A 144179-nucleotide genomic window follows, 5' to 3' on the forward strand; every position below is an offset into this window, starting at 1 on the left:
CCGTCCAGACCTGATGACGCTCTGGTTCTGCAGATCAGGGATTATCCAAAGTCAGGAGCTTTTCCAAATGGGGTGAAATATTTGCCTTTTAAAGCTCCTGTTTCCTCCTGTTGGCAGTGGAGACTCTGCTGGTCTGGATGCGAAGTACTTCAGCAGCGGAGACGACGGCCTCCCAGTCAAGCCTTTGTCATCTAACATCATTCAAAGAGGTAAAATACTGAACATTTAGGAGGATCGCAACATTTCCATAAAGCTTAGTTCTTAAAATGTTCGTCAGTCCGATTAGAGGAGAATCCTGATCTAAAGGTTAAGCTTCAGTAGGAGGAGACGCCTCCCAGCTAGGCCTTCAGTTAGCGCTCAGGCTAGCTCACTGATTCCCAACCGTTATGACTTCTTTTCCCTTTATTCATGTTTTTGAAACTTTCTGGTAAATAAAATCTTTTTTTATTTTTCTACTTTCTCCTCACTAAGCAGAAAACATCCCAGCCCTGTTTTATTTTACTACCTAAGAAATAAATATATTTGCATGTATTTCATGCAATGCAGTCGTGGACCACTAGGGGTCCCCGTACCCCCGGTTGGGAATCAGTTGGTTAGAGTTTCTGATATTCTTCCTTTCCTGATCCAATCTGTTCAGTAGATTATTCTATGCTTCAGAAAAACACAATTATTTATAAATGCTCAGAGTTGGAAGATGATGATGATGACTTTTGCAGCAGCCTTCCTCATCCTGAGGCAGATGAGGAGCAGGCAGGTAGACCTGGGTGCGTGTTAACAGTCTGCTGATGATGTTTTTGTTTTTAGGGTTTCCATTGAAGGCGAAGTCCTCGGTGACGTCAGCGTACTTCTCTTCATGAAATTCTCCCTCTGCTCTCATTCCCACATCTTACTGCAATATTTGGAATAAACCTCTTTAACTACTTGATTATTTAACATTTTCAAAGCTTCTTTATTTTATTTTGATGTTTGTTTGTATTTCTTTGTTTTTGTTCGATTATAAAAGATCTTTGGTTTGAGATTTAATTGACAATTTAATGTTTCCTCTGATTTTCAATGAAAGTTTTGTTTTCATTTAGTCTTTTATGCAAAGTCTGTCTGGCTATTAAAGATTTCTATCATTTGTAATTATTATCTTTGTTTTGTAAAATTTTGGGGAATATTAAATAAAAATTTGTTTTAATTTCTTTGATCATTTGAATCAAACATACAGATTATCTTCAGTTATTGCTATAGTGACTCTTCAGCAATCCCTCACACTAAGCATGCTTGTAGCGACAGTGGAGAGGAAAAACTCCCTTTGAACAGGAAGAAACCTCCAGCAGAACCAGGCTCAGTGTGAGCGACCATCTGCTGAGGCCCACTGGGGTTCAAGGAGACAGAAGCAGACATAGAAAAAGAAGCATAGATACAAAAGGCAACTTTAAAAGGCGGCCCCGTCCAGGAAACACACAGCCAGGCAGACGAGCTCCGAGCCAGCTCCCATGTCAGAGGATGAAGAGAGCACATCCAGTTAGTCACAGTCAGAGAAACAGGACTACACTGGAAAACAGGCCAAGCTCCAACATCTAGAAACAAAGGTGTTGATGGCAGCAGCACAGCTGATATTTCTCTCCAGGATGGAGTCACAGCCAAACAGGAACAGACCAGATGAAGCTACTATGAGAAAAAGCAGAGAGAGCAGAACGTTAGAGATTGAACTAACAGATTCTGCAGAGTGGGAGAATAGAGATAGAATGAAGCACTACATCTGATTCTGTCTCTGGGTGTGTCTGCATGTGCATCTGAGCCTTAAACCAAAACATGACAGACTTCCCAGAACATTTTAGAAACTATTCCTCCTTTCATCAACTGCTTCTATCAGCTATTTCTATCCTGCCCAAACACTGATTAATAATCTACATAAGTCTGTTCTTCTATGAGCCATTAGTAAAAATCTTTTCTATTTGACACTTGGCAGGAAAAAAAGGCCATGATTCTAAAAGGCTTCAGAAAACAATCAAATCTAAAGTTATAATGAGGCTTAATGAACTTTTATCTAAACTCATTTTCTCATGAAATCTTCAGCTTTTTATTAAACATCTGTTGCTTCAGTTAGTTTTGAACGTACAGCGTGCATCTCCAGATGTTTTATTTGATCACATGCATCACTGCTGGGAACACAGTGGGTCCTTATGGAGGGGCCCCTGCTGGTAGGGCTTCCAGGGGGGGAAACTCACCCCTGAGGGAAGGAGGGAGACACATTCTCTCCCCCCTACAGCAGACTTTGAGCAGTCAGCCATAGAGAAGGCGATCCAGGCCTTGGTTGGATGCAGTCAGCTGCTTTTCCTTAGGAACAAATTTGATCCTTTAATCTGACTGGATGATCTGATTAAACTACATCTGTGTTACAACGGTGATATAGAAATACACTGATTAGACGTTTTCTTCTATCTCTGATGTCCTTGCCTCTTTCTCCTATCCCAGGTTTACTTGTTAACTGATTTCCACTCATTTCCTCCATCATTTTCCCACCAGCGACATTTTATGTGAATATTATTATTATTATTCTGGTTTCAAGCAACGCTTTCTTTCCTTTATGGCCCTTCATTTACTGCTATTTGCAGTTTTTATTGTTTTTCAGGAGAAGCCGGTCTTTTCCACAGGCCGTGAACGCAGCACACGCGCTTTTAAAAGCCCCGCAGTCGCGGCGCACGCGCTGCAGGAAGCGCACGTGCTGGATGTGATTGAAGCGGTTCCATGGAATGTGAGCAGCACCTGGTGAGGCCCCGTGTTCCCAACATGGCCGCCCGGCGGGGAGCCAGTTTGTCATCTGATCAGAAACTAGATGTTGAAGGAGGCAGAAAAGGAAAACTTTTAATCTCTTCTGGTTTCTGTTTAATTTTGATGTTAAGCTGCTAATTTTGTGACCAGCTTCCCTCCTTTTGATCTCATTTGGCCTCTTCTGATAAACACAGATGAGGAATAAATTCTATTCAGTTTATTTCTATAGCTCCAGTTCACATGTCATCTCAGGTCCCTTTATAGATCCAGATCAACCAGATCATCCAGTCAGACTAAGGGTTTAAACAGGGGAGGATCTAGGATTCTAGGAGATCAGGGGCTTAGCCCCGAGGGTGAAGATGATCGTGTAGACTTTCTGCTAAATCCCGTTCTAATGTAAAATATGACAGATTACTGGATTAAAGAAATTCCTAGTATACTACATGCTATCACACATAACAATTCCAGCTCCATAACATGGGAAGAAATTCCTTTACCTGCAAGTCTTTAACTGCGTTTATTTAACAACAAGCTCTGTGGAGACATTTGATCATTATTTACCAAAGTTATGAAGGGAAATCATATATTTTAGCCACCTGATATAATCTGCTCCCCCATAACATGGGAAAAATTAAACAAATCCTGTGAATTTTGAAACTGACATTATTTTTTCTATATTATGTTTGAAACATCTATTTTATATTTTGACATCTTAAATAGTTAATAAAAATATGTGAATTATCAATTGAAAATGTCTGGAATAGCATTACTTCAGACATTTTGAACTGAGAAAGCTCTCTGGATGGAAAACGAAACATCTTCAAACTTGGAAAACAAAGTCCAGCTGTTTTGGTTTGAACTTTTCTTTTGAAATAAATTTGTAAATTTTTAGATAAACATTTAAACAGAAAAGAAATTTCATAAAGATCATCAAAGGGGAAACGGATTATATCAGGTGGCTAAAATATACGATTTCCCTCTCATAACTTTGGCAAATAATGATTTAATGTCACCAAATCCACAGCATTTGTTGTTGATGATGAGAGGAATAAACACAGTTAAAGATTTGTAGGTGAATGAATTTCTTCCCATGTTATGGAGGAGGAACGGAATATTCCAGGCAGCTGAAATATCCATTCTCTCCTCCTCCCATATGTTTAGGAAATAAACAGCAACTGTTTCCAAATTCTCAAAAAATGTTATGTTTGATAGCATGTAGTATACTAGAAATTTCTTTAATCCAGTAATCTGTCATATTTTACATTAGAACGGGATTTACCAGAAAGTCTACTCTCTCATCTTTTCTGGAAATCTTAATTTTTATGTCCTGCTATCAGCCAGTTTCCGTCCTCTTATATCAGCAGTGAAAAATGATAAATACTTCTGACTTTTATTTCTGTCAGGCTTAACTGACAGAAGTTGGAAAAAGACAGATTCTCTTGGCGTTTAAAAAATAACACAAAACAGCTTAAAAGGACCTCGTCTATTTATTTATTTTACGATTTTATAGACAACAGCTGCTGATTAAACTGGATGTTACAACATTGACATGAATGAAAATGGTCCCATCCGCCATGTTCGCCTCTCTGGCTGCAATGCGCGCTCCCGACACAAGGGGAACAGAATTTTATACAACTCCAGAACAAAGAACGTCTGGAAGTCAGTCAGAGCTTCACATACCTGGGACTAGAGTCCTGCAACGGGTCGGGTACCCACGGGTCCCCGACGGGTCACCCTCTAAAATGCTCTTTTGCGGGTAAAAAACACATAAATAAAAATAAACGGGTCGGGCGGATATTTTTTTTAGTGCGGGCGGGTAGTTGGTGATTTTGTTTTATGCGTGTCTATTGTTATGGACATCAGAAATGTTCTATTAATCAGGCACTGGGGTCACCCTTGCTGTAGCTTAAAGCCCTGCCGGCAGTGTGGGCTTCCTCCAAAAAGGCCACAGTCAGTGCATACACGTCTGCTGCAGTGTTAATGGCGCTGTTCTGCAGCGCAGCGTGCTATAGCCTATTACTGGATGTGTTAACGGGTCGGGTTGCAGGTTAAATATCAACGGTTCGGGTTCGGATTTGAATTGAAGATATACGCGGGTGACGGATCGGGTTTGGTAGTCATCCTAACGGGTTCAGGCGGGTGCGGGTTGGTAAAACTCGACCCGTGCAGGACTCTACCTGGGACATCAGTCTGATTAGCAACAGCTAGTGGGGACTTCTTCTGCACAGGAATGCTACAGGCTGCTTTCACGCACATGCTGCCACTCTCTGGTGAATTCCAGTACTGCACATTTTACTCTGATCAGCTCAGAAGCGAGATCCGGGGCTCTTGGGGAAACATCTGGGGCTGCAGCCTGGGTAGCCACCCCCTAGATCCGCCACTGGGTTTAAAGTTTCTATCTAAGGAAAACCATCTGATTGCATCGAGTCATTGACTTTACAGCATTGAGTCCTCCTGGAGGAGCAGGGAGAGGAGATATTAGATTTTACAGCATTCCCCGTACAGTAATGGTCGCTTGTGGTTGGATGGATGGTAGTTTAGATGGATGGTAGAGGGTGGATGGATGGTCGGTAGAGGGAGGATGGTCGGTTGAGGGTGGATGGATGGTCGGTAGAGGGAGGATGGTCAGTTGAGGGTGGATGGATGGTAGAGGGTGGATGGATGGTAGAGGGAGGATGGTCGGTTGAGGGTGGATGGTCAGTTGAGGGTGGATGGATGGTAGAGGGTGGATGGATGGTCGGTAGAGGGTGGATGGATGGTAGAGGGTGGATGGATGGTAGAGGGTGGATGGATGGTAGAGGGTGGATGGTCGGTTGAGGGTGGATGGTCGGTTGAGGGTGGATGGTCGGTTGAGGGTGGATGTATGGTAGAGGGTGGATGGTCGGTAGAGGATGGATGGTCGGTAGAGGGTGGATGGATGGTAGAGGGTGGATGGATGGTCGGTAGAGGGAGGATGGATGGTAGAGGATGGATGGATGGTAGAGGGTGGATGGATGGTAGAGGATGGATGGTCGGTAGAGGGTGGATGGATGGTCGGTTGAGGGAGGATGGTCGGTAGAGGGTGGATGGATGGTAGAGGGTGGATGGATGGTCGGTAGAGGGAGGATGGTCGGTAGAGGGAGGATGGATGGTCGGTAGAGGGTGGATGGTCGGTAGAGGGAGGATGGATGGTAGAGGGTGGATGGATGGTAGAGGGTGGATGGTCGGTAGAGGGTGGATGGATGGTAGAGGGTGGATGGATGGTAGAGGGTGGATGGATGGTCGGTAGAGGGAGGATGGATGGTAGAGGGTGGATGGATGGTAGAGGGTGGATGGTCGGTAGAGGGTGGATGGATGGTAGAGGGTGGATGGATGGTCGGTAGAGGGAGGATGGATGGTAGAGGGTGGATGGATGGTAGAGGGTGGATGGATGGTCGGTAGAGGGAGGATGGTCGGTAGAGGGTGGATGGATGGTAGAGGGTGGATGGATGGTCGGTAGAGGGAGGATGGATGGTAGAGGGTGGATGGATGGTAGAGGGTGGATGGATGGTAGAGGGAGGATGGTCGGTAGAGGGTGGATGGTCGGTAGAGGGTGGATGGTCGGTAGAGGGAGGATGGATGGTAGAGGGTGGATGGATGGATGGTAGAGGGAGGATGGTCGGTAGAGGGTGGATGGTCGGTAGAGGGTGGATGGATGGTAGAGGGAGGATGGTCGGTAGAGGGAGGATGGATGGTAGAGGGTGGATGGATGGTCGGTAGAGGGAGGATGGTCGGTAGAGGGAGGATGGATGGTCGGTAGAGGGAGGATGGATGGTAGAGGGTGGATGGATGGTCGGTAGAGGGAGGATGGATGGTAGAGGGTGGATGGATGGTAGAGGGTGGATGGTCGGTAGAGGGTGGATGGATGGTAGAGGGTGGATGGTCGGTAGAGGGAGGATGGTCGGTAGAGGGTGGATGGATGGTAGAGGATGGATGGTCGGTAGAGGGTGGATGGATGGTAGAGGATGGATGGTCGGTAGAGGGAGGATGGTCGGTAGAGGGAGGATGGTCGGTAGAGGGAGGATGGTCGGTAGAGGGAGGATGGTCGGTAGAGGGTGGATGGATGGTAGAGGATGGATGGTCGGTAGAGGGTGGATGGATGGTAGAGGATGGATGGTCGGTAGAGGGTGGATGGATGGTAGAGGATGGATGGTCGGTAGAGGGTGGATGGATGGTAGAGGGAGGATGGTCGGTAGAGGGTGGATGGTCGGTAGAGGGTGGATGGTCGGTAGAGGGAGGATGGATGGTAGAGGGTGGATGGATGGATGGTAGAGGGAGGATGGTCGGTAGAGGGTGGATGGTCGGTAGAGGGTGGATGGATGGTAGAGGGAGGATGGTCGGTAGAGGGAGGATGGATGGTAGAGGGTGGATGGATGGTAGAGGGAGGATGGTCGGTAGAGGGAGGATGGATGGTAGAGGGTGGATGGATGGTCGGTAGAGGGAGGATGGTCGGTAGAGGGTGGATGGATGGTAGAGGGTGGATGGTCGGTAGAGGGTGGATGGTCGGTAGAGGGTGGATGGATGGTAGAGGGAGGATGGTCGGTAGAGGGAGGATGGATGGTAGAGGGTGGATGGATGGATGGTAGAGGGAGGATGGTCGGTAGAGGGTGGATGGATGGTAGAGGGAGGATGGTCGGTAGAGGGTGGATGGTCGGTAGAGGGTGGATGGATGGTAGAGGGAGGATGGATGGTCGGTAGAGGGAGGATGGATGGTAGAGGATGGATGGATGGTCGGTAGAGGGAGGATGGTCGGTAGAGGGTGGATGGATGGTAGAGGGTGGATGGTCGGTAGAGGGAGGATGGATGGTAGAGGGAGGATGGTCGGTAGAGGGAGGATGGTCGGTAGAGGGTGGATGGTCGGTAGAGGGTGGATGGATGGTAGAGGGAGGATGGATGGTCGGTAGAGGGAGGATGGATGGTAGAGGATGGATGGATGGTCGGTAGAGGGAGGATGGTCGGTAGAGGGTGGATGGATGGTAGAGGGTGGATGGTCGGTAGAGGGAGGATGGATGGTCGGTAGAGGGAGGATGGTCGGTAGAGGGTGGATGGATGGTAGAGGGTGGATGGTCGGTAGAGGGAGGATGGATGGTCGGTAGAGGGAGGATGGTCGGTAGAGGGTGGATGGATGGTCGGTAGAGGGAGGATGGTCGGTAGAGGGAGGATGGTCGGTAGAGGGTGGATGGATGGTAGAGGATGGATGGTCGGTAGAGGGTGGATGGATGGTAGAGGATGGATGGTTGGTAGAGGGTGGATGGATGGTAGAGGATGGATGGATGGTAGAGGATGGATGGTCGGTAGAGGCAAGGGCATAGGAATATGTTTACAATTGGGGGGGACACATGTCGGAAATCTGAGATTCGTATTCAACAGAAACATATCTTAAGTACGCTACTTAAAAAAAGGCTATTTAATCTTTTACTTTATTCCTTTATAAATGTGTTGGCAAAAATAATGCATTTAAAATGTACATAATGCATTTGTTCATAAGATGTGAGCATATCACCAAACAAAATGACTGGAGTCTTTTATTAAGCAAAGGGAGATGTCTTTCAAGGGCTTCAGCCCTTGGCATATTTAGTGTCTGCATACGCACTAGAAAATCAAAACAATTCAGTAGGCCACAGAAGTGCAAAGTTTGATATGTTTTATTTTGTCAAACTTGCAATAATGGTCAAAAATTAATTTATATAGGTTGACTGACAGAGGGAGCTGACAGTGTGTTGAAGAATTATGGACAGGGCGCTTTGAAGCATCTGGTTCAAAAACGCATTATCAACCTTTGGTAGAAATCCATCCATCCTTCCATTTTCTGTACACCCTGTCCCTTAGTGGGGTCTGGAGGTGCTGGTGCGGGGTACACCCTTGACAGGTCCCCAGTCTGTCCAGACCTTTGGTAGAAATGGCCCTTTTATTCCAATTTGCAGTACAGAACAGATAAAACTACAGAGTTGTCAATGTTGTGTTAATCTGTTTATAGTCTAAAAAGAGGAGCCAGCAGTTTGAGGAAATAAAGGTGCAGAAGTTAATTAGTTGGTTAATTAGTGGTTGCACAACCAATGCGACCGCCGCTGCTAAGAATTAAAATTAATTCTCCCTGTGGTTACCTAACGATCAGGAGCGCGGCAGGTATAACATCTGTCCATTTCGGGGGAATCAAAACCATGCAAAAAATAAAAAATCCTCGTAAAACGCACGCCCAGACCAGGCTAATTTCAACACAAGTTGTGTTAGGTGACAGCCTTTCAGCCTTTTAGTTGGTGGTGGCAATGTACTGAAATGAGTTATAAAAAAAAATATATAAAAAAAACATTTTGGCTAGCGTGGCAAACGTCTAGAGAAAGTTAGCAGTTAAATATTGGATGAGTGATCAGACCAAGACTACAGAAGAGGATTAGGGCCACTGAAAAAAAAAAAAAGTTAAGTGATTTTTACATTTTATTTCAGTTTAATACGGGAAAAAAGTCAGAATTCTGACTTTTATTTTCAGAATTAAGACTTTTTTTCTCAGAATTTTGGATCTTAATGTAGATGGGCACCATGAAGGCAGAGATGTGGAGCTCTCAGCTTCACTTACAAAGATGTGAGTTGTTTGAGGTGGCCAGTGACACATTGGTGGAAAATGACAGAATTAGGCAACTTTTTACGTGCCCGTGGGGTCCCCTCATTAATGGAGGAGCAGAAGGTTATTAAAACAAGAGAGCTAGTCTCTAAAATAGACATGGCTATGGCTTGATGCTAACATGTTTGTTATATTACATTTGTGTTGTTTTCCAAATAGTGTAGAAAATGAATGGTGGGTTTATAATGTTTACCTTTTATGAGCAGGACAGGAAGCAGAGAAGTTTAGCATTACCTCCAACTAGTTAAACTCATAATTATGAAGTTATTCAACAAATTCCTCAAGTAAAAAAGTGCAACTTTTTTATTTATTTATTTTTTTTTACCAGATTTGTGGATTAATTTCAAAATTATGTATTCCTTCCAAATTTCCAAATCTGAAGAATTTTTTAAACCAATATCTACATTATTTAACATTTAGTTTATGTTTTAGCAGTACTTCCTGTTATATTTCTTTATACGTATATTTTACATTTTCTTGCACAGCAAGCTCAGCAGATTTGAAATTGTGTGCTTGTGTAAACACAAGTAGTCAATCTTTACTCTAAACATATATTCTGGTTATTTTTTAGGTAGACCTTCTTGTTTTTATATATCTGTATAGTCCCCCCTCCCCCCACCAAAAAAAACTGTAAACTGATTAGAAATATTAATCATCTGTCAGATTTCTGAGAAAAAAGTCAGAATTCTGAGATTAAAGTCAGAAATCTGGGAAAAAAAGTCAGAAAAAAAAGTCAGAATTCTGAGATTAAAGTCAGAATTCTGACTTTTCCCCCAATGTTAAAGTAAAAAAACATTTAAAAATCAGTTAACGTTTTTCAGTGGCCCTAATCCTCTTCCTACAAGACTAAGATGCCTAAACCAAAAAGATTCAGTTTCTATATATGAAAGTGAACTGACAACAAGACGTTATAAATAAGCAATATTCATAGCAGCATTCCCGACAGACCATTTTACCTCATTAACAAGTTTCTGACTTTCTGTATCGCTGTTTCCCTCTGAGTGCTCAAACACTCAACAGTTCACAGAGGGGAGGGGGAGTACAGTGATGTAACGCTATGCTGCGCCTTCAAAATAAAAGCACGATAGTTAAAAAATTGTCAAAATCTAATATTTTGCGGTAAAATTTTTGGGGGGGACATGTCCACCTGGCTTTTATATTGGGGGGGACATGTCCCCCCCGTCCCCCCCGCTTCCTACGCCGCTGGGTAGAGGGTGGATGGATGGTCGGTAGAGGGAGGATGGATGGATGAGGGAGGATGGTCGGTAGAGGGAGGATGGTCGGTAGAGGGAGGATGGATGGTCGGTAGAGGGAGGATGGTCGGTAGAGGGAGGATGGATGGTTGAGGGAGGATGGATGGTAGAGGGTGGATGGTCGGTAGAGGGTGGATGGATGGTAGAGGGTGGATGGATGGTAGAGGATGGATGGTCGTTAGAGGGTGGATGGATGGTAGAGGGTGGATGGATGGTAGAGGGTGGATGGTCGTTAGAGGGTGGATGGATGGTAGAGGGTGGATGGATGGTAGAGGATGGATGGTCGGTAGAGGGTGGATGGATGGTTGAGGGAGGATGGTCGGTAGAGGGTGGATGGATGGTAGAGGGTGGATGGATGGTAGAGGGTGGATGGTCGGTAGAGGGTGGATGGTCGGTAGAGGGTGGATGGATGGTAGAGGGTGGATGGATGGTAGAGGGTGGATGGATGGTAGAGGGTGGATGGATGGTAGAGGGTGGATGGATGGTAGAGGGTGGATGGTCGGTAGAGGGTGGATGGATGGTAGAGGGTGGATGGACGGTAGAGGGAGGATGGTCGGTAGAGGGTGGATGGATGGTTGAGGGTGGATGGTCGGTTGAGGGTGGATGGATGGTAGAGGATGGATGGTCGGTAGAGGGTGGATGGATGGTAGAGGGTGGATGGACGGTAGAGGGTGGATGGACGGTTGAGGGTGGATGGATGGTTGAGGGTGGATGGTCGGTTGAGGGTGGGTGGTCGGTAGAGGGTGGGTGGTCGGTTGAGGGTGGATGGTCGGTTGAGGGTGGATGGATGGTAGAGGGTGGATGGATGGTCGGTAGAGGGTGGATGGATGGTAGAGGGTGGATGGATGGATGAGGGTGGATGGTCGGTTGAGGGTGGATGGTCGGTTGAGGGTGGATGGTCGGTTGAGGGTCGGTTGAGGGTGGATGGATGGTAGAGGGAGGATGGATGGTATAGGATGGATGGTCGGTAGAGGGTGGATGGACGGTCGGTAGAGGGAGGATGGATGGTTGAGGGAGGATGGTCGGTAGAGGGTGGATGGATGGTAGAGGGTGGATGGATGGTAGAGGGTGGATGGATGGTAGAGGGAGGATGGATGGTTGAGGGAGGATGGTCGGTAGAGGGTGGATGGATGGTAGAGGGTGGATGGATGGTAGAGGGTGGATGGATGGTAGAGGGAGGATGGATGGTCGGTAGAGGGAGGATGGATGGTTGAGGGAGGATGGTCGGTAGAGGGTGGATGGATGGTAGAGGGTGGATGGATGGTAGAGGGTGGATGGTCGGTAGAGGGTGGATGGATGGTCGGTTGAGGGAGGATGGTCGGTAGAGGGTGGATGGATGGTAGAGGGTGGATGGATGGTCGGTAGAGGGAGGATGGTCGGTAGAGGGAAGATGGATGGTCGGTAGAGGGAGGATGGTCGGTAGAGGGAGGATGGTCGGTAGAGGGTGGATGGATGGTCGGTAGAGGGAGGATGGATGGTAGAGGGTGGATGGATGGTCGGTAGAGGGTGGATGGATGGTCGGTAGAGGGAGGATGGATGGATGAGGGAGGATGGTCGGTAGAGGGAGGATGGTCGGTAGAGGGTGGATGGTCGGTAGAGGGTGGATGGTCGGTAGAGGGAGGATGGTCGGTAGAGGGAGGATGGATGGTTGAGGGAGGATGGTCGGTAGAGGGAGGATGGTCGGTAGAGGGAGGATGGTCGGTAGAGGGTGGATGGTCGGTAGAGGGTGGATGGTCGGTAGAGGGTGGATGGTCGGTTGAGGGTGGATGGTCGGTAGAGGGAGGATGGTCGGTAGAGGGAGGATGGTCGGTAGAGGGTGGATGGATGGTTGAGGGTGGATGGATGGTAGAGGATGGATGGTCGGTAGAGGGTGGATGGTCGGTAGAGGGTGGATGGATGGTTGTGGGTGGATGGTCGGTAGAGGGAGGATGGTCGGTAGAGGGAGGATGGTCGGTAGAGGGTGGATGGATGGATGAGGGTGGATGGTCGGTAGAGGGAGGATGGTCGGTAGAGGGAGGATGGTCGGTTGAGGGTGGATGGTCGGTTGAGGGTGGATGGTCGGTTGAGGGTCGGTTGAGGGTGGATGGATGGTAGAGGGAGGATGGATGGTATAGGATGGATGGTCGGTAGAGGGTGGATGGATGGTCGGTAGAGGGAGGATGGATGGTTGAGGGAGGATGGTCGGTAGAGGGTGGATGGATGGTAGAGGGTGGATGGATGGTAGAGGGAGGATGGATGGTTGAGGGAGGATGGTCGGTAGAGGGTGGATGGATGGTAGAGGGTGGATGGATGGTAGAGGGTGGATGGATGGTAGAGGGTGGATGGATGGTAGAGGGTGGATGGATGGTAGAGGGTGGATGGATGGTCGGTAGAGGGAGGATGGATGGTCGGTAGAGGGTGGATGGATGGTCGGTAGAGGGAGGATGGATGGATGAGGGAGGATGGTCGGTAGAGGGAGGATGGTCGGTAGAGGGTGGATGGTCGGTAGAGGGTGGATGGTCGGTAGAGGGTGGATGGTCGGTAGAGGGTGGATGGATGGATGAGGGTGGATGGTCGGTTGAGGGTGGATGGTCGGTTGAGGGTGGATGGTCGGTTGAGGGTCGGTTGAGGGTGGATGGATGGTAGAGGGAGGATGGATGGTTATAGGATGGATGGTCGGTAGAGGGTGGATGGATGGTCGGTAGAGGGAGGATGGATGGTTGAGGGAGGATGGTCGGTAGAGGGTGGATGGATGGTAGAGGGTGGATGGATGGTAGAGGGTGGATGGATGGTAGAGGGAGGATGGATGGTTGAGGGAGGATGGTCGGTAGAGGGTGGATGGATGGTAGAGGGTGGATGGATGGTAGAGGGTGGATGGATGGTAGAGGGAGGATGGATGGTCGGTAGAGGGAGGATGGATGGTTGAGGGAGGATGGTCGGTAGAGGGTGGATGGATGGTAGAGGGTGGATGGATGGTAGAGGGTGGATGGTCGGTAGAGGGTGGATGGATGGTCGGTTGAGGGAGGATGGTCGGTAGAGGGTGGATGGATGGTAGAGGGTGGATGGATGGTCGGTAGAGGGAGGATGGATGGTCGGTAGAGGGAGGATGGTCGGTAGAGGGTGGATGGATGGTCGGTAGAGGGAGGATGGATGGTAGAGGGTGGATGGATGGTCGGTAGAGGGTGGATGGATGGTAGAGGGAGGATGGATGGATGAGGGAGGATGGTCGGTAGAGGGAGGATGGTCGGTAGAGGGAGGATGGTCGGTAGAGGGTGGATGGTCGGTAGAGGGTGGATGGTCGGTAGAGGGAGGATGGTCGGTAGAGGGAGGATGGTCGGTTGAGGGAGGATGGTCGGTAGAGGGAGGATGGTCGGTAGAGGGTGGATGGTCGGTAGAGGGTGGATGGTCGGTAGAGGGTGGATGGATGGTCGGTAGAGGGAGGATGGATGGTTGAGGGAGGATGGTCGGTAGAGGGTGGATGGATGGTAGAGGGTGGATGGATGGTAGAGGGTGGATGGTCGGTTAGAGGTGGATGCAATGATAGAGGTGGATGGATGGTAGAGGGTTATGGATGGTAGCAGGGGTGGATGATGGTAGGATATGGATGGTCGGCTATACGGGTGGAATGGATGGTAGAGGGTGGATTGGACGGTAGAGGGAGGATGGTCGGTAGAGGGTGGATGGATGGTTGAGGGTCGGATGGTCGTTGAGGTGGAATGAGATGGTAGAGGGATGGAGGATCGGATTAAAGGGTGGATGGATGTGTAGTAAGGGTGATGGAGCGGATAGAGGGTTGGACTGGGATGTTTGAGGGTGGATGGTCAGTGGGTTTTGGAGGGTGGATGTCGTTGAAGAGGAGGGGTGGATGCGATGGTTTATGGGTGTATGGTGCGTAAAAATACATTGAGTGGATGAATGATGGTTAGAAAGGTTGTATTGATGGTCGAGATAGAGGGTAGGATGGATTGTATATTGGTGTGAAAGGAAGTATGATGTTGGATTGTCGGACCTTTGATGGATGTGGATGACGTGAAATATTTGAGGTGGAAGGATCGAATTTGAGCAGGTCGGTTGAACGGGTGGATGATGGTAGAGTAGGATGTGCTGGTATGATATCGAATGGATGGGTCGGCATAGAGGGTAGGTATGGAAGGTCCGGTAGACGAGGAATGGATGGTTAGGGAGGCATGGTCGGGTAGATGGGTTGGATGGATGGTAGAGGGTGGATAGGATTGGAAGATGGTGGATGAGTATAGGAAGGGAGGCATGGATGGTTGAGGATGGATTGGTCGGAAGAGGGTGGATGATTGTAAGAGGTGGATGGATGGTAGACGTGGTGGATGGATGGTATAGTGAGTGATGATGGTCGGCTAGATGGGAGGGATGGAGTGTTGACGGTGAGGACTGGTCGTAGAGTGTGGGATGGATGGTAGAGGTCGGATGGATGTATGAGGTGGATGTACCGTTAGAGGGTGGATGATGGTCGAGTATATTGAGAGAGGATGGTCGTAGAAACTGGGTGGATGGATGGTAGAAGTGGTGGATGGATGGTCGGTAGAGGGAGGATGGTCGGTAGAGGGAAGATGGATTGCGCTCGGATTTTAAATTTTGGTAGGAGGGAGGATGTCGGTCTAGAGGAGTGGATATGATTGTCGGTAATAAGATGGAGATGGATGGTAGAGGGGTGGATGTGTTGGGTCGTAGATAGAGGGTGGATTTGCATGGTCGAGTAGAGGGAGGATGGATGGATGAGTGGAGATATGGACTGTAGAGGGACGGATGGTTCGGTAGAGTGGTGGATCGGTTGGTATAAGGGGTTGGATGGTCGGACTAAAGGGAGGTATTGTCGATTAAGGGTAGGTAGATGGATGGTTGAGGGTAGGATGGACGGTTATATGGGAGGATGGTCGGTAGAGGGTGGATGGACGGCTAGACTGGGTGATATTAGGGGGGGGTGCTGAGGGTGAGGGGGGGGAGGGGGGGGCTAGAGGTGGATGGTCGCTTGAGGGTGGACTGGTCGGGTAATTATAGAGGAGGATGTCGGTAAGGGGCAGGATGGTCGTAGCTAGAGGGAAGGATGGATGGTTAGGGTGGATGGATGGTAGATGGATGGATTTCGGAGTTATGAGGATGGATGGTCGGTAGTAAGGGTGGAATGGTCAGAATCTAGTCGGGTGGTAATTGATGTTTGAGGGGTGGAATGGTCGGACTAGAAGGGAGGGATTGTTGGAGTAGAAAGGGCATGGATGGTTCGGTAGTAAGGGTCGATGGATGGATGAGGAGTGGATGGTCGGTTGAGGGTAGGATTGGTCGGCCCATTTGAGGGGGTATGGTCGGCTTTTGAGGGTCGCTTCTTGAGGTAGGATGTGATGGTATACGGGAGGATGGTAGTGGTATAAAGGATGGATGTCGGCAATAGGGTGGATGGCTGGATCGGTAGAGGGGAGGATGGATGGTGGAGGGAGGATGGTGTCGGCTTAGAAGGGTGTGATGGTAGCAGTGTGATAGATGTAGGATGGTGGATGGATGGTAGGAGGGAAGGGATGGATGGTTTAGAGTGAGGATGTCGTGTAGTACGGGTGACATGGATAGGTAGATGGTGGATGGATTGTAAAGAGGGTGGATGGATGTAGAGAGGTGGATGGATGAGTAGAGGGGGATGGATGGTCGTAGAGGGAGATGGACGGTAGAAGATAATATACTAGGGGTGGATGGATGGAAGAGGTTGATGATGGGTATAGAGGTGTTGATGGTCGTTAGAACTGGTGGATTGATTGTCGTTTACCCCACGAATGCGTGAATGTTTCAGTACTACGTCTCGTTATTCAGAACATTTAATCTTTTAGGATAGGATGGTCGTAGCGGTCTAAGGTCGGATAGATGGAGTAGATAGTGATGGAACCGTGAAGAAGGGAGGATGTTCGGTAGAGGGGTGGATGGATGTCGGCATAGTGACAACCGGTAGTATGGATAGTAGAGGGTTGGACGTTGTGGATCGGTCGGTATAGAAGGTTTAATGATTGGTCGGTAGAGGGAGGATGGATGGATGAGGGAGGATGGTCGGTAGAGGGAGGATGGTCGGTAGAGGGTGGATGGTCGGTAGAGGGTGGATGGTCGGTAGAGGGTGGATGGTCGGTAGAGGGTGGATGGATGGATGAGGGTGGATGGTCGGTTGAGGGTGGATGGTCGGTTGAGGGTGGATGGTCGGTTGAGGGTCGGTTGAGGGTGGATGGATGGTAGAGGGAGGATGGATGGTATAGGATGGATGGTCGGTAGAGGGTGGATGGATGGTCGGTAGAGGGAGGATGGATGGTTGAGGGAGGATGGTCAGTAGAGGGTGGATGGATGGTAGAGGGTGGATGGATGGTAGAGGGTGGATGGATGGTAGAGGGAGGATGGATGGTTGAGGGAGGATGGTCGGTAGAGGGTGGATGGATGGTAGAGGGTGGATGGATGGTAGAGGGTGGATGGATGGTAGAGGGTGGATGGATGGTAGAGGGAGGATGGATGGTCGGTAGAGGGAGGATGGATGGTTGAGGGAGGATGGTCGGTAGAGGGTGGATGGATGGTAGAGGGTGGATGGATGGTAGAGGGTGGATGGTCGGTAGAGGGTGGATGGATGGTCGGTTGAGGGAGGATGGTCGGTAGAGGGTGGATGGATGGTAGAGGGTGGATGGATGGTCGGTAGAGGGAGGATGGATGGTCGGTAGAGGGAGGATGGTCGGTAGAGGGTGGATGGATGGTCGGTAGAGGGAGGATGGATGGTAGAGGGTGGATGGATGGTCGGTAGAGGGTGGATGGATGGTCGGTAGAGGGAGGATGGATGGATGAGGGAGGATGGTCGGTAGAGGGAGGATGGTCGGTAGAGGGTGGATGGTCGGTAGAGGGTGGATGGTCGGTAGAGGGAGGATGGTCGGTTGAGGGAGGATGGTCGGTAGAGGGAGGATGGTCGGTAGAGGGTGGATGGTCGGTAGAGGGTGGATGGTCGGTAGAGGGTGGATGGTCGGTAGAGGGTGGATGGTCGGTAGAGGGAGGATGGTCGGTAGAGGGTGGATGGATGGTTGAGGGTGGATGGATGGTAGAGGATGGATGGTCGGTAGAGGATGGATGGTCGGTAGAGGATGGATGGTCGGTAGAGGATGGATGGTCGGTAGAGGGTGGATGGTCGGTAGAGGGAGGATGGTCGGTAGAGGGAGGATGGTCGGTAGAGGGTGGATGGATGGTTGAGGGTGGATGGTCGGTTGAGGGTGGATGGATGGTAGAGGATGGATGGTCGGTAGAGGGTGGATGGATGGTCGGTAGAGGGTGGATGGATGGTAGAGGGTGGATGGATGGTAGAGGGTGGATGGTCGGTTGAGGGTGGATGGTCGGTTGAGGGTGGATGGTCGGTTGAGGGTGGATGGATGGTAGAGGGAGGATGGTTGAAAAAAAAAAGAGATTGTTATCCCAAAATAAAAATTACATTGAGACTTGTTTACTAGCGAGAGGGGAGATTTGTAAGTTTGTCAAAATAACCCAATAGAGGGTCCCAGACTTTGTAAAAATTTTTGGTTGATCTTTTCAAAAAGTATTTCATTTTTTTCGATTTTTAGGAACATCATCATATCCGAGAGCCACATCACTGCCGTAGGTGGAAATTGGGATTTCCATTCCAGAAGTATTGTCCCTCGAGCAATCAGAGTTGCAAAAGCAATAACATTTTCCTTTCTAGAAATCGCAGAGTCAACCCCAAAAATAGCCCTTAAAGGACCAGGTTATAGATGTGACCAAACGCATCGTTTAAAAACCAAAATACTGAATTCTAATACTCTTTCAGCTTAGACCAAAACATGTGAGCTAAGTCTGCGTTGGTGGCTCTACAGCGATCACACGCTGTATCTATGTCAGGATATATTACTGCGAGCCTGACTTTGCTATAGTGAGTACGCTGGAGAATTTTAAACTGAATCAGATTGAAGGAGTAGTATCGTTCACAAGATTAAGAGCTCTAGCCCACATCTCTTCTGAAACGTCTATCCATAACTCTTCTTCTCATTTTGTCTTGATGTTGGCTGTTACTAAATGACATAATTGAGTTCTATATATTAGAGATTTGGCCCTTTAAATGTATGGGGGTCTTTAATATAACATCCAATTTTGACTCCTCAGATAATTGATGATACAATGGGTTGTATGCCACCCCCCCCAAACTTCAGCACTGGTCATAGTCATTCCAAAAAAATTAAACCAAAGTCCAGTGGTTTGTTTTTGAACGTTTCTAACTTTCTTGGAAATGAATACATTCACTTTTCCAGGCTAATAAAATGATTCCTTCTCTTAGGAATGATAATGGCCGCCAATCCCTCAGGGAATGACGTTCAGAAGCGGAGCTCCTGTGGAGCTGCTGAGAACAGAGACTCTATCAAAGTGAGGATAATCCAGGTTCCAGCCAACAGCGCGCCCATAGCAGCGGTGACTTCCCAGCATGCATCTTCCTCCAAGAGCGACTCTGTGACTCACCACAGCACTCAGGGGCCTCAGCCTACTTCGTCTACAATCGCAGTGTCAGGACTTCACCTTTCCCCTTCACTCGTGGTGGTTGGCAAGGCGTCAACGCCAGTAGGAGTGAATCTGGTTAGCCAGAACGTAGCGGCCCCAGGAATGGCCCCTGGGTTGGCCCCTGGCAAGAATGTGGTTATAACCGTGCCCCGATCAGCAGTTTCACAGCCAGTCACCTCAACGCCGCCACAGAGTGCCTCTCCACAGTTTCCTGCCAATATCCAGATTCCAGCAGGTGAGCTTCTGATGTCTGAGCAGATTCTGCTTTGTTTCAATCTATCTTTTAGATTATGACTGTAAGCGATTAAACCCTGGATCTTCTCTGAACTCTACTCTGTGATCAGCTCTTCCTTTCTGAGAGGTTTCTCCTCTGAAATGCTTCGTTAGCGTGAAACCATCATGTTCATCGTGTCAAACCTGCTGTAGGACTGAGGTCCATTACAGGAGGAGGTTGAAGCTGCCGTGAAAACGAAAGTTACTACCGTAACTACGGTTCTATGAATCCCGGATGACCGCCAGAGGCGGTGCTTCAAGCACTGAATGATCATTCATGCGCATGCGCAAGTCGAGTATTAATGACAACAAAGTCAGCTGTGACCTGCCGGGGACCCACGTGACTCTATATAGTCACGTGGCACCCGGCAATCAATCCCTCAATCTTCTCGCGAAAGCAGAGATTCCGATGGACCAAGCACTCTGGCGGTCATCCGGGATTCATAGAACCGTAGTTACGGTAGTAACTTTCGTTCTATTTCATCCCTACTGACCGCCAGAGGCGGTGCTTCAAGCACTGGATGACTCATATCAACAAGGTCACGAGGAATCAGCAACATTCAAGGAACAACGACTACACCACCCACCTAATGTGATGTAGAGGCATGCTGCTCGAGGATTCCCTGAAGCGGATGGGGCGCAGCCACATTCACCCTGTAGAACCGAGTAAAGGTACTAGGTGATTTCCAGGAGGCCGCACGGCATATAACATCCAATGGCACCCCAGTCATAGCAGCAAACGATGTCGACATGCCCCTTGTAGAGTGGCATTTCACTCCCGCCGGCAGTGGCCGGTCCTGCAAGGCATAAGCCTTGGAGATCAAATCCACAACCCAGTGTGCAAGTCGCTGCTTAGAAAGTGCCTGACCCTTCCGTGAGCCAGCGTAGCAAACAAAAAGGCTATTTGTCTTTCAGAAGGATGCCGTGGCATTGATGTATGTCTCAAGGGCACGAACAGGACACAGTGGTTCAGAGGGACTTCCGGAGTCAAACCGGGCAAGATGGAGAGGCTGGGTGCTGCCTGCTGGCAGTGATACCTTAGGAATAAATGCTACGTCAGCACACAGTGTAACGCCTGAGCCATCAGGATTCCACCGGCAGCAGGGTTCGGCTATCGAGAGAGCCTGTAACTCCCCTACACGTTTTGCGGAAACCATAGCTAAAAGGAACGCAGTCTTCAGTGAGAGCCATTTAAGGTCCGCCGACGCCAGGGGCTCAAATGGGAGGGACCGAAGAGCCTCAAGCACAAGAGAAAGGTCCCACACCGGTGCCACAGGGCGGTTGGGTGGGTGCAAACGCCGAGCACCTCTTAAAAACAGTACAACATCCTTGTCTCGGCCCACAGAACAACCATTCAGCCCAACATGCCAACAGGAAATGGCAGCCACATACACCTTTAAGGTAGATGGAGACCGTCCTTGATCCAGCAATGCCTGCAGGACGGTCAGTATGTCAGAAACTGAACACTGCACCGGGTCCTGCCCTCTATCACGGCACCAGGTCGCAAAGACCATCCACTTGTTAGCATAGACAGCTCGCGTGGACGGCGCCCATGCATTAGCCATTGTATGCCCTATGGACCCAGTGTATCTTGAGAAGGTGGACCCCGGCCTTGCAGGGGCCAAATCCAGAGCTGGAGCCGGTCCGGTTCGGGGTGCAAGATCTGACCCCCCATCTGGGAAAGAAGATCTCTCCTGGAGGGAGGGGGCCACCAGCAGGACCACCAGGGGGCCACCATCAGGACCCTGTGCCCCTCCTGACGTACCCTGAGGAGAATCTGAAAAAGTAGGCTGAATGGCGGAAAGGCATAAAGGAGGGTCCGGGGCCAGTCGTGTGCCAGAGCATCGTGGCCCAGAGGGCTGCTGTTGTCCAACGAGAACCAAAGGGGACAGTGAAATGCGTCCCTTGAGGCAAAGAGGTCCACGTCCGCCCTGCCAAAGACCTTCCAGATGCACTCCCCACCTCTTGGTGAAGCTTCACTCCCCCTAAAAGGGCTTCTGACGGGAAAAAAAATTGCGGGCACTTTTCCCCGGCCTGGGGAGGCTGCTCTAGGCTGGCTATGCGTGGAGTGCCCGGGGTCGAACCCTCGAGTAAAGCACAACAGTTTCCTTGACCTCGTTCCCCCCGGGGGTTTGGGGGAAAAGACCCCCGGGGGTGTTGTTGACCTCACCAGCCGTGCTTCCCCCGCAAGCCGGGAAAGAAAGCTCTGAAGAGCCAAAGTACCCTGAACTTGGGACATTGATGTTTCCCTGCCCTGCCGTGGGACCATGCCCCCTGTGCCTTTGCCCCGCCAGGTTCACCCCAGCCGGGGGAGGATGTCTGAAAACACAACTTCCCGACGACAGGGGGAGGGAACCCGGGAGCGGGCCCCCTGTGGTAAATAAAAAACCTCACCCTCCTTTGGGGAAAGAGACTGAAGACACTGAGGCCCCCCCAAGTTTCGGAGAACGGAGGTTCCGTGGGGGACCCAATTTAAAGCTGTTAACCAAATTTGGGGGGGGGGCCGCAATGACAGCAGCCCCAGGGGCCACTCGGCGGACGAGTGTAAGATCCCAAAAGAGTCAAAAGAACCGCACAAGAGGCAGCGCCATGCGCCCTGTTGGGGGAGCCGCTAATATACTGCCCAACCCCGGGGGGGTGAGGGGCAAGCAGTCATTGAGATGGGAACCCAGGGAAATGCCCGGAAGCAGTCTCCTTAAGGAGTAGACTGCTTTTTTCCATGTTTTCACCGCAAGCCCAAGCACCCCACATGAGGGGCACTAAACCAAGTATCTCGAACCGCTGGTCCCCCACGTCGAGAAAATGACCCAGTCGTCCAGATATGGGAGGTCCTCTTTCCCCTGTGCCTGCGAGGAGAGGGGGCCCCTTTGAACACAGGGGGTTTTTTGAAACCCTGGGGGACAGTAAAAGTCCGAAGGGGGAGGACCCTGAAGGGGAAAAGCCTCCCTTGAAAAGCAAAACGAAGAAACCGCCAATGGGGCGGAGCGATCGGAACGTGAAAATAAGCATCCCTGAGATCTATGGAAGTGAACCAATCGCCCGGGGAAATCGCCTGCAACACTTCCTTGGTGGTCAGCATATGAAAGGGCATGGTCTTCAAGTACACATTCAGGCCTCTGAGGTCCAAGACTGGACGCAGGCCCCCGGTCTTCTTCGGAACCAGAAAATACATGGAATAAAAGCCCCCTGGATCCAGCAGGGGGTCCACAGGCACTATATCACCCTTGGCCAGCAAGGTGCAGATTTCTTGGTTCAGTGCCTGTGCCTTCACCGGGTCGTGGATCACAGTCATCCTGACCCGGCCAGGGATAGGTGGCCGGCGGCGGAATTGAAGACGGTACCCCCCGGGACAGGGTGGACAACACCCACAAGTCCGGGGTGTGGGCAGCCCAGAAGCTGAGCTGTCCCGGGGAAAAATAACCGACCGCCGGCCCTAAGGCATCATCTGCGGGTCCCCCGGCCCTTCGAAGGCCCGGGAGGAGGCCAGCCAGACTGCACGGCTCGAAAGGGATGAAAGGACCTTGTCCCAGCCTGGTCTCGAGCTCTGTTTCTCCGATCTAGAGCAGGTGTCTGGACCGATCTCTGACCTGGTAACAGACCCTGGGGCTCAGTGGGAGAAGGAGAAGGCACTAAGGACCTCCGTGAAGGACCCGCAGCTGCCCAGGTGCTTACTGGCTGGCGATCACGTCTGTGAAGCCCTGCCAGCTGTTGCCTCGTTCTAGAGGCCTGAGCCGTACGGTCCAAGGCGTCCAGTGCTGCAGAACCAAAAAGCTCCCCCGGGACCACAGGCAGGGCCCGGAGGGTCCTCCTACAGGGCTCAGTTAGTGGTGACTGCGCCAACCAGACCTGGCGGCGAGCATGAACCAGTGTGGAGAGTGTGCGTCCAAGTTCCCTCGTCATAAGAGCAAAGGCCTGCAGAGATGCATCAACCAGGCCTTGCGTGGCATGATCCAGCGGAACAGATTCCAAGGAGGAAGACAGGGCCAGCATAAGATGGGAGAGAGAGTTCCCAATCCGGCCCATGCGGGCCTCAGAGTCATAGGCCTTGCAGAGAAGGTCGTCGGTAATACGGCACTGAGGACGCGGACAACGGGCATTGGGCCGCAAGGCCTCATCAGGCGAGATTATAAGAGAGGCAATGCCCGGTTCCACCGCTGGCATCTGCCCCAAGCCAACCTTGGGTGCCTCCTGCATAGCTGCCAGGACCCTGCCATCCGTCGTCAGACATGAAAACGCCTTGGTGTCTGACCAGCAAGCATGCAGTTCCCGCACATACTCCGCCGAGGGAGGAACCACAAAGGCAGTCTCTGACCTACTGCGCCTAAAGAAGGCGCTGGAAGCCGCAGGCTGGGCCTGAGGAACACTAATTTGTAAGCGGGCAAGAGCCGTCCGAATAGCGGATGTCACAGACTCCCCCGTATCCTCCTGGGAGGCAATGGAGTCCGACCCAGAGGCCCCGGTGCCCAGCTCCGGAAGGTCCTCACAGAAATGGGTGCCAGAGGCCGCCACAGAAACAGCATCGTCGTCATTGACTGACGTTTCATCCTGCTCGGTAGGGAGAGCCGTGCCACGATCACCAGCAGTCTGAAAGGACTGGAGGAGGGCTTTCATTTGGGCCAGCTCAGTAGTGAGATGATCCACTCTCGTGGACAACCTCCCTGCATCGGTCCGTCTAGCACGCTTCGTCGGTACCGAAGGTGCAGCCACAGTAGATCGTTTGCACACCGCTTTCTCCATCGGCAAACGAGCACGCGGCGAAGCGCCCGCCCAGTCGGTAGGCTGCTCCAGTGCAGCCAACCGATCCAGTCTGACCGACCGGGGCATGACGCGACAGTTGGGGCAAGCGTCATCTGACAGCGCCTCCCGGAGATGTTCCACACCGAGGCAGGAGGGACACAAGTCATGCCCGTCATCGGGCTGAAGTGGAGCCAGACAGGTCGAGCAACATAAACTATCCAGCATTATACTGCTGAAAGGCGTGATCAGCCCGCTACCAAGGACAAGTCAACACGAGCAGGAAACGATACCGGCGACTCCGTTGTAGGAAAACCCCCGTAGAGGTTCCAAACTCAGCGTGAGCAGAAACGCCACTAGCAAATCGATTATTAACTAAAGATGAACTCAGCACGAGCAGAGACGCCACTGGTGAGTTTAGGCAAACAAACTATAGAAGAACCCAACGCGAGCAGAAACGCTACTGGTGGGCTTAGGCAGACAAACTGAAAACAACTCAGCGCGAGCAGAAACGCCACTGGTGAGTGTAGATAAACAAACTATAGAAAAACCTAACGCGAGCAGAAACGCTACTGGTGGGCTTAGGCAAACAAACTGAAAACAACTCAGCGCGAGCAGAAACGCCACTGGTGAGTGTAGATAAACAAACTATAGAAGAACCCAACGCGAGCAGAAACGCTACTGGTGGGCTTAGGCAAACAAACTGAAAACAACTCAGCGCGAGCAGAAACGCTACCGTGAGTCAAAAGAGCCACAAAATTAACGTGGCAAATCAAAGCGAACAGTAAACTACTGCCGAGAAAAGAACGAAAACTTACCAGTCACCGCAGATCTGGTAAGGTGAAAGCAGCTTGTGCAGCCCCTGGAGGGCGAGACTTACCCGCAGCTCCGACCAAACCCGGTCACGGGGCTACCAGCAACAAGCAGCCAGGAAACTAGTGGTATACACAGAAGCAACCAGCTTCACACGACCACACTCCTGTACTCAACACACCTGCGCGCGAGAAGAACAAAAGGGATTGATTGCCGGGTGCCACGTGACTATATAGAGTCACGTGGGTCCCCGGCAGGTCACAGCTGACTTTGTTGTCATTAATACTCGACCTGCGCATGCGCATGAATGATCATTCAGTGCTTGAAGCACCGCCTCTGGCGGTCAGTAGGGATGAAATAGAATCAGAGTTCAGCTAAAGATTCAAACAGGTCCAGCCTTCTCCTGGTTTTCACCTCAGTCAGCATACGCTCTGTTGCCTAGCAACCATTACAGTTGACTCCCCAAGCAGGCAGAGAATGGATGCTGAACTTCTCACTACTGTTCCAACATCTGAGGAGCTTCAGCAGCAGATATCAGATTTATGGTCTCCACACTGCAGAGATGTTGGAATCTGAGATTAGATTTCAGCCAACCATTTCCACAGGGACGGATAAATCCTTTCAATAAACCAAACATTACCGCCACATATCTGAGGACGCACACCCATAGACCCGTCTTCAGTGACTCCACTACCTGCAGCAGTGGGAGCGGCTTCAGGCCGGATTGTTCTGTCTTTCCTCCAGTCGTCCTCCAGTCGTCCTGAATTCATCAGTGATTCAGAAATAGTTTATCATTCATGGGGGAGTAGAGCGGAGATTCCTAAACATTTCAGCCTTTCACCCAAAAATAACAATGCACCCGAGAGGAGAATGAAACTGATTACCTGTGTGGTTGTGTTACAGCGCCACTCACAGGCCTGTCCTCAGTATAACACGCCTATAATGGCCGCTCTCACTTTAGGTGAAGTCATCTTTCCAGTCTGTTGGGTCTTTGCTTCTGTTTGGATGTTTCTTGTTGAAACCAGCAGGTTCTGTTCCTGACGGAGATTATATCAATCATTTTATTATATTGTTATTTGTTGCTTCAATCTTTTTTGGGGGCTGACGTCTCGAGGCCTTGTTCTAATCCAGAATTTCTACGGATCAATGTCGTCAGGTATGGTGCTGATCCGCAGTGACAGTGGTCAGCTGATGATGGTATCTCAGCAGGTTTTGTCTCAGGCTCAGCAGGGACAGAGGAGTTTTAGTGGCCAACCCCCCCGAATACTGACCCAGCAGGTGTGTTTTCTGCTTCTTTCTGGTCCATTCACTTGAACTCGTGTTTTCAGGGCTGTTCTTGTTTCAATGTCTGGATTTTAGGTATCTACACCTTTAGGAGGTAAAAGTAATGATGGGAAGGTCAGAGTGATCAGGACGGCAGCCCCTCCCAGCTTCCAGACTGCATTGGCCCAGAAGAACGCCGTGGTACGATAGATGAACATTTTTACATTCATATTTTTAACTGAAAGCTGACAGACGAGTGTTTAGACCTGGATCCAGGCTCAGGGCTCAGACCTGGATCCAGGCTCAGCGCTCGTCTGTTGAGCTGTTTTCCTCCTAGAAGAAGCCACATCAGGAGCTACTGCTGCTAACTTTAACCAGAAGTAGACCACTCAGGTCCAGAAAAACAAGGCCGTCCAGATATTGGTTCCAAACGTTGCATTTCCAGCTCAGATGATGGCCTCTCAAACCTGCTCCTCAGGACCCACTGTCCTTAAAGTTCCTCCAGACCTGCATCAAAGGATTGTCCTCCTCCTCAGCAGCCACCAGGGGGCGCACCCATTTTTTCAGTCAGGTGTTTGGAGGCCGGAAATCGCCTAAATCATGCAGGGCAGTGGGTCCTGAGGACAGAGTTAAAAACGAAGGTTACATATGTAACCACGGTTCTATGAATCCCGGATGACCGCCAGAGGCGGTGCTTAAAGCACTGAATGATCCCTCTTGCGCTTGCGCAGGTCGAGAATTAGTATCAACAAAGTCACCTGTGACCTACCGGTGATTAGCGGAAGCCTATATAGGCACGTGACACCGGTAGTTCAGTCCCTCGATCTTCTCGTGAGCCAGGGGAACCGAGGGACCAAACGCTCTGGCGGTCCTCTGGGATTCATAGAACCGTGGTTACATATGTAAGCTTCGTTCTATTTCATCCCTACTGACCGCCAGAGGCGGTGCTTAAAGCACTGAATGACTTATGCCAACTAGGTCCCGAGGGATGCAGAAGTAAGGAGCAACCCATTGGAAACCGGCAGCAGCACCTACCTCAGTGTAATGCAGCTGGTGGTTGCTGCAGGATTCCCTGAAGAGGATGAGGCGTAGCCATGTTCACTCTATAGAACCTCATGAAAGTGGTCGGCACAGACCATGAGGCCGCCTCGCAGATGGACTCCAGCGGCACCCCCATCATTGCGGCCCATGAGGTCGACAGGCTCCTTGTAGAATGGCACTGCACCTCCTGAGGCTGGGGCTGACTCTGCAGAGAGTATGCCACAGATATCGCCCCCACGATCCAACGTGCCAACCTCTGTTTGGAGAGGGCACAACCTCGCCGAGGACCAGAATGGCATATAAAGAGGCTGTCAGTCAGCCGAATGGTCGCTGTGGTGCGAACATAGGTGTCCAGCGCTCTGACTGGACACAGAGCTTCGGAAGGGGATGCAGCTCCCCCACTCGTCTACCAGAAGCCATGGTGAGCAGGAAGGCCATCTTAATGGAGAGCTGTTCTAGGTCCACTGCTGCAATCAGCTCAAAGGGTGGGGAATGAAGAGCTTTAAGGACTAAGCCAAGATCCCAGGTAGGAGCCACCAGGCGCCTCGGAGGACGCAAACGTCTGGCGCCCCTCAGGAACAGCGCTATGTCCCTACACCTTCCCACAGAGCAGCCACTGAACCCAGTGTGCCAATGGGAAATGGCAGCCACGTAGACCTTCAAGGTGGAAGGGGACCGACCCCAGTTAAGTAACCCTTGAAGGAAGGCCAGTAAGGGTTGGATGGGAAAACGTATGGGGTCCAGCCCCCTATCGTCACACCAGGCAGAAAAGGCCGCCCATCTTGCAGTGTAAGCAGCCTGGGTGGATGGCGCCCATGCCCAAGTCAGTCATTGTGTGGCCCACCTCACCCCCAAATCGGGAGAAGGCCGGGTTGGACCCTGTAGAGGCCAAAGCGAGAGCTGCAAGCGGTCCGGGTTGGGGTGGAGAACCTGACCCCCCCAGTTGGGACAAGAGGTCCCTCCTGGGTGGGAGGCGCATCGGCGAGCTGTAGCAAAGCCTGCGCAGCAGAGGAAACCAAGTCCTCGCCGGCTAGAATGGGGCTACCAGCAGGAGCTTGTGCCCTTCCTGGAGAACTCGCAGGATGGTCTGGGAAATCAGGCCCAACGGGGGAAAGACATACAGGAGAGTTCTGGGCCAGTCGTGGGCCAGCGCATCGCACCCCAGAGGACAGGAACTGTCTGACAGGGAGAACCAGAGGGTACAGTGGGCCGTGTCTCTGGAAGCGAAGAGATCCGCGCCCGCTCTGCCGAATGTCCCCCAGATGTGATCCACCACCTCGGGGTGGAGCCGCCACTCCCCCGGAAGAGGCGACGTGTGGGAAAGAAAGTCCACAGGTCCGTTGCACCAGCCCGGGATATAGGCCGCCCTGAGACTGGTGAGGCGAGATGAGGCGCATACCAGGAGCCGACGTGTCAGGGACAGCAGTCTTGGGGACCTGGACCCACCTTGGTGGTTGATATGGTAGACCACCGTGGTGTTGTCTGACCAAACCAACACGTGCTTCCCTTGTAATCCTGGAAGAAAGGTCCGGAGCGCATGGGCCACAGCCAGTAGCTCCAGAGCATTGATGTGTTCCCTCTACTCCTGTGAGGACCACACCCCCTGCGCGGTGCGGGTCCGCCAGGTTGCACCCCAATCCAGGATGGAAGCATCCGTATAAACGGCCTCCCTCCGGCATGGGAGGGGGCTGAGCGGAACTCCTCCCACAATGTAGGGCTTGTTTCTCCACGGGGACAGATCGAAGGCAGTGTGACGCAATGCGAATCCGTCTGTGCCTGTGCGCCCGGCGGGTGGGGTCCAGAGCCAAGCCGTTCAGCCACATCTGCAGAGTACCCTGAATTGATAGTGGTGCCCCTGGAACGCAAAGCGGAGAAACCGCCAGTGAACCTGTGCCACGGGAACATGGAAATATGCATCCCTCAGGTCGATTGATGTGAACCAATCGCCCGGGGAGATCGCCTGTAGAACCCCTTTGGTGGTAAGCATGCAGAAGGGCATGTCCCTCAGGTAGGTGTTGAGCCCCCTGAGGTCCAGAACTGGACGGAGATCCCCAGTCTTTTTCGGGACCAGAAAATACGAGTAAAAGCCCCCTGAATCCAGCAGGGGGTCCACAGGCACTTTCTCACCCTTGCCAAGCAGGGCATGTAGCTCGTTGGACAATGCCTGTGCCATCAGAGGGTTGCGGATGGTGGTCATCTGAACCCCTCTGTAAGACGGGGGCCGGCGGCGGAACTGGAGACGGTATCCACTGGCCAGAGTGGAGAGCACCCAAAGATCTGGGGTGCATTCGCTCCAGTAGGAAAGCTGACTCGGGGTAAAATATCCGGCCACCGGCCCCAATGTATCACCTACGGGCCCCTCTGCCCTTCTGAGGCCTAGGGGCGGGCCGAACTGGTTCCGCAGCCCGAAAGGGGTGTGAAGCCCGGGCCCCTGATCGAACTGTCTGGTCCCGAGTGACCCCTGAAACGGGATCTCGAGGCAAGGCTGGGGCACTGGACGAGTGAGAGGAGCGCCGTGCCGAGCCAGAAGCTTCCCAAGCGTTAGATGATGGTCACGCCTATGGAGCCCTGCAAGCTGCTGCCTGGTGAGAGAGGCCTGGGCAGTGCATTCTAGGGTTCCTCTGGGACCACCGGCAAGGCGCGAAGTGTCCGTCTACAGGGTTCCGTGAGTGGCGACTGAGCCAGCCTCACCTGGCACCGGGCACGGACCAGGGTGGACAACGTACGACCCAGCTCCCGAGACATCAAGGCGAAAGCCTGAAGAGACGCATCCAGCATGCCTATAGTCAACTGGTCAGGCGACTGGCCCTCCAGGGCAGATGCGAGACCCAGCAGCAAATGGGAGAGGGAGTTACCAATACGCCCCATCCTAGCCCCTGAGTCGTAGTAGGCTCGGCAAAGCAGGTCGTCCGTGATGCGACACTGCTGCCGTGGACAGCGAGCGCTAGCTCGGAGGGCCTCCTCTGGAGGAACAATAAGGGAGGCAATGCCAGGTTCTCCAGCCGGCATCTGCCCTAAGCAAAACCTTGGGGCCTCCTGCATAGCAACGAGGGCTCTCCCATCTGACGTCGGGCCAGAAAGAGCCTGAGTATCAGACCAGCAAGCATGGAGTTCCCCAATATACTCCTCTGAAGGCGGGACAGCCAGGGTGGCCGTCCCAGTCTCACGGCACCTAAAAAAGGCGCCGGAGGTGGGAGGCTGGGCCTGTCAAGAATCCACCTGTAGCAGTGCCAGGGCAGCTCTCACAGCAGTGGCCACCGGCTCCCCCATGCCTCCCATAGAGATGCTCGATTCAGCATCTGACCCCCGTGGGCTACGTACCCGGGGTTCCACTCGGAAAAGGGTGTCAGAAGCCGCCGACGAGAGGGCATCCTCATTTAGGCCTGAAGCCTCATCGGTAGCCGGAGACTAAACCAACCCCTGATCAGGGGGAGGTTGTAAGGACTGGAGCAGAGCCTTCATCTGGGCCAGCTCGGAGGACAGCTGATCCACCCTTGAAGACAGCCCACCGTCCGACTGGCGGGGCTTCTTTGCCGCCGTAAACAGAACATCTGTTGCGGAACATTTGGGGTGTACCCACTGGCCAGGGGGCAACTGTTCCTCATGAGAGCCCATCCAGGGTATGGTCTGTTCAACTGAGGACAGCCGGGCCAGCCGCGCCGCATGGGGGAGAATGCTGCAATTGGAGCAGGTGGCATCGGTAAGTGCCTCCTTTAGGAGGTCAACACCCAGACAAGGAGGGCACAGGTCATGACCATCCTCAGGCTGCAGAGGGGCCAAGCAGGTGGAACAAGACAGATGTTCCATATCCTGGTGCTAGCTCAACAGGGCAGAAGTCGCCCCTAGTGAGGTAAATGCAAACAGCAACTGGCTGTTTCAGATATGACAAACCAAGGAACTCGGCACGGGCCGAAAACGCCACTGGCGAGGTAAATAAATGAGAAGCATCAGCTGTGAAAACCACCAGCTGCCAAACTAAACACAGCGGGGCGAGACGCCACGCGCGGGGTTAGGAAAAGGAACGAAAAAACAGACTCACCGCACACCAGATGAGATCCGTAAACCGTCACTCGCGCAGTCCCTGGAGGGCAAGCACGCCCGCAGCTCCGATCACAAATGATCACGGGGCTACTAGCAGCAAGCCGACGGAGGAAGCGGTTTATTCAGAAAAACTCACGTGTCTGTAGAAAGAAAACCGCTCACAACAAACCTGCATGCGAGAAGGTGAGAAGGACTGAACTACCGGTGTCACGTGCCTATATAGGCTTCCGCTAATCACCGGTAGGTCACAGGTGACTTTGTTGATACTAATTCTCGACCTGTGCAAGCGCAAGAGTGATCATTCAGTGCTTTAAGCACCGCCTCTGGCGGTCAGTAGGCATGAAATAGAACAAAGGTTTAGACAGCTACTGCTGGTTAGGTGAAGGAAACTACTTGGCTAAAGGCTAAGGGCAGCAGCTTTGCTAAAGGCTAAGGGCAGCAGCTTGGCTAAAGGCAGCAGCTTGGCTCAAGGCTAAGGGCAACAGCTTGGCTAAAGGCTAAGGGCAGCAGCTTGGCTAAAGGCAGCAGCTTGGCTCAAGGCTAAGGGCAGCAGCTTGGCTAAAGACTAAGGGCTAAAGGCTAAAGGCAGCAGCTTGGCTAAAGGCTAAAGGCAGCAGCTTGGCTAAAGGCTAAGGGCAGCAGCTTGGCTCATGCTAAAGGCAGCAGCTTGGCTCAAGGCTAAGGGCAGCAGCTTGGCTCAAGGCTAAGGGCAGCAGCTTGGCTCAAGGCTTAGGGCAGCATCTTGGCTCAAGGCTAAAGGCAGCAGCTTGGCTCAAGGCTAAGGGCAGCAGCTTGGCTCAAGACTAAGGGCAGCAGCTTGGCTAAAGACTAAGGGCAGCAGCTTGGCTAAAGACTAAGGGCAGCAGCTTGGCTAAAGACTAAGGGCAGCAGCTTGGCTCAAGGCTAAAGGCAGCAGCTTGGCTTAAGGCTAAAGGCAGCAGCTGGGCTTAAGGCTAAAGGCAGCAGCTGGGCTTAAGGCTAAAGGCAGCAGCTGGGCTTAAGGCTAAAGGCAGCAGCTGGGCTAAAGGCTAAGGGCTAAGGCTAGGTAACAGCTCTTCCCTGGAGAGCCACAACATGTCTACTACTTTTTCAGAAGTCTCAAACTAGGCAGCTGTTGAGCTTCTGCCCACCATGCTTTAGCTCAGAACTTTTCTTTTCTTCTTTACTGCTTTTTCTATTTGCTCTTTTTTTTTAACTAGCTCAAAGTTTAAACTGTGTTCAGGTTGTTGGTGTTGCTCCCAGATTAGCGGCGGTCCCCGGCACCGGTTCTGGCCCTGAACAGGGGAAGCGTCCTCACACTGAGGCTGACCGCCGAGCAGACACTAAAGTGGAGCCAGTGATGACCGTCAGTCAGGTGAGTCTCAGACCTGCAGCACCTGTGGTCCCAGGTGTGCCTAAACCATGGGGTAGTTCAGACGTCGATGCAGCTAAAGTCCCTAACTTTATGAAGCATCTGAAAATAAACTTTTAATTTCCCCTGTAGGAGACTCTGGAAAGTGTGAAGAAGTGTAAGAACTTCCTGATAACTCTGATCAAGCTGGCATCCGGTGATAACAGGTCTTCCAACATGGCCGACAACGTCAGACGACTGGTCCGGAATCTGCTGGTGCTCATGCCGCCTCCATCCAACCTGTTTATCATCCGTGTTTAACTGGCTGTTGAACAGACCAGTCCTTTCAGAAGGTTGGCCATCATTGACTCATACATCCTTTATAATTTATCATCCTGCAGGAAGGGAAGCTGGAAGCCGAGGAGTTTACCGAGCAGCTCTATAAGGAGCTGAAGTCCACTCCTCAGCCCTGTTTGGTTCCTTTCCTAAAGGTACCTGAATGGACCTAAATATCTCTACTAAGTTCCTGCAGACGGAGATTTAAATGTTTTTCTACATTTTCTTGATGTTCCTAGAAAAGCTAGACTTTGCCCAGATTAGCGTTGGTTCAGATTAGCTGCTCCTCATGATTGATTTCTCCTTTTGCTGCAGAAAAGCCTTCCTGCTGTCCGCTGGCTCACTGCAGATCCTCAGCTCTTCATTCAGAAAGCTTCCTCACATCCTCCGGGACCTCCTCCCATCAAGCAGCCCGCGCCTCCTTCAGGCATGACCACCAGCCAGCAGGTGACCACACGGCTTCTTCTTCTATTTTTTAATGGCGGATGGCAAACAAAGGTGCATTACCGCCACCTTCCAGATTGGAGTATGGATCAGACAATCTATTATATTCTCCCTAAAATGCCCGTTCATCTTAGAAAACTAAAAATACTCCCAAAAACTACATCCCCAGATGACCTTTAAAACAATTCCCTTATATCTAGTTTATTTTTATTCCTGCCTAACTCTCTACGCAACATCTCTCTTTCCTGAGTATATTGATTGATTGATTGATCATTTATTTCGAACACTTAATAAAAAGCAAATATTAGTAAATTAATAAAGTCATACAAAACAAAAAAAAAAAAGAAGAAAAAGAAAAAAAAAAAACATATGTACATCCCATCATGTTCGAAAAGGAGTAGGAAGAAGTAATAAAACTTATTAAATCCTACCCCTGTTCTATATTAACATCTACCAATGTTTAAGCATACATACACATCTATATATACACACACACACACACACATACATATATACATATATATATATATATACATACACATACTCATAGATACCTATACATATATATACACACATGCATACTTACACATACACCCGTATCTCAAACACATACACACATACATGCATATACATACACACCCCAATTACTATAGACAGTATACACATATCTCTATCTACGTAAACGTATATTCATACATATCCATAAACCAAAAAACCCTTTTCTCTCACACTTTTTTTTATTTTTTATTATTTCATCTCTCTTGACTTCTTATCGATTTTAATTCATAGTGGCAGAGCAAGTTCTATTCCCCCTCAAGCCCCCTCCTCCCTGTATCTTGTAAAAATCATTTGTTTATATTTGTTTTTAAACTGGTTGATGTTTGGACATTGCTTCAAATCCATGCTCAGTCTGTTCCATAGCCTCACTCCACTATTTGTTATACAAAATCTTTTCCTTGCAGTTCTGTATCTTTGAATCTTAAAATTAGTTATCTCCCTTAAATCATACCCCCCCTCTCTCTCATAAAACAAATTTGTCAAGTGACTTGGTAATAGCTTATTTCTAGCTTTAAATAGAAATTGTGCCGTTTGGAATTCTATCATATCATAAAGCTTCATGATTTTAGACATTATAAATAGTGTCTTGGTGTGTTCTCGATATCCAACTTTATGAATTATTCTCATGGCTCTTTTTTGCAATATAAACAGTGGCTCTAGTGAACTTTTATATGTGCTTCCCCATACCTCTATACAGTAAATTAAATGAGGTAAGACCAAAGAACAGAACAGAGCATGGAGTGATTTGTAATCTAAAAAATATCTTACTTTGGCTATTACAGAGATGCTTTTAGATATTTTAGTGCTGATGTATTTAATATGAGACTTCCAGCAAATCTTGTCATTTATTATCACCCCGAGAAATTTAGTTTCATATACTTTCTCTATATCAACCCCTCCTATCTGTACCCGTGCATGATGATTTATTTTTTTGTTACCAAATATCATATATTTTGTTTTACTCAAATTTAGTGACAGTTTATTTTTATTTAGCCAGTATTTAATATTAATGAATTCTGAGGTGATAGTGTCCAAAAGTTGCTGTAAATTCTCACCTGATCCTATTATATTTGTGTCATCCGCAAATAAAATAAATTTGAGTTTTTGTGATATCTTATCTATATTTATTACATTCTACAGTTACAGTTTCTAATTTCCCACAAATACAACACCCTGTATTATGCTTATTCATTATTTTAAGAGTACTATTTAATCCTGTATGTCTGAATCTTATCCTAGATATATCTTCTTCTTTTTTAATTCTATTACATTTTCTTGATTCTCTAACCTTTTTTTGAATACTATAATAAAATCTAGCATTCCCTCCTTTATCCCACTGTTCTTGCCAATTCTTCTTGAAATTCATTTTAATAATAGTCTTTAACTCATTTTTACTTATGTTAATGTTTAAATCAACATCCTTTTTTACAGCACTCTTAGATAAAACTATCAGCTAACTCATTACCTATAAAACCACTGTGAGCAGGAATCCTTGATTCTGAATTACTTTCTGGAATACTTATTAATGCACAACTTCAACCACAGGGCTTTTCTAACTGGGCAGCTTTTCATTGGGGGTTAAGCTAGGGTGACCATATTTTCATTTGGGAAAACCAGGACACCTTGGAGCGGGGTGGGGTTGATTGAAAGAACAAATGTCTCATCATCTGGATTTGCTCCGTGATCAAAGGAAATGTTACTTGGCGCAGAACAGTGGTGAAAATTGGAAGTTCAGTTTAATATAATACAACTCTGTGAATAGTTCCGTCTGAAATGAATGAAAATAGTTGTTTTAATGGTTATTGAGTCAGATATTTGGCGGTAATGTTGAGTTTGGCTGTAATTTAAGGACAGATTCTAATAAATCTGCAGAGTGGGGACTATAAATCTGATAGGAGTTTAATTTTTTTATTGTTGTTTTGCACAATATGCTTAACTAAGTATTTTTTGTTGTTGAATATTAAAGATTTTGCAGATTTTTTTTATACATACATTGTTTAGATTTACTTAAATATTTCTACCCCTTTTATAGAATAGAATAGAAAATCCCTTTATTGTCCCACAATGGGGAAATTTACAGCAGCAGAAAGATTATTGAAAATGGTCACACAAATGAGGACCTTAGAAAAATGTATAAGAATAACATAATAGGGAAGAGTTAAAATATAAACAATAAAATCCTGTAAAGTGTTTTAACAATATAAAACTGGAGAATTAATAACCAATATGCAGCTATGGACATTTTTACAGTGATGGATTTGAAAATAGCAGCAACATCAGAGATGTGCAGAATGACAGCAGCAGGTTATTTAACTGACTAAGGTAGAAATCATTACATTTGATTTTATTTGTTCCTGCTCCCGGTGGTTGGAACCTTTATTCCACTCTGGATTCTTGTGAGTGTAGTCTTTGTTCGCTTTAACTTTTTTAAAAATAAATAAATAAACAAACAGTTTTGAAAACCTCGTTATTCATTCTTTTCCTGCTTTGTGTGTCAACTTTCACGGTTGCTAAGCAACAGAGCATACGCCGGTAAAACCCGCCGAAGGGAGGACCTGTTCGAATTTACAGCCAAAACTCTTCCGGTCTCCTTATTTTCAAGGACTTTGAAGGATCCAGTCTAGGTAGACCGCGTCCTTGGAGGATGCAGCCCAGGATTTCGAACAGAGCCTCTGATTAAGAACAGGGCTGCCCGCACTGACGCTGCTCAGGGATTACGTCACACGGAGCGTCGTGCGCAGTGAAATCAGGACATTTCCTCACTTTCTAAAAAAAACCCGGGACGCCCGGGACAGGACGTGAAATACGGACGTTTGGTCACCCTAGTTAAGCAAATATCAGAAAAACTTCGATTCATTCATTATTGGTGAACATAAATAGCTGTTCATACATCAGGTTGCATAAAACGGTAAATAGGGAAACATTAGTCCTGATGGTCCATCTAACCAAGATGAAACCAATATGCAGGGAAACTGGGAGTACTGGGCCGCTCAGACCAATAAATAACTTCCATTATTCCAGACTCATTTATTTTCAGCATCTGATTGTTTTGTTTTATTTGTAAAAATGACAGGATTCTGTGTTAGATCAGTCTTCACACCGTAGGTCACATGACGCCTCCCCCTGTAAACCCCACCGTAGGGCTGAGTTTATGACCTTTAACCTCCAGTTTAACAAACGTCACTGCATGCAGTCGCTATAGCATCTAATAGGGCTGAGTTTATGACCTTTAACCTCCAGTTTAACAAACGTCACTGCATGCAGTCGCTATAGCATCTAATAGGGCTGAGTTTATGACCTTTAACCTCCAGTTTAACAAACGTCACTGCATGCAGTCGCTATAGCATCTAATAGGGCTGAGTTTAGACCTTTTAACCCCAGGTTTTTAAAAAAAACGTCCCCTGCATGCCAAATTTATAAAAGCATCCCAAAAAGGGCTGAGTTTATGACCCTTTAAAATCCAGTTTAACAAAAAGTTTAATTTCATGCAGTCGCTATAAACATTTTAAAATGGCTGAGTTTTTGAAACCCTTTTTCCTCCATTTTAAAAAAACGTCACGCATGCAGTTTGCTTTTAGCTCTAATTTGGGCTGAGTTTTGACCTTTTAAAAACCCCATTTTTAAAAAACGTCACTGCATTTTCAGTCGCTATTTGCATCTTATATGGCTGGTTTATGACCTTTAACCCCAGTTTAAAAAATTATCACTGCATGCCCCCCGCTATAGCATTAATGGGGTGAGTTTTGACCTTTTTCCTCCCGTTTTTAAAAAACGTCACTGCCAAAGCAGGCCGGGTAAAATCTAAAAAAAGGGGTTAGTTTATGACCCTTTTTAACCCCCAGGTTTAACAAACGTCAACCGCAAAGCTTTGCTATAGCATCTAATTTGGCTGAAAGGGGTTAAAGAACCCTTTAAAACCCCCATTTAAAAAAAAAACGTCAATGCATTTCATCGCTATAGCATCTAATATGGGGTGAGTTTATACCTTTTAAACCTTTCCCGTTTAACCCAAAAATCATGCATGCAGTCGCTATAGCAACTAATTTTGGGTTGGGGTTTATACCTTTTAAACCCCCAGTTTTAAAAAAATTTACTGCATGCAGTCGCTTAATTTGCATTAATAGGGCTGAGTTTATGACCTTTTTAACCTCCAGTTTTAAAAAACGTCACGCATGCCAAATCCTATAGCACTAATATGGCTGATTTATGCCTTTAACCTTTCCCGTTTAAAAAAACGTCACTTTCATTCGGTCTTTACATTTTAATAGGGCCCGAGTTTATGGGCCTTTTTAAACCCCCAGGGTTTAAAAAAACGTCACTGCAAAGCAGGGCGCTTTTAGCAACTAAAAGGGTGGGGTTTTTGACCTTTCCCCCTCCAGTTTTTAAAAAAACGTCACTGCATGCAGTGCTTAAAAGACTTTTATGGGTGGTTTATGACCTTTTTAAAACCCCAGTTTTTAAAAAAACGTCACTGCATGCAGTCGCTATAGCATCTAAAGGGGTGAGTTTATGACCTTTAAAAACCCCCCAGTTTAACAAAAGTCACTGCATGCAGGCCCCTTTTGCACAATAAAGCTGAGTTTTTGACCTTTAACCTCCAGTTTTTTAAAAAACGTCTCTTTAGCAGTCCCCTAAAAGCTCTAATTTTGGCTGAGGGTTTTTGCCTTTAACCTTTCCCGTTTAAAAAAACGTCACTGCCCTTTCAGTTTGCTATAGCATTAAAAAGGGTGAGTTTTTTGACCTTTTAAAACCCCCAGTTTTAAACAAACGTCACTGCTTTTCAGTCGCTATAGCATCTTAAAATTTTTTGAGGGTTTTTGACCTTTTAAACCCCCAAATTTAACCCAAAAGTCACGCATGGGAGTCCCCATAAACTTCTAAAATGGCTGAGTTTTTTTGACCTTTAACCTCCAGTTTTAAAAAATGCACCATGCAGGGCGCATAAAAGGCATCTAATTTTTTTGGGGTGGTTTAAAAGTTTTTAACCACCTCCAGTTTGCAAACTCACTGCATGCCCTTTTGCTAAAAAGCAAACTAAATTTGGGTGAGTTTTTTAAAGACCTTTAAAACCTTTCCGTTAACAAAACGCACTGCATGCAGGGCGCTTTTAGCATCTAATTTGGGTGAGTTTTTTGACCTTTAACCCCCAGTTTTAAAAAACGTCCCTGCAAAGGGAGTCGCTATTTTGCATTCCCAATGGGGCTGGTTTTTTTACCTTTTTAAACCCCCCATTTTAACAAAGCACTGCATTTTCAGTCGCTTTTTTAGAATCAAAAATGGTGGTTTTTTACCTTTACCTCCAGGTTTTAAAAAAGTCCCCTGCAAGGGAGTCGCTTTTTAGCATCTAATAGGGGTGGTTTTGACCTTTAACCTCCAGTTTAAACCAAAAAGTCACTGCACAGTCCGGTTTTTAGCATCAAAAATTTGGCCCGAGTTTATGACCCTTTTAAACCTCCCGTTTAACAAACGTAAATGCATGCAGTCGCTATTTTGGGTCTAAAAGGGGTGAGTTATGAATTTAACCTCCAGTTTTTAAAAAACGTCACTGCATGCGTCGTTTTTAGCATCACATGGCTGGTTTATGACCTTTAACCCCCAGTTAACAAACGTTTACTGCAAGCAGTCGCTTTTAAACATCTAATTTTGGGGTCATTTTAGACCTTTTAACCCCCAGTTTTTTTCAAAAGTCACTGAATCAGTCGCTATAGCATTTTAAAAAGGGGCTTAGTTTATGACCCCTTTAAAACCCCCAGTTTTAAAAAAACGTACTGCCTGCAGTTTTGCTATAGGGATCTAATTTGGGCTGAGTTTTAAAAGACCTTTTTAAACCTTTCCCGTTTTAAAAAACGTCACGGGTGCAGTCGCTTAAAGATCTAAAAGGGCTGAAATTTATGGGCCTTTTTAAACCCCCAGTTTTAAAAAAACGTCACTGATGCAGGGCCCCTATACATCTAATAGGGCTGAGTTTAACCTTTAACCCCCCAGTTTAAAAAAAACTCACGGGATGCAGTCGCTATAGCCATCTAAAAATTTGGGTGAGTTTATGACTTTAACCTCCAGTTTAACAAACGGGACTTCATGCAGTCGCTATAATCTAATTGGCTGGTTTATTTACCTTTTAACCTCCAGTTTTTAAAAAACCCACACATGGGGCAGTCGCTTTTAAACATCTAATAAAGGCTGAGTTTATGACCTTTTTAAAATCCCGGTTTTTAAAAAATGTCAATTTCATGCATTTGCTAAAAGCCCTCTAAAAGGGGTGAGTTTATGACCTTTTAAACCCCAAAATTTAACAAAAAGTCCCCTGCATGCAGTCGCTATAGCATCTAATAAAGGGGTGAGTTTAAATTACCTTTTTAACCCCCAGTTTTTAAAAAACGGGCACTGAAAGCAGTCGCTATAGCATCTAATAAAGGGGTGAGGGTTTAAGACCTTTAAACCCCCGTTTAACAAAGTCACTGCATGCGTCGCCTTTTTGATCTTTAAAAGGGATGAGTTTTTTGGGCCTTTTTAACCTCCCGTTTTTAAAAAAAAAATCACTGCCCTGCAGTCCGGGATTTGCATCAAAAATTTGGCTAGTTTAATGACCTTTAACCTTTCCGTTTAAAAAAATGTCACTGCTGCAAATCGCTTTAAGGGACTAATAGGGGTGAGTTTTTTGACCTTTAAAACCCCCCGTTTAGGGAAAGTCACTTTCATGCCGTCGCTATAGAATCTAATAGGGCTGAGGGTTTAAAGACCTTTAACCTCCGTTTTAAAAAAATTTTCCCGCCCTGGGGGAGTCGCTATAGCCCTTTATTTTTTTTGGGTGAGTTTAAAAGACCCTTTAACCTTTCCCGTTTAACAAACTTTAATGCATGCCCGTCGCCCCATTTGTTTTAAAGGGGCTGGTTTTTTGACCTTTTAACCCCCCAGTTTTTTCCCAAAAGTCAAATGCATGCAGGGGTATAAGCATTTAAATTTGGCTGAAATTTTTTACCTTTAACCTCCAGTTTAAACCCAAAAGTCCTGCATTTTCAGTTTCCCCCATTTGGCATCTAATTTGGGGGGGAGTTTATGACCCTTTAAAACCCCCAGTTTAACCCAAAAGTCACTGCCCTCAGTCGCTATAGCATCTAATAAAGGGGGGGAGTTTATGACCTTTAACCTCCCCGGGTTTTAAAAAAGTCACGCATGGGAGTGCTATGATTAATATGGCTGAGTTTATGACCCTTTTTAACCCCCCAGTTTTAAAAAAACTTTCCCCGCATGCAGTCGCTAAGCAAACTAATATGGGTGAGTTTTTTGAACCCTTTTAACCCCCCCGTTTTTAAAAAACCGTTTACTGCATGGGGAGTCGGCTTTTTTAGCATCTAATAGGGGTTAGTTTATTTACCTTTTAACCCCCCAGTTTAAACAAACGTCACTTGATGCAGTCGCTATAGCATCTAATTTGGGCTGAGGGTTTTGAAATTTTAACCTCCTTTTAAAAAAACGTCACTGCATGGGAGTCGCTTAGCATTAATTTGGTGAGGGTTTTTGGGCCTTTTTTAAACCTTTCCCGTTTTAAAAAAACGTCACTGCATGCAAATCGCTATACATTTAAAAGGGTGAGTTTATTTACCCTTTTAACCTCCAGTTTAAAAAGTCACTGCCCCTGGCCCCGTCGCTATAGCAAACAAATATTGGGGTGAAATTTATGACCTTTTTACCTTCCCGTTTAACAAACGTCACTGCATGCAGTCCCCTATTTCATTTAAAAATGGCTGGTTTTTATTACCTTTAACCTCCAGTTTTAAACAAACTCACTGCTTTTAGTCCGGGGTATAAACTCTAATATGGCTGAGTTTATGAAACCCTTTAAAAACCCCCAGTTTTAAAAAACGTTTACTGCATGCAGTCGCTTAAAAATCTAATATGGCTGAGTTTTTTTGGCCCCTTTTTTCCCCCAGTTTTTTAAAAAACGTCACTGCAGGAGTCGTTTTAGCATCTTTAAAAGGGGTGAGTTTTTTGCCTTTAACCCCCAAGTTTAACAAAAAGTTCCCCTGAATGCAGTCGCTATAGCCAAACTTTTTTTTGGCTGGTTTTTGACCTTTAACCTCCAATTTAAAAAAACGTCACTGCATGCGTCGCTTTTAGCATAAATATGGGTGAGTTTATGAATTTAACCCCCAAATTTTAAAAAATGTTCCCCTGCATGCAGTGCTTTTTGCATCTAATAGGGGGGGTTTATGACCCTTTTAAACCCCCATTTTTGCAAAAGTCACTGCTTTCAGTCGTATAGCATCTAAAAAGGGGTTTAATTTATGACCCTTTAAACCCCCAGTTTAAAAAAGGGACTGGGATGCAGGGCCCCTATAAAAATCTAATATGGTGAGTTTAACCCTTTTAAACCCCCAGTTAACAAACGTCACTGCATGCAGTCGCTATGCATCTAATGGGGCGAGTTTATGACCTTTAACCCCCCGGGTTTTAACAAAAACCATGCTTTCATTTGCAATAGCATCTAATTTTGGGTGAGGGTTATGACCTTTAAAACCTTTCCCTTTTTAAAAAATTTTCACTGCAAAGCAGTCGCTATTTGCTCTAATAGTGGGGGAGTTTATGACCTTTAAAAACCCCCGTTTAACAAACGTCCCTGCATGCGTCGCCCATACATCTAATTGGTGAGTTTTTGCCTTTAACCCCCAAATTTAACAAAAGTCACTGCATGCCAAATCGCTATTTGCATCTAATTTGGGTATTTTTTACCTTTAACCCCCAGTTTAACAAACTCAATGCCCTGCATCGCTATAGCCCTCTAACATGGTGAGTTTTTGACCCTTTTAACCCCCAGTTTTAAAAAACCCTCACTGCATGGGAGTCGCTATACATCTAATAGGGGGTCATTTTTTGACCTTTTAACCCCCAGTTTAACAAACGTCACTGCATGCAGTCGGCCTTTTAGCAACTAAAGGGCCCGAGTTTATACCTTTAAAACCCCCGTTTAAAAAAAACGCACTGCATTTCAGTGCTATAGCATCTAATAGGGCTGAGTTTATGACCTTTAACCTCCATTTAACAAACGTCCTGCCCTTTCAGTCCCCTTAAGCATTAATGGGGGTGAGTTTTAAAGACCTTTTAACCTCCCGTTTTTAACAAAAGCACTGCATGCAGTCGCTTTTTAAAGGGATCTAATTTTGGGCTGGTTTTTGACCTTTAAAACCCCCAGTTTAACCAAAAAGTCACTGCATGCAGGGCGCTATTGCACTAAAGGTGAGTTTATGACCTTTTAAACCCCCAGTTTAAAAAAAGTCACTGCATTCAGGGGCCTTTTTGGGATCTAAAATGGCTGAGTTTATGACCTTTAACCCCCAAGGGGTTTTAAAAAATTTTCACTGCAAAGCAGTCGCTATAGCATCTAATTTGGGGTAGTTTTTTGACCTTTTAACCCCCAAGTTTTTCCAAAAAGTACTGCATTTCAGTTTGCTTTTTAGCATCTAATTGGGTTTAGTTTATGACCTTTAACCCCAGTTTTTAAAAAACGTCACTGCATTTAGTCGCTTTTAGCATCTAATTGGGCTTCCCTTTTTTACCTTTTTTCCCCCCAGGGTTTAAAAAACATCACTGCATGCATCCTATAGCATCAAAAAAGGGTGAGTTTATGACCTTTTAAAAACCCCCAGTTTAACAAATGGGAAAATGCATGCAAATCCCCCCTATAGCATTTTAATTGGGGTGGGGTTTAAAGACCTTTTAAAAACCCTTTAAATTTTAACCCAAAAGTAAATGCAATGCAGTCGCTTTAGCTTTTTAATAGGGTGAGTTTATGAACCCTTTTAACCCCCCCCAGGTTTTTAAAAAATTTGGGCACTGCATGCAGTCCTTAAACATCTTAAAAGGGCTGGGTTTAAGACCTTTTTAAACCCCCAGTTTTTAAACAAACGTCACCGCATGCAGTCCCCTATTTTCCAACTTAAAATGGCTGAGGGTTTTTTCCTTTAACCCTCCAGGGTTTTAAACCCAAACTTTACTGCATGCAGTCGCTTAGCATTTTAATTTTGGGGCTGAGTTTAAGAAACCCTTTAAACCTCAAGTTTAAAAAAACGTCACTTCATGCCAAATCGTTTTAGCATCTAAAAGGGGTGAGTTTTTTTAAACCCTTTAAAAACCTCCCGTTTAAACAAACGTCACTGCATGCAGTCCCCTATAGCATCTAATTTGGGCCCCAGTTTATGACCTTTTTAACCCCCCAGTTTAACAAAAAGTCACCCGCATGCAGTCGCTTTTGCATTTTAAATTTTGGGGTAGTTTATGAACTTTTTAAACCCCCATTTAACAAAGGGGCAAATGGCATTTCAGGGTTTTTTTTATAGCATCTAATATGGTGAGTTTTTGCCTTTTAACCCCCAGTTTTAAAAAAACTCAACCCGCATGCAGTTTCTATAACCCTCTAATATGGTGGTTTATGACCCTTTAACCTCCGTTTTTAAAAAACGTCACTGGGATGCAGTCCTATAACAAACTAATAGGGTGATTTATGAAACCCTTTAAAAAACCCCCAGTTTAACAAACGTCAAATGCATGCAGTCGCTTTTAGCCCTCTAATTTGGGCTGAGGGTTTAAATTTCCTTTTAAAAACCAAATTTTAAAAAACGTCCCCTGCATGCAGTCGCTTAGCATCTAATAGGGCTGAGTTTATGACCTTTAACCTCCCGTTTAAACCCAAAAATCACTGCAGCCGTTTGCTATAGCATTAATAGGGCTGAAATTTAACCTTTAACCCCCAGTTTAACAAACGGGCACTGCATGCAGTCCTTTATTTGCACCCAAAGGGCTGGGGTTTATGAACCCTTTTAAACCCCCAGTTTAAAAAAACGGGCACGCTTTCGTCGCTTAAACATCTAATAGGGGTGGGGTTTTTTTGACCTTTTTAAACCCCCAGTTTAACAAAAATCACTGCAAAGCATTTGCATTTGATCTAATTTTTCTGAGTTTTTGACCTTTAACCCCCCATTTAACAAAAGTACTGCATGAGTCGCCCTTTAAAAACTTTAATTTTGGGGTGAGTTTATACCTTTTAAACCCCCAGTTTAACAAACGTTTACTGCATGCAGGGGCGCTATAGCAAACTAATATTGGGTGAGTTTATGACCTTTTAAACCCGCAGTTTAACAAGTCATCATGCAGTCGCTAATTTGCATCCCAATATGGCTGAGTTTATGAAACCTTTTTTAAACCCCCCGGGGGTTTAAAAATCGTCACTTTCTGCAGTCCCCTATAGCATCTAATATGGCTTGAGTTTTGACCTTTTTAACCCCCGTTTTAAAAAAAACGCCCCTGCATTTTTGTCCCCCTATAGGGATCTAATAGGGTTTTTTTATACCTTTAACCCCCCATTTTAAAAAAACGTCACCCGCATGCAGCCGGGGATAGCATCTAATGGGGGTGAGTTTATGACCTTTTTTTTTTTCCCCCAGTTTTAACAAAAAGTACGGGATGCCCGTTTGCCCTTTTTTTTAGCATCCCAATAGGGGGTTGGGAAATTTTTGACCTTTTAACCTCCAGTTTAACCAAAACGTCCTTGGGATTTCCCTCGCCCATAGCATTTTAAAATTTTTGGTTTGGGTTTTTGACCTTTTAAACCCCATTTTAACAAACGTCACTGAAAGCAGTCGTATAGGGGATCTTTTGGGGGTGAGTTTTTGACCTTTAACCTCCCCGTTTAACAACGTCCTGCTTCAGTCGCTTAAAATCTAATAGGGCTGGGTTTATGACCTTTTAAAACCCCCAGTTTAACAAAAAGTCAATGCATGCAGTCCCTTTTAGATCTAATAGGGCTGAGTTTTTTTGACCTTTAACCCCCAGTTTTAAAAAACGTCACTGGGATGCAGTCGCTATAGATCTAATAGGGCTGAAGTTTATGACCTTTAACCTCCAGTTTTTAAAAAACGTTTACTGCATGCAGTCGCCCTTTTTAAAACATTTAAAAAGGGCTGAGTTTTTTGACCTTTAACCCCATTTAAAAAACGTTCCCCTCAAAGGGAAATCGCTTTTAGCATCTAATTGGCTGAGGTTTTTGACCTTTTAAACCCCCAAATTTTAAAAAAAACTCACTGCATGCCGGCGCTTTAAGCATCTAATTGGGGCTGAGTTTATGCCCCCTTAACCTTCCGTTTAAACAAACCCTCACTTTCATTTCAGTCGCTTTAGCATTTTTAATATTTGGCTGGTTTTTTTGACCCTTTTTAAACCCCCCGTTTAAAAACGCACTGATTTCAGTCCTTTTAGCATTTTAATAGGGCGGAATTTATTGACCCTTTTAAACCCCCAGTTTAACAAACGTACTGCATGCAGGGCGCTATAGAACTAATATGGGTGAAATTTATGACCTTTAACCTCCAGTTTTTAACAAATGTCACTGGGATCATTTGCTATTTGGGAAACTAATAGGGGTGGTTTTTGACCTTTGACCTCAAATTTAACAAACGGGGCACTGCATGGGAGTCGCTATTTGCAACTAATTGGGGTCATTTTTTGACCTTTAAAAACCTTCCCGTTTTTAAAAAAGTCACTGAAAGCAGTCGCTATAAACATTAATAGGGCTCCCGTTTATGAACCCTTTAACCTCCAGTTTTTAAAAAAGTCACTGCATGCAGTCGTATAGATCTAAAGGGCTCATTTTTTGACCCTTTTAAACCCCCAGTTTTAACAAATGTCACGGGAAAGCAGTCGCTTTTATAAACAAACTAATTTGGGGCCCGTTTTAAAAGACCTTTAAAACCCCCCCCTTTAATCAAACCCTCACTGCATGCAGGTCGCTTTTACATCTAATTTTGGCTGGGGTTTTTTGACCTTTAACCCCAGTTTTTAAAAAAAGTCACTGATGCAGTGCTTTTGCATCTTAAAATGGCTGAGTTTTTTTCCTTTTAAACCCCAAGTTTAACAAACGTCAAATGCATGCAGTTTGCTTTTAGCATTAATTAAAGGGTGGTTTATGACCTTTAACCCCCAGGTTTTTTCAAACGTCACTGCTTTCAGTCGCTATTGCATCTAATTTGGGCTTTATTTATTTACCTTTAACCTCCAGTTTAACAAACTTTCCGCATGGGAATTTGCTTTTTTTAAATCTAAATAGGGCTGGAAATTTTTTGGAAACCCTTTTAAACCCCCAGTTTAAAAAAAACGGGCACTGCATGCAGTCCGCTTAGATTTGATTAATATGGCGTTTTATGACCTTTTAAACCTTCCCGTTTAACAAACGTCACTGCATTTCGTCGCTTAAAAAGATCTAATATTGGTGGTTTAGGGCCCTTTTAAACCCCCAGTTTAACAAACGTCACTGCATGGTTCACTATACAAACTAATAGGGCTGAGTTTATGAACCCTTTTAAAAACCCCCGTTTAAAAAAACGTCACTGCATGCACGCTATTGCAATTTAATAGGGGAGTTTAAGACCCCTTTTAAACCCCCAGTTTAACAAAACCCTTTACTGCATGCAGGGTCGCTTTTAGCAAACAATAGGGCTGAGTTTATTACCTTTAACCTCCTTTTAACAAACGAACCCGCATTTCCGGGGCTATAGCATCTAAATTTTGGGTTTAGTTTTGACCTTTAACCTCCAGTTTTAACAAAAAGTCACTGGGTGCAGTCGCCTTTTAAACATCTAATTGGGCTGGTTTTGACCCTTTTTAAACCCCAGTTTAGCAAACGGGCACTGAATTGGGAGTCGCTATAGCCCTCTAATATGGCTGGGGTTTTTGACCTTTAACCTCCAGTTTAACAACCCTCATGCATGGGAAATCCCCCATAGCATTATTTTGGCTGAGTTTTTTTGCCTTAAACCCCCATTTTTAAAAAAAAACCCTCACTGCATTCAGTCGCTTACCTCTAATTTGGCTGAGTTTAAAGACCTTTTAAAAACCGTTTTAAAAAAACGTCACTGCATGCAGTCGCTTTTAAAATTTTAAAAAGGGCTGAGTTTATGACCTTTAACCCCCAGTTTAGCCAAAAAGTCATTTCATGCAGTCGCTTTTTAGGGATTAATTTTGGCTGGGGTTTTTGAAACCCTTTTAAACCCCCAGTTTTAAAAAAAACGTCCCCTGCATGCAAATCCCCTATAAAACATCTAATATGGGGTGAGTTTATGACCCCTTTAAACCCCCATTTTTAACCCAAAAGGGCCTGATGCAGTCGCTAAAGGGTTTTAATTTGGGGTGAGGGTTTTTACCTTTAACCCCCAGTTTAAAAAACGTCACTGCATCAGTTTTTTCTTTGCATCTAATAGGGGTGAGTTTATTGACCCTTTTTAAACCCCCCTTTTTGCAAACGTCACTGCATGCATCGCTATAAACATCTAAAAGGGCTTTAGTTTTTTGACCTTTTTAACCCCCCCAGTTTAACAAACGCCAAATGCATGCAGTCCATAGCAACTAATAGGGTTTAGTTTATGACCCTCCCCCCAACGGGAATCGCATCCAACCGGGAAATGGAGAGGAAAAAAGGGCAAAAGGATCCCCTCATCCAACATCATTCCCAGGAAGACTCTGAGTGTAGAAAACAGACTTGGCCTGTTTTCTACACTGGAAAACAGGCCATGCTCCAACATCTAGAAACAAAGGTGTTGATGGCAGCAGCACAGCTGATATTTCTCTCCAAGGGTTTAGTCACCCGCCAAACGCAGAGGGGGGAGAATTTGAGATAGAAAGAAGCGAATGATGAAAAAGGGGGCCCCATGTCCCCCCGCATCTAAGCCAAGCAGCAAAACTATAGAGGGTGTTTAATTAAACCCGAGCCAAAACAACCCAAAGCTTTATTTAAAAAAGGGAAAATTTTAAAACCCAGCCCTTTAAAAATAACGGGTGTCTGCCCCATGGAGCTGCCAATCCCAAAATGGGCTTCCCCATGGGGGTGTCACTGAGTGGGGAAAAACCCGGGTTAAAAACGTGAAAAGGGTTTTGGGGGTGGGGGCCCGTGGGCGAGATCCCCGACTTTCCCCTTTTGCGTACCCGTTACCAAAAGCCCGGCTGCTCAGGCACTGTGGAGGACCCCTACTGGGGGGGCCCACCCTTTTAACCTCCGGATGTTTAGCCGAAGCCCGGGTTCTTTAAATCTGACACCCCTCCTCCAAAGCTACTAAAATTTCTGCACTTATTACACATCCCATTTCACTAAAGGGGGGCAGAGGGGAAAAACTGAAAAATCTGACACAAAAGGAAAGGGGAGAGGAGAGGGAAGAAGGAAGAGTTTGGAAAAAAGGGCAAGGGGGGGGAGAGAGAGAAGCCCTTTGCAATTTTCAAAAAAAAACTTTGCGCAAAACTTAGGCTGCTATCCTTTTTACCCCGAAATAAAAAATGTTGAAACTGACAAATTTCCCAGTAGAAAGGACAGCAGAAAGGGTTTTGTTTTAAAATGGTTTTTGGTTTATTTTGAGTTCTTAGATACAGGAAATAACACAGAAAAAAAAAAATTTTTTTCAGAAAAGGGGAAACCCCCTTGGGCAGCAACAAATACTCAGTTAATTCCCAAAAAGGGAGTGAACAAAGATACCCGGGTTTAAAGCAAATCGAAACCCGGTTCAATTCCTTTTGCTACCTCAGATGCTCCACCCCCCCCCAGAGACAAAAACCCCTCCCTATTTGAAGGGCTAAAAATTATGAAGCATTGTGCTTTTCAGGGGGGGGTGTTGGCCCAGTTTGGGTTTGAGCAGCTTGGCCTCTGAGGGAATTTTTGAAAAATTCCTGTTTTGATCACCACAACCTTTTGGTTTTCCCTGAGCAAAACCGTTAACCCCCCCCACGCTCGCCGGGGGGCCGCAAAATGGAAGCCCACCCGCTCCCCAAGGGGTTGGGGTTAAATTTCAGAGAGGGGATTTTTTCTATTTTTTGGGATTTAAAACTGACATTTTTTTTGGGAAACCCATGGGGGTTCCCCCGGGGATTTCCCGTGGGGTTTTCCCATGGGATTCCCGTGGGATGGGAGTCAGTAATAGTAACGATCACGTGATCGGGACGGTACAGGATTAAACATTAACGGGAGCAGACGGGAGCGGGAGCAAACCAATAATAACTAAAAAAACTAGGATCGATGCCAAAAAATAAAATAAAATGGAAAGAAAAAAAATCCAGTACTGGCGCCGCCATTTTGTAGTTTTTTTCTTTGAAGCCTACACTATAATGCGAGTCAAAAAAAACTACACGACCCAAAAACCAACAGTGCTTCCGCTCTGAGTTTTTCACCCGCGCTCAAAAACAAGAATGGGAGTGGTGCGGGAGCGGGAGTCATTCTGAATGGGAGCGGGATGGGAGTGGGAGTAATTTCACCAGGAGTGGGACGGGACAGGATTTAGATTTCTACTCTGGCCCGGGATCGGGACGGGACACAATTTTTTTCTGTGGGAATGGGACGGGACAGGAGTGAAAATCCACTCCTGTGTCAGTCTCTATTGTGGGACTGTCGTGGGTAAAAAGTATTCAACTATTCATCCTAGTTAAATAAACGGAGATCGATGGATTTCACTCGTCGGCACATTTATTCATATCTTTGCAAAGAGAGAACAGTTCATCATACAGCCCTAATGGCAGCATTCTGTTCTGTTCTGATCTGGACAGTGTTCCTTCCCCCCCTACTTACAACAATGGAAAAGTAGTCAGAGTCAAAACTAATTACAGACACTTTAGTTAAACAGTAACATGTTATAAATAAACCTTGAGAAAGAATCTGGATTGTTATGGAAGAAGCTCTGCTGGTCTACAGACACCATCCTGCAGAGAATGGTGTGGCCTTCAAGGTGAAACAGACTGAGAGAAAACTTTTATAGTGAGTAAATGGGATAAATTAATATATAATAGAAGAGAAAAAAAAAAACAAATTTCCGATAACAGGGACAAAATATGGATTTATGTTTTTTTAGAAGGAGATCCGTCCGTCTGGGGGTCGCACTTAGGCTGGTGCTGATCAGCATCAGTCAGAGGATGAAAGGCGGGGTGCAGATCGTCATCCTAATATTAACCCCATAATGAAAATATTTAGTGATTTCTATGATGTCAGGGACTGACTTTAGTTTTATGCTTTTGCTTAGTGTAGGATGTGGCGGGGACAGCCCATAGCTGCTCTCTGTTCTGTTCATGTGCGTGAAACATTCGTTGAGTTTATTTCAAAAGTTGTGCGACAGTCTCGTTCCCACCTTCCTTCCTTGAATTATTCACAACTAACCATCACAGCACAGAAAATAAAAGCAGAAACACATTTGGAGGAAAAGCCCTCTGATTCTGACGGCTTTTAGAAAGTTGGACATCCTGTGAACTTGTGGTTCATCTTTGTTTGGATCAGTGATGCCTTCTTGCTGTTCAAATTTTGGACATTTTGCAGGTGAGGGGCGTGGCTTCCAGACCTGCATCGATGACATCACCTCAGCCCAAAACTGACTTGCTGACAAAAAGTGGGAGCAACCAAAAACTCTTGCTGGTCCAGTTAGGAAAACCAGTTCCAGGTAACGGTTTAAACACTACCCTTTGATGTACCTACTGTAGGCGACCTTCCCACTGAACACCATCCTCCTGTTCTCTATGTAGTAGGGAGAGTCTGGAGCAAAGCTGATCGAGGCGAATTCTACGAGTTTGGCGAAATATTATGTCCGCCTCGTGTATTAATGCTTGGGACAGCAGATGTTTAATTTTCCTTCATTTGAATAAAAGAATTTCATCACAAAAAGACTTAATATAGAGGTGTGTTTAGACCATACCTGGTGTCTGCGTTGGATTCCCGTAGAATCCCTATCCAAACCGCCCAATCTTTCGAGAGCGGGGGGCATCTTTGGGGGGGGGGCGGGATCTTTGGGGGGGAGGGTTTCAGGTGGGGGGGGGGTATGTGGATCCTATGGGGAAGGGGGAATCCCTTCACATCTTCAGCTGTTTCAGTGCGTTGACCTTAATGCTCTGGTTTTCCTAAAGGAATTCCTCGGTAGCCTTCCTGATTAAGCGGTCTAGATTTAAACGTCTGAATCCTGCTGGTCGAAGTCATTTCTCCCAGTTTGTGGTCTGGCCTCCAGGAAACTGAACTGGGTCCAGAACAGCTGAACATCAGGATGTGTAGGAGGATCCAAGTCTGACTCCTTCCTGTTTCTGCATTGGGGGAAATGTTCTGGTCTGTAGCTAAATGGGTACAGACTGGTCGTCTCCACATCCACGATGCTACACTGTGTCCCAAAGCTTTGGTTAGCATTGGACCTGATGACCGACTGATTTAGTGAGCATCTGAGGGTAGAAACCTGGAGTCCTATTGGTCTGTCCTCAGTGTTTTAGTCGTCTCTCTCTCTATCATCAGCATCCAATCAGCTGCCACTCCCATATTGTATTATGGGCTAATTGTGGGGGGGGGGGGTGGGCTAATGGTGGGCGGGGTGGGGTGGGTGTCGACGGGACGGGGAGGGGTTCTGATCTAGGGTCTCATCCTATTAGAGTGTAACTGTAAATCTTCCTGGTTTAAAATAATCCTCCTATCTGATGCTCATTCTGACCTTCATATGCTGTTCCTCAGCCAGTTTATCTGACCCAGCATATGGTGACCTATGGACCATTGCTGATTGGCTGTTGGTTAACGGGAGATTCTATTCAGTTTATTTCTATAGCTCCAATTCACATCATGTCATCTCAGGTCACTTTCCAGTTCACCAGATCATCCAGTCAGATTGATTCAAAGTTTTCTATCTAAGGAAAACCAGCTGATTGCATCGACTCATTGACTCTTCAGCAATCCCTCACACTAAGCATGCTTGTAGCGACAGTGGAGAGGAAAAACTCCCTTTGAACAGGAAGAAACCTCCAGCAGAACCAGGCTCAGTGTGAGCGGCCATCTGCTGAGGCCCACTGGGGTTCAAGGAGACAGAAGCAGACATAGAAAAAGAAGCATAGATACAAAAGGCAACTGTCAACCAGCTCCACAGGCGGCCCCGTCCAGGAAACACACAGCCAGGCAGACGAGCTCCGAGCCAGCTCCCATGTCAGAGGATGAAGAGAGCACATCCAGTTAGCAGTGTTGTGGTCAAGACCACCTAACCTGAAACCAAGACAAGACCAAGACCAGCACCAGTAGGTGACAATAAAATATGAAACATGATCAAAATCATTAAAATTTATCTAAAAGACCCACATTGACATAAAACAACGAGATATTTAACACATAGAACTGGAATAAACATAAACATCTTTATTTATTACTTCTGTGTAGTAATTACAGAATTTCAAACAATTAATCAAAGTCGATCAAAATAGTATTTTCTCTGCCTTTCATGAACAGTACATACATTTATGTTGTTTTTAAATGTGCTATTTCAAAACAATGAGCAAATGTGTAAAACTGAAAAAAAGCCAATCATTTCTCTTGTTTCTCTCTCATATACAGATTAAAGCTATATTATATAACTTTTCTGAAATAAATCTATATTTGTCACCAAGTTGTGAAAATATGTTATGAGATAATTTATTGAAAAACATAGATTGATCTCCTTCACTTCCTTCTGAGCTGCTGACATCTGCAGAAATACAAACCCCACTGAAATACAAAAGCCTGACTGACTTCTGTCAGTTCTAAGACCCTGTTGCTGATCAGATGGTTTGTTTTTGACCAAGCGGTTTATTTCTCTAGTTAGTACTGGGAAAAGGTAGAAGTGCTCAATATTTTCACAGCTTGTCGGTCTCATAACATACTGTCACAACATAATGACAAATAATGACAAAAATCACATAATGATGAATATGTAAATAAAAATGAACTATATAACTTTTATAAAGATATTTTGTTTTATTAAAGTTACATACTGCATCTTTAACTTTGCTGTTGAATGAAGGTAGCAACTTAAACATAACATACATAATAAAGAAATCTTACATTTAGAGTCCCAACTGCATGTGTTTCAAAAATTTAATTACACAACTAGAAGCGGTTTCATAATAGAATAAAAGAACTTTGATACCGAGGAGCTAGCTAGCTTTCCTAACATCACTTTTACACATAGCTTACCTTTCTTTGTGCTTTCTGTCAAGGTGTCGATAAAAATTGGTCGTAGTCCCTACCGTCTCTGATAGTGAAGCACTGCAGAACTTACATTACGCTGTATGCTTTTCTCTCAATGTTGCTTTACAAATATATTATTTGTGATTTAAATAGCTGAATTTTATAACCGATGATTTGGTCAACTTCTTCTCCCGTTCTCAGACAACCACTTGTGACTATCAATCGAAGTGCTGCAGCCCGCGCACAGGTGAAAGGGGGTGGGCGGGACAGCAGTAAAAAACAAACAAACAAACAAAAAAAACTGCATTTACCAATGAGACACTTTATTGCTTGGATTTGAATCCAAGCATCCAATAAAAAGAAGGATCTTAAAGAAACTGATAATATTCTGATGATTAGCGTTATTTCCACAGTTGTGGTCTTGACCGGTCTTGAAATAAAATGCCGAGTCCTCAGCGCCCGAGACTGAGACCAAATGCGGTCAAGTCCGAGACGAGACCGAGACCTTAAAAAAATGGTCTTGAGACCAAGACCGATCTCGAGTACTACAACACTGCCAGTTAGTCACAGTCAGAGAAACAGGACTACACTGGAAAACAGACCAAGCTCCAACATCTAGAAACAAAGGTGTTGATGGCAGCAGCACAGCTGATATTTCTCTCCAGGATGGAGTCACAGCCAAACAGGAACAGACCAGATGAAGCTACTATGAGAAAAAGCAGAGAGAGCAGAACGTTAGAGATTGAACTAACAGATTCTGCAGAGTGGGAGAATAGAGATAGAATGAAGCAGAATGATGAAAAAGGGGTCCCTATGTCCTCCAGCAGTCTAAGCCTATAGCAGCATAACTATAGAGATAGCTCAGGATAACCTGAGCCACTCTAACTAGAAGCTTTATCAAAAAGGAAAGTTTTAAGCCTAGCCTTAAAAGTAGACAGGGTGTCTGCGTCACGGACTAAAACTGGTAGTTGGTTCCACAGGAGAGGAGCCTGAGAACTAAAAGATCTGCCTCCCATTCTACTTTTAGAAATTCTAGGAACCACTAGTAAACCTGCAGATTGAGAGCGAAGTGCTCTGTTAGGAACATAAGGAACAATCAGATCTCTGATATCAGATGGAGCTTGGCCATTTAAGGCTTTATATGTGAGAAGGAGGATTTTAAATTCTATTCTGGATTTAACAGGAAGCCAATGAAGAGAAGCCAGGATAGGAGAGATATGATCTCTCTTTTTCATTTTCATCAGAACTCTGGCTGCAGCATTTTGGATCAGCTGAAGGCTTTTAACTACAGTTTGTGGACTTCCTGATAGTAAAGAATTACAATAGTCCAGCCTTGAAGTAACAAATGCATGGACTAGTTTCTCAGCATCACCCCTGGACAGGAGATTTCTAATTTTTGCAATGTTCCTCAGATGAAAGAAGGAAATTCTAGAAACCTCTTTGATATGGGATTTAAATGACAGGTCCTGATCAAAAATAACACCAAGATTTTTTACTTTATTGTCTGAAATCAGTTTAATCCCATCCAAATGAAGTGACTGACTAATCAGCTTCTTTTTCAGAGACTCTGGTCCAAAGACTATAACTTCTGTTTTATCTGCATTCAGAAGCAGAAAGTTAAGAGTCATCCAGGTTTTTCTGTCTTCAGACATGCCTGTAATCTATGTAATGGGTTAGCTTCATCTGGATTATAGACAGATATATCTGGGTATCATCAGAATGAAGGGGATCCTTTAACTGAGCTCTGTTTGGGTCATTTTCCAGGGACGTCTGCAGGGAAGCAGTCTGCCGATCGAAACACACTTCTCTCCGGCAGAAGTTCATTTAAGGAGAGTTCAGGATCGTTCAGGTACTGCCAGCAGGTCCCAGATGAGTCTGAAGCTCCAGATTGTGTAACTTCAGGTGCATATAGGTGTCAGTCTGGCTTTAGAGCTCATCATAGCACTGAAACAGCTCTGGTGAAAGTCACTAATGATATTCTCATGGCCTCAGATAATGGACTTGTATCTGTGCTCGTCCTGTTGGATCTCAGTGCTGCATTTGATCCAGTTGATCATAATATTCTTTTAGAAAGACTTGAATATTTTGTTGGAATTAAAGGAACAGCTCTAGACTGGTTTAAATCTATCTGACTGACTGTTACATGTGGAGTGTGTTTGACAAATCTCAAGTTCAAAAAAGAAAAAGTGTTCAACAGCTGTCCTGAGGGTCTCCCTCTGTGTTCTAGGGAAGATGATGACATCAATGATGTGGCCTTTATGGCGGGAGTGAACCTGGGAGAGGAAAATGCTCGGATCTTGACGAGCGCCGTAGGCTCTGTGGTTCAGTCCTGCCAGGATCAGCTCTTCCTTTCTCCTCACGCTTTGCTCAGCAGAATCCTTCACAAAGGTACTGGTCCATCTCTGCTGCTTCTAGAGCTGCTGAACATCAGTGGAAGCAGCTCCCCATATGATGAAAGCCGATCCGGTCGGTTTCACCAATTGGTGGCTTTGAAGTTCTCATTAGAATCATATTATTAAAAGAAGCAAAGTTCCTCCATGCTGAAGTAAAGGACTGACTGCTGCAGGAAGCTGAGATGATCTGGCTGCTCTCTCTCCTTTTAGGACAGCTGCTGGGAGTAATGGAGGTGGGTCCAGAGGTGGTAGCTGTGGTTTCTCATGCTACCCAGGAGCGCCTCCGTACACTGATAGAGAAGCTCAGCGTGATGGCAGAACATCGCACTGTTTCCCTGACGGTACTGTATGCTGAGAGAACGTTTCATTCAGAAGCGTCATCTCGTTTCTTTGCCACTGGAAGGAACACCTGAGTTCACCTGTTGGTTGAGATGATCTGCAGCGACCAAGATGTCTGCTCATAGAGTTAGAACCTCTGGTTAAGCTCAGGTCTGAAAGTTTACCTTAACCAGATCTGAACATGTTCTCCTGATGGAGAATTCTGTTCGTTGGAGTTTTAATCTCCACCTCATGGAGCTGCCAGCCTGAGGGAATATTCCAGAACCACCAACAAACCAGGAGTTGAAGGAGGAGGCGCAAAAATAAAGGAGAACATCCTTTATTGAATGGAGGAGCAGCTGCTTCACCTCAGATGAATAATTTATACCCTGCAAACCCATAGAAACAGCTCAATGAGGGAGTTCCGGCTGGGTCTTGTGATGGGCTAGACGCATTTTTCAGCACTCCCCGAACTTATCACCTCTACTGATTTTTTACTCATTTTCACTCCCAAAAAGTAACCCAGTAACAACCTGCCCTTATTAGGAACAGAATCATGCCTCCAAAGCCAAAGAGAGATGAGCAAGACCGTGAGGATTCAGCTAATGTCGCCGCGTTCACAGCCGTGCTAACAGCTAAGCTAGCGGAGACCAAAAGCGAACTACTAACGGAGATCAAAGACACCTACTCGAGGTACGAGACAAAGCTCATCAGTGTCCAAAACTCTGTTGAAGACCATGACCAACGTATTGCCAGTCTGGAACAATTCGCAAACTCCACCAGTGACGAGCTGACTGGCATGCGGTCTGAGCTAGCTGCGGAGAATACTAAGCTAAAGGCTAAGCTGATCGACCTCGCTGGACGGACCCGCCGTAACAACATAAGAATCGTGGGTCTGCCGGAACAAATAGAAAGTCAGACCAGACCAACGGAGTTCTTTTCCCAACTATTATGTGATGTGCTTGGTGCGGACATTCTGTCTTCACCCCCGAGGCTGGATAGGGCTCACCGCGCGCAGCCTGCTAGGCTAGCAACCACGGGTAGACCACGGCATGTAGTGATCTGCTTCCATCATTTCCAAACCCGGGAGCTGGTTTTGCGGGCTGCCCGACAGCTGCGGGGCAAACTGAAGTATAAAGACACACCTATCCATATCTTTGAGGACTACGCCCCGGAGGTTCTGGAACAACGTACTCAATACCGGGACGTGATGAAGAGGCTGTTCGAGCTAGGCTACAAGCCCGCACTGAGGTACCCTGCTAAGCTAACTGTTGTGCTACCCGACGGATCAAGGAAACTTTTGCCCTCCGTAGAGGAGGCGGCAGACTTTGCATCCCGTCAACATCGACAGAAAGAACCAGAGGCAAACTGACTTTAACTTCCCTAAATGATGATCACGGAGCCATGACTTGAATATTTGCAGCAGCCTGACCATGGCTGTATGTTTCTGTTCAAAGTGTTTCCTCTGTATACTTCGAAGAAGGTTATTGGTTCATAAACATGTTTAAATGTTGAGTAATCCTAGTTTACAGGACTTTGTATTTGTCGTATACCTTTTTGAGTAAATCTTATTTGCTTACTACGTTTCTTATCTATCATTGTTTACTTTTACCTAATTTATTTAGCCATTTTCAATTATTAATATATCTTTTTTATCTACTTATTGAATTTATTTTTAATATTTATTTTTTATTTCTTATTTTTCTACTACAATGCCTCTATTACCGTTGGGGACTTGTTCTGGCGCGCCTAGTTGGGATAAAGAAGGTTTGAATTCATATAATTGTCATCGGAATGCTTTATACATGGCTGGGGGGTTTCCACCTTTTGGACCATGACGAAGTTGGAAGTCTTAATGGTGCTGAACACCACTGTGCAATGGACACTGGTTTTTCATGTATGTATGGGATATTTTGGGCCATGGGGTTTATTCTTATTTCGTTTTTTTTTTTTTTCTTTTTCTTTTCTCCTTCCTCTTCCCTCCGTCTCTCCCCTACTCATGTCTTTTCAGATACCTGCTACTCTACGCCGGGTCCCACCAGGTACATGCTGGAAGCCTCTGTAACATCTCCATAACCTTAAGAATACATGAAACATGACAACAAATGTAAGTACCTCACTTAGACTCGTTTCTTGGAATGTGAAGGGGTTGGGTAATACTGTTAAATTGCAACGTGTAATGACCCATTTAAACCAACTTAAGGGGGATATCTATTTCATCCAGGAGACCCATATGCTTAATAGTCATGTCAAAAGGATTAGGAAACAGTGGACCGGCGACATCTTCCACTCAACATTCAACGGGAAGGCCAGGGGCGCTGCAATAATTTTTCGTAAAGGCGTTCCTTTCATACCAGAGAAATCAGTTCTAGATCCCAATGGCAGATATGTCATGGTCTCTGGAAGGCTTCGAGAAATGCCATTTCTCTTTGTTTGCGTTTATGGCCCTAACTGGGACGACAGCCACTTTATATCTAAACTTTTCTCATCTTTTCCGGATGTCGAAAATCACTATATACTAATTGCAGGGGATTATAACCTGGTCCAGGACCCTTTCTTAGACCGTTCTTTCAATAAACCTGCCCCTCTTACGAAGGCAGCAAAAACTTTACTTGCGTGCTCTCAGCGACTTGGTCTAGTTGATCCTTGGAGACATAAATTTCCTTCCACCAAGGCTTTCTCCTTCTTCTCACATGTTCATCACTCTTACTCCCGGATAGATTTCTTCCTTATGGACCTTAGATTAATCTCAAATTTAGTTTCCACTGACTACCACACCATTGTAATATCAGATCATGCTCCAGTTTCCCTTGACTTGGCACTACCGTACCGGTCAAGCCCATTCAGGCAATGGAGATTCAACTCTGTTCTCTTAGCAGAGGAAAATTATCAAGACTTTATACGTACCCAAATCTCCCTATTTTTCGAACTAAATGACGTGCACAATATTAGTAGAAGTAGCCTTTGGGAGGCATCCAAAGCCTACATGAGAGGCCAACTTATCTCCTACATTTCTAATAAAAAAAAGAACTGAAACTGCCCGCTTTAATGAGCTTTTAAAGGAAATCAAGGAAGTGGATGTACAGTATGCTGCCTATCCGGATCCCGACACTTACAAAAAACGACTCTCCTTACAGACAGAACTTGATCTAATTTCCACTACTTCTGTCAGAACTTCATTGCTTAAATCTAGACAACTTTTCTATGAATCGGGAGATAAGGCCAGCAAACTTCTTTCATATCAGGCTCGGGCTGAGGCATCCTCTCGACTAATACCAGCTATTAATTCCAGCTCTGGTGAAACAACCACTGACCCAAAGGGCATTAATGATGCTTTTGTTGAGTTCTATACCTCTCTTTATACATCCGACCTTCCACCCTCTCCTGATAATGTATTAGATAAAATCAACTTTCCTTGCGTTACTGAAGAACAGGCAGATCGACTCGGGGCCCCAATTACTACATTAGAGGTACAGGAGGCTATAGGTTGTCTTCAAGGATCTAAATCACCCGGACCCGATGGATTTACCACTGAATACTATAAAGCTTTTTCCACTTTGCTTAGCCCTTTTCTTAAAGAGATGTACAACGAGGCCTTTTCTTTGGGCCGGCTCCCCGGTACCCTGTCGGAGGCTACGATCTCGTTGCTCCTTAAGAAGGACAAAGATCCTTTATCGTGTAGCAGCTATAGGCCCATTTCCTTGTTGAACGTGGATTTTAAAATCTTAACTAAAGTGCTGGCATTACGCTTACAGCAGATTCTACCCTCAATTATCGATCTAGATCAAACGGGCTTCATGCCCGGGAGGCAGTCCTCATGCAACACCAGGAGGCTTTTCAATATCATCACTTCCCCTAATACTACAATCCCTGAAGTCGTTGTGTCCCTCGACGCCGAGAAGGCCTTCGACAGGGTTGAATGGAGCTTTTTGTACAAGGTACTGACAAAATTTGGATTAGGCAAGACCTTTGTTGATTGGGTAACACTTCTGTACTCTTCACCAAAAGCTTCAGTACGGACTAATGATGTTATCTCTTCCTCTTTTCCTTTAAGCCGGGGTACCAGACAGGGCTGTCCCCTGTCTCCACTCTTGTTTATTTTAGTGATCGAGCCCCTAGCCCTCTGGCTGCGTGCGGAGGCCTCCTTTAAGGGCATAACAAGATTTGATATAGTCAATAAAGTTTCGTTATATGCAGATGACCTTTTGTTGTATGTTTCAGATCCTATTTCTTCCATCCCCGCCGTCCTACACATTCTTAACGATTTTGGCACCATATCAGGATACAAACTTAATTATCAAAAAAGCGAACTTTTGCCTATTAATGATGCCGCTAAAAAACTCCCTCCCTCAACAGTACCGTTTCGCTGGTCTAATAATGGTTTCCGATACTTGGGTATTCAAATTGTGCTATCTCTTCCCGACCTATATAGAGTTAACCTTACTCCTTTGGTGGAGAGGACAGAAGCTGACTTCACTCGCTGGTCAACTTTACCTATCTCGCTCGCTGGCCGAATAAGCTTAGTGAAGATGGTGGTTCTTCCCAAATTTCTTTATATGTTCCAACATCTTCCACTTTTTCTAAATAAGTCATTTTTTGCAAAATTGGACACAATGATTTCAAGTTTTTTATGGGCTGGGAGGCCTGCCAGAATTCGTAGATCGGTTTTACAGTCCCCCAGGGAGAAAGGAGGATTTGCCCTCCCAGTTTTTAGATATTACTATTGGGCTGCAAATGCACAGAAGTTGCTGTTTTGGATAAAGGAGGAGGACCCCTTGCCAGTCTGGGTACAGTTGGAGAGGAAATCCTGCCCGTTCTCACTCCGTTCAGTCTTGTGCTCACAACTCCCTTTACAACGTTTAACTACTTGCCCTGTCGCGTCCACTTCTTTGAAAATATGGAATCAGTTTAGGAAACAGCTTGGTCTCTCAAACCCATCCGCCCTGACATCATTGTTTAAAAACTGTATGTTTGAACCGTCCCGAGATTTAGGATATAAAATCTGGCATGACAGTGGTATCAAGTCAATAGCAGATCTCTATTCTGAAAACATTTTCTCCTCTTTTGAACAGTTGTCTGTCAAATACAATCTTCCAAAACACCACTTTTTTCGCTTTTTCCAGGTTCGTGACTATGTTAAGAAGTTGTTCCCTTATTTTCCAAATCGCCCTCCAGAAACCCTATTAGACTCTCTTCTCGTAATTGATCCTAATCTTAGAGGATGCATTTCGACACTTTATAAGCTTATCTGGTCAGAAACCTCAGCACCCGCAAACGCAGTTAAAACAGCTTGGGAAGAGAGTCTTAACATTGTATTCACAGAACAACAATGGACATCTGCACTGTCTTTAGTTCACTCATCTTCTATCTGTGCCCGTCATAGACTTATTCAATGCAAAGTTGTTTACAGGGCTCATTACACTAACTCACGACTAGCAAAAATTTATTCTTCTGTAAATGAAGCCTGTGGCAGATGTAAACTCTCGCCTGCCAATCATTCACACATGTTTTGGTCATGTCCCGAGTTGATACCATTCTGGAGAGGGATTTTTAATTCACTGTCTGAAGCATATGGTTCTCTGGTTATCCCCAATCCACTGTCTGCAATCTTTGGTATCCCCCCTACCTCTAACCTGCCTAAAGGAATGAACCGGGCTATAGCATTTACCACGCTTTTAGCTCGTAGGCTGATCCTACTTAACTGGAAGGACCCACAACCCCCTTCACATACCCGCTGGATTCGAGAGGTGCTTTACAATCTCAAAATAGAGAAACTGAGGTTTTCTCTCAGAGGCTTCACCAAGCCATTTCAAGCTACATGGGACCCTTTTTGTAGATATTTTGACTCCTTGAATCTTCTTGACCCTGACGACAATTGAATATCTTACATGCTCTCTAATTACCTATTTATATATACATTCATGTCTCCTCCCCCCCTTTCTTTTTTTTTATTTATTTTATTTTTTTTTTTAAACCTGTTTTTCTCTTTATAATTCTTATTATTTATACTTTTATTTATTTATTATTATTTATTTATTATTTTTTTTTACTTTTTATTTTTTAATTTATTTGTTTATTGATTTATTTTCTGGCCTGTGGGTGGGGTGGGTGGTCAGGGGGTTTGGGGGTTGACAGACCGTGACATTGAGTTTGTATTGATGCTTTACCTGTTCCAACAATGTCTGTCCTAAGTTTAAAATGTTCAATAAATAAAGTTTGAAAAAAGAAACAGCTCAATGAGAAGTTTTAAAACCCTCTGATTTGTACTCTGTTGGTCCTCATTTGGCAGTGTGTCCAGCCTTCAGTCATCTTGGTTCTGATGCCTCTGGTCTCTTTGGTGTTGATGCCTCTGGTCTCCTTGGTCCACCTGCCTCTGGTCTCCTTGGTCCTCCTGCCTCTGGTCTCCTTGGTCCTGATGCCTCTGGTCTCCTTGGTCCTGATGCCTCTGGTCTCCTTGGTCCTCCTGCCTCTGGTCTCCTTGGTCCTGATGCCTCTGGTCTCCTTGGTCCTCCTGCCTCTGGTCTCCTTGGTCCTGATGCCTCTGGTCTCCTTGGTCCTGATGCCTCTGGTCTCCTTGGTCCTGATGCCTCTGGTCTCCTTGGTCCTCCTGCCTCTGGTCTCCTTGGTCCTCCTGCCTCTGGTCTCCTTGGTCCTCCTGCCTCTGGTCTCCTTGGTCCTGATGCCTCTGGTCTCCTTGGTCCTGATGCCTCTGGTCTCCTTGGTCTTGATGCCTCTGGTCTCCTTGGTCCTGATGCCTCTGGTCTCCTTGGTCCTCCTGCCTCTGGTCTCCTTGGTCCTCCTGCCTCTAGTCTCCTTGGTCTTGATGCCTCTGGTCTCCTTGGTCCTCCTGCCTCTGGTCTCCTTGGTCCTCCTGCCTCTGGTCTCCTTGGTCCTCCTGCCTCTGGTCTCCTTGGTCCTCCTGCCTCTGGTCTCCTTGGTCCTGATGCCTCTGGTCTCCTTGGTCCTCCTGCCTCTGGTCTCCTTGGTCCTCCTGCCTCTAGTCTCCTTGATCTTGATGCCTCTGGTCTCCTTGGTCCTCCTGCCTCTGGTCTCCTTGGTCCTCCTGCCTCTGGTCTCCTTGGTCCTCCTGCCTCTGGTCTCCTTGGTCCTCCTGCCTCTGGTCTCCTTGGTCCTTATCCATTCCTATGAGATCTTGGCTGGGTTTTTCAGGTCTTTTGTTCAGTCTGAGGAAGACTTTCAGTTTTAGGTCCAATCATCTGAATCTACCAAAGGTGGATCCATCGAACCTGTAGAAACATCTGGAGGACGATCAGTGGAAACAGAATGACCTTCAGCTCACTTTGTAGCTTCATGATAAAGGGTGTGAATACTTATGGAAAGGTGATTTCTTAGGTTTGTGTTCTTTAAGCTTTGATCAATCTAAAACAGTTTTCTATGTTATGATGATGGGTTGTTCTGTGTGGTTTGGAGCAACGGCCCGGTCCTGCAGTTCCACTATCTAAATGACTGGTTAACTGCCAGGACTCTGCTAAACGTACCGACAGGCTGAGGAGGTAACTCTGCCTTTTATTTCAGCGGGAATGCATGGAAAAGCTGCAGGACGGTGGCCCTTAAGGACCAAGAAGGCCTATCTCTGATTTAGAGGATGAAGATTAATGTTGGTTCCACAGAATCTGTGGAGAGACCAGAATATTCTGGAAGGAGGAGTGGTCTGCAGACGCTGAAGGTTGCTGTCTGGGTCTTCAGTGCTGGATCTTAGGAGAAGCTGGTTTCTGCTAAAATGGCCGACAGCAAAGATAAACATATCAGACTGTTGGGTCACGTCCGTGAGCAGGCCACCATTTCCTCAGCCCAGTTGCACCAGTTTACCAGCTGTTTGTGGGAACTGGTTTAGTTCCAGGCTGAATGAGTGGACGGATCCTGGTTTTATTTCCTCCAGGACTGGATGCTAATCCACCATTTCCCCATCGTGGCACAATAAAGGGATTTTGTCTTCTATTGTAATCTGATGATATGACTACAACCCCTGGCAAAAAGTATGGAATCACCAGTCTTGGATGAGCACTCATTCAGACATTTCATGCTGTAAAACAAACTCAGATCAAAAACATGATACAATATTAAGGTCGTTCCAAAGTGCAACTTGTTGGCCTTCAGGAACACTCAAAGAAATGAAGAGAAAACATTGTGGAAGTCAGTGAATGATACTTTTATTGACCAAACACAGGGAAATAAATATGGAATCACTCAATTCTGAGGAAAAAAGTATGGAATCACTCAAATTGGAGGTAGAAAAAAAAGGACACACCCAGTCTATTTCCTTTCCCTAAATGGACACCTGCCCCAGATTGGATGTGCCCGTTAGTGTGCAGTTCAAAACACCTGCAGTCATGACACCTTGGAGGGCTGCTGGACCAAGTGGAGTGGTGAGAACCATGGCTCCAACAAGAGAAATGTCCCTTGAAACAAAAGAGAGGATTGTGAAACTTCTTGAAGAAGGTAACCCTTCACGCATGGTTGCTAAAGATGTGGGCTGTTCACAGTCAGCTGTATCCAAGATATGGACCAAATACAAACAGCATGGAATGGTTGTTAAAGCCAAGCGTACTGGTAGACCAAGAAAGACATCAAAGCGTCAAGACAAACAACTTAAGGCCATTTGTCTTGAAAACCGAAAAAGTACAACTAAACAGATGAAGCATAAATGGGAGGAAGTTGGAGTCAATGTATGTGACCGAACCGTAAGAAATCGCCTAAAGGAGATGGGATTTCAATACAGGAAAGCTAAACGAAAAGCAGCATTGACACCTAAACATAAAAGAACGAGACTCCAATGGGCTAAGGAGAGGCAATCATGGACTGTGGATGACTGGATGAAAGTTGTCTTCAGTGATGAGTCAAGAATCTGCATTGGACAAGGTGATGATGCTGGAACTTTTGTTTGGTGCCGTTCCAGTGAGATTTATGAAGAGGCCTGCCTGAAGAAAACAACCAAATTTCCACAGTCCTTGATGATATGGGGCTGCATGTCAGGCAAAGGCACTGGGGAGACGACTGTGGTTAATTCTTCTATCAATGCACAAGTTTACATTGACATTTTGGACAGTTTTCTCATCCCTTCAATTGAACAGATGTTTGGTGATGATGAAATAATTTTCCAAGATGACAATGCATCGTGCCATCGGGCAAAAACAGTGAAGGCATTCCTTGAAGAAAGACACATTCAGTCGATGTCATGGCCTGCAAATAGTCCAGATCTCAACCCAATTGAAAACCTGTGGTGGAGATTGAAAAAAATGGTCCACAAGAAGGGTCCAACCAGCAAAGCTGATCTGGCAACTGCTATCAAAGAGAGTTGGCACCAAATTGATGAAGAATACTGTTTGTCACTCATCAAGTCCATGCCTCAAAGACTGAAAGCTGTTATAAAAGCCAAAGGTGGTGCAACTAAATACTAGTGATGTATTTTGAATGGTCTTTTGTTTATGCGTTTTTCATGATTCCATACTTTTTTCCTCAGAATTGAGTGATTCCATATTTATTTCCCTGTGTTTGGTCAATAAAAGTATCATTCACTGACTTCCACAATGTTTTCTCTTCATTTCTTTGAGTGTTCCTGAAGGCCAACAAGTTGCACTTTGGAACGACCTTAATATTGTATCATGTTTTTGATCTGAGTTTGTTTTACAGCATGAAATGTCTGAATGAGTGCTCATCCAAGACTGGTGATTCCATACTTTTTGCCAGGGGTTGTAGATATTGGAGAGCGTTGATGTGGACAGACCTCAGAGGCTTAAACCTGAACCACGTCTGTTCTTCTGACACCAGGAGGATCCCTGGCACTGCAAGGTGAATGAGGTTCGCACTCAGCTACGCTTCCTGGAAGAGACGGAGATGTTAAAGAAGAAAAGGAGAGATGCTGTGGAGAGAGAGAAGCTCCTGCGTCTGGCAAAGGTAAACAGCTTCTATTCCTGATTCTCCAAATGAAGAACCGTCTTTAAATGTTTCTCAATGCAGTTATTTTAATGTTTTATTTTATAATCCTAAAATCACAGTATTTGTCAACAAGATTTAAGGAGTGGGTCACGTGACGCTGATGGCGGAGTAGCTGTGTTTCTCGTGCGCTCCCGCAGCTTGGCATTTGTTCAGGTTTTGGTTTGGGTTTAACTTGATCAAAGTTAGCTTTTATCTCAGCTTTTAATTGTTGCGACATGCCTAGTACTCAGAAAAAGCTCAACCTTGCAACTAAATCGGTAAAAACGGGGAAAAACCAGCCCCCTCCGAGTGATGGTGTTTCTCCTGTAATGGCGGACGTTCCGTCCTCTTCACCCCTCGGCCAAGTGGACACCGACAAGTTGGTGGAAATGATAACCGCGGAGGTGCTGAAAGGTGTGGAAGCCTCGTTTGTGAAGAAGATTGATCCCGTTTTGCAAAGACTGGAAGCATTTTCATCTAATATAGCCGCGCTGGATGCTAAAATGAAAGAGGCCGAGGGGCGCATATCAACCCAGGAGGATACTACAGCTATTCACCATGCTAAACTTTCTGAAGTTGAGCTCAAGCTAGAAGCTGCTTTGGACAAGATTGATGATTTAGAGATTAGGAGCCGACGGTGAAATATACGTATTATTGGGCTCCCCGAAGGCAGTGAAGGTACCAACCCAGTGTCTTTTTTTAGGACTGGGTTACCGCAGTTGGTGGGTGTGAGTTTCAAGGGCGACGCCGTTAAACTGGACGGCTGTCACCGCACGCTCGCCCGCCTTCTTCACCCCTGTGGCACTGGCCCCGCGCAGTCATCATAAAACTACATTATTTCCAGGATAAAATTCGTGCAGTCTTTAATCTACAACGGCGCCCCCATTATGATATTTGAGGATTTCTCTGCTGCGGTCGTAAAGAAGAGGCAGGGATTCTACCAAGCTAAACTACGTCTGAGAGAGATGGGGATTTCATTCGCCATGATTAACCCGGCCGTCTTCAGGATTAAGCACAATGGCGAGGAGAGATCTTTTAGAGCACCGGGAGCCGTTGCAGCCTACTTGGACAAATCGTCACAGAATGCAGGATCTCCCTCAGTAGCGGTGGCTGACTGATGGATTCTCACTATGTTGCTTGAATGGGTTTCAGCAATCTGGTTTTTGGTTCACAATGTAAGGTAATTGACAAAGACTGCTGAGTTGTTATTATTATTGACATTTGCCTACTTTTCTATAGCTAAACGTTTACTTTATTTTGTAGGCCCATTATATAGAATGCTACTTTGATAAAGCTGCGGGTTGGCAGCAATTTTCATGTTACTGATTTTTAATAAAAGATTTTTACCCTGGTCCAGCATCTTCCTCTGTTCTAGTTGGAAAGTGTGTTTGTGCCCCATGTTGGGTGATGGAGACCTTTGTCTGACCTCTATGTTCATTTACCTTTTGAGGTTCATATATTTTGTAAATAGTTTTGCGTTAACTCTTATAGCGAAGCAGGTCCTCGGTTTTTCCTATTTTACGTGCATTTTTCTTATCACCTGTGCCTTAGTTTTTTTTTTTTTTTTTTTGAGCCCAGAACATCTGTATCATGGTTATTGCCACTTAGGTTTGTATCAGTGTCTACACTTAATGCAGAATGATTAATGATAACGCAGTGTTGAATGTTTGTTCTTGGAATGCGGGAGGTATACACAACCCTATTAAACAGTTAAAACGTGATTGGGTTGGTCAGGTGTTTAGTTCTTATTTTACGAGTAAGAGTCGTGGGGAGGCCATCCGAATACATAAGCACCTGCCACTGATGAACGCACAAACAATTAGTGATCTGTCTGGTAGATACATATCTTTAAAGGGCACCTTACATGGACAGTCAGTGTCATTTCTGAATATTTACTTTCCACCAGTACAGTCTAATGACTTCATTTCTCATGCTTTTTCCTCCTTTTCTGATTGGGTTTGTGATAACTCAGTGTTAGCTGAAGATTTTAACTGTTATTTTTATTCTATTATGGACAAATCTCCATCTAGACAGTCTCAAATTTCTAAAAGGGCCAAAGCACTTTTGGACACCTGTAACGAACTTGATCTTGTTGAAACCTGCGGGCACTTCGCCCTAATGATAAAGAATTTCCATTCTTTTCTGGTTTTCATAAAACAAGTAGCAGAATTGATCTGATTTTCACTCCCAAACTGTCACTGGGTAATATTAGTAGTTGTAGAATTGGAGATATTCTTATATTCAATTCAATTCAGTTTATTTATATAGCACCAAATTCACAACACAAGTCATCTAAGGTCACTTTCCAGTTCAACCAGATCATCCAGTCAAATTGATTCAAAGTTTTCTATCTAAGGAAAACCAGTTGATTGCATATATCAGACCATGCACCGGTTTATGTACAGTTAAGTAATTTCAATGCTGCCCCTCGGTATCAGACTTGGAGATTTAATAATATTTTGATTCAAGGCACTAATTTCAAAAAATTTTTAAATGAACAGCTGGAGCACTTTTTAAAGATAAATGCAGCTCCTGATTTTTCTTCCGGCCTACTGTGGGACACTTTGAAAGCTTATACCCGTGGACTAATTATATCATATTCCGATGGCCTAAAGAAGAAGAATCAGCTGGAGCAAAGAAAATTAGAACTTGTGCTGCATGATCTCCAGATTAGATACAATGAGTCACCTTCTGAACAACTAGGGAATGAAATCCAGGTGGTCAAAACTTCTTTGGAGGGGGCTGCTAACGAAGAGGGCTGAGAAATCTATGTTTTTCATGAGGCAAAGGCTGTACGAACTTTCCAACAAACCTCCTTTGGAAAAAGGCACCTTCTCATAATATCCCATGTGTTAAAGATTCATCTGGTTTGCTTAAATATGACATTACAGAAATTAACAACAGGTTTAAATCTTTTTATAAGCAGTTATATACCTCTCAGTTTAAATCCTTACACATACAGGATATGCTAAATTGTTTTCCAGATTAAACGTACCTAAAATTACTGAAACCCAGAGGGATGAGCTATGCAGGCCTATAACACAGAGTGAAATTTTGAAAATAATTCATCTGCTTCCAAACAACAAAGCTCCCAGTCCCGATGGCTTCAGTGGGGAATAAAAAAAAAAAAATTAAGCAAAATTCTAATCTGGCAACTATTTGAAATGTTTCAATCCTCATATGCTGTTGGTGCTCTCCCTCCATCCTTAATGGAGGCTAATATCTCATTAGTTTTGAAAAAAGGGAAAGCCCCGGAAGACTGTGCCTCTTACAGGCCTATATCGGTTTTAAACCTTGACCTGAAAATACTATCCAAGATCCTGGCCATACGTTTAGAGAGTATGCTGCCCTCTATTGTTAAGAATGACCAAACCGGGTTCATCCAGGGACGGTGTTCCACACAATGTTAGACATTTGCTCAACATAATTCGGCACTCATCTATGTTCGGTCCGGAGGCTTTACTTATTTCTCTTGATGCTGAGAAAGCCTTCGACCGCTTAGAATGGCCATATCTGTTTTTTAAACTTCAGCAATTTGGTTTAGGTGATGGCTTTGTGAAATGGATACAGATTTTATATATGTCTCCTTTTCTGTCATTACTAATGGTTACAGATCAGAGAATTTGCGTATTGGTCGTGGTAGTCAGCAGGGATGTCCGTTGAGTCCTCTGTTATTTGCTCTGGCTATGGAGCCCCTTGCAGCAGCAATTAGACAAGATGCAAGTATTGAAGGACTCTTTTTAAATAATTGTCAACATAAAATTTCACTTTATGCTGATGATGTATTGATTTTTCTAAACTCCCCTTCACACTTGATTCCTAAAATTACTCAACTGATTTTACATTATGGCTCTTCCTCAGGCTATAAGATAATTTTTTTTTAAAGCGAGGCTATGCCTTGTTCTGGTATACATGGGATTGACTCAAATATTTCCCAGCCTTAACGATGGTCACCGTCAGGTTTCACCTATTTAGGAATAAAAATTTCACCGAACCTAAAAGATTTATACAATCTAAACTACACTCCTTTAGTTCAATCTATCAATCGTGATTTAGAAAGGTGGGGCAGCCTCCCTCTGTCTCTTTTGGGTCGTATACACATAGTTAAAGTGAACATTCTACATAGTGTTAATTTTACCATTTTTAAATTTAGTTTCAGTTTTAGTCCAGTTTCAGCATTTCTTGTTAGTTTTTATCACATTTAGTCGACATCAGCCCATTTTACTTAGTCTAGTTTTAGTCGACTATAAGTCAGAGCATTCTAGTCTTTATTTTAGTCCAAGAACACATAATTTTTATTCGTTTAGTTTTAGTCAACAAAAACCGTCAACATTTTAGTCTAGTTTTAGTCAGGACATAACCTTTTACTTTTTGTCAGCAGATAATATTTAACATTTCCTAAAGGTATTTCACATTTCAACATTTTCTCATCTTTTTGATAAAAAAAACACATTTTAAGGAACACATGCAGACATGGAAGATTTTCTGAATATATTTGCATATTTATTTTGAACATTGTTAAGGTTCAAAGACACAAACACAAATGCTTGCATTAAAAAAAATAAAATACACCTGACAAAGGAAACAAATAAAATAAAATCTCTTATGAACTTTACACAAGTGCTGGCTGTTTAAAGCTAGTTCACAGAGAATAATAAAATAAATAGATTGAGGTCAATGTTGTGAAAAAAAACCTCCAACTGATAGAACAAAGTGCTTTCCTGCCAGGTAGTTCACATGGTTTATAAAGGTAGAGTATTTAAGGTGAAACAAGGCATAGCTTGCTGGTCCTGAGAGTCAGCTTTGTATTTGGTGTTAGCAATTAAGGAAGCTTGTATAGCTGGCCTGTCATTGTTTCTGGGTGGTTGTTGGTGAATCTTCAGTCTGGAACAGAAATTAATACAATGTCAGGATAGATGCACAGCATAACAGGAATTCCAAGGGTATAAGTAGCATATAGGTCTGTTTTTTTCCTTAACAAAAACTAAGTCTCTGTAAAAACTACATTTGACAATCCATTTCAAACTCATACAAACAACCTAACTATCATTTAATGCAGGAATAAATTGCAGACATTTTTATGTGTGCATGCATTTTGGTTGTATTAATATTAATTAATATTTATGTTTGCATCCCAATCCCTGCAGTGGTTCCCCTAGCAATGACTATTTTGTGTATGAAAATCTAGGTTAAAGTTGTTCTGAATTATGTGTGGCATATTATTTTTATTTTGTCTTATCCTTATAAATTGTTTCAGTTGGTTTTAGCATACATGTGTAGCTGCTGAGGTGTTTTGTGTTAACTATAGTTCACTTGCAGCTTCTAGATTACCCAAAACGTCTGTCTGCTTTAATCAAACTTGCAAAGTTGCCCGGCCAGTATAACATATTCAATTCAATTCAATTCAGTTTATTTATATAGCGCCAAATTCACAACACATGTCATCTCAGGGCACTTTACAGTTCAACCAGATCATACAGTCAAATTGCTACAAAGTTTTCTATCTAAGGAAAACCAGCTGATTGCATCGACTCATTGACTCTTCAGCAATCCCTCACACTAAGCATGCTTGTAGCGACAGTGGAGAGGAAAAACTCCCTTTGAACAGGAAGAAACCTCCAGCAGAACCAGGCTCAGTGTGAGCGGCCATCTGCTGAGGCCCACTGGGGTTCAAGGAGACAGAAGCAGACATAGAAAAAGAAGCATAGATACAAAAGGCAACTGTCAACCAGCTCCACAGGCGGCCCCGTCCAGGAAACACACAGCCAGGCAGACGAGCTCCGAGCCAGCTCCCATGTCAGAGGATGAAGAGAGCACATCCAGTTAGTCACAGTCAGAGAAACAGGACTACACTGGAAAACAGGCCAAGCTCCAACATCTAGAAACAAAGGTGTTGATGGCAGCAGCACAGCTGATATTTCTCTCCAGGATGGAGTCACAGCCAAACAGGAACAGACCAGATGAAGCTACTATGAGAAAAAGCAGAGAGAGCAGAACGTTAGAGATTGAACTAACAGATTCTGCAGAGTGGGAGAATAGAGATAGAATGAAGCAGAATGATGAAAAAGGGGTCCCTATGTCCTCCAGCAGTCTAAGCCTATAGCAGCAGAACTATAGAGATAGATCAGGATAACCTGAGCCACTCTAACTAGAAGCTTTAAGCTTTAACATATCTAAGTTAGCATAAATTTAACTTCACATACAATTCTATCAACAAGTGTCTACGGTCGCTACGTGCTAACAAGCTAACGTATCGTAGCCAGCCTGGATACTAAATGCTATGAAAGTTAGCCAACATTAGTTAGTTTATCATTGGGACATTATAGCCGTTGATGATTAATGTTACATTATAAACAACCACCACCAATCTTTCTGTTAAGGCTACTCTGTGCCGCCCACTCCAGGTTTGAAAGTGGGTGTGTGGCGGAGGAGCGGACGAGGAGGAGGAGGAGGAGGAGGAAGAGACAGGATTTGAAAAAACCCATAAAATAATAATATGTAATTTTCGTCTTTGTTCCTGAACTAAAATGTCCATAGATTTTAGCCCAGTCTTTATTTACTGAACTGCATTTTCGTCTCGTCTTTATTAGTCCACGAAAATTAATTCTGATTTACTCCCAGTTATTGTTCATTAGTGGGGATTTTCATCTCATCTCGTCTAGTTTTCATTCGGTGAAAAATGTGCGTTGACGAAAATATTTTCGTTTAGTTTTCGTTAACGAAATTTACACTACTTCTGTACCTATTTCAGATGTTGTCTCTTGTTTTGTCTAAAAGGGTCTTATCACAATTGAATGGTTCAATTATTTCATTCATTTGGAATAAGAAAAGGTGCAGATTAAGATATAGTTATCTTTGCTTACCTGTACGGAAAGGGGGTCTTGCTGCTCCTTCCCTTTCGTTATACCTTTGGGCAGCTCAGTTTAAATTTCTTATGGAATGGTTTATCAGCGATTCTGACTCCATTTATCTTAGAGCTGAGGCCACGCTATTAAAGGGCATTTATTTGTGGAACTTACTGTACACATCCACTGAGAAAGCATCAGTACTCATTCAAAACAATATGGTTTTAAAGAATATGATTGCTATCTGGCGAAGGGTCAGGCGGTTGAAAGGATACAGTAACTGCTTTTCCCTTCTTACTCCTATTCAAGATAATCCTGACTTTTCTCCTGGTCTTGAAGGTGGTTTTACAGACTGGTCTATAAAAGGGATTAAAAAGGTTGGCGACATGGTTCATGAGGGCTCTCTTCTTAGATTTGATCAGGTGAGAGTTAAGTATGGTCTTACTAATAAGGATTTCTTTAAGTACTTTCAGGTGAAGAGCTTTATCATTTCTAAATGGAAAGAGTATAATGGGGGATTGGCTGTCTCCCCTATTGGATCACTGATGTTAAAGACCACGCAACTGAAAGGTATAATTAAAAAGATTTATAATATCTTATGTGATCTTAAAACTGATAACTCTAACACAGTTAAGGGCCTGTGGGAAGTAGACCTAGGCACTATAGAGTCTGAGGCCTGGGAAGAGTTGTGTAGTCGACCTTTTTAGGCCTTAGCTTCAAATTCTACCTGGGAGAGACAATTTAAAATCCTTCATAGGCTATATATCACACCTGAGATGAGACAGAATGTTTCCAGCGTTATCAAATCTTTGTAACAAATGTCAGTCTGCTGTTGGTTCTTTGTTCCATTGCCTGTGGAGTTGTCCTCATATTCTGCAGTTCTGGGAATCTGTTATAGACGAATTACGTTTAATATTTAGGTACCAACTGCAATTGGGTTCAAGAACGTGTCTGTTGGGTCTGAATGATGAAATGCCAGATAACTTTCGTATCAAAGAGCTTCTGCATATATTGTTACACTGTGCTCTAAAGTGTATCATGGTGTCGTGGATTTCTGATAAAGCTCCCTCTATAAACCAGTGGACACAGACTGTATTAAGCATTATCCCAATGGAGGCCTTTTCTACGGCGTTGAAAGACAAACTATTTCTTTTTTACCGGACATGGAACCCTTTTTTTGGACAACTTGGATGCGCCTGCAGCTCAGAGAATGAGACTGGGTTTATTGGATCTAGCTTGGCAACAAGAGGACAATTTGTAGTGTTATGTTTGTTTGTTTGTTTTTTTTCTGCTTTTGGGCTCCCTTTATTTATTTAATTATTTTATTCATTTATTTACTTATTTATTTTTGTTTATGTGTGTATATCCTTCTCCTATGTATGTAGAGTGTTTCATTTTTTATGTTTTCCTGCTTTGCAAAAAAGTTCAATAAAAAAAAAAAAACAAGATTTAAGGAGTTATATCTGTTTAATTTCTTTTATTCTCTGTATTGTTCACTATTAAATTCTTTCTGTTGTGTTTTTTAGGTAGAAAATGTTAATATGTGTGGTGGAAAAATAGTCTCTTGATTAATCCTGATTATTATATATATAATTAATCTACACTGTCTAATAAATCAATGAAGTCTTTAACAAATGATTGTGGAAAATTCAGAGGAGGATATTTGTCCACTCTAGCATTCAGTGCAAACCTGTCATGAGCTGAAACATTAAACAATAGAAAGAATTCAATGTACATTTTCTCTGATTCTGTTCAATCTGCTTTGGTAAATTTATTATTCCAGTGGATTAAAATGATCAAAAAAGGTAGAAATCTTGTTTCCATGGAAGTTTATTGGTTCTGGGTTTAAAGTTCTTGGTGTCTGGAAAGGCTGAAGCTAATCTGGTGTTCATGGTGCCAAACCAAACCTGAGCTGTAAGCAGCTGATTGATTGATTAGTTCTGCCTGTGACCACAGAGCCGCTCCCAGACTGAGGATCCTGGACTGCAGCAGCTGAAGCAGAGAGCCAGAGAGGTCAGTACACCATCAGCCCAACATCCAGCCTGGCACGGCTTAGCGAAGGCAGCGGCGGCCTGATTGATGGGATGTTTGTCTCGTTGTGTCCACAGATGAAGCAGCTGGAGGAAGCTCAGCAGCAGCACCGAGATGCTAACCTCACCGCTCTGGCTGCCATCGGGCCCCGCAGGAGGAGAGCAGCAGATCAGCCCAGCGGTCAGGTTAGGAACACGGCCTGTTGGCTCAGACCCAATGATGAAGGTAGATGAGAGGAGCGTAAGGGTGGGAGAACTTTCTGATACTTCTGGGGGATTCTCTGGAGGTCAAAGGATCAGTGGCTGGTAGGCATTGCTCATTCTATCGATCCATTCAGTTAGCGAACAGTTCAGAGCCGTTATCAGTGGCGTTGAATCTGAAGCTTCTAGCTAACAAGCCTTTAGACTCGGAGTTCATTAGAGTCGTAATCAGATCAGCGGTTGAACTCATGCGGCCTAACCACGCTCCACTGCTCATCAACAGCTCAGCTGTAGAGGTGGTCAGCATCACAGACACCCTCACCTGGACTGGAAACACCACCTCACTGGTCCAAAGGGCCCAGAAGCGCTTGGACTTCCTACCCCCCCCATCCTCCCCACCTTCTCCAGAAGCACCATAGAGAGCGTCCTGCCCCCCCATCCTCCCCACCCTCTCCAGAAGCACCATAGAGAGCGTCCTGCCCCCCCCATCCTCCCCACCTTCTCCAGAAGCACCATAGAGAGCGTTCTGAGCAGCTGTCTCACTGTGTGGTGTGGAGGCTGCAGCGCCTCAGACTGGAAGAAGGTGAGAACAGCAGAGAGGATCATGGGGGCTCCTCTTCCCTCCATTAAAGACATTTCATCCCAGCGCTGCGTGTCCCGAGGACTGGAACACGTCTCAGAGTAAAACCCATCCACTTTTCTTTTTGATGCTTTAATGAGGTGCTGTGCTCGGGCCAGTAGGTAGATATGGAGAAACTTGAATTAATGCTGAAGTTAATCTGTGCTGGTTATAGGAACTCGGGTTTAATGGTTGAAATAAGTTGCTGTTAAAGCTGCAAGTGATATTTCTGTCTTCCTTTCTTTCTATCCTGCTTTCCTTCTCTTTCTGCTTTAAGGTAGTTTATAGAGAATTTGCTCACATTGAACCGCGTGTGGTCACATGGTTGATGACCAATTGTTACATGCTGACCCCCCATCACATGAAGAGGGAGGTCTCTCACACACACACACACACACACACATTTACACCCCCCCACAAAACACACACACAGTCCTGTTTATGCCACGTTGCTGAACAACTTCTGCTGTTGCTGTTAAAGCATTTGAACCATTTATCATTTTAAGCTGAATGTATTTTATGTAGTTTTAATTGCACTGTTGTTCTCATCATACCTGCTCCTATTCCAAACGGACATTATTGAATGCATTAACATCTAGTCTATCTTGGATAATCTCAGAAGCCAGTTAAACGAACTCTTTGGGTTTTATTCTTTTTCTTTTAAACTAGTCACTTAGTCTACCTCATGTTTATTTTCTAATAGCGTGTAGATATTAGATTTCTATAATCCTGGATTATTAGAATAAAGATGTCATTGTTTAATTTGCAGTTGTTTGTGATTCATATACGGATGGTTTATCACTCAGGCCAGATCCACCCTCTTTTCTTAATAGTGTGAATAAACAGAGATAAATAGATCTTTGATTGATAATTAATGGCTCTGCTGATAAACTAGCCTAAGTCACTAAATTGGTGGAATACCTGGATTTTATCAGCCGGTCCAGGAACCATCCAGAGGTGAAAGGCATAAACCCTGGTAAGTGAGTAAATTAAAGCTACAATTATTCAACTAAGAACCCTAAACTGATTTCACCTCCGATTTTGAATAAGTTAAATAATTAACTATAACTCCAGTTCTAGTTCATTATTTATTAATTATCTGCAGGATATTATTTTGCACAACAAGGAGGTCACCAGAAATCCTCCAACGGCTGTTTATTGAGTTCAAGCTAGTGGCTGAGCTTTAAACCTTGGGCAGGTTGTTCTCTGTAGCCGACCTGTTCCCCTTAGAGAACCAGATACTCTACATTGCACTAGTGGTGGGGGGGTTTTGGATGGACTGACCTGAGGTTCTGCTCTGCTTGTTTGCCAGGTGTCACTGCTGCCCAGAGGGGGGGTTCAGAGGGGGCCTCGTGTGATGCTGAAGGACCTGCTGATGTGCATGGAGCAGGATCCCTCCCTACGCCACACCCTGAGGCTCTACAGGGCCATGCTTTGACTCCAGAGGGATGATGGCTGGTCTACGTTGGATGGTCTTTGTTCTGCGTCTGACTCTTTTTGTTTTAGGCTCAACGTCTCTGAGCCAAACGGCTCATTTTCTGCCTCCAGTTTTCAGTTTAGTTAGAGAGAAAAGGCATGTTTATGTTCTGTGATGATAATAAATTGTAAAAGACGGTGAGTTGAAGTTCCTTTTTTTTCCACAACAAAGTGAAGCTAAAACTGCAGTTTGAGGAGTTCTGGGAACTAAGAAGGGCAGAAGAATCCTAAAGGTCCCAGATTGTGCAGAATTCCAAAACTCTGTATAAAAATGCTTCCACTGCTTTTCTCCGCCTCTTGGCGAACACTCCTCCCATCTGAGCCCTTCCTCTAGCCGCCATCTTGAGCTCTCTGCAGTCCTGCCAGCTTAGAGCTTTTTGATATATTAAACAACTTTTTCATAACTCTCTAGCAGCTTTATTTAAACAAAGCAGCTATCGCTAACTATAGCAAATGTTTTTGTATTAATGAAGACTTTGGCAACGACACAGAAAAGAACCAAACTCTGTCCTGAGCGGCTGGATCTGTAAGCCCACACCAGAGTGATGTCATCATTGCACTTGTGTGCACGCCAAGGTTCGTCCATAATGAGCACCAGTGGCAGATCTAATGGGCGGCTGCTTGGGCTACAGCCCCAGAAGTTTCAGCAACAGCCCCGGATCTCGCTTCTGAGCTGATCTGTGTTAAATGTGCAGTACTGGAATTCAACATATGGTGGCAGCATGCGCAGGAAAGCAGCCTGTAGGAGAAGAAGTTGTCACCACTAGCTGTGGCTGAACTAGTGTTAATTTTAGTAGCCATTTTTAAATTTAGTTTCAGTTTTAGTCCAGTTTCAGCATTGCTTGTTAGTTTTTATCACATTTAGTCGACATCATCCCATTTTTATTTAGTCTAATTTTAGTCGACTATAAGTCAGAGCATTTTAGTCTTTTAGTCCAAGAAAACATAATTCTATTCGTTTAGTTTTAGTCAACAAAAAATTTCAACATTTTAGTCTAGTTTTAGTCAGGACATAATTTTAACCTTTTACTTTTTTTTTTTTTCATTAACTTTCTTTATTGGAAGCAATTTAACAAACACAGTAGTTACACACAGGTGTAGCATGACAGATGACTCTTCCATTCTTTTTCCCCGTTTTTTTTTTTTTTCCCCTTCCCCCTCCCCTCCCCTCCCCTCCCACCCCAATAAAGAGCAGTTGCTTATGTAAAGGAAAATCAACATATAATCAATAAAGTGTGTATAAGAACATAAATAAGAAAAGTAGAATGACTGAAATTAGAAAGTGTTTAAAAAAAAAAAAAAAAAAAAAAAAAAAAAATAATAATAATAATAATAATAATAATAAAAAAAAAATAATAATAATAATAAAAAAAAAAAAAAAAAAAAAAAAAAAAAAATAATAATAATAATAATAATAAAAAAAAAAAAAAATAATAATAATAATAAAAAAAAAAAAAAAAAAAAAAAAAAAAAAGGGGGGGGGGGGCTCAATCATCACAATCAGGTAGAGGTGTACAATGTTCAATGTAATTTAATAGAGGTTTCCAAGTCCTTTCAAACAAACTTAAGGACCCATTGAGGGAAAATCTAAGTCTCTCAAGCCTGACTGTCAGTAATACTTCCTTCATCCATCTGTTGAGAGATGGAGGATGAGGATGTTTCCACTTAAGAAGTATGAGTCTCCTGGCCAGCAGGGTGACAAAGGCTAGAACAGTTTGAATGGCTTTAGAGTTAAAGGGCTGTAAGGGGACACCAAACAAAGCTAAGTGAGGATCGGGAGTAATGACAGTATTGTACGCTGTACTAAGAGTTTTGAAGATTTCAGACCAGAATGTGGCAAGCCTGGGGCAGGACCAAAACATATGGGAATGGTTGGCTGGAGATTGTTTGCACCTATTACACGAATCAGTTACATTGGGAAAAATCCGGGATAACCTTAGATTAGTGTAGTGGGCTTTATGTACAACTTTACATTGCAAGAGGCTGTGCCTTGCGCAGATTGAAGAGGAGTGAACCATCTTTAAAACCTGTCGCCAATAATCCTCAGGCAGCGAGGTTCCAAGCTCTTGCTCCCACGAGTCTCTGGGTTCAGGTGCCGGGGTATTGGCAGTGGAATTAATGAGGCTGTAAATGCTAGAGGTCAATCGTTTTTGTTCAGGGTCAAGAGCCAGTAGTGAGTCAACTAGAGATGCTGGGGGGCGACTGGGAAATTTGGGATTCTGGTTCTGAATAAAGTGTCTTATCTGGAAGAAACGAAATAAATGGGATTTGGGCAGGTGAAATGTTTCTGACAGCTCTGAAAAGGACATAAAAGTCGCTTGGTTATAAAGGTCTTTAAATTTAGTTATCCCTTTGTCAAACCAAACCTGAAAGGTCAAATCAGAACAGGAAGGCAGAAAGAGGTGATTGTTTACAATTGGAGAGAAATCTGAGGCTCTGTGGAGACCGAGGCTTTTCCTAATTTGGATCCAAATTTTAATAGAGTTAAAAACCAGAGGATTTGAAGTAAAACTGGATATAGTTAACAGGAGTTGGGAGCAAATCAGGGAATGAAGAGAAAGTTTAGAGGATGAAAGTTCCATGTGTACCCAGGCAGGTCTTTCATCATCGGCTGTGTTGGTTATCCAATATAAGAGTTTATGAATATTGCAGGACCAGTAATAGTGTAAAAAATTGGGCATCGCTAAGCCGCCAAGCGCCTTTGGAAGCTGTAGCACTGACTTTCTGATACGTGGACTTGTGTTGCCCCAGAGGAAGGAACTTATTGATTGATCAAGCAATCTGAAAAAGGACTTGTTAATAACCACAGGGATATGTGAGAAAAGATATAGAAACTTGGGTAACACAACCATTTTAACCAAACTAACACGACCTGCCAGGGATAATGGGAGAGCAGACCATCTGTCAAGTCTAGTTTACATTTCTCAAGGAGAGGAGAGAAATTTTGGGAGAAAAGTTGGTAGAATGAATTTGCAATGTGCACCCCCAAATACTTAAATCCATCCCTAGCATATTTAAAAGGGAAAAAAGTTGGGGGGATATTTTTGGCCAGAGAGTTAACAGGGAAAAGTTCGCTTTTGTGGAGATTAAGTTTGTAGCCTGAGTAAGATCCAAATTTTTTAAAGATATCTAGAGTTACAGGAAGAGACGCAGCAGGGTTAGCCATATATAAAAGGAGGTCGTCAGCATATAACGATAATTTATGGACTTTCCCGGCTCTGGTAATGCCCTCAAACCCACTCTCCTGACGAAGCCAGATGGCTAATGGCTCGATTGCTAATGCGAATAAGAGGGGGGAGAGAGGACAGCCCTGTCTAGTTCCCCGACAGAGGGGAAATGAGATTGACTGAAGACCATTTGTGTGGACAGTGGCAACTGGGTTGGCATAAAGTAGTTTAATCCAAGATATAAATTCAGAGTTGAAACCGAATCTTTGCAAAACAAAAAAAAGGAAGTTCCACTCCACCCTGTCAAAGGCCTTCTCTGCATCAAGTGAGACAACCACTTCGGGAACGTTTGAACTAGGATCACTAATAATATTAAGGAGTCTCCTTGTGTTGTGGAATGAGTGCCTACCTAGCATAAAACCTGTTTGATCAGTTGAAATTATACTTGGGAGGACACGCTGTAGACGGAGGGCAAGAATCTTTGACAGAATCTTTAGATCAACATTTAAAAGGGAGATGGGTCTATAGCTACTGCACATTAGAGGGTCTTTATCCCTCTTTAGCAGGAGAGAAATTGAGGCCTCCGACAGGGTGGGGGGCAAAAACCCCTTCGCAAAGGATTCATTATACATTTGTTGAAGGGCTGGGGCAATGGTAACCGAGAATGACTTGAAAAATTCAGCAGTGAACCCATCGGGGCCCGGAGATTTACCGTTTTGGAGTGCTGAAATTGCTTCCTGTACCTCCTTGACAGAAATGGGATTTCCCAGCTCTCCAGACAAGTCTTCATTAATTTTAGGGAAAGTTATCTTATCTAGCGGGTTATCGTCTCTCCAGACATCCGATGGACACTGTGAGGAGTAAAGGTTGGAGTAGTAGGAGCAGAACATCTCATTGATCTCAGTAGGGTCTGAGGTAACTTCACCCGAAGCGGATTTGATCTTTGGGATCAGCCTAGATTGTGTGGCTGCGCGTGCTTGATGTGCTAATAATCTTCCTGCTTTATCCCCAGTCTCGAAGAAACGTTGTTTAGTCAGGAATAACTGTTTTTGTGTTTTACTCGTGGATAATAGATCAAATTTGGACTGAAGCAGAAGACGTTGTTTATAAAGAGTGGGTGTGGGAGCTGAAGCATACAAATGATCCACTCTCAGTATTTCCTTAGTGAGAGCCTCCGACTCCTCCCTTTCTCTTCTCTTCAAAGTTGAAACATATGATATAATTTGTCCACGCATATATGCCTTAAAAGTTTCCCATAGTGTGGATCTTGATATTTGTGGGGAGTCATTGGTGTCAAAAAACAAGGAGATCTGAGCATTAAGGAAGTTTTTAAAGGGAGCCTGAGCTAGTAAGGCAGAATTAAATCTCCACCGTCTGGGGGGCGGGACACGGCTAGAAAAGGTAAGATCAACCGATACGGGGGCGTGGTCAGAAATGACAATGGTATGGTATTCACAGGAATGGATGTTAGACAGAAAATAATTATCCAGAAGGAAAAAATCTATTCGTGAATATGAATGATGGACGTGAGAGAAAAAGGAAAATACTTTATTCGAAGGTGATTTAACTCTCCATGGGTCAGATAAACCAAGACTAGTCTTGTACACATCAAGAGCTTTGGCTGATTTGGATAACATCTGGGGAGATGAAGAAGATCTGTCTAGAGAGGGGTCCTGGATTAAATTGAAGTCACCGCCAATAATTAAGTATACGGAGGTTAACTCTTCGCGACCTGTTTTCGAGATCCTCGAGGCGGTCTTGAAGAGACTTATTCTGGGCTTCTAGTATTTTCACGGTCTTCTCGCTGTTTGTAATGCGCTCAAAGTTGTCCCCAGCCAGAGTCTCTGCAGCAGTGAGGCACCTTTTACTTTTTTGTCAGCAGATAATATTTAACATTTTTATTTAACATAATCTTTTTGATAAAAAAAACACAATTTTAAGGAACACATGCAGAAATGGAAGATGTTCTGACAATATTTGCATATTTATTTTGAACATTATTTAGGTTCAAAGACACAAACACAAATAAAATACACCTGACAAAAAAGGAAAAAAAAAAAGGAAACATCCATCCATTTTCTTACACGCTTGTCCCGAGTGGGGTCCTGGTGCCTATATCCAGCAGTCAATGGGCGAGGTACACCCTGGACAGGTCGCCAGTCCATCGCAGGGCAACACAGAGACACACAGGACTAACAACCATTCATGCACACACTCACACCTAAGGACAATTTAGAGAAGCCAATTAACCTAACACTCATGTTTTTGGACTGTGGAAGGAAGCCGGAGTACCCAGAGAGATACCCACGCATGCTCAGTGAGAACATGCAAACTCCATGCAGAAAGACCGCAGGCCAGGAATCTAACCCAGAACCTTCTTGCTGCAAAGCAGCAGTGCTACCCACTGAGCAGCCCACAAAGGAAACAAATAAATAAAATAAAGTGTCTTATGAACTTTACACAAGTGCTGGCTGTTTAAAGCTAGTTCACTTAGAATAATAAAATAAATAGATTGAGGTCAATGTTGTGGAAAAAAAACTCCAACTGATAGAACAAAAGTGCTTTCCTGCCAGCTAGTTCACATGGTTTATAAAGGTAGAGTATTTAAGGTGAAACAAGGCATAGCTTGCTGGTCCTGAGAGTCAGCTTTGTATTTGGTGTGGGCAATTAAGGAAGCTTGTATCGCTGGCCTGTCGTTGTTTCTGAGTGGTTGTTGGTGGTGGATCTTCAATCTGGAACAGAAATTAATACAATGTCAGGATAGATAAACAGCATAACAGGAATTCCAAGTGTATATAAATAAATAAATAAAAAATAAATAGTTAAATAAATAGATAAGCTCCAAATGGCGAGGTGTAGGTATGATACATGCACAAAATAAACGATGAAAACCTAAATAAATAGATTTAATGTTGTGTTTGTCCGGTTTTAATATTATGTGTTTCTGTCTTTAAAGTTATGTTTGTGGGTCTTTTAAGTTGTTTGTGTGTCCAAAAAATAATGAAACACAGTTTAGAGGGAGACAGCTTAAATCTGCATAAGCGCGCAGGGGGGGTGTCACTGGAGCGATGGCTGCAGCATTGTTCTAATTGACAGCCTTCCTAATGCGTCTGCAGGGTCTCCAAAACTATAATTTCGGAACCAAAATTTAAAATTAATAAACGCACAAGAAAATTATTTTAGTCATGCAAGCTACATACAGGAAAAAGGGGGTGTTGAACGCTCCACAGCCTAAAACTAAAAAGCAAATGATGGCTTTTCTAGGTTTGTGTAATTACTGTAAGACATGGATTCCCAATTATGCTGAGGTTACTCAGCCACTGCTTGATCTCATTTATACAAATGATATGGCAATGATAGATAAAATAGTGTAGACTCCAACTGCAGAGTCAGCTTTTTCACAACTAAAGGACCTGATTGCAAACTCTTCTGTAGTGGCGCTACCAGATTATTGTAAACCATTTATCCAAGCAGTGGATTGCAGGAGACAATTCATGACCTCTCTGCTAACGCAGAAACAAGGGGAAAAATGAGGCCAGTGGCATTTTATTCCAAAATATTAGATCCAGTTGCAGCTGCCCCACCACACTGCGTAAGATCAGTTTGTGCTGCTGCTCTAGCTGTGCAGAGCTCATCTGAAATTGTCTTGTATCATCCGCTGACCTTGTTAATACCTCATGCAGTGGAACTGTTGGCCACATCAGCAAAAGTGATGTCTCCAGCCAGACATCTAAATATTATGACCACTTTGCTGTCTCAGCCTCACCTCATGCTTCAGAGATGTAATTCTTTAAATCCCTCAACCTTGCGGCCCACACCGGAAGATGGCGACCCTCACCAATGTGTTGAAAGAACAACTATGAGTTGCAAGCTCATAAAAAAAATCTTTAGAGTGCTGCTTTAAAATCATCATATTCTGCGCAAGCTGCAGAAATTGTTGCACTAACAAAACATGTGAAATTTCAAAAGGCATCAAGGATGCAGGGGCGGTTCTAGAACTTCAAAGGGGGCTTTCAGCCCAGACCAGTAAAAGCAGACCAGGAAGGAAGAGTACACAGGGGAAGTTCTTCATCTGAGTGTGAATAGGTGTTTGAGCAAATGGGGGAGCCATTAAAATAGTAAATGTGTATGAAGCATGGGGGATATTAAATGCATTAAAGGCAAAAACACGAATAGTTCTAACAATTATTAGACAAGCAGTTAGACTTATATGCAATTCAGGAGCCTGTAAGATTTGCATTAAAGATAATGTAGGACTAAAACCATCTAAAATGCTAATTTTTGTAAAATCAGCAAATGGTCAAACATCCTAGGAGTGAATGTCAAAGGATTAGGAAAAAGATTGCAAGGTTGCATGTTTTTGTAGTAATATCACCAACTCACCACATTAATTTGTTAGGATGGGAATTGATGGGAACATTTAGGCAATTTTTCCCAAACAGGGGGGCATGAAGGCCGAATGTGTGGAACATATAAATAGCGTTTCAACAAAATCTTCTTGTGTTTATATGCACTATGCTAGAAGCACATTGTCAGATCCACTGGATGAAAGTCTGTTAGTTGAACAGTAGAACACTTTGAATTTGTGCAAAACAGTTTCCTAAACAAGACATTACTATAATGGTTACACAAATTATGTACATAGATGGGGGTTCTTAGCAGCAGTTACTGTTATGCTTTCTATACAGATATAAGGAATGTACCGCTTATCATGGGTAAAGTATTTGTCATTGGTTAAGACCAGTGAAGCACATGTAACAGTTATGGGCTAGGCAGCTAACTGCGATATAAGAAGGAGAAGAAGGAGCCTGAGGTGTGAATGAAAACACAAGGAAACTGTTTTAGTTTTTGTGCAAGTGTATTATTGTTTTTCCTTGTAAACAGGGAAAAACATAAGTGGAAGGAAAAAAAAAACAACAACAAACAAATCAATTACAAATACACAAATAAACCATTCAAGAGTCCTAGGGGTCTTGTCCTTTTTTAGCTCGCCATCAGTTGTTCAGGATCTGATCCATCATATATATGTTTTGATTCTATAGTTAAATTCTATTCCCAGCCCGCTGGGAATTTATGTTTCTGATACTTTAAGATGTTTATTGCCCTCCCTTGTAGGGGTGGTAAAATATCTTATTTAATCATATATTATTTCGGCTGTTATATACTGTTTATGACACACAGTCCTACTAACTGTGTGTTAGAACAATAGATGAAAGAGTGATTCGAGCACTAATCATGGTCAAACAGTTATTTCTGCACATACATGGAATAAATTCACCACAACTTCTGTTCAAAATATATGATTTTATTAACAAAATTCATTCAGCTCCAAGTCAAACGTATTTCAGTTTAACACTCTCAACAAAGACTAGTAAAACTCAACTAAACTAACTACTATGTACAAAGAGGAAGGGGAAAACGGTTGAAAAACATATTACAGTTTAAGATGGATTCTGTGTTTGAAACCAAAGTTTATCTGGAATAATTTGGGATCTGATCAAATTAGCTTTTAGAGAAATGTGTTGCAAAAGTTCTGTTTGCAGCAGTTAGGTTCTGAAGAGTTCTGACTCATCCTTGATGGTTCTGGGGATCTGGTTCCCCTGGGGCCCGCATCTCCACTGTGGGCCACAGTGGGCCCCAGCTTCGAGCGCAGGAGCAGAAGCAGGCTGGATCAGAAGAGGGAGAAAGAGAGAAGAGGCAGAATCCTGTGTGCTTTGCGGTTTTCTCTGTCCTCACAGGGAGGGGGGTAGGTTTTCACACCTCTGTGACTTCCATGTGACTGCTTTGGCTGAAAAAGGGGGGCTGCACAAGTCCCCCAGCTGTTATTCATCAAAGCTGCGTTTTCTTCTCTGGTCATCCTATCAGGATGAAATATGGACACTGGTTCCCACTGTCCAAAAAGTATGATCATGATGTGGTAATGTGGCCTTTTTGTTAAGTTTATTGCATGTATTCTAATTTTTGATTTTCTTTATTTTTGAACTTGTTTGCTTGTTTTTTAATTTTGTGTGTTGCATGTTTTTTTTTGGATTTTGTTTGGAGGCCACATTGCCACTCACACCTGGACACGCCCACAGTAACGGCACAGGTGTTCCCCCATCAACCAAGCAGCGTGCCGACTGGGACACTGATTAAAAAGGCAGCTGTTTGGTTGGAGAGAGAGACCGGACATGGGAAGGTTGGTTGGAGAGGCACACCAGACATGGGAAGGCCGATCACGGAGGGAGTCGGACAGAGCGGGTGAGAGAGAAGCAGCGGGAGAGGTTTGGGGACTGACGGCCGGAGGCCGCTGGAGCGAGGTACAGAGACGCACGCTGGAGCGAGGAACAGAGACGCCCGCCACAGCGAGGGGCAGAGACGCCCGCCGGAGCGAGGGGCAGAGACGCCCGCCGGAGCGAGGGGCAGAGACGCCCGCCGGAGCGAGGTGCAGAGGCCCGTCATGGAGCGAGGCGCAGAGGCCCGCTGGGAGAGGCGCGTGTTGGAGGTAACCTCGCAGGCCAGCTATGCTGGAGAGGCCCACACGCGCAGCGTGCCGGAAAGAGGATCCAGCGCTGGGGTGGACGGTGTCCTCCATTATACCCGCCAAGTGCGCGTCTTTTAACAGACTGGGCCATTGACTCTGCTGCTCTTCACCATCTGTATTTTTATCTTTCTTTTTATCTTTTTTATTGGATTTTAATCGATTAAACTTTTTAAAGCTCTGCTCACAATCGCCGCAGTCTGTTTGGTTTTATGGGTTTTTTATTTTTTAAGATGATCGCACCTCTCGGGTGCCACAATGGCATATGGCACAACAGTCCCCCCTTTGATCTGGAAATAAAAGATGCAGTTCTTTGTTTTCAGATCAACAAATAGGTCCATAAAGCCATGATATCTGGAGCGGTGATGAGTCAGGTTCCTGTTGGCAGGAAGAAAGTTCATTTAGGGTTCATATCTTCTCCAGTGTTTGTCCCTGGATGATTTGTTGCAGGTCTGGCAGAAGCTGACCCTAACTTATCATAAAACAGTTCATTTTCTCCAGAGGTTTTGCGTTTGGTTGACGCAGGTCTGGCAGGAAAGTCTTACCCTGATACACAAATATATACATTCCAAACAAAATTTCCTAACACCTTTATGATGCTGTTGTTCAACCTTCATCATTTCTCAAGTTGTGAAACAAAAGAAAGAAAGGATTAAACAGGTTAAAGTATGTTAGAGATGATCAGGAACTATCATATTCTTGCATATGATAAGTTTTACCATTAGCTTGGAATTGTAGTACTTTGTGATTGGTCAGAGAAGCCAGTAGCTCTCTAAGAACTGTTTTGCAGATCTGTCCTAAGTTTTCTTTTGTGGTTGTTTCTGTAGCTTGTTGATACCCCCCTTTTCCAGTGTAAACCTTTGATTTTGCATTGTGATGTGAAGGCTTATGACCTTTATCTGGGGGTTCTGGTTTTCGTTCTCTCAAGTCATTAATTCCTTCATCCTGGTGAACCACCAGGGAACTGAATCTGTGTCTGTTTCTGGTCCTGTTCTTTGTTGGAAGGTTAAAGACTCTAAGCTTGCTTTGAAATCTATCTGATTTGAGACGTATTTCCCAAACAAGCTGAGCATATCTGCGAGTTTCCTGCATAGAAAGGTTCTCTATCCTGCAATGCATTGCTACATCATATCATACACTTTTACGTAGATTTTGGATGAACAATGCTTTAAATGTGTGATCTTCTTCGTCAATATCTGGAGAACTGCAGCCCTCAAAATAAACCTGTCTCAAGTGAAAGTAATATTCTCTGGGTGTTTCATGTTCTCCTTGGAGAACTAAAGATGCCTCAAGCGTTGCTAACGCCTGATCTCTGTAACCAAAATATTCTTCTCTTAAGGTTTGACAAAGAGCTGAATAACTTTCTCTGATTTTTGGAGGAAGAGATTTTATGAAAACATGGACGCTTCTAGCTGTTGTTTTCCAAATCAGCTTCAATTTCTCACGAGAAGAAGGAAATGGCAAGTCTTTTAGACAGTGCTCAACTTCTTGCAGATAATCAGCTATGTTGGAGTGTTGATTCTTTGGGTCAGAAATATCAATGTCTTTGGCCAAGGATTCAATTTGTTGAATTCTATGGTCTCTCGGTGGACCTGGCCCGTCAGGAAGCTGGTTCTGCTCATTAAGTGGTGGGGGGTTTTGAGCTAACCTTTGATGACACAAGGGAGACTGGTTCTCCTCAGAGTTTTTCAAGGTGTGAACTTTGGCACTTGATGCTCGGTCAACAGAGTGTGAGACAGAGATTGGTTTGCATGGCTGTCCTTTGCAAAATTTTAAACCGCTTGAATTTACCAAGTGATCTACTTGTTTCTCTCTGTCTGCGACACTACTATGACTTTGAACATCTTCAATTCAATTCAATTCAGTTTATTTATATAGCGCCAAATTCACAACACATGTCATCTCAAGGCACTTTACAGTTCAACCAGATCATACAGTCAAATTGATACAAAGTTTTCTATCTAAGGAAAACCAGTTGATTGCATTGACTCATTGACTCAAATACAATCCCCCACACTAAGCATGCTTGTAGCGACAGTGGAGAGGAAAAACTCCCTTTTAACAGGAAGAAACCTCCAGCAGAACCAGGCTCAGTGTGAGCGGCCATCTGCCGAGGCCGACTGGGGTTCAAGGAGACAGAAGCAGAGATACAAAAAGCAGCTGTAAAAGGCGGCCCCGTCCAGGAAACACGCAGCCAGGCTGACGAGCTCCAAGGCAGCTCCCATGCCAGAGGACCAAGAGAGCACATCCACTCAGTCACGGTCAGAGAAACAGGACCACACTGGAAAACAGGCCGATCTCCAACATCTATAAACAAGGGTGTTGATAGAAGCAGCACAGCTGATGTTTCTTTCCAGGATGACGTCACAGCCAAACAGGAACAGACGAGGCAAAGCTACTCTGAGGAAAAGCAGAGAGAGCAGAAGGTTAGAGATTGAAATAACAGATTCTGCAGAATAGGAGAACAGAGAGAGAATGAAGCAGAATGATGAAATGGGGGTCCCTATGTCCTCCAAAAGTCTAAGCCTATAGCAGCATAACTATAGAGATAGCTCAGGATAACCTGAGCCACCCTAACTATAAGCTTTATCAAAAAGGAAAGTTTTAAGCCTAGCCTTAAAAGTAGACAGGGTGTCTGCCTCACGGACTAAAACTGGTAGTTGGTTCCACAGGAGAGGAGCCTGATAACTAAAAGATCTGCCTCCCATTCTACTTTTAGAAATTCTAGGAAACATTAGTAAACCTGCAGATTGAGAGCGAAGTGCTCTGTTAGGAACATAAGGAACAATCAGATCTCTGATATAAGATGGAGCTTGGCCATTTAAGGCTTTATATGTGAGAAGGAGGATTTTAAATTCTATTCTTGATTTAACAGGAAGCCAATGAAGAGAAGCCAGGATAGGCGAGATATGATCTCTCTTTTTCATTTTCATCAGAACTCTGGCTGCAGCATTTTGGATCAGCTGAAGGCTTTTAACTACAGTTTGTGGACTTCCTGATAGTAAAGAATTACAATAGTCCAGCCTTGAAGTAACAAATGCATGGACTAGTTTCTCAGCATCACCCCTGGACAGGATATTTCTAATTTTTGTAATGTTCCTCAGATGAAAGAAGGAAATTCTAGAAACCTCTTTGATGTGGGATTTAAATGACAGGTCCTGATCAAAAATAACACCAAGATTTTTTACTTTATTATCTGAAATCAGTTTAATCCCACCCAAATGAAGTGACTGGCTAATCAGTTTCTTTTTCAGAGACTCTGGTCCAAAGACTATAACTTCTGTTTTGTCTGCATTCAGGAGCAGAAAGTTAAGAGTCATCCAGGTTTTTATGTCTTCAAGACATGCCTGTAATCTATGTAATGGGTTAGCTTCATCTGGATTTATAGACAGATATAGCTGGGTATCATCAGCGTAACAGTGGAAATTAATCCCATGCTGTCTAATAATTCTACCAATTGGGAGCATGTATAAAATAAAGAGAATTGGTCCTAGCACTGATCCCTGCGGTACTCCACAGGTAACCTTTGAGCGTGTTGAAGATCTATCATTAACATGAACAAACTGAATTCGATCAGATAGATAGGATTTAAACCAGTCTAGTGCTGTTCCTTTAATTCCAACAAAATATTCAAGTCTTTCTAAAAGAATATTATGGTCAACTGTATCAAATGCAGCACTAAGATCCAACAGGACGAGCACAGATACAAGTCCATTATCTGAGGCCATGAGAATATCATTAGTGACTTTCACCAGAGCTGTTTCAGTGCTATGATGAGCTCTAAAGCCAGACTGAAACTCTTCAAAAAGTTCATTATGGTGGAAGTGATCGCAAACTTGTTTGGCAACTACTTTCTCAAGAATTTTGGATAAGAAAGGAAGATTGGATATAGGTCTATAATTGACCAAGTCATCCGGGTCAAGAGACGGTTTCTTAAGCAGAGGTTTAATTACAGCAACCTTAAAAGCTTTAGGTACATATCCCTGTAACAGAGATAGATTAATCACATCTAAAATGGAGGAGGAGATCAAAGGGAATACCTCCTTAAATAACCTGGTTGGAACTGGATCTAACATACAAGTTGAAGGCCTAGATGAAGACAATAATTTTGCTAATTCAGAAAGTTCAACTGGATCAAAGCAGTCTAAACCCGGTTCAGATTCCATGACTACCTCAGGTACAATCGCGGATAGAGGAGTGCTTATGATCTTATTTTTAATAAGATCAATCTTATTTATAAAGAATCCCATAAAATCATTGCTGCTAAGAGCAGGTGGAATGGACGGTTCAACAGAGCTATGGCTCTGGGTGAGTTTGGCAACTGTATTAAAAAGAAATCTAGGATTATTCTTATTCTCCTCTATTAATGAGGAGAAGTATGCTGCTCTTGCTTTACAAAGAGTCCTCTTATACAGCAGTAAACCATTTTTCCAGACTAGGAAGGACTCTCGCAGGCCTGTGGAGCGATATTTTCTCTCCAGTTTCCTAGCATTTTGCTTCAAAGTACGCAGCTCTGCATTAAACCAAGGAGCAAGCTTTCTATTTTTAACGGTTTTCATTTTCAAAGGAGCTGCGTTGTCTAAGGCAATACGGATCTTCAGATCTATTTAGTGTTAACTCGGAGTTTAGAGACTTTGTATCTGCTTCAGGAACTGTTCTCCTTTTGACTGGGGTGACCTCCTGCTGATTCAAAGTCTGCTTGCTTTGTTTATTGCATAGGTCCTCCAAGAGGGGGGTCACTGTTTGTTCTGAGGTATGGTCAGTCTGGCCACATGGGTCTTTGATCTTGTCAGCTCCTGACAATAAAATGTTTGCAGCACTTACTCTGTGGCAGATCATCTGATATTTGGCTTCTAACTCAGAGTACTGTTTAGCTTTTATTTGGTATTTAAGCTGATAAAGTAGCGTGAGCTCACAGAGTACATCTGTTATCAGAAAGTTTCCATGGGTTTTGAATTAAGTTAATTAATTCTTGAATCTTTTCTTCACATAGGCTGAGGTTAAAATTGTTTAGGTTATCCTGCTTTTCTGAAGATAAGTGGATAAGCTTTGCAACAATTTGTTTCTGTTTCTCTATGCCTATGGAGTCAATGGTGTGCCCACAATTGAGGATGTTTGGATCCATTTTCAGCTGATGGCACAAAAACACAAGTTATGAAGAAATTTCAAAAGAACACAATCCAGTCAGTACCCACTATATTTGTATATTTACATATACATATTATAAGGACTTATTTTTATGTGTGTAGAAACGGGTCACGGGTTATCTTTAAACCTGTGATATCAAAGAAACACTTTTCTTTCAGTGTTAGAAATGCTACACCTTGTTTAGGATTTACCAGCTATTTTAGCACATGCTTTACCTGTCTCTGAGGATTTATAAGCAGTTTGGCGCAAAGCTTACCTTTTACGGACTTACAAGCAATTTTTCTTATGCTTCACCCTTTTCCGTGATATCAAAGAAACACTTTTCTTTCAGTGTTAAAAATGCTACACCTTGTTTTAGGATTTATTAGCTATTTTAGCGCATGCTTTACCTGTCTTGGAGGATTTATAAGCAGTTTGGCGCAAAGCTTACCTTTTTAAGGATTTACTAGCAAATTAGCTTATGATTCACCTTTCTTTAAGGGGTTTTAAGCAATTTAATTTGAATCCACCCCCTTTCGGTTGGGTAGGATCACAGATTAACTTATGTAAAATCTGGCAACAAATCTTGTTCTACACAATATAAAATAAGTGTTTAGGAGTCTTTTCAAACTAATAGACAAAGGGATTTAGGTTAAATTTTGAGGCATCTAACCTATTTTGGACTGTAAGTGACTTTGACATAGAATAACTTGGGAGTTTTCATTTTTGGGATGTGGTAATAGAAACCACAAATGGCAGCTTCTAGTTATAGATGTGCATACATTTTGGTCGAACGATAAGACTAACTTGGGAGTTAAATCTTTTAGTTTTAGTTGCACCAAAGTGATCAGATTGATTTGAATCATCTGAGTTTTGCTTTGAAGTAAAGTTTGTTATCACTAGCTGAAGAGATATTTTGGAGTTATTAAATGTTGTTAAATTTTCTATATTTTGATTCTCCAAGAATGTCAAAGGTTATATTTTATTCTCATATAAGCAAAGACATTTAGTATTGGATTGTTAGGTTGTGACTTTAAGATTTCATTATTGAGTGGTGAGAGCTGATGTTAATGCTTTCACACGGTTTTTAATAATGGTTTATTCTCATATATGTGCAGAATGACCGTTATATTCGATGACCACCAAACTGAGACACCAATTAAATGTTACATTCAATGAGTCCAGTAGCATGGGACGCTAAATAAATTTTACAATTAATGGGCCCACCCAGGGACGCCATATTTATGTTGTGATTCTATAGTTAAATTCTATTCCCAGCCAGCTGGGAATTTATGTTTCTGATACTTTAAGATGTTTATTGCCCTCCGCTGTAGGGGTGGTAAAATATCTTATTTAATCAGATATTATTTCAGCTGTTATATACTGTTTATGACACACAGTCCTACTAACTGTGTGGTGTTAGAACAATAAATGAAAGAGTGATTCGAGCACTAATCATGGTCAAACAGTTATTTCTGCACATACATGGAATAAATTCACCACAACTTCTGTTCAAAATATAAGATTTTATTAGCAAAATTCATTCAGCTCCAAGTCAAACGTATTTCAGTTTAACACTCTCAACTAAGACTAGTAAAACCCAACTAAACTAAACTAACTACTATATGCAAAGAGGAAGGGCAAAACGGTTGAAAAACATATTACAGTTTAAGATGGATTCTGTGTTTGAAACCAAAGTTTATCTGGAAGAATATGGGATATGATCAAATTAGGTTTCACTAATTTTAAAGAAATTGGAATGTTTTCAGACCAATTCACAATGCAAATCCATGAGGTGAATAAAACATTATTTGGCCAAATAATGTCCTAATAAATGATTTGCTTAATCAAGAACCAAAAACCTTTAGCTAAATGATTCTTTACCCTCTTTGAAATAGCTAGCAGCGAATAGACATCAGGATTCCACTAAATTACTTTTGGTCATACTTGGCAATGGAAATGTAATAAGCATCTGAGGAACACATGAACACTAATGTTACATCAGTGTTTAAATCCTTAGTGAATAAAGCTTGTCTAAGCTTTAGCAACAGCTCAACACATATTCCTGTAGCATAGCGTAGCATGCAGTCCATTCTTTAGCATCAATTAGCGTTGTCTTTACTGAGCAGTAAACACACGATATGATTAGCATCATCAAAAGACACATTGCTTGTCTGTCCCTAATCATGCCAGACCTGCAAACCTTTTTCCATGTCCATTTGGAAAGCTTGAGTTTCATCCAGTTTTGCAGCTCTGCAGTCAGGGATTCTTTGTCTCAGTCTCACAGCAGGGGTCCCCTCAGTCTCAAACCCAGGGCATGGTCTTCATCCAGTTTGGCTCTGTAAGTTCTGAAACTCAAGAGAAATGTGTTGCAAAAGTTCTGTTTGCAGCAGTTAGGTTCTGAAGAGTTCTGACTCATCCTTGATGGTTCTGGGGATCTGGTTCCCCTGGGGCCCGCATCTCCACTGTGGGCCACAGTGGGCGAAGAGAGAAGAGGCAGAATCCTGTGTGCTTTGCAGTTTTCTCTGTCCTCACAGGGAGGGGGGTAGGTTTTCACACCTCTGTGACTTCCATGTGACTGCTTTGGCTGAAAAAGGGGGGCTGCACAAGTCCCCCAGCTGTTATTCATCAAAGCTGCGTTTTCTTCTCTGGTCATCCTATCAGGATGAAATATGGACACTGGTTCCCACTGTCCAAAAAGTATGATCATGGCATATGGCACAACATATAAAAAAAAAACCCGACCTAAAAGGCCAGAAAACCCATTTAGTGTTTTAACAAACACAAATGCAACAAATAAAGTCAATACAATTATCAAATATCTAATAATTAAATATTTCAATCAGGTTAATTTAACCATAATTTAAATAAACAAGAATAATCATTTCAAACTAATCAATTAAGGTTAAACTTGAAAAGCTGAAATCAAAGTTAACTTTCAAAATATCAAATAAAATAAATTAACTCAAATACTCAAGCAGTGTGAGAGAAAGAAATTAAATAAATATACTGCGCAATATCAATTTAAATGTAGCTACATGATCCTATTTTAACACATTTCATTTCACAAAATGCCCAAACACACACACGCCATACCAGCAGTTTAGTTACCTTAAAGGAGGGAGTGGGGCGCACCCAACAGCGATCAGCTGTGACAGCCCAGGCACAACAGCAACTGTTCTAATAAAACAATGCTCCAATGAGCAATCAAGCAGCATTGCATACCAATCCGATACTGCTATGCTACGAAGAAACTCACCGAGAGAGCAAATCAGTAGTTTCAGAGATTTGGATTATTTCCAGGGTGAAATGTTCAGCAGGACGCCAACAGCCAGCCACAATCACAGTGGAACAGGTGATGTAGTTTAACCTGGCTGGAGGCGGGGCTTTAAATAAGTTGAGGAGTTTTGGCAAAACAGGAAGTGGGCCCGCAAAAATAAAAGTCTTGATTGACTAATTGCGGGTTACAGGTTCCCCCCCTAAACTCATGTGCATCCTCGCACATGCAAGCGGCTGGTGACACATCACACTGTCACATGATGCCGAGGTCATGGAAGTCTCATCCAGTTCCAGAGCAGATGTAAAAGCTGTACTGAGTCCTTGGAACAGCGACTGGATGCTTTGCAGAAGTGGATGCCCAAGTTTCGAATACTGCAGACGAGATGGTGGCTGACGTGTTCGAGTCAAGCATCAGACAGGTGGTTCAGGATCTGGACTAGAGAGTTCTGAAGCAGTAGAATCACTTAACATGCTGGTTTGTTCTGGAGGGGATGTAGCTTCTGGCTGAGGAGAGACAGGTCCTGATTGAGGGAAGAAGTTTTCCTCGAGAGGCTCCGAGTCGGCAGAATCTGCTGCATCTTCAGCTATTTGCTCCATGCCCAGTTTAGCAGTAGGTTCAGGTCCAGACTCTACTTCCTGTTCCTCAGCAACCATTCCTTCCATGGAGCCTTGTGAGTGCTGGCCAGGCGGATCCACAGGCATAGGAGCGACAGTAGATGGAGGAACAGGCAAGTCAACCTCAGTTGTAATTCTGGTGAGATAAGAGCTGGAATAATCAGATCAGGTAAGAACACTTCTTCATTTTCAGGATCTGGAAGATCTACATTTTCTGAAGTCACGGGTGCAATCACTGTTGGCTTTATTTGTTCTGGTTTGGAGGCTGGAGACAGGTAGCCACATGGCAACAGCAGGTCACGGTGGAGAGTTCTGATGGGACGATCTTTGCCTTCTGGTTTAACTGTGTATACTGGAAGAGTGCCGGCTTTCTTCTGAATAATATACACATCCGACTCCCACCAGTCTGCGAGCTTGTGCTTGCCTCGTAGTTTGACATTCCTAACCAGGACTCTATCTCCAAATGAGAGTTCTGCGGCTGTGACTTGCTTGTCGAATCTGAGTTTGTTCTTCCATATGACTTTCTCAGAGTTTTCAGTTGCAATCTTCTAACTTTCTTTGAGGTGTGACTTGAGATTTTCAACATACTGTGAATGAGATGTAGATGTTTTTTCAGACACAGGCAGTCCAAAGGCTAAGTCAACAGGAAGTTGGGGTTGTCGACCAAACATCAGTTCATATGGGGAAAATCCAGTGACATCATTTCGGGTACAGTTGTAAGCATGTACTAATGGCTTTACAAAGTCTTTCCAGTGAGTTTTATCATTTTCTTGCAGCGTACCCAACATGTTTAAGAGTGTTCGATTGAATCGTTCTACAGGATTGCCAAGGGGATGGTAAGGTGTGGTCCTAATTTTTTGGATTCCTGTGATTTGACAGAGCTCTTTGATAGTGTGGGATTCAAAATCAGTGCCTTGGTCGCTATGGAGACGCTCTGGCATTCCATAATGAACAATGAATTTCTCCCATAGCACTTTTGCTACAATTTTAGCTCTTTGATTTGGGGTTGGCACTGCAACAGCATATTTTGTAAAATGATCGGTTATCACTAGAATATTTTTTGTGTTACTTCGGTCTGGTTCTATGGAAAGAAAGTCCATGCAGACAAGTTCGAGTGATCTTGTGGTTTTAATGTTAACAAGAGGTGCAGCTTTCTCAGGTTGTGCTTTTCTTTGAATGCACCTCTCACAGTTCTTAAGTTTGTTGCAGACATCAACTGCCATACGTGGCCAGTAGAACCGTGATCTCACTAGCTCCAGAGTCCTCTCTGTTCCTAAATGGCCCATCTGGTAATGAAGCTGGTTTAGGACCTCAGCCCGCCATTCCTCTGGAAGTACAAGTTGGTAAGTAAGCTCACCTCCAATGTTCCTTTTCCTGACGAGAACATTATTATGGAGCTCCAGACGTGTAAGCTCTCGCAGGAGTAATGGCAGACCGGGGAGCTGTTCCCTCAGAGATGGCGGTGGGTTTTCCCCTCGTTCCAACTGAGCGATTATGTGCTGAATGACTGGATCGGTTCTTTGTTTGTCAGCAATTTCACCTTCAGAAAAAGATGGCACAACAGGTGAAGAGAACTGCAGATCATTAGCAAAACTGTCTGGTAAACTGTCAGTGTTAATGGAGAGAGTTTGCACAAGAGCAGCAACCTGGTCCAGGTTGGGTGAGCTGTACACCAGTTGTCTATCACATATTGCTTGAACTGAGTGCTGGTCAATGGAAATACAGGATGGATGTTCCAGATGTTGTTCAGTGAACTTCAAAATTCTCTCTTTCTCCTTCAAAGATAAAGATTCAGCAACCTGTTCAGCATGAGGTCGCCGAGAGAGACCATCAGCATCCACATTTAATCTGCCAGCCCGATAAATGATTTTAAAAGTAAAAGTTGAAAGAGCAGAAAGCCACCTGTAGCTTGTTGCATCCAATTTAGCAGAAGTTAGCAGATATGTCAATGGGTTGCTATCTGTAACCACAGTGAAATCAGAGCCATACAGGTAGTCATAGAATTTTTCTGTAACTGCCCATTTGAGAGCCAAAAACTCAAGTTTGTGGGCAGGATAGCGACTTTCACTGCGGGACAGACCTCTGCTGGCATATGCAATCACCTTGTTTTGCCCATCATGTTCTTGGTACAAAACTGCACCAAGGCCAGTAGAGCTAGCATCAGTCTCCAAACACAGTTTTCCTACGGAGCCCCCTAGGGCACATTGGGATTTTTTTTCTTTTGCGTTACCTCGCAAAACATTTGCGTTACCTTGCAAATGTCATGTTGGGGTCTAATCTTCTAACCCACATGCAGAAACACTCAAGAGACAGGAAAAAAGTAAAAAAGTTTATTGACAATGTTTTCAGAGAAATGTGAACAGCGTCTTGGTTCGTCAGGCTGGTCACGGGAGGGAAGCAACTAGAGGAGGAAAGATTGGTTAGAGTGGATCCAGGAAACTTGCTGTTTAATGGCGGTTTGGGTTAATACCTGCTCAGGGGGTATTCTGACCTGCAGGGGAGGAACCTTAAGGCTGGGTCCAGAGGCTGACCGGCAGGCTGAGGGCTGAAGGCAGAGACGGAGGCTGAGGTGGAGGGCAGACAGGCAGGTTCCAGGCAGCAAGAGTTTTCTCAAGGAGTTGACTGATCACCAGATATGTCAGGATCTGAGAGGCAGAAGAACACAGAGTCAGAGAGGTTCTCAAAAAATCAGGAAAACAGATCAGAGTTAGCTGGCTCAGGTTTGCTGTTACCATTACTGGCAAACACTCTGGCAGGGAAGTGTCAGCCTCCTCCTCCTTAAGAAGGCCTCTAGATGAGCAGATGGGAAACAGGTGTGCAGAAGTCAGCTCATGCCCTCAGGAGGAAGATCTCAGGATCCCTCTGGTGGAGAAAGGTGACAAGCCTCCAGATCCCAACAGCAAAAGGTAACGCAGCGTTCCGGAACCAGACGACAATGGAGCAGACGGTTCACTCATGTGTGAGTTTTGTGGATTTTTATTTTGAAATTGGCCTACAATATAAGGATATTCAGTCTCTGCTTGCCAAAAAACACGGGTGTCACATCAGTGTGCGACATTTAGGAAGAATACTTGGTGCAAGAGGACACACTCTTCACAACTATTATGTTGACTTGGCAAGTCTTGTGGAATTTGTCAGAGGAGAACTTCAATCCTCTGGACAGCTTCACCGATATCGTTGGGTGTATGCTAAATGCAGGCAACATGGACTTCGTATAAGAAAGGAGGATGTCCGTCTCATCATAAGAGAATTAGATCCAGCCGGAGTGTCCTCAAGACAAGCCAAACGTCTTCAAAGTCTTCATTTGGCACATTGACTCTTATTATAAGTTGAAGCCATTTGGCTTTTGTATTAATGGAAGCATAGATGGATTTTCATGAAAGATTATCTGGCTCAATGCATATGTCACACATTGGAAATTTGTTTTATTTTGATAGTGTGATTATGTAAATATGTGCATGATTTCTCTTGTTTTATTGCATGGTTATATTGTTGTGTTGTTCTGATCCACTGTGGACTCTGAGAGGACAAATTACATGATTATGGGCACCTGTGGAGTTCCAAAGGCCTTCCAAAGGAAGCCAGCAGAACACTTAAAGGGTGAAGAACTCACTACAGGAGGGGAAGAAGCAGGCCATGACAGCCAGGCGTGGTGGGAGGAAAGGCTAAGCAACCGCCAGGTATAACCATACTGATTGGCACAACGTGGATCATCTCTGCAGCAGGAAGAGAGTACAGTGGAAAACAAGGCTTTGGATTGGCAGCAGGGCAGAGGTGAAACTCTGCCTGCATCTGTGAGTAACCGTTTTCCACTGACATCTACAGGGTTTTGTCACATCGTGAGGGTCGCAGCAAAGACCAGTTGGTTCCACAAACAAGGTTTCTGGCCAGCGTGTGTTTATACTTGCAGGAGTCCAGTAGCGAGCGGGACGCGCTCGGGGCGGACCACAGCAAGGACACGGTGTGGCTGGACCAACCTCGAGACGGCTGCGGGGTGAAACTAAGCAATTGACTTCCTTTGTGGACTCTGCTGCTGTGATTCCAGCCCTTTATGTATATTTTACATCAAAATTAAGGAAACTATTACCCTGGACTGAAAGCCTCCCATTTTTAGTTGTTTTTTACTGATTTTAGATTACTTAAAGAAAATTTTTTGCTGTATTTTTAGCTTCTTAAGAAACTGTTCTGTCCTGTTCCCTGGGTTCTGACTCATTAGCTCCCTCTAATTGTTTAAGACCTATTGTAGCACTAAGCTAGCAACTTGGTGCTCACACATACACTACAAATAGTGATCCCAAGCTGATAGGAGGATATTACACTGAGACAGTAAAGCTTTTGGGAGGCTGTCCTAGAGTTGTTAGAGGGGATCTAGGTACAGAAAATGTTTATATCAGAGACTTCCAGAGATTCCTTATTTCCACTCAGCCCAACGACCCTCTTGAAAGTTACCTTGAAGGAGGAAGCACCGCAAATCAAAGGATTGAATATTGGTGGTGCTTTCCGCGTATGGCGTGTATGGAGTTTTGGTTGTCCTTGTTTGCTGACATCAGAGACAATGGATTCTTTGATGGGGAGTTTCTGGACAAAAACATTCTACAGTTTTGCTGCATGGGACTCATACAGGTGAGTTTATTGAATCAAATTTAATATTCATATTCATGGATAAGATATGACTGTCATGATGGGTTTCAGAAAAGCCCAGTATGCAGAACACCACGGAAACTGATGAAAAGTTTAACAAGTTTTATTGAACATAAGCACATAGAATAAACACTGGAACTGGTTCTGGCCTGGGGGCAGGTTCACTGGAGTCTGTGAGGATGACAGTTCAGTTAGCTTGGGAGCTGATGAGTTTGAGTTTGAGAGTTTCAGATTTACAACTTGAGGAGTCCGGGTTTGGCTTCGAGAGAGGAACTGTTGGGTCCAGAGACTGTTTAGTTCAGCAGAGTCCGATAACCGCTTCAGCGTCTTACTTCTAGCGTGAGGGCAGACCTTGGCTTTGGGTTTCCAGCTCTTAGTCCAGAGCTGCATGGGAATCCAGAGAAGAGTCTTCAGGTTTGGCTCAGAGGGCAGGCTCGGCAGGTTAAGCTCATCCAGAGCTTACAAGGGAAACTGGATTCCTGTAAGCAGAGACAAAGAGGAATTAGAATCCAATCAGGAATCAAGAAGCAACAAAGGTTCTCAGAAGAAGCTAGTCTGAAGGCAGGTTATATACTGGTGGATCCTCTGATGATGAGATGCGCCTCAGGTGTGTCGAAGGCTCAGCTCAGGAGGATCCACGGCGGACTCTGCTGGAGAAAGGTGGAACTTCTCCAGATCCCAACAGTACCCCCCTCTCAACGACCGCCTCTTGGCGGTCCAGAAGACGTCGAAGGGAGGGAGCGCTCATACTCCTCAATCAAAGACGGGTCGAGGATGTAGGAGCCAGGAACCCACTGGCGATCCTCTGGACCGTAGCCCTCCCAATCGACGAGGTACTGCCAACCGCGACCTCGCCGACGGGAGTCCACTATCCGGCGGACGATGAAGGCCGGATGTCCATCGACTTCCAGGGCGGGTGGAGGGGAGTCGGATGGAGGGCACAAAGGACTAGAGATAACTGGTTTGACCTGAGAGACATGGAACGTGGGATGGATGTGAAGAGTCGGGGTAAGTTGCAGGCGCATGGCAGACGGATTGATAACCTGGGCAATTTTGTATGGACCAATGTATCTAGGCGAAAGCTTGCAAGACATGTCCCGAGTGGAAAGCCATACCTCTTGTCCAACAGAGTACTCTGGGGCAGGACGTCTCTTTGAGTCGGTGAAGCGTTTAGTTGTTTCCGAGGAGCGATTGAGTGTAGCGATGGTGTCTCTCCAGATGCGTTGACATCGACGGATGTGTTGGTTGACTGATTGAACCGAAATCTCTCTCTTGTCTGCAGGAAAAAGTGGAGGTTGATAACCAAGTCTAACCTGAAATGGTGACTGGCCGGTGGAAGCTGACTTGAGAGAGTTGTGGGCGTATTCAATCCATGTGATGTATTGGCTCCAGTCGGTGGGGTTATTGGAAGTTAGACAACGAAGGGTAGACTCGAGCTGCTGGTTCATTCTTTCGGTTTGACCGTTAGACTGTGGATGATAACCTGAGGTGAGTGAAGACTTACAGTTGAGTGCTGAACAGAACGCCTTCCAGACTTGAGAAATGAACTGGGGTCCACGGTCCGAGAGAATTTCTTGAGGGATTCCATGAAGACGAAAGACGTGTTTGACCAGGAGCTGGGCGGTTTGAAAGGCCGTGGGAAGTTTCCTGAGGGGGATCAGATGGCAAGACTTTGAAAATCGGTCGACGATGGTAAAAATTGTGGACATACCTCGGGAGATGGGAAGACCAGTGACGAAGTCAATAGCGATGTGAGACCATGGACGCGTGGGAACTGGAAGAGGATGCAACAGACCTGAGGGTGGTTGGTGTGAAGCCTTATTTCTGGCGCAGGTAGGGCAAGCCAAAACATATTCTTTGACATCCTTGTGAAGGGTAGGCCACCAGAAACGTCTAGAGATTAAGGCGATGGTTCTGCTCACCCCCGGATGAGCGGAAAACTTGGCTGTATGCATCCACTGTATCAGGCGAGATCTGACAGAAGAAGGGACATAAGTTCGGTTTGGAGGACCGTTACCTGGGTCAGGTTCAGAAGCCAGGGCAGAGTTAATAAGATCGGTGATCTCCCAGGTAACCACTCCCACAGTGCAGGAAGCGGGGAGGACAGGTTCAGGCATCTCGGATTGATCAACGGAATAAAGACGAGAGAGAGAATCGGGTTTGACGTTCTTGGATCCGGGTCTGTAAGAGATTATGAGATTGAAGCGAGAGAAGAATAGAGACCACCTTGACTGACGAGGATTGGCTTGTTTAGCAGACTGAATGCAAGCTAAGTTCTTGTGATCAGTCCATACAAGAACCGGGTGCTCAGCTCCCTCAAGCCAGTGTCTCCATTCCTCCAATGCCAGTTTGATGGCCAAGAGTGCACGGTCACCAACGTCGTAGTTTTGCTCTGCAGGGGAAAGTCTATGAGAAAAAAAAGCACATGGGTGAACTCTTTGATCCGTGTAGAGTCTTTGAGATAAGACTGCTCCCACACCAGAGTCGGAAGCGTCTACTTCGAGGATGAATTGCTTAGAAGGATCGGGCTGGATTAACACAGGAGCTCTGGAAAACAAAGTCTTAAGTTTATCAAATGCAGTTTGTGCCTCGGGGGTCCACTGGAAGGTTCTTTTGACTGAAGTAAGGGAAGTTAGTGGAAGAGCTGTCTGACTGTAATTCCTGATAAATCTTCGATAGAAGTTTGCGAAACCCAGGAATCTCTGCAGCTGCTTACGGTTTTCAGGTACCAGCCACTCCAAAACTGCCTTTATCTTATCTTCAGATGGCTTAACCTGCCCGCCCTCGAGCACGAACCCCAAAAAGGTGACTGAAGACTGATAAAACTCGCATTTTTCGGCTCTGACAAAAAGTTTGTTTTCCATTAATCTTTGTAATACCAGGCGGACATGTTTTTTATGCTCAGAAAGATCCTTAGAATAAATGAGTATGTCATCAATGTAGACGAAAACGAACACATTCAAAAAGTCTCTGAGAACATCGTTTACCAAGGCTTGAAAACATGCAGGGGCATTAGTTAGACCAAAAGGCATGACTAGATACTCAAACTGGCCCAAGGGAGTTTTAAAGGCCGTCTTCCACTCATCTCCATCTCGAATCCTGAGAAGGTGATAGGCGTTCCTTAAATCGAGCTTAGTGAAGAGAGTAGCCCCTTGTACTGGTTCAAATGCTGATGCTAGTAATGGAAGTGGGTACTTATTTTTAACTGTTATTTGGTTCAGGCCTCTGTAGTCGATACAGGGTCTTAGTGAACCATCCTTCTTGCCGACAAAAAAGAAGCCAGCTCCCAACGGAGAAGACGATGGACAAATTATTCCAGCAGCTAATGACTCATTGATATATTTCTTCATTGTTTCTCGTTCAGGTTTGGAGATATTATAAAGTCTACTGCTGGGTAGCGGCGCTCCTGGTAATAGCTCGATTGCACAGTCATATGGTCTGTGAGGTGGAAGGGACGTAGCACTGACCTTACTGAAGACAGGAGCCAGATCATGGTACTCAGAAGGGACAGAAGTAAGGTCAGGAGAGTCCATCTCCCCCCCACCTCTAGGGGACCCCACAGCGGGAGCTGCTGAACGGAGGCACGTTTCATGACATGAGGTTGACCAAGATTCAACATGACGATCAGTCCAGTTTATATGGGGGTTATGTCGTTCCAGCCACTCAAATCCAAGCACCAGAGGGGATTATGCAGAGGGAAAGACAAAAAATGTTAAGGTTTCATGATGATTACCTGAGATTAACAGCTCGAGGGGTTGCGTTTGGTGGGTGACCTGGTGGAGTCTCTTTCCATCAATTGCGTAGACAGAGAGAGGCTGGGTTAGAGGGACTGTTTCGATTTGAAGCTGTTGGACAAGATTAGAGTCAATTAAATTCCGTTCACAGCCTGAATCGATGAAGGCTGACAATGTGAGATTCTGATCTGAGAAGAATAAGGTGGCTGGGAGCATCAGATGAGAAGATTTCTCAGAGTTTACATGGCCCGTCAGACTCCTCAGATCCTCTGACGGGCCCCGGCTTTTGATTTAGCTGGGCATGAAGCAATGAAATGGCCACTCTCACCACAGTAGATGCATAGTTTGCTCCTAAAACGTCTTTGTCTTTCCTCAGGAGTTAGCCTTGTATGTCCAACCTGCATGGGTTCGGCTTCCGTCTCTCCTGCATGAGAGGCCTGAACAGGCAAAGGGAGCGACTGGGTTTTAGACCTCGGCTTGGAAAAGAGCTCTGTGGGAGCAGAAAAAACAGTCACATTATTAGATGCAGAGACAAAAAACCTTGATTCTTTGGTTTGGAGCTGTTTCTAGCTCGGATCCTGTTATCCAGCCTAATTGTCAGGCGGTTTAATTCCTCAAGAGTTGCAGGTTCGTCGAGGGTTGCTAGTTCATCTTTGATGCTTTCGTTTAAAGCCATGAAATATGCACTTTTTAGAGCACATTGATTCCATCCGGAAGCTGCGGCTTTGACCCGGAAGTTAATGGAGAAATCCGCTGCAGAAGAATTTCCCTGTCTTAGGTTCAAAAGAGCACGAGAGTCAATGGTTTGATCAGTTTCTTGGTTAAATACTTGAGAGAATTCAGAAACAAAATCAGTGTATTGACAACTTAGGCTTTCTTCGGAGGCAAATCTTGCCTCCGCCCACTCAAGGGCTCTTCCAGTCAGTTGGGACAGAATAAAAGTTATTTTCTTTTGATCCGTTGGGAAACTGCCAGGAGAGTTTTGGAAAATTAAACGACATTGAAACAAAAATCCTTTACAGTCCTTCATATTACCTGAAAACTTTTCAGGGAGACTAGGGCGGAACTCAGGTGATGACGTCACCGCCGGTGACCTCGGAGGTGGAACTGGACCCGGAAATGGTTGTGCTGCCGGCATGGCATTAGCACTGCCCATGTAGTTAGCATAGCTTTGAATCATTTGGTTCTGTAGTTCAATGTTGGTGTTTAACTCACGAAGAGCCTGAGCGTGTCCATGGATTTGAGCCTCCTGCTCCTCCAACCGACGACGGAGGTGATCTGCTGGGCCTTGTGTTTGGCCGCAGTGTTCTGTCATGATGGGTTTCAGAAAAGCCCAGTATGCAGAACACCATGGAAACAGATGGAAAGTTTAACAAGTTTTATCGTGCACAAGCACATGGAATAAACACAGGAACTGGTTCAGGCCTGGGGGCTGGTTCACTGGAGTCTGTGAGGATGACAGTTCAGTTAGCTTGGGAGCAGATGAGTTTGAGTTTGAGAGTTTCAGGTTTATACCTTGAGGAGTCCAGGTTTGGCTTTGAGAGAGGAACTGTTGGGTCCAGAGACTATTTAGTTCAGCAGAGTCCGATAACCGCTTCAGCGTCTTACTTCTAGCGTGAGGGCAGACTTTGGCTTTGGGTTTCCAGCTCTTAGTCCAGAGCTGCATGGGAATCCAGAGAAGAGTCTTCAGGTTTGGCTCAGAGGGCAGGCTCGGCAGGTTAAGCTTATCCAGAGCTTACAAGGGAAACTGGATTCCTGAAAGCAGAGACAAACAGGGATTAGAATCCAATCAGGGATCAAGAAGCAACAAAGGTTCTCAGAAGAAGCTAGGCTCAGGTGCTAACCAAATTGGATAAACACTGCTGCGTTGAGGCAAGGTCTGAAGGCAGGTTATATACTGGTGGATCCTCTGATGATGAGATGCGCCTCAGGTGTGTCGAAGGCTCAGCTCAGGAGGATCCACGGCGGACTCTGCTGGAGAAAGGTGGAACTTCTCCAGATCCCAACAATGACGTAGGGAAGGAGTTCTGAAAGACATGAATAATAAAATCAGCGTTAATGGTATCTGGGCGAGGTGCCACTGGTTATTTGTGGCATTCGCTGTCTGGTATTCTGGTTGTACAAAAATTGCGCACACTCAATTTTGTCATGTAGGTGTATACTTTTATGACATCATTAACTTGTAATGAACATGGAAATAATGCACGACGAGCGCACACCCATAAACTAAAGTGATATATGTCATGGGAAAAAAGTATTCAACTATTCATCCTAGTTAAATAAAGGGAGATCGACGGATTTCACTCAGTCGGCACATTTATTCATATCTTTGCAAATAGAGAACAGTTCATCATACAGCCCTTATGGCAGCATTCTGCCCTGTGCTGCCTGAGCAGCGTTCATTCCTCCTTACTTACAACAATGCAAAAGTAGTCAGAGTCAAAACTAAGTACAGACACTTTGGTTAAACAGTAACATGTTATGAATAAACCTTGAAAAAGAATCTGGTTTGTCATGGAAGAAGCTATGTCTGATCACCCTCCTGCAGAGAATGATGTGGCCTTCAAGGTGAAACATACTGAAAACGTTTATAGTGAGTAAATATAATGAATTAATATATAATAGAAGAGAGATAAACATTTTCCGACAACATATGTCTCTACAAAGAGAAGTACATGTCTCTGTTCTCTGCGTTTATCTGTGGAAAATTATGTTATAATGAAAGAAAGCGGTTCTCTAGTTGTTTTTTGTTGCCGCTGTTCACACATCTGTGGTGCTGAAAATGCACTGGTCACTTTTTCTACCTTAATGTCATAACAAGAAAGAGCAGGTAACTTGCTGTTATAGTGTGAGATTTTACACTATCACAGCAACAAGAGATCATTTTGGCAGCTGCATTTTAACCTCTATTATAATTAAGATACATTCAATGTAATTTGCCATTATTTGTAAAACCAAAATCAAAAGTGAACAATTTTTAACTCAATAGTAGGCGTTTAAATGGGCATCAAGTTTCTGTGTCACAGTCAGTCTATCATAAGATACCAAAGTAATTTTAAAAATCAATCAGTCTAAGATGCATCACAAAAAATATATTTCTGTAATACACAGTAAAAAGAGCAACAAATGCAAGAATATTTTTTATTCACAATGTTTATAATAAAATTTCTAATTTGTAGCCAGCACATTTCACCTGTCTTCTCCTGGTGAAAGTCCCGCACAGAGAGATTGTGATCCTACACCATAAATCAAACTACCTAAGAAATCACTCTAATTACAATTTACTTGACTTCCAAAATGCAATGATCGTTCTCCACTATTCCTCTTTGATGACTTCATTGTTGTGATTGCTACATAAAAAAAGAAATACATAAAATAATGACTAACAATTAAGGACAATGAATATACCTAATCCTTTTTTCCAGCTCAGGTTAACAAAAGTCTGCTCATTTTTTCCGTTTTATCTTTTACAGGATGAGCTGGATGACACAGCACAAGTAGGGAACACACACCACATCAGGCCATCAAAAAACTTACAAGTTCCCAGCGGAAGGCCCAATGTGATGTATGCTATACCTGAACTGTACAGTACTACTGACTTCCTCACTCCTGTTCAAGTTGATCATATTCAACTGTGTAGAGATGCATAAACCTTTCGTCAGACCACACCATGCGATTCAGCTGTGTATGACATTTGCAATGTTTTAATGGCAGTGTATGGCCTAATGACACCATCAGATTTATACGATTCTGTGAAACTGTATATTTTTCTGAGAGATGCCATTAGAACATTACTGTGAGTATTGACTGGAAAGAGCCTGCCATCTTACGGATCCAAATGTCTTAAACTGAGTTGGTTGTTTTCTATTAAGAGACATTAATATGCATTCTAAGTGTTAAACTTGAAACTACGTTTTTTTTTCTCCCCTCCTTTCTAATGTACGAAAACTGATGCAGAAAACTAAATGTTCCTATGACAACATTTATCCATTTAAGTCCTGATGGGAAAATGGACTAATATAACTGTGTGTGTTTCATTTTAAGAGCTCAGGGAGCGGTCTGAATAAAGTTTGCTGTGATTGGTTCATTGTAATCTCAAGCTACCAATAGCCATTGCTGTTGTAAGAGCATGTGTTCAGTGTTAGATTAGCGGAAAGTTGACAAAGTAATCGTTGGAAACCGTTTAGAGCCGTTTGTTCAAGAGACTGGGAGCGTGTAAGTGAATAAAAGCAAGCTTGTCAGTACACCAGCAAGATTTGTATGTGCAGCTTAAATATATATATATCAATTTAAACAGTTAAGATGATAATATGGTTTGTGGTTAATTTGTAGTCTCTTGCTGCCACCTGCTGGAAAAATTAGAAATAGCTATTTATAGCGAGTGAAAATTATAGTTTCCATTTGTTTTCCTTTTTCTGTATATCTTGTAGACCACTCTCAGCTCTATTAAAGAAAGTTTGGACCTGAAGCTCTACTCTCATCCTTTACTGGGTGCTTGTGGTGGCTGTACCATTTAAAGAACAAGCATTAAATAAAGAGAGCACAACACCTGATGTAATGGGTTATGTTGCAAAATGCAAAAGCAACACGCACAACACAGCTGTGGATAAATCAAATTACTAAAAGTCCTGAAAATACAGTTCATAATTTACATAAAGTACTGTAAATAAATTCAATCAGTGTTTGTGTAAACATTTATTGTGAACATTCACAGGAAATCCAAACATGTATCCAAAACTAAAACTTTGCAGGACAAATATTTATTTTTAAAAACGGCTTAAAACATTTTGGCCCAAACAAAAAACAAAAAACATGGAACCAGGAAACAAAAGTTGGCAGATGTTACAAACCTTCGGAAGTAAGTTATATTCTAAGTATTGTTCTGTGTACTTTTATTGGATTATCAGGAACAATCAGATCTCTGATATCAGATGGAGCTTGGCCATTTAAGGCTTTATATGTGAGAAGGAGGATTTTAAATTCTATTCTGGATTTAACAGGAAGCCAATGAAGAGAAGCCAGGATAGGAGAGATATCAACTCTTTTTTTCATTTTCATCAGAACTAAGAATTAAAGCTTTTAATGTTTAAATCAGCCCTGTTCTGGCAGCCTTCGTTTCCGCTTATTTACAACAACGGAAAGTTTAAACTAATTACAGACACTTTGGTTAAACAGTAACATGTTATGAATAAACCTTGAGAAATAATCTGTTTTTTATGCTAACAGTATATTTTTTTATGCAAACACTCCTTACTCAGGCATTGTGTGGCCTTGCAGGTGAAACAGACTGAGTAAAAACATTGTTCAATGGATAAACAGCATAACTCGATATATGAAATAAGAGAAACCCTAACCCTTCCGACCATACTTGGTTGGTCTGTCTGTAGGAGCAACAAAACTAAATCATCTTGCTGAGAAAAGAATTATATTTAAACTGATAATTTATTTTCCCTTGACTAAAGCATTATAGTACTAATAATAATCTATCAACAAAAAACCACAATTAAATAATGTTTCTTTATTCTCAAACTTATCAAACTTTAGCTGCAACCAGAAGTAGCAGACATACAATTCTTCATTTAAAGCCTCACATTTATCAATACGTTTTAACAATTTTTTCAAAGGAAAAAAAAAACATTTCAATAATTAAGTGTTTAGGATGAGAAGAATTATTACACACAAAGAAATATTCTTATCACCCGTGAACAGGAAACGGATTTCACAATTTTAGTGAGCATAATAAAATGGCCATTTTAAAGATAACATTTTTGACCTCTTTTAAGTGTGTGTGTGTTACCCTGTGGGGACAAGTGGTGACAGCGTTCCATTTCCTCGAAGCAAATATCAGACAGTAGCTGTGATAAAACGGCTTAAGCAGCTGGAATCAGCTCTTTGCAGTTACCTTTATTTTCAGCAGGAATACATAAGAGAATTTCTAAAACCTGCCGGGTGTTTAATAAGGTGCACAACAGACAAAGCTTTAATTTGATCAGTAATAAACTCAGCTACCTGGGGGGGTTTAATATGTCTCGTTACTTTGTGCTAGAAGTTGCATTTCTGCCTGAAGCTAAATCAGACGCATTATTTCAGGATTTTAGGCAAGATTATGATTTTCTTTTTAATGCAATTTAAAAACTTAAAACACAAGAAGAGCCTAACAAACTCTGAGTTTTTCATTTCACAGTAGCCACTGGAGTGGCTCAGTGTAGCCCTGACTCAACGAGTCACCATGATGACAGGAAACAGGAAGTGCCTTTTTCAACCCACTGGAACTAGGGATTTTAATGAGGAAATAAAACAAAATAAATGTAGAATGTGTTTAAGAGACAAAGAGAAACAGCTCTACAGCTGAGGAAGATGGCGACGGAGAAGATTGTTGGTCGAGTTAATGTGTGAGTTTATATGAAGGCCACTGCAGAAACTGTATTTCAGAAAGTAAAAAACTGAATTATACTATTAAGGATGAATTTTTGTATATCTAGAAATGTTTACACATTTTTAGTGGTCATCTGTTATTTATAAGCTTGACTGAGTATTTATTTATGATATCGGAAATAGATTTCTTTATAGTCAAAATAATACAAATGCTGATCACTAACAATAAGAATATAGAGATATATAATTAATTTCTAGACATTCAGAATGTTTATTATAGATGTGAAGAATGCCATTTTATTTAAAATGGTCATCCTGAGAATAAAAAAAGTTTTTTTTAGATATCAGGAATACATGTTCAGTAAAACAAATTCATGTCAAAACGGCTTGCCATAGACTGTTGTGACGGGTTATATTACTTGTTTTAATTCTTGAATGGTAGTGGATCAATGTATCTATTTAGGTGAAATTATCTGTCAGCAGGTGAAGATGAAGAATAAAAAAGTTCTAACAGGTAGAACCAGTTCATCATCTCATGGGTTCATCCTCAGGTTGATACCGTCTTCTTTTACACTGTTGTTGCACTGTTTGCAGCAACATTATATCATCCCAATAAATGGTCGTTATTAGAGGTTATCAGTCCCATAGAATGGCTCTAGATTAGGCTCAGTAGGTTGTTATCATCGAGTGAATCCTAACCCTAAAGTAATTCCAGGTCACCTCTATGATCAGCTGTTTGTATCTATACGTTCTGGATCTATCTACTGTAGGTCAGGCAAATTTAAGGGCCATAGTAGAAACTTCTCATTATTTTTTAATCCAAGGCATCTTTAGGCCATGGGAACGTAGAAGCTATGCCCAAACAAAGCCTGTGCAGTTTCAGCTAACTTTACAGGACATAAGAACAAATGGTAACTGCACTAAAACCTTTGGGAACTATTGCTTAACCCAAACACCTGCTTTAGATAAGCTCCCATCACCCTAGACCACACCATAGGTGATTTTTTCCTGCAGTAGACGCCGCGTCTCTAGTTCATTACTCTGTGCTTCTGCCCAACAACTACTCCATTGTTGGTGGATGTAGTAAGGGTGTAAGAAGAGGTGCTTCCCTCAGAGCCGCCGGATGCACCACTGATCACATGAACCTTTTGAACACCAGAGACTTTAGACTTTTGGAAAGAACCTTTTCCACCCTGACTCTGCTGCCCTCTGCTGTTTGACTCCCGCTTCTTAATGATTGTCTGAGATCCTGACAACCCGTTTAGTGTCGCACCACCCTGAGCAAGGCTAACCTGGTTACCGTTTAGTACTTTTACAGATCCAGCAGGGACATTGCTTTCAACAAACATCATGTTTTGGGAGCCAGAGATCAGGTTCCCAGTGGTTCCCTGGTTCCCCCTGCTGTCAACCAGCACTGCCCCAAGGCTCTGGGTTTGTACATTGGGCATCATTGTCTGACCTTGAACAATAACTCCCTGGGATGAGGCGATATCAGTGCCATTAACCATTACCATGTGCTGAAGACTGGAGGCAGGTGCCTCAGCTAGTATCACTGCATTCTGAAGGGGCTGCTGAACAACATAGTGCATGGGCTGCATCATAGGCGCGGTGGTAAAGTAGACGGGTTGCTGTTGGTTTAGAACTACCATCTGGTTCTGGTGCGCCATCCCTGCCTGCACTGAGGTCATCCCTTCCTTCACTGCGGCCTTGCTCTCCCTGATCTCAGACTGCTCCCTTCTTTCACTGGCTAACCTCTGCTCGGTTCTGGAGTTGGCCGACTGCACAATGGACATATGGGACAACTCTTGGCTGGTCAACAAATCTGGCTCTGACACTCGAACGTTGCTCACAGGAACATTAGGTAGAGGAGTCTCCGCTTGTGTCGTCGTCTCAGATTGGACTATTTTGCCACCACATATTTCAGCAAGCGTTTTAAACCTCGGTCCAAAATCATCAAGGAAACTCAGGTCATTGTCTGAATCCAGAAGACTGCAGCATCCCACGGAGCCAGCAGGGGAGCCCTCGCCCTCATAGTCGTACACCAGCTGGGTATCTGTTATCTCAACGTTCTCATCTCCACTGGTCTTCTGTTGTTGAAAGAAGAGTTAGTCAGTTATCAGAATAAAGCAAAAAAAAAGAATAACAAAGATTTACTCTAAAATAGTTCCTTAATGACGAAGCCATCTTTAACATTAGTTAAAAACAGAGATTGGGGGAACGATTGTTTTCATCTGTCACTCAACTAACAGAAAATAAATCTCTATTGGGATCAATCTGCTTATTTACTTTTCCTATAGTTTGTCTCTTAATTCAATCCTAATTTTTCTGATAATTGTGATCCTACATTATTTTTATAAATAAAATGGCAATTAATTCCCTGCTAACAGCTTGTTTAATAAGTACCTTGATTAGCAGACTCCTCTGATCTTTAACCTTCCAGCAAATGAAAATCAAATGCTGCTAAATGGTAAATACTCTTATATATTTATACAGCGCCTTTAAAGGCCAGGAGACTCAAAAGCACTTTACAGTTACAGTTACCTCTGTGCTCAGCTACCAAAGCCACTAAGTTTCATGAATGAACACAGCTTCCATTACAATGGCTGCATTGATATAACAGAAACACCACATGTTGGACCAAAGCAGCAGAGAATGCACAAATATTTCAATCAAACTGACATGATTTATATTTTCAATAGAAAATGAGGTTTCACCTGGATGTAGTAGAGTGAAAGGAAGCTGTCTGGTAAAGCCAAGTCATGATATCCTCTTGACTCTCGAGTTTCGGACTCAAAGCCACTGCCTTCCCACATGTTCATCCCCATTTCGTCTCTGAAGCCATTTGAGGACACACCTTGGAACATGCCCTGATTCATGGAAGCCACCGATTGCTGCATTTCAAATCCAGCCCCTGGCAGAGCTTCTACATATTGTAGATCCACACCCTTTATATTCTGTGTTGGAAAGTTCAGCAAAGCAGCAGCTTCCTGCAAAAGATCAACGCAACAATTATTGGAGCAAAATCTTTATGTTTTCTGTCAAATCAGGTCATTAACTTTAAAACACTGAAAATATCTAAAAATGTTTGTCTCACCACATTGTCTCCGGGGGCTTCAGTGTCGTAGTGAATGAGATGAGATTTTGTCGAAGGCACATCAGTAAAGAGGTCCTTATATTTAGCAGCACTTCCACACTGGCAGAGGAACATCAACAAAGGAATCACTGGAAGAAAAGTAATTTAACATATTTATCTGAGAGAAAACTAACAGTTTTAAAATAAATCATATCTCTAATAAAAGCAAAGGAGGTGGATTAGCTGTGCAACACAAGCTAATCCAGCTAAACAAGGACATTTAACTGCAGGCTCCCTGTTTTCATTCATACTATTTAACAAAAGTTAATTTCTGTCCATATTTAATGATTTTAATCCAACTTTACGCTCTTCCACAGTTTCAGCAGTTTCCAGTTGCTCCAGTAGAGAAGACAAAACATTGGACTTTTTTTTTTTTTTTGAGCTAATCAGATGAGAGTCTTTGTTCCTTTGCACCGGTAATCGAGTTGATGGGGGGAAGAGGGGGGATGAGCGGTGGTGAGGAATGATGAGAGGTTGCATTCCCTTATTAAATGACCACCCCCCCAATACCATCCCCTGTGACATTTTATCACTAATTGTGTGAATTTCTATTGTATATTAACAATAATGGCAATACTATCGCTCTTTCAACATTTGGTGGGCTATGCGCTTACGAGTAACCTGACCAACTTAGGGTGACCCAGAGGGAACCTCAGTGGTGAAGTCAGCGGAGCAGGTGACGGTGTTCTGATCAGCATCACGGCCAAGGGGCAAAGAAACCCGATTTGAGGGACTTGAGTTCAAATTAAGAAGGCAAAATCTAACGCGTCAGATAAGTCAGTAGACATTACCCTTTATAAGCTTAACATTGTGTCACCAAATATGTAGAAGTCCTAATCTCTGGACATAGTGATAGCATGCAGAACTGGGTAAACTAGTTTGAACCGCAAACATTTTTCTGTCTCTAAAGTTGTCATGACAACCGAGAATTAGTCTAGAGTTTACAGGCGCGGCTGAACATTCACAATCTGCATTTTGGTTTTGAATCGAACATTAAATTAATCTGTAGACCGCTGCTGTGTTGCTAGGTGACAGCCAGGATCTAGAAGATGCTGGTGAGAGCAGAGGAGGAAACTTCTGTCTCCTTGAACCCCAGTGGGCCTCAGCAGATGGCTACCAATTTCCATTTTTTTAAATCAATACTACATAAGATGAAGCATGAATGTGTATAGATATGATACATGCCAATTAGTAGATTTTATCTCCTCTGGGTTTTTCACCAGAGGCATCTCGATTTCAATGTTGTGGATTCGCAACGTGTGCCCAAACAGGTACCAATGGATGCTACATGCTTTATCTAGTAGTTTGCCTATATTTTGAGCACCAGTTTAACAGAAACGGCCTTCTCAAGAGGTTTTGAGATGTCGGTGGAGAAAAAGTTTGAGAAAAAGTTGCCTCTAATTTTGGGAGAGAATTTTTTTTTTTTTTTTTTTTGTTTAGTACATTTTTTGTTTATGACATTCAAACAAAGTTAATGTTCATATCAGATTCAGTCTTCAGTGTTAATTTTCCACTCCGGGCCACTGTTGCAAATCTGCAACTTCCCAGAATTCATTGCATGTGAAGGTCTCAAAAAAAGTCTGAATTGTATATTAAAAACAAAACCATACTCACAAAGGGTTAAGGTAATCATTGGACTCCCCACACCCAACCTCACAGACACAAACCAACAGGCCATCGGACGTTTTTCACTCTCCATAGAACGGGACCCCACTCACCCACTACAGGACTACTTCATACCCCTCCCCTCTGGACGGAAGTACAGGGCACTCAGGTGTAGAAGGGCCTGTTTTGGCAGGAGCCTGATCCCCTCAGCCATCACCTTTTCAAACAACAGGCCCCGTTGAGTGTATCATGTCTCGTATCATGTCTCCTTTCGCGTCTTGTATTTGTGCTGGTGTTTACTGTGGTGTCTTTTTTATTTCTTTGTATAAAAGAGCTCTGTGTATGTGGAAAAGAATCTCCCCTTAGGGACAAATAAAGTCTAAAAGTCTATTACTACCGCATATAATAATTTTCTCCAAATATCAGATTTTCCTGCAACTACAACTTAATTTGAGCCTGAGAGGGTTAAGACACATGTTCAGATTATTATCTTGAAAGAACCGCCAGATGTGACGGCCAACAGTCATAAATGAATCGAAGGTTGACCTCTGACTGTAAGGTGTGACCTGCAGAATGTCTGTCATCCAATCAGTGGAGCTTCAGTTCCACCTATTAGAATAGTTTAACTCATTCATTGCCAGCATGAAGCCTCGCTTATTTGAATTAGCCAATAGATCTAGGGGCAGTGGTAGCCAGCATACCTGACATGGAACAACCAGACCATGCATGGTGCTTTAGGTTAATAGACTAGATTCATTAGGCTATGGATGCCTTTAAACATATATATATATATATATATATATATATATATATATATATATATATATATATATATATATATATATATATATATATATACATGCAGCTGTGTGCAAAACTCAGTGGTACTCACAAAGCAGAAGTAGCAGTCCCAGAAAAAGAAGGCCAATGCCTGCATCTCCTAACTTCGTATCCGGTTTCATGCAGACATCCCCATCCTTACAGACACAGACACTGACTTTCAGTTGTTGTGATTCTGGGCAAGACTTTCCCTGCTGGTCTTCCACCACAAACATCAGGTTGTAGACACCAGGCCAAAGGTCCTCCATCGTCTGCACAATAGCTGCCGTCTCTGTGAGAAACGGCAATGATGGGCATCGTTAATGGATGGATGGATTGATGCACTTATTGTTTTTGTGTGAAGGTAAATACAGTATTTTCTTTTGAAGATATAGAATTGTGCAAAAGTAATACATTATGAAGCAAAAATAATACATTAATTAAAATATTAACTTCACTATAAAAGTTGAACATCTGGGCTGTAGTTACTCTGTGTCGCACATTTCATGTATTTTATCTGGGGCTGAAAAAATTTATCATATTAAATGATTAATTCTAATATTCGTCAACTAATTTAGCAAGTAATTCATCATTAACTGGAGTATAGAGACTATAAAACATTATATAATGTAAAATGTGCCTTTCGCTGACAGAGCAACCCACTTAGGCTGTAAGCTAAGTGGGTTGTAAAAAAATATATATAAACATTTTGCATATAAGATAAAAAGAACTACTATCCAGAACTACTCAAAAGGAAATGTTTTAGTTTCACCTGATTTAATGTCATTAATAATCTTCTTTAAAGAAAAAAGGTAAAAAAAAGGTTTATGTTTTATAGCGTACATGATATTCAGTTTTTTTATTGCGACTAGTTTCATAGCCTAATATTGTAGTAACCGCGGTATTCTAGCGTGAATGCATAATTTCAATTTTGTACTCCAAGCACACGGACAAGACAACAGCCAATCAGAAAGAGAAAAGGCGGAACTTAAGGCAGAACAAGCAATGAGAGTGGAGTTAAACAGCGAAGCACAGTGACGTGCGCTACTACGTTAGAGGGATGGAGCTGCAGCTGCTAGGCAGCGAAGCTGCCAGAGGAAAACATGTGACTGTTGCAACAACGCCGGATAGTAAATTAGAAACATGTTGCTCATGTCAGATTATTGGTAGGGACATGTCCCTATGGTCCCTATGCAAACCTACGCCCATGATCAGCTGAGTAAATATTTACGTCACTGTGTCTATGTTATTTTATATATATATATAAAATCCTCCTTTAGGTATAGCTAACCCTTATGTTCTCCGAGTCTCCACCTCACCCCTTAGATGTGGTGGGTTTTCTACTGGACGTCTCGTCCCTCTTAATGATAAGTTAAGCTGCAGCCTTTTCTTTAGAGTCTATCAGCTCATCTTCTCTGTCGGCCCGTTGAGGTTGAGATGTATTGATCCCCAGCAGACTCTAAATTTTTATCACTTTTAAACTGAATCATGGTCATTTTCTAGCCTCATGGAGTTGTAGTAGATTCTCTTTAGGCAGTTCACCATGTTTTACTGTCATTTAACGAATGCTATGTACTGTGTCACATGATGGAGAACTACATTTTATCAAGCTCATATTTATGATTTTTAGCGACAATTGTTTTTACACTTGGTTTTGTTTTTCTATACCAACCTTCCTGAGAGGATTTTTTCATCTATTTTAAAAGCCCCCCCCTCTCAAAATTATAGGCCTTCCATTAAACAAAACTGGGTTTGTGAATTTTACATCAAGTTAAATTTATAAAATCAAAAATTAGAAATTTTCTGCATTCTATGATTCACATTTTCTGGAGATTCAGTTCAGAATATTTTCTTACCATTGTATTGCTTCACCTGCCAGCTCCCCTGTGTGCCGTCTGGGTCAATGCTAAAGTTAAAAGGTGCTGCAAATGGAAATGCATCTTCATCTTCAGCATTAACAATCAGCCTGTTCTCTGATGTGCACATCAACATTAAGTCTGTGGTCAGCTTTGGGCAGTGATCATTGTACGGCTGCACCTCGATGGCTATAGTGCCAGTAGCTGTTTTAGCCGGCATATCTGTGGGGGGGGGGTAAACACACAAAGTTGGTTATGATGGCCTTCTATCTCACTAACACAATGACAGAACCTCTTTCCCACTAATGATGTTCTGTTTTCCTGCACATACAAAATATCCACATTTTGTATTATGAGCATTTTTTGTTTTTTTAAGGAGAAAGTTGATGCTATTTTAGTAACTAAAACAGTTTCATACAATGCAAACTTCCAGAAACTGTTTTATTCAATTATTCTATTACATTAGATGTTTTCTTTTAGTAAACCTTTAAAATCTGTTAGATGTTAATGTTTTCATCAGCAGGTAGCATGATGGCGATTAAGTCAGTTTCACACAGGAAATGATGATGACACCATGAAATAGATTGAAATCAGTTGGTTGTAGTTGGATTAGTCATTAAATTTGCTTTAACTATTTTCGTCTGAACCAGTTGGAGGTAGCGTCAGTCTTAGCATTGGGCCTAACAGCGACCTACTAGTGGAGGAAAAACTGCTTTAAATTGTAAGTTCCACTGAATCTCTGCATATTTGTCAAAATAACAGATTTAAATGATTTTATGAGTTTATTTTCAAAAGAGGGTTAAATGTTTGATTTCGAGCCTCTCACATGAGGCATTTCATGTTGCCATGGCAACAACTGCTTTCCTTTTTGAGTGTAGGAAAGAGGGCAGCCTACTTCCACATTAGCATCAATCAAGGCGCCCTCCTCAGCTGGAGTGTGACTTCATAGTGAAAGACATAGGGGCTGGTTTGGGATTAGCCAAAGTCTCTAGCATGTCCTGGGCGTCTTCTGGGCCTCCTTCAGCAGGAGGCATTAAAGGGCATCTATAGAAGATGTCTGTGCCACCTTAGCTGACTCCTCTTGATGTTGAGGAGAACCAGCTGTGCTCTGAGCCTCCCCAGATGGCAAAGCTCCTCACCCTCTCTGTAAGGGAGAGCCCAGCCATCCTGCTGAGGAAGCTGATTTCAGTATCTTTAGTTCATGATCTGATTTCCTGAGCACATGAGGAACATAGACCAACAGTAAACAGACAGCTTTGCCTTTTGGCTCAGCTTTCTCTTCAGCACAGTGGACTGATGCAGCATCCCCATGAAGCTGGAATCCACCTCAACCTCCAATCATGAACAGGAACCCAAGACACTAGAACTCCTCGCCTTGAAGCAGGACCTCCCCAACATGAAGAGGGAAAACCAACTTTTTCAGTCAAGAACCACGGCCTCGAACTTGGTGAAGCTGATCTTTATCCCAGCTCCTTATCAATTTCCCCAGTGCATGCTGTGGGTCTTGGCAGGTGGGAAGCAGCAAAACCCTAAATCTGCATTAGCAGGGATGAATCCTCTGGTCCCCAAACCAGACTCCCTCCGGTCCTTGGCTCAACTAGAAATCCTGTTCATCAAGCACTGCTTGAGTCCAACATGCACTGGGAGCAGGGCCGGTCCAACTTAATGCTGGTGATTCCAACCAAACTCCTTCTCCACTTCTACAAAGATTGTGTGCCCTGCAGTAAAGAGCTCCTGACTCCTGGAGCGCACCCCACAGGGAAACTCAACGGCCACCATCAAATGCCTTCTACAGGTCCACCGGAGCACATAGAGCAACCTGCACAGGGTGTAGAGCAGGTGCAGGTGTAGACCAAGGGAGATACTATTAGTATTATTTTACTTTTTTTACTCTACATTGTTTTACAAAACTGCAAAGTCAAAAACAGCCTTGATGAAAAAACAAGATCAAGACAAAAAGATCCAAGGTTGGAAAAGATAAAGGTTGAGACCAGCTTTCATCTCTGAAAGTCTAACCCAGAAAATATTCACCTAGATTTGATTGTATTTTTTTTTTGTTAATACATCAAATTAAATGTTATAGAACATTGTTTCCCAGCGACTGCCTTCAACTGAAACTGTGTTCAGCAGCTGTCAATCTGTTGAGAGTTTTTTGGATCAGAGATGTTTATAATCTACGTATTAAAAGTCTTAGTTTCTGCACATAAGGAGCAAATTACAGGTTAACAGGTTAGCTAAGCTTTAAAAGGATAAACTTGGCAGCATTAATAGATGTGAAAATGAACTGTGGGTGCTGCAGTGGTGGGGAGGCAGAGTCCCAGCCCTGCTGACCTTTGCCAAATGTCTCTCCTCACTCATAGTGGGTTGATTTGATTAACAAGTACCTTAACCTCAGTTTATTGACCAATTTAAACTTTTTCTGTTGTGTCTAAATATATCAAACCTTAAATAATAAAACTGTACCGTCTGTGATGCAGAGTATTTCAGCAAAATATGTCCCATTGACCAGACGGCGTGCAGACGGGTCGCTATAAGGGTCCTTGGTCAGTTTGATCTCAGCTGTCTGGGGGTCAATGCTAAGCCAGTTGAGGGGGTCGTTGGCTTTTAGATACCTACACCGCATATAAAGAAATAACTAGATGAGTCAATGACCAAAGATGTAGCTTAATTTTGTTAGTGTATATACTTACGTAACATTCTTTGCTGGATTCCCAGTGTCTCCATCTATTGCAGGATAACGGGCAACGATGTTAATAATGCTGAAGGGCTGGTTTCGTGTTACTGGAATAGCTTTGGCAACTGAATCAAAATGTGGGGGGTCCGGCTGGTTCTTCACGTTGATTTTGATTGGATAGGTCTTCAAAGCTGTTCCACTGGATCCTCCAGATCCACCCCCACTGCCCCCACCACCCCCACTGCTTCCACCTCCCCCACTGCCCCCACTGCTCCCACCTCCCCCACCTCCCCCACTGCTCCCCAAACCCCCACTACTCCCACTACTCCCACTGCCCCCGCTAGCCCCACCGCCCCCACTAGCCCCAAAGCCCACACTAGCCCCACTAGCCCCTCCTCCAGAGGATCCAAACGGAGGAGCCTTGTTCCGTACTACTAACCCCAGATCCATGGTTTTTACCTTTTCAAAGTCCACAGCCTAAAGAGGGATACAGAAAAACAAAGTTTGAACTCAAGAGAAATGCCTTGAAATGTGGAATATTAATGTTGTCTGATTCAGCTTTATGCAGAGATAAACTCATTTCCTTTCATCAAGTGAAATTATACACTGTTGGTCAAGCTCCTCTCTGCTGCACTGAATCACGATCTTTGTCACCACCTGTTTCGTCTTTGGCTGATTCCTGGTTGAGACGTATTCATCCCACCTTTTATGTTGCCATTAAAATCTAATCTCTGCTGGGAATGAATTGCCAGACTAAAAGCTTAGGGCACGTACAGTATGGACATATTGTCTGCAGAGTTTTCTGGCTGTATTCTGGGATGGAGACATGACATCATTAATAATTACCAATTACGATTTAAAATGAAAACATTTACAGGGGTTTATTCAACCCAGTTTCACAACTCATTTAGATAATCACATTTAACTGTAGATTAAAGATAATGGTTGATTATCATCATTAAAGCCTAGTAGCATTAATCACTATTAATTTTCTAAGAATAATTAATTTTAATAAGGATGAATTATTAATTAATAATTATTACTGATAATATTCATGCATTAAAAACATTGTGCAACCCTCTCCATGAGAAACAAAATTAAATTGAATAGAAATTATATTTACAGTTTCTTAAAAAACACAACTGACATTCAGCTTAGTGATAGCCATAGCAGCCAATCAGGAAGGCTAAATAATTCATTCCCAACTTATTCCTGATGTTCCTAACAGAGCACTTCGCTCTCAATCTGCAGGTTTACTAGTGGTTCCTAGAATTTCTAAAAGTAGAATGGGAGGCAGATCTTTTAGTTCTCAGGCTCCTCTCCTGTGGAACCAACTACCAGTTTTAGTCCGTGAGGCAGACACCCTGTCTACTTTTAAGGCTAGGCTTAAAACTTTCCTTTTTGATAAAGCTTCTAGTTAGAGTGGCTCAGGTTATCCTGAGCTATCTCTATAGTTCTGCTGCTATAGGCTTAGACTGCTGGAGGACATAGGGACCCCTTTTTCATCACTACCACATCCTTCTGTTTTTTTTAGATTAGAATTGATTCCTGTTGTGTCCTATTTTTGCTAGGCTTTTTCAATACTTGGGGCTTATCTGTACAGCCTTAAGTATATAATATACTAGTATATAATAGTACAATACCTTCTCAAGCATTAAGATGCCCTCATTGGTTTTGGGATCAGTTTTTATGCTGAAATATCCATCCTCATTCCCTTTGACAATGTCAAAAACAGCCTCCCAGTTTTCCGTGTTGTCGAGGTCGTTGTCCTGTGCTTTGATCCTCATCACCTCAACACCAAATGTGTTTTCTTCAATGCTTCCTTCATACTGAAAAACACACACAGAACAATGTGATGGTTCATTCGTTTGTTCATCACAGCTTCAATGTGTGAGCAGGTCAGGGTTGCTTATCCCTTCACATCTTAAGTATGAAAAAGTCACCCACAGTGCTGGTGACATGTCCCAAACACCAGCCCCCACCCCCAATAGCAGAAGAAGTGGGTCAAAGTCAATTGGCAATGAGACAGAGCCAGGCTTCCTGTTTCTGTTATTTTTTATTCCGTTTTCTCTCGACACGTAATTGGAGGGTAGTGGCGGTCGCAGGGTTCCTGTTACCTGATTTAATGGATACCAGTTAGCATGCTGGCTGAGTGGCTGTCAAACTTTTCTCTCATCATCATCATCATCATCATCATCATCATCATCATCATCATCATCATCATCATCATCATCATCATCATCATCATCATCTATCCTATTATTTAGCTATTTTTCAGTAGATTTAAGTCCTAAAATAAATACCCAGAAATGAAAGTTGGACTCAAGCCGACCAGCAAAACCAAGTCAGTCTGGAGGGGCTTCATCAGTGGATAGAGGCAGCGTCAGTAATCCAGATTATAACATAAATATAAAGAAACCTACAAACCAAACAAGGCCTTTAAGTTAAAAAAGGAAACAGGAAGTTCAGGAGTCAATTCAGCTTCTTTCTATAGCACACATTCTCTGAAGGCTTTTTACAGACAATTCAACCAGTTCATGCATATAGAAGCTGTAACATAGACACAGCAAACCAGTGCACCAAAGTTATGACAAACTCTAGGAAACCTCAAAGCAACATGTTCTCACTGAAACCAAACACCTACTGCAGATTTTTCCAGAGTTGGAGGATTGTCGTTGACATCGTTAAGTGTGATAGTAACGGTGCCTGTTGTAGTGTGTCCCCCTGGTGCGCCGTATAGATCTGCAGCAGTCACTGTTAGAATGTATGTATCTTCTTCCTGAAAGGAATATAGCAGATAGAGCCTAATGAAGACGAGTGTTTCACTCAGAGTGCTGCAGAAAGTCAAATAAACCCCCAAATCAATGCATACCAAGGGAAAAAGAGTTATTATGTGCTTTTGTGTAGTTTTTGTTAAATTTCCAGTGAATATTCTTGTTATTGTTTGCTGAGTTTTCTTGACATTTATTTTTGTAATAAATCATATTTTCTCCCTACTATGCCTGGTCCCAGCATTCCTTCCCTCCAGCTCTCTCCACCTCTCTGCCTGAACACCTGGGCGTCCCTTTTCAGCTCAGCTGGTCTTTACTGCAGGCTGCATGTTCAAGCCTGTCCTCTCTGGCCTGTGGGGATTAGCTATACTGTCTTCATCCTTTCTAATAACGGGATTAGGTACTTTGGTTTTCTCTTAGTCTGCTGTCGGCACTGCATAAGCAGAATTAGGTCAACGTTTCCACTGTAACTTGTGGGAGTAATTTAGGTGCTAAAGGTTTATGTTTCCAGCTGGTGTAACAGCGGCCTGATGACAGAGGAAACGCGTACCTCCAGATATACATTCTGCTGGTTTCCTGCATCTTCGTCACACTGACAGAAAATCACAGGTTAGTTTATGAGATATGGAAGGTCCTCTTTAAAATATTTTGACGACCATAAACATTTGAAAGGGACAAATGTTTAATGTGATGTACAGCCCTACACATAAAGCGTCACTGTGTTGCCATAGCAACGCATGCTTTCCTCTTCCGTTGGAGGGATGGGGCCATTACTTCACATTTATAACACCCACCTTCAATCTAGGCGCCTTCTACAGCAGCAAGTGAGACTTTACTGGGAGTGACACTGATAGTTAAGGGTTAATGGTTAGAGGGGGGTTTGGGTCATTGACTCTTCAGCAATCCCTCACCCTGAGCATGCATGCAGAGACAGTAGAGAGGAAAAATGCCCTTCAACAAGAAGAAATGACTCACAATTGTGGAAATCAATTGACTTGTAAACGCACTAAATGCCAAAACAAAAAATGCCCCCCCCCATCTGCTCCAGCTTTAATAAATGGTGAGGTTTAGTTTGCATGTTCTTTAAATGTTTTGGTTTGTTCATCAGAATAAGATCTGCTAACTCAAAAAACACAAACAAAAAGATCTTTCTGGGCTTTTCCACTCAGTTTAGAAATAAACTATGAATCACACTTGGTTTGAAGATTGGCTTTGTGTATGCTAACGAGTTTGTACGTCTTAATTGCTCTAAATACTGCAGTAGAGGATCTTGGTGAGAGTTCTGATCTTTTTTCAATTAAAACAGCTAATATGATGAAAGGCTATAATGTTTAGAAGAAGGAAGTAAACAGCTGGTGAAGCTCCTACTTCTCTATCCAAGTGAGGATAATCGACATAGATCAGGCCGTCCTTGGTCATCTGAAAATGGTCATGTGGTTTCTGGTCTATGATGGAGTAGGCAATCTGAGCGTTGGGTGTTTCTGGATCATCTGCATCACTGGCCTTGATTTGTAGGACTGAAGTCCCTGAGAAAACAGGTTCAGATGCAACAAAGTCAAAAAGATTTTCCTCCAGTTGATGTTATTTAAGCGACAACAATAACAATGAGTGGAACAATAATATGTTCAAATAGTTTGAAAGCTTATTGTTGTTTAAGATCCTAAAAAATAATAAATTCAATCACAGTTAAAAACAATTAGCTTCATTGTTTTATGAGTTTAATGTTTGCCACACTGACCTTCAGGAATGCACTCATCCACCTCAGCTTTCATTGATGAATCAAACCTGGGAGGATTGTCATTGTCATCTTCAACCTTAAGTTGAAGTGTAATATTCTCATGGACTTCGCTGCCATCTTCGTGTCTGGCAATAGCTGTGATCTAAACAAAAGATTATTCATAATGTTGTTATTTCTGTCATGTTTACAGGTGTTGTGCAAACGCTGTAGGACTGAGACAGTGAGCACCTTGACCTCTGCAGCGTAACAGAGACCTGACCCTGTTTCTGCAATCTTACCGCTCAAAAATTATTCTGAAACTGCAGCAATTAGCAGCATTTTTATTCTTTCTGGTGAGGATTCCCAGTCAACCAGGTCAGAGTTTTACTCACCCATGTACAATAGAGTAATGCATGAATTATTACACTAATTAAACTAAATTTTCAGCGCTTCTAAAAAAAACTTCATTTAAAATTAAACCACCGTGAAATTCAAACAAGAACTTCAACCATGTGAGCGGTGCAAACATTAGAAAACACATGAGCTATTTTCCTCTAAGCCTGTTAAAACAGGCTTAGAGGAAAATAGCAGCTGAAATATGATCTCTATCTTTACAACAACACCTCAATAAATCATCACCTGTAGGAACAGTTTGAACACTAAAACCAACCAGCTCTATGTCATTATGGGTAAAACCACATCAATGCTGAACAGGACAAAGGCTGCAGACTTACTTCGTAGACGGGAATCTGCTCCCTGTCAAGCACTTTGGTCACTCTAACAAGTCCCTTCTCATCAACCACGAACACATGGAATGGATATTGATCTGCTCCTTTGCCCTTTAATTCGTACCTGACTTCAGTTCCAGGCTGATCAGGTGGATCGGATCGGATCTGAAACAGAAAAAGACCGATTAGACTACGTCGAAGAGGAGAAGTGAGAATGTTATGAAAACACAGGAGCTGGAGCGGAGCTCTCATATTGACCTTATTTATTGATTATTTGGGTCTGCTTATGGAAGGGACCACTTTGCACTTGCCTGATCAAAATGTCTTTAAAGTCAAACATTCAGAAACATAATTTCACTAACCAGGTCAAAGTTCAGTCTCTCATGCCCCAACACATCCAGGGTTTCTCTCAGTGACATTTTCAGTGTTCCTCACCCTGGAAATATATTCCTTTTGGGTGTAGTCCACATTTTCCCTCAGTATGGTGGGAGGGATAACCCACGCTCGTTTATGCCGCAGCAGATGAACTCCAGAATGAGATCTTACCAAAACAGCAGCCTGAACCTGTGGAAACAAACAATTAGATGAAGACAGTCGCTGTTGGGGTCGTTTTCATAAATCAGTCGGTAAGGAAAGCGTTCTCCTCACGCCACCCATCGTACCGATACGCACAGATGGTGACTGAGGCCGGATCATGGTTCCTCTCTGACCTTAATCTCACTTCATATGAAGCGGTAATAATAGATCTACTTTATTAGATGCTGAAGCATAGTGTGATCTGTCACACTAGGAGAAAAGGTTCATAAGCAGGAGCTGCGATCTCTGTGGATCTTTGAGCTAAACGGGGTTCAGTTTGAACAGAGCGACCCACCAGGCTGCTCATGTTAGAAAGGAGATCTTTGCCACGTAAGAAAACGGCACCGTTCTACTGAAACACCATCTTTATGTGTAGTATTTCAGATATATTCACTGATTAAAATATTAAAATAATGTTTAATGTTTGAATAAAATGGTTGAGGCTGCGAGCTGCAGTCAGTTTGTTAAAGATAAAAAATAATTAATGAGAGATAAGGAATCTAAATCTAAGGATGCTAATTAGAGCTGAGCTGCTCTCTCAGACTTTTCTTGTCTCATATAATAGCTCCTAATCACTGCGGTTCCTGAGAAACGGTTCTTTCCAGTGAATTCTGCCACAGGTGTTTAAACTTAATCAACGATTGGCTCCCCGCCAGCGTCAGGTGTCTGCTGGCGCGCTGACGGGCTCTAGGTGCGGGGTTAGGTACTTCAGAGGGCGCTGTCTCATTACTAGTGGCTGCTGGCACGGGCCTGGGTCTCCTGGCCCTGTGGGGTTTCCACTGGGGGGGTGGCGCGCTCCCGGACCTTGGGGCTCTCATCTAGGTCCACCTCGGGCATGAACCTCGCTGCTGTGGCCCCCTGGGACCCCGGCTGTATGGCCTCCAGGGTTGGGCCCCTTTGGAAATTGGCCCCTTGGGGTTCAGGCCCCCCGGTTTTTTCTTCTCCTGTGAGTCCAGCCAGCCTTATGTCTGCCCGCCTAGTGTCCCAGTGATCTGGGGCCCCTCTGGATATATTAATACCCTTTGCAATAACCCTGTATAATAATCCAGCTAAATAAGAGACTTCAGCTGTCATATGTGAACGAACTGAATACACTGTATATACCCCCCCCCCCCCCATGCACCTTCTTCTTCCTTTGGCCCCTTCTTCTTCTCTTTTTCACTGTTATAGCTGATGTAACGAGTAAATTTCTCCACTCTGAGATCAATAGAGTCAATCAATCAATCAATCAATCAATCAATCTCTGGGGCCAGGATCGCCTCTTTATTGGTCCAGGGCCCTGTAGGGCGAGTCTGGGGCCGCCCACACCTCCTATTAATAATACTTTCCCTCTGAAGAAGCTTTTTGTACCTGCATGCTCATGCATTTGGTTCCAGGTGTTCACAGATTGACAGTGATGATAACTGCTAATCTGATGCTACAGATCTATCCCACCCTGATTAATATTGTGGAATCACCACAGGTTTTCCTTCCACACACGTGGATATCTGAGGGATACCTGCTGCTCTGGAAGCTTTCTGATCTTTACTCTGGTTCTCTGTTGTCTTCTTTTTGCTGTTCTCTGTTTTCTGTTCCTGTCGTCTCATCCAGATGTGGTAGCAGACTTCTAGGAGTTACTCTAGATCTTCTGTGTCTATTTTGGATGTTTTGTCACTCTATCTTCTCTCTCTCTCCCCCCTTAGTTCTCACCCCCCCCCCTCTCTCTCACTCCTCCCTTTCCGTCTCTGTTGTTTACAATTTTACTCCCTAAATAATGTTCAATGTAGTTTAATATATAAGTTCCAATATGAACCTTATGGCAGCAGCCGTGCTGGTCTGCCTGTGAAAGCAAAGCTATTGGGCTATCAGCTAGCATCTAGCTGTGGGACATCTATTCCTAGAGCTAGATTGGCTAAATGGGACAGAAAAAGATAAAATCAAGAAAAAAAAAGATAATCAAGAATGAATGACTCTGGGCGTGCAGGAGGCGCAGAGGTTAGCGCACTCGACCCATGTATGGAATCCGACCTGTAGTCCTTTGCCGCATGTCTCTCCCCGTCTCTCTTACCCTCTTTCCTGTCAGCCTACTGTTGAAAAAATGAGCCACTACTGCAGTAAAAAAAAAATGAAGTCCTCTCTGCCTGAAGCTGCTTCAGTGATTTTTCTCCATAATCTGAGATCAGCCAGGGATCAGCTCCATGCTGCCTGGAAAACCTTGTTTCTCAGATCATCCCACCTTGAAGGAATCATTCCAGGTAATGTTTCATGGCTGACACCTTTGTGCCAACGACTGACCAACCACCAGTCAGTCTTTGTCAGTCTTTTTCTCTTAGCTGTCCTTTACCGTGCCACTTTCTGTCTCTTCTTCTCACTCATTACCAGGTTTTGGAGGAGCGCAACATAAACGTATCTGATTGGTTTTAAATATCTATAGATATATAGATATATAGTGCATGTTTTTAAAGGACATCTAGAAGTCTTATCGTGTGAGATCTCAATCATGGAGGTTATTTTCTCAGCTCTGTCTGACCGTTCTCTCTCTGTGAGTCTCTCCTGCTTGACTCAGCGACATACTGCACCTCTGGATGTTTAACTGATGAACATCCACACCAGAGGAAGAGAAAATGGGAGCAGAAGTTGATGGTCTGTTTTTTTCTACTTTTGTCGTTGCTTTGATTCTGGAAAAGAGCTGAAAGCCTGAGTTCTTTGAAGTCTGCGTTTAAAAGCCATAAGTTTAGAATCATGATTTTAAGGTTGTGATTGTTTGATTGGTTTCACTACCTGCTTTAATCATGTTTTATCTTTATTTGCTTTTTACTGCTTTTATTTTCCATCTATTTTATACTTTAATTCATGTAAAGCACTCTGAATTGTCCTTGCACTGAATTCATCCCAGAGGTGTTGTTAGTGTGGAGGGCCACCAGTGCGGCCCCTCACTGGTAGGGCCACATGCTGATAGGGGCCCCAAGCAGTTGCCAACTCTGCCTCTATGATAAGTTCAATCGTTTCCATGTCAAATAGAGACAAATGTTCCCTAGAAAGTCCTTTTATAATATTATTTGAACAAACCAGGGAATAAGAAATAAATAACTGTGACTGCTAGAAAAAGCTGATGAGGTTCAGAACAAATTCAGCCTGCGTATAGATACCTTTAGAGCTTCTGCAGGAAGCGATATCTGATATCTAACTGAAGTAATAATCTTTGGACCAATAGAGGAGAGATCTAAAGTTAGCACACAGCTTCAGTCGCTTCAGCTAGTAACCACTGATCAGGCCCCAAATCTAGGTGTAGTGCTGGATTCAGACTTGAACCTCCAAAAGCATTTAAGGACAATTACAAGGTTGGCTTTCTATCACCTGAAGAACATTTCCAGGATTAAAGGACTAATGTCTCAGCCTGATCTGGAAAAACTAATCCATGCGTTTATTTTTAGTCGAGTTGATTACTGCAACGGTGTTTTCACAGGTCTGCCTAAAAAGTGGATCAGACAGCTGCAGCTGATCCAGAACGCTGCTGCCCGTGTCCTCACTAACACTAAGAAAGTAGAGCACATCACCCCGGTTCTAAAGTCCTTCCACTGACTCCCTGTATCTCAGAGAATAGACTTTAAAATCCTTCTGTTAGTCTATAAATCTCTGAATGGCTTAGCACCTAAATACATCACAGACTTGCTATCAGTGAATCAACCCTCCAGACCACTCAGGTCTTCTGGCTCCAGCCTGCTCTGCAGACCTAGAACCAGAACTAAACATGGAGAAGCAGCATTTAGTTCCTATGCTCCACTTATCTGGAACAAACTTCCAGAAAACTGGAAAAGTGCGGAAAGCCTGAGTTCCTTTAAATCAAGACTAAAAACACATTTGTTTAGGATCGCCTTCCACTGTTCTAGTTAAACAGTTCAACTGAAACATCATTAGTTCAACTTTTTTATTTTCTTTAGTCCAACTGTTTTTAATGTTCTTTTTTGTTTCTGCATTTTTTATTTTATTTTATTTTATTTATTTATTTTTCCTACTTGCTTTGATTCTGTTTTATTTTCCTATATTTTAATCATGTAAAGCACTTTGCATTGTCTTTGTACTGAATTGTGCTATACAGATAAATTTGCCTTGCCTTGCCTTGATGTGATTAAACGTGCGATCCATAGTACAATCACTTAATAATGATCGCATCTTTTTTTAACTAAACAGAATTTTTGGGGACAGTCAATTGTGGTTCTTTAAATCAGTAAACAAAAATCTGAAACTGGAATTTGGCTGATACCAGTCCCTTTGCTCTGACTGCAAACTTAAAATGCAAGTTATTAACAGAAAGGATCAGGAAGTTTGTTGTTAAAGTATCTTCAATCTAAACAGACTTAAAGTGGACTCACCGCAAACAGCAGGACCGCCAGCAGGAGCCCAGAGAGTCGAAGCATTGTAAATGGATGCATGTGCTTCTTGTCAGAAATGACAAGCAGCACCAGCGCAGCTTTATCTTAAACAAGCACCTGACAATGTGCCAAATATTTTAATCCCCTCAGGTTAGGAATGTATGACTTCAGGAGAAAGTATGTTAATTACAGGTTCCATGACACGCAACCAATGCTAACATCAAAGGTCAAAGTTCCACTGAAGAGATAAAGCAGAAAATCGATAACCATAAATAATTAAATCTTTTTAATAAAGCTCCTTTAAACCCGGAAGAGCTGGACTTTCAAACACCTTTTAGGCCTTTAACGTTTCTTAACAGTTCATTTTTATAATATATTAATATGAATATGTAGTATAAGTCTTTATTGATCCATCTTTGAAAGACATCATTTTACATAACAGTTTCTGGAAGCAAGGAAAATATATATTTGATAGTTATTTAAATAAAAATAAGAATGATGTTTTTATATATCTGTCTATAATCCAGATGAAGCTAACCCATTACATAGATTACAGGCATGTCTGAAGACATAAAAACCTGGATGACTCTTAACTTTCTGCTTCTGAATGCAGACAAAACAGAAGTTATAGTCTTTGGACCAGAGTCTCTGAAAAAGAAGCTGATTAGTCAGTCACTTCATTTGGATGGGATTAAACTGATTTCAGATAATAAAGTAAAAAATCTTGGTGTTATTTTTGATCAGGACCTGTCATTTAAATCCCAGATCAAAGAGGTTTCTAGAATTTCCTTCTTTCATCTGAGGAACATTGCAAAAATTAGAAATCTCCTGTCCAGGGGTGATGCTGAGAAACTAGTCCATGCATTTGTTACTTCAAGGCTGGACTATTGTAATTCTTTACTATCAGGAAGTCCACAAACTGTAGTTAAAAGCCTTCAGCTGATCCAAAATGCTGCAGCCAGAGTTCTGATGAAAATGAAAAAGAGAGATCATATCTCTCCTATCCTGGCTTCTCTTCATTGGCTTCCTGTTAAATCCAGAATATAATTTAAAATCCTCCTTCTCACATATAAAGCCTTAAATGGCCAAGCTCCATCTGATATCAGAGATTATGATCTGTTAGTTCAATCTCTAACGCCTTTGAACGCTATCAATTGATAGCAGTTTATCAGGCTTTGCTGAACTACAATCATCTGAATCAGGTGTGCTGAAGCTCAGAAACATCCAAACCATGCAGAGCAGTGCGCCTTGAGGACCAGGATTGAAAATAACTGCTCTAACGTTCTGCTCTCTCTGCTTTTTCTCATAGTAGCTTCATCTGGTCTGTTCCTGTTTGGCTGTGACTCCATCCTGGAGAGAAATATCAGCTGTGCTGCTGCCATCAACACCTTTGTTTCTAGATGTTGGAGCTTGGCCTGTTTTCCAGTGTAGTCCTGTTTCTCTGACTGTGACTAACTGGATGTGCTCTCTTCATCCTCTGACATGGGAGCTGGCTCGGAGCTCGTCTGCCTGGCTGTGTGTTTCCTGGACGGGGCCGCCTGTGGAGCTGGTTGACAGTTGCCTTTTGTATCTATGCTTCTTTTTCTATGTCTGCTTCTGTCTCCTTGAACCCCAGTGGGCCTCAGCAGATGGCCGCTCACACTGAGCCTGGTTCTGCTGGAGGTTTCTTCCTGTTCAAAGGGAGTTTTTCCTCTCCACTGTCGCTACAAGCATGCTTAGTGTGAGGGATTGCTGAAGAGTCAATGAGTCGATGCAATCAGCTGGTTTTCCTTAGATAGAAAACTTTGAATCAATATGACTGGATGATCTGGTGAACTGGAAAGTGACCTGAGATGACATGATGTGAATTGGAGCTATAGAAATAAACTGAATAGAATTGAATTTATCTTCAAAAAGAATTACATTAAATTATTTTCTTTAAACTTTATGTAAATTTCATGATAATGAGAGGCATCACATCTGGTAAATCCTAATTTGATTAAATCTAAACTGTGTCTGTCACATTCACTTGTAAAGGTGCGGTGGAAAAAATCTATCTCCTATTAATTCCCATCCATCCATCATTATGTAGGTATATATATATATATATATATATATATATATATATATATATATATATATATATATATATATATATATATATATATATATATATACACTATATTGCCAAAAGTATTTGCTCACCCATCCAAATTATTGGAATCAGGTGTTCCAATCACTTCCATGGTCACAGGTGTATAAATTCAAGCACCTAGGCATGCAGACTGTTTTTACAAACATTTGTGAAAGAATGGGTCGCTCTCAGGAGCTCAGTGAATTCCAGCGTGGAACTGTGATAGGATGCCACCTGTGCAACAAATCCAGTCGTGAAATTTCCTCGCTCCTAAATATTCCACAGTCAACTGTCAGCTGTATTATAAGAAAATGGAAGTGTTTGGGAACGACAGCAACTCAGCCACGAAGTGGTAGGCCACGTAAACTGACGGAGCGGGGTCAGCGGATGCTGACGCGCATAGTGCGAAGAGGTCGCCAACTTTCTGCAGAGTCAATCACTACAGACCTCCAAACTTCATGTGGCCTTCAGATTAGCTCAAGAACAGTGCGCAGAGAGCTTCATGGAATGGGTTTCCATGGTCGAGCAGCTGCATCCAAGCCATACATCACCAAGTGCAATGCAAAGCGTCGGATGCGGTGGTGTAAAGCACGCCGCCACTGGACTCTAGAGCAGTGGAGACGCGTTCTCTGGAGTGACGAATCGCGCTTCTCCATCTGGCAATCTGATGGACGGGTCTGGGTTTGGCGGTTGCCAGGAGAACGGTACTTGTCTGACTGCATTGTGCCAAGTGTAAAGTTTGGTGGAGGGGGGATTATGGTGTGAGGTTGTTTTTCAGGAGCTGGGCTTGGCCCCTTAGTTCCAGTGAAAGGAACTCTGAATGCTTCAGCATCCCAAGACATTTTGGACAATTCCATGCTCCCAACTTTGTGGGAACAGTTTGGAGCTGGCCCCTTCCTCTTCCAACATGACTGTGCACCAGTGCACAAAGCAAGGTCCATAAAGACATGGATGACAGAGTCTGGTGTGGATGAACTTGACTGGCCTGCACAGAGTCCTGACCTCAACCCGATAGAACACCTTTGGGATGAATTAGAGCGGAGACTGAGAGCCAGGCCTTCTCGTCCAACATCAGTGTGCAACCTCACAAATGCGCTTCTGGAAGAATGGTCAAAAATTCCCATAAACACACTCCTAAACCTTGTGGACAGCCTTCCCAGAAGAGTTGAAGCTGTTCTAGCTGCAAAGGGTGGACCGACGTCATATTGAACCCTATGGATTAGGAACGGGATGTCACTTAAGCTCATATGTGAGTCAAGGCAGGTGAGCAAATACTTTTGGCAATATAGTGTATATATACAGGGCTCGATGTTAACCATTGCCCGATCGTTTTTATTATAGTTTTTATTGTCGGGAGAGTACAAATATTATTGCATTTGCCGCCGGGCAAGTGCAATGATCGCAAAAAAAAAATAAGATATATTTATCACTCAAAATTACTTTAAAATCACCGACATTCACAGAAAAAAACCCACAAGCGTTGCCGGCACCATCTTTGTTGTTTTGTACACATTCGCGCCTGATTTGAAAAAGCCGCATGATTTTATGTTACATGGCGTGATTCAGCTCTTGGGGAGATAATTCTGCAGAGCAGCAGCTGGATGATGAATTTAATCTATACTATAATACACGCTACATTAAAAATTAGCAGTCAGGGATTAGGAAAGTAATAATAATAACTGTATGCGCACAGTGTAAATGTTTCTATCATATATAAATATATGAGTTTTATTCATCTGCCTCAGAGCTCCAAGGCCACAACATGTCTAAGAGAGAGGGGGCTGTTTATCCAATTAGTGTCATGATCATGGGTCTGAGAGCTGCACTAATTGCTCAGTTCTTTCACCTGCCCTGTTTTTAATTTATCACCCATGTAATCCACCAGCTTCTGCCTTTTTATAGATGGCTCAGTCCCAGCTATCGGGCCATATCATTGAGTTTTTGCTGGAGATCATTGCTGATGCCAAAGTTCATGTTCTCATTCTCAGGGGGCCAGTGGTCGGTCAGAGATGTTTTTTTACTTTTTCCTTTTGTTCCTGTTTTCCTGATCAATTTCTGTCTCTTATCCACTGAGCGTGCCCTGTTCCTGTCTTGGCTCAGTAGAGAGAGTGAGTTTTTAGCGTACCAGGCTACGGACTCCTTGACCTCTGAGCCTTCCTGTTCTGTTCTGTTCCCCTGACCTGGCTCAGAATCATGCTTGCCCTCTGGGACTGCAATATCGGGGACAGTCTGGGCAGTGCCTGTCGCATGTAGGTGGCAGCCCTCTGACTGGATTCTACCATGTTCTTTCAATATGAACTGAACTGTCAAAGTAGGTAATCAGGATAAGATAAGATAATCATCCTCCGCCAGATTATCATGGTCACTTACCTGTGTTTTTCTCCACCAGGGTATCCAGTGATGGGTGAAGCACAGCTGCTGCAGATCCACAGCTCCACGTATCTCATGTTTTCAACTAAACACCTTTGATTTATTCCACTGTCTGCCTCATCTGAATACAGGGTCCTACATTATGGGCTGTCATGACAGTTAGGGAGTGTTTGGCCATAATATGAATCAGTTCTCAAAACATTTAGACTCTGTATTGTTGTATTTGTTTTTTGTTTTGGGTAGAGGGGTGTTTGAACTTTGAAACAACCTTCACCATCTCCATCATTGTAAATAGGGAAGGCAAACTCTGTCTAGATCCATACAGGGCTGATTACCATGCAATAAGGGCTGTTTGATGTCCTGTTCTCTCTTTGCAAAGATGAAATAAAATACCGACTGAGTGAATTCAATCGATCTCCATTTATTTAACTGGAGTGAATAATACAATTCCTTGACAAAGTTTAATGAAAAATAAAAGCTAAATTATTTGGGATTAAGAAAGACTGAATTTAACCATCTGCATGAATAAAATCAAGTAACTAAAGCAGAAAGATCTGACTGATACAAATGACCAAGCTCTAAAGCCAGACTGGAACTCTTCAGAAAGTTCATAATGGTGGAAGTGATCGCACACTTGTTTGGCAACTACTTTCTCAAGAATTTTAGATCAGAAATGAAGATTGGATATAGGTCTATAATTGACCAAGTCATCTGGGTCAAGAGACGGTTTCGTAGCAGAGGTTTAATTCCAGCAACCTTTAAAGCCTTTGGTACATATCCCTGTAACAGAGATAGATTAATCACTTTTAAAATGGAGGAGGAGATCAAAGGGAATACCTCCTTAAATAACTTGATCAAAGTGAATGCCTCCTTAAATAACCTGACCAAAGGGAATACCTCCTTAAATAACCTGGTTGGAACTGGATCTAACATCCAAGTTGAAGGCTTCGATGAAGACAATAGTTTGACTAACAGGTTTCTCTAGGAAACAATTTTCGGCAGATGAAGGCAATTGGATAGCAGTTATTTAGAGGGAAACTGACCTGGAGCAACACAGCATCAAGACCTTTATCCGAGGCATCAGTTTGTAAAACAAATTCTTGCTGGAATTCAGGAAAATGGAGCACAGGATCTTGTCTCAGCACATGCTGAATGTCTTTGAATGCTGCCTTAGCCTCTTCAGACCATAATAGCACATTTGGGCCCCGAAGACTGGTCATGTCTGTAAGAAGAGAAGCTACGGCAGAGTAATTGGGCATAAATCTGTGGTACCAACCACACATACCCAAAAAGGACTTAAGTTATTTTCTTGTCTGTGGAATGGTACAGGATTGCTTCAATATTTTAAAACTGTGGCTTCACCAGCCCTCCTCCAATGACAAATCCCAGGTAAACCGTTTCACTCTTAGCAATGAAACACTTTGCTGGATTCACTGTCAGACCCTCTTTCTGGAGACATTCAAAGACCACTTTCAGATGTTGAAGGTGTTCATCCCAGCATATGGTTTAAAGAATTATGTCATCAAGAAATGCAGAGGCAAAATGTTAGAGGCCATGAGGTACTTTACCCACTAGGTTCTGGAATATGGCAGGAGCCCCATCCAGTCCAAATGGGATTGCTTTAAACTGGTAAAGACCCCATGTTGTTCTGAAAGCAGTCTGCTCTTTTGACCTAGTGGAGAGAGGCAGCTAGGACGAAAAAGGTCGGAATATCTGAAGAGGGAAAAACTCAGGTTAATGACCACGTAAATGGGGAGAGCAGTAGCGGCCTAGTGCTAATGCATTGCGCTTTAAATCCAGAGGTTCTGAGTTCAAGCCCCACTTCTGCATACTGCTACCCTTAACCCAACCCTGCTCCCCGGGCGCCGCACAATCGCAGCACACCGCTCCCCAAAGGGGAATGCTTTTAAATCCAGAGAGTTTATTTCGTTGCTGTTTACTTGTGCAAGTGTGATGATAAAAAAGCTGGAAAATATATGTAACTGACAGAGGACGATTATGAGCATGTGAGTCACTGACCTCCAGCCACCCAAAGAGTTCCAGGAGGTGAAGCCGATATCCCCGAAATCCCACATACTCCGTCTCCGCTCCGCCCCGCTGCACTCCAGACCGGCTGCTCAAAGCAAAGCCTACAGCCGCCGCTGTGGCTCCCGTCTGCTCCGCTCTGAGTTACTTGGAGATCGTAGAGGGCATGCGCGAGATGAACCAGGGTTTCCGCGGAACATTAAAAATAATTACAATTCATCAATTTTTGTTTTTTATAATCAAGGCCTTAATTGGCACTAAAATGAATTAAATATGTTTATCGTGGCATTTATAATTAATTAATGAATTTGCGTGGAACTGATCATAAAGCCGTATGTTCGGAAAGGAAGCTCGAGGCGGAGAAAAAGCTAGAGAATATATATATATATATGTATATGTGTGTGTGTGTGTTTGTTTACATACATACAGGAGTCATGGAACTGTGCTTACAGCTCCTTCATATTTCATGTACACTAATAACGTGTGTACATGGTTCTTGTTGATGGCATTAAAATCATTTCTAATAGCATTAAAATAGCATTAAATTAGAGTCACTCATTCCTGTATGAACCCTGCAAACGCTTAATCTAATACCTATGGCATATTAATAAAACCCCACCATCATCCAGCATATGTTCAGTTTCTGCCGAAATTAAAAAAAAATTTTTTGTAGATTTTTGTAACAGGGATAACTAAGATAATTCAAAACTGCTTTTTTTGTTCTCTACTCCTAAACTCAGCATCTCTTTTCATTCCTGTAATAAGAAATTTCTTTTGAATGGATTTGATTAAAGTTTAAGTCCCTCGGTATAAAATAAATATTTTGATGGAGATGAGAAATCTGCTTCCTCGTTGGTGAATAACCAATAGTTTGCAACCAATCATTTAAATAAACAGTGTTAGTTTTTCTTTTATACATAAGAATTGAGCTATAATTTCTAGTCACCGATCTGTTGCTACTATATTTTAATTTGACGAACCGGAATTTCTCGATGTTCATTTTCCTGTTTGGTGCGATTGCAATTGCGGGTCTTGACCTGGCCGGACCGGAGCGGAGCAAAAAATAGCTTGGCTACGTATTTTGTCGGTGACGGAGGGAGAAGACGTACGTGGACGGAGACGTGCGAAGGAGTAGCGGTGGATGTGGAACAGCTCTCATTGATTTACATGAAAGACAAGCGCTCCTCAGCAGGGCGGAGCGGACACTGACGGAGTATGTGGAATCTGGGGGTTAGGCTACTGCACTGGCTGCCGAGCAGAAGCAAGCAGACGAGAGAAAGCAGGAGTATCCACAAGGCAAAGCCAAAGCCAGTGTCGATAAGGAGACAGGAGTTGAGGAGCTCAGGCCTGATCATCTGGCCTAAAGGCTCCTGAAGGTGATGTCCTCCACAGGATCTCCACAGGACCCAAGAGGTTTGACTTGCCTTGGTCCCCCGCAGAGCTGAGAGAAGTAAAACTACAACACACAGGATCTCTTTCTCTTCTCTTTCCATGAAGCTGCCTGGGAGCTCCAGCCACCATGGAGCTCCAGGCAAAAGGCCCAGATCTCCAGAATGACCAAGGATAATGATCATGATGGTTGACTTTTCAGAACCAAACGGCTGCAAAAGAGACTTTTTGCTACACATTACTCTTGAGTTTCAGAACTTACAGAGCCAGACTGGACTAGAAAGTCTCCTAAGGATCCCTTGGTGTGAGCCACATAAATAAGAAACCCCCCGTTTGCTGTGAACCTGCCGTGCTAAGCTGCTGCTGGATGAAACTCAACTTTCCAAAGAAAGGAAACAGGTTTGTAGGTCTGGCATGATTAGGGACAGAACAAACAATATGTCTTTTGATGATTTTGATCATTTCATGACCTGCGTCGGATGCTTCGAAGTGTGTTCATAAACAATATATGACAGTCTGAATCAATGTCTTAAAGTATCAGAATAATATGATTTCCCAGCGGGCTGGTAATTGAATATAACAGTTATTTACAACAGCCTTAATGAAGCTTTTGTCCACAATAAATCTAGCAGGGACCCAGGACCCTCCTCAGGTCCATACCCTTCCCAGTCCACCAAGTACTGGCTCCCCATGCCTCTCCTGCTAGACCTCAGGAGGCGGTTGACTGTGTAAGCAGGTTCCCTGTTGAGTCGGGTGGGTGGAGGGCGTCTGGAGTTGGGCACCTATTTACAGGTTACAACAGGCTTGACCCAGGACACTTGAAATGTGTCCACATGACGTTTGTATCCTCACAGCATGAGGGAGCTGGAGATGGATGGCCACCGGGTCACCACCTTCATGATAGGAAACGGCCCAGTAAAACGAGGTGCCAGCTTTTTACCATCTACCTTTAAGGGCAGGTCTTTGGTAGATAGCCACACTTTTTGGCCTTCCCGGTAAACGGGTGTCGGAACTCTCCAATTCAATTCAGTTTATTTATATAGTGCCAATTCACAACACTAGTCATCTCAAGGCATTTTACATTTGGCAGATTTGGCTTTGCTAACCACTGAGTTAGAAATGGCCTTTATAGCCCTTCTCCAGGCTCTCTGGCACCTAAGAGCAGATAAACGCTTGATGGAATGTTAGAATCTTTTTCCTGGATGGTGAACACCAGTGGCTGAAAACCAAACACATCATCAAAAAGAGAGAGCCCTGTGGTTCTAGAGGGGGCAGAATTGATAGCATGCTCAACCCAGGGAAGTTGGCTGGCTCACTTGGGGGGATCAGAATCACACAGAATGCATATCTCAGTCTCAATTTCCTGGTTGGCCCTCTCAGTCTGACAATCTATTTGGGGTTTGAAACCTGATGACAGACTGACAGGGATTCCTAACACAGAGCAGAATTCTCTCCAGAACTGGGACACAATGGGCCCCTGTCGGATACTATGTCTGTAAGGAGATCATCGATATGGAACACCTAATGAGTGAGAATCTCCCCCATTTCCTTAGCAAAAGGGAGCTTGGGCACCGAAGCAACATAAACCATCTTAGAGAACCTGTCACTGATGGTGAGAATAATGGTGTTATAGGTAAAGGTCAAAGAAAAACAGATGGGGTCTTTCAGATGTCTTGGAGTGATTGCAAAGAGGGTAAGCTGCCACAAATTCACGTAAATCTGAGGACAGAGAAAGTCACCAAAATTGTGCCCAAACAATGTTAATGGTCTTGGACACACCAGGATGAGAAAGCAAGCAGGAACTGTGACAAAACTCTAAGACCTTCTTTCTTAAAGCATTGGGAATAAACAGGCGGACAATGTCTTTGGGTATGCTGATTACGGAAAGCCTTTAAGACTTCCTTCTCAAGGTCAAGGTCTATCATAGTGATAGAAGTTCTTACAGACTCTGGTAACCGATTCCTCTGCACTACCAGAACTATACACACAGTGTATACAAAACAAAATTTAATTTTGTACAGATTTCAGATGACAATGATTTCAAAAAGTGCAGCAGTGATCAAAAACCATGGTGAAAAAATATGCTTATATTGAAGTTCAGAACATTTCAAGGCAGATACATATGGTGGAAATATGCAATAAGTTGGTTTGCTGTTATCACTGTGATGCAGTCTGTGACATAATTTATAGAGTTTATTCATCAGTTGATCAGTGTGATGGTGGTGGGGAAGAAGCTGCTGCAGAACCTGCTGGTCCTGCATTGAATGCTGGGAAGCCTCTTCCCAGAGGGCAGCAGGGAGAACAGTCCATGGTGGGGGGGTGAGGGGTCATTGATGATGTCACGGGACACGCAGCGCTGGGATGAAATGTCTTTAATGGAGGGAAGAGGAGCCCCCATGATCCTCTCTGCTGTTCTCACCTTCTTCCAGTCTTCTGAGGAGCTGCAGCCTCCACACCACACAGTGAGACAGCTGCTCAGAACGCTCTCTATGGTGCTTCTGGAGAAGGTGGGGAGGATGGGGGGGGGGGCAGGAAGTCCAAGCGCTTCTGGGCCCTTTGGACCAGTGAGGTGGTGTTTCCAGTCCAGGTGAGGGTGTCTGTGATGAATGTGGTGCTGCTGACCACCTCTACAGCTGAGCTGTTGATGAGCAGTGGAGCGTGGTTAGGCCGCTTCTTCCTGAAGTCCACCATGATCTCCTTGGTCTTCTCCACCTTCAGGATCAGGCTGTTCTCTCTGCTCCACCAGCTGCTCCACCTCCTCTCTGTAGTCCAGGTCGTTGTCGTCTCTGATGAATTCTTTTTTACATTTTTTAATATTTTGATCTATTCAGCTACACAAGCATCCTCTTTAAACTACTAAGAATTGTACTAAACTATAAACTATAAAGTAGTAATATATTGATATGCCGCACAATGTCCTCCTTTTTGGTGATATAGAAATGGCCACCTTAGGTCTGAGGGAAGTAAATTTCTTAAACAAGGGCAGTAAATTATGATGAGTTGTTAATTCAATTCAATTCAGTTTATTTATATAGCGCCAAATCCACAGCACATGTCATCTCAAGGCACTTTACAGTCCAACCAAATAATTCAGTCAGATTGATTCAAAGTTTTCTATTTAAGGAAAACCAGCTGATTGCATCGACTCATTGACTCTTCAGCAATCCCTCACACTAAGCATGCTTGTAGCGACAGTGGAGAGGAAAAACTCCCTTTGAACAGGAAGAAACCTCCAGCAGAACCAGGCTCAGTGTGAGCGGCCATCTGCTGAGGCCCACTGGGGTTCAAGGAGACAGAAGCAGACATAGAAAAAGAAGCATAGATACAAAAGGCAACTGTCAACCAGCTCCACAGGCGGCCCCGTCCAGGAAACACACAGCCAGGCAGACGAGCTCCGAGCCAGCTCCCATGTCAGAGGATGAAGAGAGCACATCCAGTTAGTCACAGTCAGAGAAACAGGACTACACTGGAAAACAGGCCAAGCTCCAACATCTAGAAACAAAGGTGTTGATGGCAGCAGCACAGCTGATATTTCTCTCCAGGATGGAGTCACAGCCAAACAGGAACAGACCAGATGAAGCTACTATGAGAAAAAGCAGAGAGAGCAGAACGTTAGAGATTGAACTAACAGATTCTGCAGAGTGGGAGAATAGAGATAGAATGAAGCAGAATGATGAAAAAGGGGGTCCCTATGTCCTCCAGCAGTCTAAGCTTATAGCAGCAGAACTATAGAGATAGCTCAGGATAACCTGAGCCACTCTAACTAGAAGCTTTATCAAAAAGGAAAGTTTTAAGCCTAGCCTTAAAAGTAGACAGGGTGTCTGCCTCACGGACTAAAACTGGTAGTTGGTTCCACAGGAGAGGAGCCTGAGAACTAAAAGATCTGCCTCCCATTCTACTTTTAGAAATTCTAGGAACCACTAGTAAACCTGCAGATTGAGAGCGAAGTGCTCTGTTAGGAACATCAGGAACAATCAGATTTCTGATATCAGATGGAGCTTGGCCATTTAAGGCTTTATATGTGAGAAGGAGGATTTTAAATTCTATTCTGGATTTAACAGGAAGCCAATGAAGAGAAGCCAGGATAGGAGAGATATGATCTCTCTTTTTCATTTTCATTAGAACTCTGGCTGCAGCATTTTGGATCAGCTGAAGGCTTTTAACTACAGTTTGTGGACTTCCTGATAGTAAAGAATTACAATAGTCCAGCCTTGAAGGAACAAATGCATGGACTAGTTTCTCAGCATCACCCCTGGACAGGAGATTGCTCATTTTTGCAATATTCCTCAGAAGAAAGAAGGACATTCTAGAAACCTCTTTGATCTGGGATTTAAATGACAGGTCCTGATCAAAAATAACACTAAGATTTTTTACATTATTATCTGAAATCAGTTTAATACAAATGAAGTGACTGGCTAATCAGCTTCTTTTTCAGAGACTCTGGTCCAAAGACTATAACTTCTGTTTTGTCTGCATTCAGAAGCAGAAAGTTAAGAGTCATCCAGGTTTTTATGTCTTCAGACATGCCTGTAATCTATGTAATGGGTTAGCTTCATCTGGATTATAGACAGATATAGCTGGGTATCATCAGCATAACAGTGGAAATTAATCCCATGCTGTCTAATAACTCTACCAATTGGGAGCATGTATAAAGTAAAGAGAATTGGTCCTAGCACTGATCCCTGTGGTACTCCACAGGTAACCTTTGAGCGTGTTGAAGATCTATCATTAACATGAACAAACTGAATTCGATCAGATAGATAAGATTTAAACCAGTCTAGTGCTGTTCCTTTAATTCCAACA

The 144179-nt window shown here is 43.6% G+C and overlaps 2 protein-coding genes and 1 long non-coding RNA gene across 4 annotated transcripts; 2 read left to right on the forward strand and 1 right to left on the reverse strand.

Annotated features, from left to right (window-relative positions):
- Positions 1-19: 19 nt before the first annotated feature.
- Positions 20-933, forward strand: LOC119778457. Its single transcript, XR_005280065.1, has 2 exons — positions 20-209; positions 805-933. It is a non-coding gene; the product is annotated as an uncharacterized LOC119778457 (long non-coding RNA).
- A 1773-nt stretch (positions 934-2706) lies between these two features.
- On the forward strand, positions 2707-77920 carry LOC119778455 (transcription initiation factor TFIID subunit 4-like). The gene is made up of 16 exons (XM_038277669.1): positions 2707-2757; positions 18950-19402; positions 26144-26265; positions 26347-26451; positions 32555-32686; positions 32816-32938; positions 33064-33153; positions 33314-33445; positions 51330-51450; positions 55737-55821; positions 56200-56360; positions 56576-56706; positions 66473-66598; positions 75421-75477; positions 75573-75680; positions 77627-77920. Exons 2-16 carry the CDS (start codon positions 18952-18954, stop codon positions 77750-77752), a joined length of 2070 nt encoding a protein of 689 aa, XP_038133597.1. The 5' UTR covers positions 2707-2757; positions 18950-18951; the 3' UTR covers positions 77753-77920.
- Positions 77921-110371: 32451 nt separating this feature from the next.
- LOC119778456 (desmoglein-2-like) lies at positions 110372-131541 on the reverse strand. 2 transcript variants are annotated; one of them, XM_038277671.1, is made up of 14 exons: positions 131480-131541; positions 126987-127115; positions 126558-126716; positions 125845-125986; positions 125475-125632; positions 123980-124114; positions 122979-123164; positions 121352-121812; positions 121125-121273; positions 118662-118883; positions 116879-117097; positions 114343-114470; positions 113963-114235; positions 110372-113335 (listed from the first exon to the last, which is right to left on the reverse strand). In XM_038277671.1, the coding sequence occupies exons 1-14, from the start codon at positions 131537-131539 to the stop codon at positions 112277-112279; spliced, it is 3480 nt and encodes a 1159-aa protein (XP_038133599.1). In that variant the 5' UTR covers positions 131540-131541; the 3' UTR covers positions 110372-112276. The 2 variants fall into 2 exon arrangements, with proteins under 2 accessions (XP_038133599.1, XP_038133598.1); XM_038277670.1 differs by lacking the exons at positions 126558-126716; positions 126987-127115 and having other exon boundaries at positions 131480-131539.
- Between the last annotated feature and the right edge of the window lie 12638 nt (positions 131542-144179).

The sequence above is a fragment of the Cyprinodon tularosa genome, unplaced genomic scaffold (genome assembly GCF_016077235.1).
Source record: "Cyprinodon tularosa strain WSP-4 unplaced genomic scaffold, ASM1607723v1 ctg1334, whole genome shotgun sequence".
Lineage (NCBI taxonomy): Eukaryota > Metazoa > Chordata > Actinopteri > Cyprinodontiformes > Cyprinodontidae > Cyprinodon > Cyprinodon tularosa.

Excerpts from the sequence above, each read along its gene's own strand:
- LOC119778455 (XM_038277669.1), top strand. The coding sequence starts at position 18,952 with ATGATAATGGCCGCCAATCCCTCAGGGAATGACGTTCAGAAGCGGAGC. Across the intron at positions 26,452-32,554 it reads TGGCCCAGAAGAACGCCGTG|GTTGTTGGTGTTGCTCCCAG; the intron begins GTACGATAGATG and ends AACTGTGTTCAG. Across the intron at positions 75,681-77,626 it reads CAGATCAGCCCAGCGGTCAG|GTGTCACTGCTGCCCAGAGG; the intron begins GTTAGGAACACG and ends CTTGTTTGCCAG.
- LOC119778456 (XM_038277671.1), bottom strand. The coding sequence starts at position 131,539 with ATGCATCCATTTACAATGCTTCGACTCTCTGGGCTCCTGCTGGCGGTC. Across the intron at positions 126,717-126,986 it reads AAAAGGAATATATTTCCAGG|ATCCGATCCGATCCACCTGA; the intron begins GTGAGGAACACT and ends TTTCTGTTTCAG. Across the intron at positions 123,165-123,979 it reads CAACTCTGGAAAAATCTGCA|TATGAAGGAAGCATTGAAGA; the intron begins GTAGGTGTTTGG and ends TGTGTTTTTCAG.